At 41.2% G+C, this 130,013-nt stretch overlaps 6 protein-coding genes across 9 annotated transcripts; 4 read left to right on the top strand and 2 right to left on the bottom strand.

Moving 5' to 3' along the window:
* The first annotated feature begins 816 nt into the window (after positions 1-816).
* Positions 817-1,892, top strand: LOC110858254. Its single transcript, XM_022106952.2, has 3 exons — positions 817-1,042; positions 1,102-1,221; positions 1,284-1,892. Exons 1-3 carry the CDS (start codon positions 977-979, stop codon positions 1,458-1,460), a joined length of 363 nt encoding a protein of 120 aa, XP_021962644.1. The 5' UTR covers positions 817-976; the 3' UTR covers positions 1,461-1,892.
* Positions 1,893-16,326: 14,434 nt separating this feature from the next.
* Positions 16,327-38,150, top strand: LOC110858233. Its single transcript, XM_022106915.2, has 4 exons — positions 16,327-17,148; positions 25,226-26,217; positions 27,165-27,490; positions 36,878-38,150. The coding sequence occupies exons 2-4, from the start codon at positions 25,485-25,487 to the stop codon at positions 37,937-37,939; spliced, it is 2,121 nt and encodes a 706-aa protein (XP_021962607.1). The 5' UTR covers positions 16,327-17,148; positions 25,226-25,484; the 3' UTR covers positions 37,940-38,150.
* A 599-nt stretch (positions 38,151-38,749) lies between these two features.
* On the bottom strand, positions 38,750-44,016 carry LOC110858150 (phosphatidylinositol 4-kinase type 2-alpha). Its single transcript, XM_022106827.2, has 9 exons — positions 43,588-44,016; positions 43,384-43,506; positions 41,754-41,872; positions 41,463-41,663; positions 41,251-41,382; positions 40,903-41,124; positions 40,600-40,827; positions 40,375-40,514; positions 38,750-40,294 (listed from the first exon to the last, which is right to left on the bottom strand). The coding sequence occupies exons 1-9, from the start codon at positions 43,979-43,981 to the stop codon at positions 40,210-40,212; spliced, it is 1,644 nt and encodes a 547-aa protein (XP_021962519.1). The 5' UTR covers positions 43,982-44,016; the 3' UTR covers positions 38,750-40,209.
* A 401-nt stretch (positions 44,017-44,417) lies between these two features.
* Positions 44,418-48,560, top strand: LOC110858149 (nucleolar complex protein 3 homolog). The gene is made up of 14 exons (XM_022106826.2): positions 44,418-44,602; positions 44,670-44,850; positions 44,923-45,031; positions 45,113-45,488; positions 45,573-45,729; positions 45,806-45,939; positions 46,028-46,228; positions 46,296-46,496; positions 46,572-46,753; positions 46,832-47,040; positions 47,119-47,294; positions 47,359-47,490; positions 47,561-47,643; positions 48,216-48,560. Exons 1-14 carry the CDS (start codon positions 44,600-44,602, stop codon positions 48,424-48,426), a joined length of 2,355 nt encoding a protein of 784 aa, XP_021962518.1. The 5' UTR covers positions 44,418-44,599; the 3' UTR covers positions 48,427-48,560.
* Positions 48,561-48,573: 13 nt separating this feature from the next.
* Positions 48,574-54,500, bottom strand: LOC110858148 (exportin-7). 3 transcript variants are annotated; one of them, XM_022106824.2, is made up of 22 exons: positions 54,297-54,497; positions 53,714-53,941; positions 53,530-53,625; positions 53,299-53,443; positions 53,059-53,225; positions 52,749-52,973; positions 52,461-52,661; positions 52,124-52,390; positions 51,867-52,042; positions 51,581-51,777; positions 51,373-51,478; positions 51,088-51,297; positions 50,856-51,000; positions 50,635-50,782; positions 50,391-50,550; positions 50,117-50,307; positions 49,802-50,013; positions 49,571-49,709; positions 49,427-49,504; positions 49,161-49,345; positions 48,937-49,064; positions 48,574-48,838 (listed from the first exon to the last, which is right to left on the bottom strand). In XM_022106824.2, exons 2-22 carry the CDS (start codon positions 53,726-53,728, stop codon positions 48,742-48,744), a joined length of 3,288 nt encoding a protein of 1,095 aa, XP_021962516.1. In that variant the 5' UTR covers positions 53,729-53,941; positions 54,297-54,497; the 3' UTR covers positions 48,574-48,741. The 3 variants fall into 3 exon arrangements, with proteins under 3 accessions (XP_021962516.1, XP_021962515.1, XP_021962514.1); XM_022106823.2 differs by having other exon boundaries at positions 49,427-49,709; positions 54,337-54,500; XM_022106822.2 differs by having other exon boundaries at positions 49,427-49,709; positions 54,297-54,500.
* A 14,592-nt stretch (positions 54,501-69,092) lies between these two features.
* Positions 69,093-106,957, top strand: LOC110858234 (probable G-protein coupled receptor No18). 2 transcript variants are annotated; one of them, XM_035858546.1, is made up of 7 exons: positions 69,093-69,970; positions 95,966-99,149; positions 99,298-99,556; positions 99,655-100,601; positions 100,701-100,745; positions 100,834-101,037; positions 104,688-106,957. In XM_035858546.1, exons 2-6 carry the CDS (start codon positions 98,934-98,936, stop codon positions 100,996-100,998), a joined length of 1,632 nt encoding a protein of 543 aa, XP_035714439.1. In that variant the 5' UTR covers positions 69,093-69,970; positions 95,966-98,933; the 3' UTR covers positions 100,999-101,037; positions 104,688-106,957. The 2 variants fall into 2 exon arrangements, with proteins under 2 accessions (XP_035714439.1, XP_021962608.2); XM_022106916.2 differs by lacking the exon at positions 69,093-69,970 and having other exon boundaries at positions 95,955-99,149.
* The last annotated feature ends 23,056 nt before the right edge of the window (positions 106,958-130,013 follow it).

A 130,013-nucleotide genomic window follows, 5' to 3' on the forward strand; every position in this document is an offset into this window, starting at 1 on the left:
GCATAACATGATAAAGGCTTGTCAATTTCTCTACTTGCACGGATTGGATGAACACCTTAGCGAAAAGACAATTTCATATAAGTAATCCAAGCATTATTTTGTGGAGATTGAATAAGTAGCATTTAAAACGCCAACACATACTTTGAGTAATTTGACTCGCTTTTTTGCTTACCTGTCTTGACTTTCTCTCGTTTTTATGATTATTTTAATTAAGGTGACAACACAAGTGCTTTTACCTTAATTGACGCCCAAAGTATACGTAAGTACTCAATGTTGAGATGAGACAGAAAGTGAGTGCCAGTTTTCACGGAATTTTTACATCAGCGTGATGTGGAGAAAGCATACTCCGAGATGTAAAATAAGTAGTTGACATATGACTTTCTAGAAAAATTGGTTTCATGTTACGCTACGTGGAGGAGGGATTGCAATGCGGGTTCGGCTTATTATTATGAACTCCATGGCTGCATAATCTCGTGAAGCTCAAAGGTAAAAATGGGAATACATAGGAATCGTTGTTTTTATATTCAGTCGTCATCTTACATAAGACATGTCACCAAGACAAAACACATACAAATCTAAATCTTGTTTTCTCCAAATGAAATATGTATGTCCTTTTGATGTTTGGCGTCATTTGCGATTTGCGACGCATTCTTTTTTTAAGGCCGAGTCCTCAACATATTCAATTTTGGAAACGAATTATCATAGAGTGGGTAGACGACGGCGAAGAGCCCTTGCTTGCTTGAGCTGCGTCTCCCACTTTTTCAGAAATTCTCTCCACTCACTTTCTGGTCGAGTATAAAAGCACGCCAGGTTTAGCCACAGGAATCATTCTCTTTCCTGTCCACTTTGGCCTGGGAAGCATCTTCTCCTTTCCACCTACCTGTGCGTGAAGGTAGTGTTGTAGGCTTGGTGCAATTCTTCCCACTACATAGTTTTTTTAAATTTCGAAATTTATAAAATAAAAAAAAAATTTGAAATGAAATACATATTCTCAATTTTCCTGGTGGTGCAACTCTCCCTGTTTGCTGCGTCGATGGCTCAGGTATTTGCGAGGATGTTACTTATTTGGGTGAATTAATACTTACCGATTTTGCCCTTAAGATCACATTTACTCGAGAATGGGTCACCGGAAAGAGGAGTGCAGCGCCCAAGTTGAGAGTTTTGATGCACGATGATAACATCTGCAAAAGTCTTCTTCCAGCTATAGACTATTTATTGGAGGTGAGAAATGCAACAATTTCTGGCAATTTTTTTAGTGAGATTACATACAATTGTATTTCCAGGTGGAGAAAATCCATCAAAAACTGTGTGGTCCGCCTCCAAAGTCATACTCCGTTCCGGTGATGCTAAAAAAGTTAACCCCAGTGTCAGACGTCCTATCTTCCTCCAGTTCCGGGGATCAAGGGTACGACGACGGGTATGATGGAGTTGCATCATCGCACATGCAAAAATCTACGTAACGAAGCACCAAACAAATTGTCACTTGTACACAAATAATAAGCGTATTGATTTAAGGGTTTTATCAACTCTGAACAATAACGCATGGTTTGGAACTTGTAAACATGTTGTAAATTGCAATGTCACCAAATGACCGGCGTGTACAATTAAAGATCTCCTCAATCAGAGAAATTTCTATAAAATGTGTATAATGTATGGATAGATTTCAATTTATTCGTCACAAGACTTGTGAATCTTCTGCAAGAATGTATGAAATATAATTTATAATTCTGACGAGAAGTAGTTGCTCTTTTCTCCTTTGTCTCCTCTCTCTCATGTGTTCTATTCTATGCCATAAAAAATCCTAATGAAACGGCTCACTAACTTTTTGTGGTTTAACTGTAAAATTTACTAAGCGAATGAAATAAAGCGAAAATCTTTGACCACAGTTTAAATCTTTCTGTAAAAGCAATTTTACTTTTTAAATCATGTATGCAAGTTTTGTACGATTGTCAATGATAAATAAATAAAAGTCGTCTCGTTTATAAAGCAGTTTACCAAAGGTTCTCTAACTCATATAAATTCCCAAGAAGTTTCCCAGAAATGTAGAGCATTTTATCGATACCGTTAAACATACTAATCCTAAATGCTTGTAGTGGAGAAAGCAGCAATAGTTCCTCGAGGCAAACATAGATGGTTGAAATAGTCCCTGAGCTCACTTGTGAATACTTTTTTTACAAACTTTGTCTCCCTTAACAAAGACGTACCTCTATTCGTGAGAAGTTCTTTTTTGAAATTTCGTCCGGTTTCGAATGCATCTTATTATTTTTTCTAGTACATGAATTAATACTATTTTTTGTGCTTTGTTTCCAGTGCATATTTGCATACATAGCTTTAGCATCTTGGTTTGTGGAAGAGTGATCTATGCATTAGTCGTGATTGGCAATAGTGAGTAGTTGATGTCATCAAGTTGATGACTCCTCTGATGCCACGTTGCCCCTAGTGATATGAAGTGGAGGATGATGGATGAAAGGCTGAGATGGATCTTGTGGGTCTGGATATTTGGACTTGTTTGATAATCCCGGACTCTCTGGAGGAGATTGATGTGAAACGGAGGAGAAAGGAGTAATTTCTTCTCCTGTTGAGAATTATTAAATGAATACATTAAATTCTTGAGACATTAGAGGAACGATGGAGGAGGAGATGGAGTCATGAATAATAGCAGAACTGAGGAGCAGGCTACTACTACCGGGAGCACTCTCTCTCTCTCTCAGGATTCGGTTCGTCTGATGGGTTCTATTCATCCCAGGCCAACGGGGTGGCTTTGCTATTTGTGTCAGTAATGCATTCTAATTTGGGAGCGGATGGATGGAAAATTATTTTGCAATTTAAATTAGCCATGATGACTTGGAGTAGGGTGGTGGTGGTGGTGGTAAAAGTAGTAGGCAGAGAAAGAGCGAGTTGTGCACAAGATGTGCATGTCATCATTTTCAAACAAATGGAATTAATGAAAGCTCGAGGCGCATCTTCTCAACATTTTACATAATTTCTTCCACGACCTCACTCATCCCCACCATCCGTTGTACTCTTAAGCATTACCATAATAATAATAATGGACAATAACCCTGGTTCACCTGAAGCTGAGTTGGGCAATACCCACCACCGACCAGTATCCACCACCCCTTCAGCAATCGTGGTGAAAGAGTCCAAACAATAAGCTCGAATAATCACACACATGGCAGTGACCAGCAGAGCGAGAGATGAATTAATATCAGCAAGTACTCTGTACACCCTCGAAAAACAACCCTATTTTTCCTGCCTATGCATGTATGCACGTATCATTATCTGTGTTCATGTACACAAACAAGAGCTCATCATAACTACCACCACTTGAACTATACGTTCGTACACAAGTACACGGACCACGAAGTGTAAACTGGGGTCAGCTTCTCATCTCTCTATCTCTTCATCTGACTGACTCATCGCACACTGATGAGAAGCCAACACACGATCTGCTCCCGAGGCTTATAAACCTGCGAGGACGAAGAAGAGGAGAGAAAAGCAGCTCCAGAAATATGGATTCATTACCCTTTCATTAAAAGCCTCCTTTTATGAGATTAGAATTTATTGCCTCACTGAGAGAGAGAGAGAGAGCACTGAAGTTCAGACGCGGGTCAATAGTAGAAGTACTAACTCGTAGCATGCAGGGAACGAGGAGAGCAGGGCATAGTCGATGTAGTGTAAAATTAATTAGAGGCGAAATCAGTGGAAGGAGGATTCTTGTACGAGAAGATGATTATGATGCGAGGAAGAGGAAAACAAAATTCTGGGAGGCTGGGAAACGTTTTCCCTTTATCCGGCTTGGCTTTCTCCACAACCACCATGGCTCTTAAATCCTCTCTTCCTCCTTCTCCTTGATGAAGAGGGTAGAGCTTATTCTCTTCTTCCCAAACTCTCTTGTTCCGTAGCAATATTATTAGTCCTCGCGTGAAACAATGTGTAGAAGGAAAGGCGAGTTGGGAGTTTGTAGGCAGGGTCCAAGTTGTGAGAACTCTCTCTCAGAAAGCAAGTATTAAGACCACTTGAGTGTGATATGATTCCAATTCAGCCCCATTGTCCAAACCCTAACCCAGGCTATGAAGATACGCAGACAGTGTGTAATGAAATGATGGTCTCTCGTTTTCTCTCTCCCTCTCTTCCAAAATAGAGAGAGAGAGAACGGATGCTGTAGAAAGCAACTGTAGCGGTCGGTCGGTTGCACTGCAGTCGGGTTGAATGTTGGATGGTTGGAGGAAGCAGCAGGAGGCAGGAGAGGAGTGATAATAGTATAATGGATGGACTGAGTTTGTGAACAGAATGTTCACAAACATACCAGAGAGATAGATGGGCAGATAGATAGAGTAGCCAAGTGGTAAGCAACCACTTGGCTACAGTTGCATGCAGTTAGTTAGTTGGACAAAGTGTTGTATTGTGAAGTCGTAATAGGACAAATAAAAGAGAGAAAGAAGAGAGCGATGGCTATATACGAGTGAAATCCTTAACAACCAAACCAATCGTCACCTACTCACACACACGGCCGTTTACTTCCTACCGATTTCTTCATTTTCTTGGCCTAATCGTTTTCAATTGGAGTCGTATTTGTTCCCCCGCTTGTTCTCTCCCATCCTTTCGCGTGGTGGTCAGTCCGCCCGAGGGGGGACCTCAACCTTCTCCGGGTCTCTTACACATACATGCAGAGGAATTAAGGCGTCGTACAACGTGCGACGTGATCCATCAACGCTTCCTCTCCTACTTGTTAGTGTCATCGTCATCCGCACCCTGCAACTCATACTAAATCAATACGTCGACCATCCACCACTATTACCACATTGCTTTAACTTTCTATCCTCCCTTTCACCAGCAGGAGCAGGGAGAGCTCACTATTAGCGACATCACTCCTCCGTCGGCTCAAGCCAACAGCGATGTTGCAGCTCTCCCGAGGTTGTCGTTGGTAATGAGAACTTGTGCCACATTAAACAAGGAGTCGTCCCCACGATTATTCATCTAAATCTATCCATCCACCACGACCAGCTCGCTCTTTCTGATGGGGAAAGCAATCCTTGCGGAGCTGAACTCATCATCCCTCTCTCGCCTCGTCGAAAACCAAGTTGAGTGACTCCATCCAGAGTCTTTGGCTGCCTAATCTAATGCGGCACTGGGATTGAGCGATCAATCGACTCCGCTGCTACTCCTCCTGCAGCAGAAGCAGCATTTAAGATGAGAGAGTAAGAGCGACTACAACCGTTTCCACGCTTGTTTCCATTCGTCGAGTAATTTCCTCTCACTCTATCTGTCATGTCATTAGACTAGGCTGCTCCTGGGATGTGGAGACTATGCACTGCTACAATTTTGAGGCAAATGAAATAAATAAATGGGAAAGAGGGACGAATACGACGAACGAGGAAGTTGAAACGAGAGCTACTTTATTCTGACCGGATTTCTGTTGCTTTCCTCGCTCCAGGCTCTCTCTCTCCATTCGACTGTGTAGTTCTGCCTGCCTGTTTCATCCTCCGTAGTCCTTGGCAATGAATGAGGAGCAAATTCATCTCCGTGAAATGGTCGTCGGATGGAGAATGGAATGCAAAGCAGAAATTATTCTCATAATCATTTATCCACTACTCACACATTTTGTTCCTCGTTTGCTGTGAGGCTCATCTCCTTCCTCTCGCCGGGCTCATGGTTACGTATCTATATCCTTCGCTAGAAGGGTGACTTTTAGCAGAAGACTACACACGCCGCACTTGACGTTGTCATATTATTATCATTATTATTGTATTGCTCGGTATCACGAATCTGTGTGTGCGAGGGGCAACAACATCACGTCAGCTAAATTGGACAAGAGAGAGATGCGAATGAAATCGAGTTCAGTTTTAGTGAGGCGTGATGATAAGGTTGACGTAGTGCTCGTGCTATACACGTTCAAATCGTCAGCATATGTATGTATGTACTTGTATTCATTTTTATGTATGAAATTATTAGAATCTTATCAAGGTGTAAATTCTATTAAGCAACTAATTGTAAATCTCAACGGTTTCAATGGCTCTGGATGATGCGCATGCAAAATTTGATTGGTGAAAGTCGAGAGAAAGGGCAACATTACATACGCATTACAATCGGAGGGATCAAAACGTAAAGAATTTGTGGGTTAATGTCGTCATCCTGGTCGTCGTCGTCGCATGGCGGCAGAAGAGGCGGAGGAGGAAAATGATCCATAACCGAGCCAAGCTCTGAACTGAACCCGGGGAGGCTGACATTGTCAATTAATCAAAGTAATTAACAGGGCGTTTGAACTAAACGTGACAGGGAGGTAAAAGAACAACCGCAAACCAAGAGTCATAATTCATGCATCCTCATCGTCGCCTTTTCTACACGGGACAGTTTTGCGTTTTGGATACCACTGCACTTTTAATACACCTCCTCCGTCCGTCCGTTCTTCCTATGCGTTGCGTTGCTCGCTTTTCTGCTGGCTGGCATGAAGCCGGAGTATGTAGAGAAATCTATTCAAGTGGGCCACATATTTTACTGCACATTATCATGAGTTATATTATGCAGAGGAGTGCGAGATATTTTAGCTCGCGTATTATTGTTATTTCCATGCGGGTTTCGCTCACTCCAATAAATCATCCCGAGACAAATTCTTAATTCAATAATGTTCTTTTAACAATGTGGGACAACAAGGAAGCCATGATTTTCTGAAAAGTCGCTCATTGTTTCCTACTTATTTACCCTTTAATAATATGCTAAAACCTTTAGAAATTGAACTTGTTCCTTATTGTCCTCCTATTGTCCTGCTGGCTGCCCACTGCACCCAGTTTGTGCTCATAATTCCGAAGGAGCTTTTTCCACTGAGAGTTGGCAGGAGGAGCAACAAACACTTTTGGGATACTTGAGTCGTGATGTAACAGGATGTGAAGTAAATCACTTTGAGTTGTCAACTTCCTCCAGCAATCCGCCACATTTTCTATTCTTCGTCTCCTCTCAGCCACCACCATTTTCATTACTCTGGTGGATCACATCACCCAGCGTATTGTTTTCCGCTCTCAAGATGTGTTCGAGTAATAAATTGCGAATTTAAGTGGCTACATGACGGCTCGAGTGAAAGAACGAACTGCACTCTTCATGACATTTAACCTCGCCCCGTGCTTGCTCGGATTAAACCGTTTTTTAAGCCCACTTCGCCATTTCATACTTTTAGCATAATGGGACACTGACAGAGGCTGGTGGATGATGATGACGAGAACGCAGTAAGTGAAATGATATAACGGAATGAGATGATGCATTTCTTTTACTCCCGAGGTTCCCACGACTGACGGAGTAGATAAGATAGATAAGTAGTCGGAGAAGAATGAGCATCTTTTTCTGCGTCATCATCACTACTACAGATATTTACACCACGACCTCTCATCGCTCCCAAACAAAACGTGTGTGTGTAACTTGGCTCTCTGGATGTGCAATCACAACATTTATTCCGTACGTATGCACCACCAACGGGTTGTCACCTACTCGGAGCGAGCGAGCGAGTGGCTGGTGAAGTAGTTCGAAAGCAGTTCGAAAGTAGTTCGAAAGCAGTCTCTGCCAGACTTTTGTCACGCCATAAATACATTTTGTATGTGCGAGAAGTGTGTTCATTCATTTTCGTTCAGCAGTATATCTCCTGACACCAATAGAATTGCCATCAGCAGTGCTTAAATGTTTTGTCAACGTAAAGGTACATTAGCATGTGTCATACTCTTGGGTGACACTCTCATAAATTTACATGTCGTATCATCGAGTAGCTACGCAGGCAGGCGTTGCTGCTTCAGTTATGTAACTCGACTCTGTGACTATTTGACTCGGATTAAATCACTTTCAAACATTAATTGTCAAGGTTCAGTGAGTCAATTGTTAGGATTTCGTTTATTTGGTGGTGATCCAATTGACGAGGAGAAAAAAACGTACTTTTGTCTAAAAATGGAATCAGGCAAGATTTCTTTATATTTCTGATACACTGTTTAAAATCTGTTAATGGGTCTCAAAGGAAAATGCTGTAATTTCAGTTCAGATCTTCCTCCGGCTCGGATTCCTCCTTTTAAGTAGTCATACGAGAATGAGATGGTCGGTATGTGTGTGTTGCATAATAGGAATGAATGAATGAAGAGCTTATTATTGAGGCATATCCTCTCCAGTAGCAATTTAGTACTAATTTAAACCAACGCATGCTGCGGGACGTTGCACGTCTCGTATGAGCACTTTCCTCTCTCGACTGCTGCCACAAAAACCGTTTTGTTTGAATTTTTCCTCGCCCGTAAATGTTCGTTTATTTGATTTGACTGTTTGAGCCCCCATCCTCGCAGAGTGAGTGGAACAGCTTCAAACTCGTGTTTACACATTCTTATTTGCGTGCCAAAGTTAACCGACGCCACTTTTGGAGAGATGCGAGAGAGAGAGAGAGATAGGCTTTCACTGCTACTTACGGATTCTCATGGAGTGAGTCAGTTCACTAATTGATCCCACCCAACCAAACTCGTCGTACTTACTTACTTACGAAGCCAACCAAACCATTATCGTTGCACGTACCAGACTGAAACAACAAGGAATAAAATATGTCTTCGCACCAAGAAGCAATTGCTGTTGATAGTCAGAACTGTTGCGTTTTACACACTGCAAGAAGAAGAACCATTTAACGATCATCATCACCTCCTCCTCTTCTCGTACATACGTACAAATACATACGTACTCATGTACCACACCAAAAGCCATCTCAAGCGAACGATCATCTCATGTTGCACCACTCCGTTGAGCTTGGGTTGAAGTTGAACACTTGTCTCTAAACCCATATCGACCACGTCAACGAGAAGGACGGATTCAGTTGTTGCAAACTCAGAAAACCATTTCGGTCATGTTTCAAAGGGTTCGTTCTCTCTCTCTCTCGGGCTTAATTGACTGCAGATAGAGAGGAATATAACAACGACAGCAGGGCATTAATGGCATTTGGAATTGGAGTTACGAGTTACAACTCACAATTTAGTTCAATGCCAATCCGTCTCTCGTATTTCTCTCTTTTGCTCAGTAGTCACCTGGATTTATTCACCGTCTGTCGACAGGACCAACTCTTTTAATTTAATTGGAGTCCCTGATATTCAATCAATTCAACGGGTGGTGAGGAAGAAAACTCTCGTTGTCGCGTTGCCCGGTGACAAGTTACCAAATTGGTTGGTACTTTGACTCCTGAGTGGAAGTGAGTGTGTCGCGGAATCCGTGAAAGCTATGCGTCTAATGCTTGAGTAAGTGTCACATAGTGACGCCTAATGATGAGTGATGACTGCAAGGTTGCCCTACTACAAACTCGTCGTGGGGATGCTGCTGCTTCTGCTGCTCTTCATTATCGCCCTCATTTGTAGGCACGGAACATATCGAATAATGCTCCGGATTATCTATCATGCCTCGTTGGTGGGGAGGAGGCGGAGGGTATGAAACTTGTTAAATATCTTTTCACCAAGTACGAGAGTAACCCTACTTCTCGATGCTTTTCTGTGATCATGATGATGATTAAAAGATGAAACACCATCCGTGAGACATGCACAACTACCTGCCACACTATTACTGAAGCGTATTTATGTACTCCCTCCTCTTTCTTTCCCCAGTCTGGATTTTTCTCGGCTCTTTCTTCTCCACGAAGAAGAAGAAGATGGGCGAGGAATCGAGGAAGAATGGTATCTTCCCAAATTTTGTTTAGCGACGATGGGTGGATGCTCATACATCATCTCGAAAGAAGTGTCTCTTTGCGAGGAAGATGCGATATACAATCCGCCGGATCCAGCTCATTTGTTACCGCTTATTCGCGCTCCCTCACGCTTTCACTTTTACTCTGCTTCCATCTTCCATCCACGATCTCCTGTACGCACATACCTTTCCATCATTTTCTTTAAAGTGAGAGTTTGCCCAGGTTTTTGGGAGGGTGAAGGATGGAAAAAACAAATTTTCTCACATGGATAACTATCTTCGATACGACGAGTCTTGCCAATAATAAGATCACAGAAGAAATAAAGTTATTATATGAAAAGTTGGAAATAAGTTTTTTCTCTCTCGTAGGCAACTCGAATCTTATTCCTAATTGGACGACCTTTACTGGAAATATGTAAGTGGCAGGTGAAGTACTATGCGATATTATACGTATTTTATTGCCTCTACCCACTCTCTGAATTGACATTCTTTCCGCCAAAATAAGTTACCATGATTTGTCGAATAATGATGACGACGACAGAAATTACATTTCCAGACATGGGTGAATAACTCGACTGGAGAATGATTCCAACTTTTATTGGAGAATACTTTAATTGTGTGTCATAAATATAATAAAATGGAGTGTAGAATTTCTTCTTCAGCAATACGACGCTCTCTCAATTAAGTGTAAATAATTAAGTGTCTGCCTATTAGTTAATGTATTTATGTTATTCACGTACATTCATATGAATTGACAACCAAAATAACAATTCTACCGCAGCCATTCATATCCCTAACTGCCATCCAAAATATGTCTAATCGCTCACTCTGTTCAGCCGATTCATCAACATTTTTATACTCAATCTTGGATTGGATTTCATACCTAAATACGAATACGTAACACGTAACTAAAAAAGTTGACGTCTCTCTTTCCCTCCAGACGAGATCATTTAGTTCAGTTATTCATTCCTTATTTATCACGAAGACAAAAACAACTGCGTTCTTTCTTTGAATTCAATTCCATAACCTTCTTCTTCTCACTATTAGTGAGCTGAGCAGCTCATATTATGCTTGACCCTGCCCCACTCACTAATAATGAATTCCAGTCGAGACCTTGTATCAACCCATTGTTACCCTTACACTTGAGTGACGCAACGCTTAACATCGTTACGGAAAAGACTGCAGCCGAAGGAGTGAAAAATAGAAAACTGAGATCGTCTCAAGTAGGAAAAAATGTATGTGTGTTGTATAAGATCGATTTGGATGCAGCAGTCTCGCTCCCGAAGCAAATAGAGAGTAAATGAATAGCATTATTTTTAATTTAATTAGCTGCAAACATTGATTGCACCGAGCAGACAGCGACAGCGACAGAGAGCGAGAGAGAGAGCAGCAAATGGCCTGATTCCTACTAATACATGTCGCACAACTACACTAACGCGGAGCAATTAGCTGCTCTCCATAAATACTGGCACAAATAATTGGGAGGAAGGGATGGATGGATGCAGTCGTAGTAAAAGGATGATGTCTGAAGGAAGAAAAAAGCGTGATCCGTGATGATGTCGAAGTTAATGAGTGCCGGGGGAGAGAGAGAGAGAGAAGTTGAGTCTGCAGTGGTGGGCTGGATATTAGACGGATAGAATAGAGATGAGACTGCACCAGTGAGTGCGAGCATGTTCCATCCTTACGAAGGACGGATTAGTTCAGGATCGCTTTACTGGGAGAAGAAGAAGAAGAACAAAAGTAAAGTGTGGCCTATAAGAAGAACATTAAACACGCGAATAATATTGAGGCAAGAATAAGAGACTGCTTTTCTCCTCCTCAGCCTCATCCTCTTGCTTCCAGAATATAAAAGATAGATCGAAAAGGGGAGCATATAAAATGCACAAAAGATGAAACACACTAAATGAGTCCACTCAGTATCATCGGGATGATGGAAGCAGAGGAGAGGATGTTCCGGAACATGAACTCTGGTTGAATATCCGCTTTCCTCTCCTTGCCTCCAGCTCTCTCCTGCCTCCTTAATTCTTTCTCACTCCGCTCATATGCCACCATCACGATCACTGCTTTCCTTGCCATCATCCCAATCTGCCTACCCACCGACAACCTCTCTTCACTCTGATTACTCATCACTCCGCCGAATATGGAACCTGTTACTAGAACTTTGTCATCTGTGTAATCGTCCAGTGATTGGAAGAAAGTCGCCCAAAACAACAACAGTAAAAAAACAAGACATGAGTAGAAACTGGAGCAAATAAGTGTCGCATGGAACGTTTATACATACGATGAAAGAGAAAAGAAGACAAGTCTGCATGGATTTTATTTGCCATTTCAATTCCAGAGTCAGTTAGTGGCACTTCACTTGTCTCTTCTCGGCCGCCTCACCTTCCTTCTTCTGGGCCGAAGGGGAGAAGATTTGGACCTAAGCGTGCAATAAAAGGAAGCAATTTACCTCATCGGAGTCGTCGTCCTCCTCCCTTGAACTTGCACCGCCCGACAAAACGAGACAAATACACGCGGACTATGGAGATATATAAAACACGTTCCTTTCTTCATGGAAGATTAATTTAGAATACTGCTCCACTCTCAACAACTTTTCTTCTTAGAGTGTTTCGTACTCGAGGTGGTGGTGGCAAGGCTGCTAAAAGAAGTTGCTCCGGCTGAAAACCATTTCTTGTTGAGTCGCATCAGAAGCATTTGCAGTCGTTGTCGTCGTCGTCGACAACGCTCTACTTTTCTTGGTCCTCATCCTCCACTGGATGGCTGACTGGCTGGCTGGCTGGTTGGCATCATTTAGGAGAACAAAACAATGTTTTTTTGTCACTAACAAAGTTAGTGACACCAACTTGTAAGTGATCATCATTATCTTCCTTTCCCCTTGTGGGAGTCTGACAGAGAGACTCTCGCTCTCTGAGCTAAAACCATGAAAACAACCAATTCTTAAAAAACGGGTATTTTCCTCCCTTTTCCGGGTCCCAATTAAATTAAACTCTCAGCCTTTTAGTCACAGAGGAGAAAGCATGAATACGTATGTACGTCGCCATTTGCATACGGGTTTCACAGTGTTGTGTGCATAATGGTAATAATAATAATGATAATATGGGTGCAAGAGTTATGAGAACAAGTCAGAGACACACACAGAAAGAGAGGCCGACGACACGAGTTTTGAGGTCCTGACGTGTAATATGATGGAGGTGGGTGGTATTATGGTAGGTGCACGAAGGTAATAATAATAGTGTCACTCGCAGTCGTTTTGTGATGGGAGGAAGAAGTGCGTCACTCCATAGTTTGCAGGCTGGTCATTGCTAACAGGAGGATTGAAGTAGTTAAGTATTCGACATACGACTCTTCTTGTGGCGTCGAGTGCAGCCAAGTTTCCAAAATCGGTTCATTCCGGGTAATGGATTATATCAAGAGCTACTTCTCCATAGGAGGGAGTCGTCGTCGGAGGGTTGCTTGTTCTCTCTCGGTAATAAGTTCCATGTTGTCACAGACTCCACTTAAATGAGGAGGTAGTTGTGACGGGGTATGAGTTTTGGCTCTGGATTTGGAACCAAGCACCTTCTTGCATTGACTACTGTCTCCATTATATTATTAGTTGGTTGAGCCTCTGCTGGAGGAGACGGCCTATCAAGTTTTAGAATACAGGCGACTATGTACGTCTTCTTCTCCCATATCAACAAAGTCGTCCTCATCGCGCGTGATAATGATGATGAGGATCGGGAATCACAGATGAAGCACGTAAAGTACGGAAGGCAAGCAGAGGCAGGACTCATCAGGATTCAGGGTGGACCTTTCCCCACTTTAATTCTCTCTCTCTCTCTCTCATCGTTTGTCACCAACAAAGCAAATCATGAGCCAATCCTGTTTCCAATAATTAGGTCTGAGCCCCGGCCTTAGCGTGTGGTGCGACTCCGAGAGTTGAGTTCGTCTCGCAAAGTATATTCATTCCTCGAGGGGAAGATGATGATGATGATCGTCCTCGTCGTCAAGGTTTTGGCTGAAAACAACCATTTACTTTTGAACAAACGGAGAACCACCGACATGATTTGTATCACTCATCTGCCGCACAAAATTAAAATAAAGTAAAGGACATGACCAGGCCGGTGTGGGAGCGAGAGAGCAGCATCACCACCACCGCCACGTACATCATCCAAGCTATTAGACAACAGAAGAACTGCTACCCTGTCGTCTCAATTATTAGCCCGGCACACCACGTCATGTTAAACATTGTTATGATGAATTGAGTGAAATTGGTCACTGATGGGCTCTCTGAGTGCCCAAATCAAGCCATATAAATATATATGGATGAAAAATAAGCAGCCAGAGCAACATGGGGTTCGTTGGTGGGTATGGATGGGCAACCCATGCTGACTCAGCAGAGCTCATCATCATACGTACAACGTGAACAGAGAGAGCCTTTTAATTCCTCATGACTTTAATGCCATCACTAAAAGCTTTTGATAGCAGACGGCCACAAAAGGATGAAATGCTTTTGATTGAGCGAGCCGAGCCAGTTTTTCTCAAATCGTTTTCCACGACGAGACAACATCTCCAATTCATTACGATTGCATAGCAGACCGATCCATCCTACGGAATTGGATTGGAGTCAAATTGATGTCCGCCTTGTTGTTCACCCACTAAATTCTTCTTACACATATATCCACCTCTTTATGTGGAACGGTTAGTCACTCACTCAACCATACGGGTGAGCAAGCAATTAAGAACATCGCCTTAAAACTTTAATACCATTAAACCGTTTAAGACAACAAGACTTGATGATCTGATCGGACGATGATGATGATTGTTATGGGAGGTTGCCCACTCTTGAAGACAGTCGCGTTAACGTGTGTATACCTGAAAGAAATCTACTTCATTACATGACAAGAGTTCCATTTTATAAGGAGGATGGTGATTCAGTCAACTTATCATCTCTCTCTCGCTGCCCATGCTGCCACTGCTGCTACAACTTATTCTTCTTCATCTTATTATGTATTCAACAACAAAAAAGAGTTGGACTAGGTTTCAGATTCAGACGAGCACATTACACATCACCAGCAGCACTCGAATGGACATGAATCCCACATTTATTTGCATCATAATCATCTCAATTTTTTTATTTCTCGTTTCTCGTTTGGTACGCAGTGCTTGGTTGATTTGATTCCCAATAATCATGAACAACAGGACGAGTCATCACCAACTTTGCTCATTGTATTGTTGTGTTCTTCTTCTCTACTTCTCTTCTGATGAGTCGGTTGGTTGGGGTAGAGGGGATCCGTACAAAGGAGTATATAACGATTAAGGAGATGTGGATACGAAGCGAAAACCCGGAGGATACATAATTGCCCTTTGTGTTCGCTTTTAGAGAGGAGAGAGAGAGAGAGATGAAAAAGAAGCCCATCATGCCGTGGTGGCAGTGGATATGATCACGATCTATGATGCCTCCATTTAAGGCACATTACTCGCTCGTAAATAGACGGGTATAATTATCATTCATTCATCTTCGTCGTCCTCCTCGCCTCTTAGTTAGTGAGGAATAACCCATCCAGCCCCGGCACCGTGGAGAAAAATGAAATGCTCAATTCACGGGAAAACTGATTTCTTCTTTCAGTTTCAGAGGACGTCAGTTAGTAGTTTACCCACCTCTTGCGCCTGCACTTGTTGGGATTGATTTTAATTTGGGAAGAGATTTGTTACATGGACGGAGAGAGAGAGAGAGAGAGAGCACATGCAGCCTTTGAGGTATTAATGGGGCCGATTCCTCCTTCTTCTCCAAAGCTACGTTGGTTACACATTGTTTTCGTGATGGTTTAATAGCAAGAGGAGAAGAAGAATTGACGTGAAGTGCTCTGGACTTTTCTGTTGCTGCTCGGAGGCGTGTTGGGATTCCAAGTCACGTTATGAGATGATGTAGTTCTTCTTCGAGAGCTAGTGGTCTTTCATCCTCTGCAACTAGTACAACAACCACTTCATTAAAAGCAGACCACCACCACCACTAAAAACCACTCAAAAATCCCTTTTTAAAACTTTTCTTCCAACAACATACATAAAATAACTCTAATGATGATCATGCTCTTCTGCTACTTTTCCATGTACATACATCGCCACAACTTCCGAAGGGTGGTCATACATACGCATCTATTATCTTGTGCATAGCACAATTGAACTAATAGTTGGATGGTGGTCACCCCAACGTTCAACTTGTGTTCCTACAATTGCTTCCCTAATAATGCACCGCGTCGCCCTTGATTTGATGCTTGTGCCGTATATATTAATAAATAAAATAAAATAATTTTCCATCACGGCACACGCACATATAATTCCCTTCAGAAAGGAGTACATGCATTGCTGCATATTTTATAATACTTGTTGTTTGTTAGGTCAGAGAATAGCTTGCTGCTGCTGATGATGATGATAAACTACTAGACCCAGAGAGATAGCATCACCAGGCTTTCAAGTACCCTGCCCTCATGGTGAAATGAAACCATACGACGCATATTATGCTATACACTGCTTCTGCCGAGATGAATCCTATGTACAGCATAGCAACAAAGGGAATTAATAGGGGAAATAATGCATTTGATATTCATGCCCGCTAATGGATGAGAGAAATGAAATCTCTCATGTCAGATCTGGCTGATGGGCAAATATTCTTCTTCTCTTGTTCACCAGCTCATCACAAGTGGGGTGTAATGGGAGCAGGAGTGAATGTTGGTTGGGCATTTGGACGGATAAGTGCTCCGTTGCTGCTGCTGATGCTACTTAACTCGGAGGAGGGGAGGAAATTCTAGATACGATGACGACGACGACGAGGTTCACTCAATTTGCTCGAGAAACCGTTTGAGCCGACTTCAGCATTAAACGCTTTGTTCAAATTTTTACTCGCTTGCTTCGACTTTTTCATGATGGATCAAGAGAGCGAGTCTTGTTGTGCGCACGACGCATTAATTGTTGTTCCGAGTCGAAAGATCATTTATTGTTCAAAATCTCATCGCTTTTCCACCAAACGATTAGCTCCGCATGTCGAGAACCCTTCGATGATGAGGTGACACTAGCTGGAGTACAAAATACGACGACTCTGTCACACATTACACAGGAGGAATAACACACAAACTGAGGAATCGGTGAGAGCAGAACACGAAAGAAACCATTGCCTCGCTCGCTCGCTCTCCGTTCTCCCCATTTATTATCAGCCGAAAGTGTTGCCGGGGTGAGCAGTGTGCTTTTGGACGTGGTCTTCTCCACTTCGCTGCAGCGCGTTCCATCGCTTTTGCTCATCAGCATTGCAACTTCTCCTTGGTCGTGTTCTTCTCGACGTGCAAACAAACAATAAGTGATTATCAACAAATGATTTCTAGTTTTTGTGCTTTTCTTTTGTAAGACAGTCAAGTTTCGAAGGGAGGTGTGTGCCCTGATTTTTGGGGAAGGAAGAAGTACGAACTTGTTGAAGAAGTCGCAGTTTGGCGGGGACAGGTTGGTGGAAAAAAATATTTATTACTTTATTTGCCCACAACAAGTTATTAATGGTATGTAGCATGATATGCATCATTTGTTCGAATTATTATGGTCGTCGTCGAGTGGCGACAGAGAAATTGATGGCACGCATTCATAGTATTTTTGCTTATTCACTATTGTGGCTCAATTTGAGACTGGCAAACTACGTGTGAACTGAATAATAAAAGTACAATCGACTAGGACCGAGGACGGATGTGTGTACTGTATATATCATTCTATAATTATGGCTCATTGATATTTGATCAGGTTATTCATTATAAAATGTAATTAAACTTTTTAATTGAGGAGAAGAATGGGTTTTGTTTAAAGAATGAGACGGAGTCAGTTTACAAAAACATGTTTTGACCAAACGAACCAACCAACCAACGAGCCAAAGACGAACTCGGTTGACCCATTGATTAGAATAAGTATATTTTTGTACATATTAATGTTATGACAATTCGTGCGTATTTATTCTCCCCGTATTATGCGGAACTCTCCAGCTAGTAGACTTTGCAGTTTGGCTTTGTTGACATTCTCTTAAATTGAGAATGATACGGGGAATGAATGAGACAAAAACAATGCCATTGTGCGTCGCCAAAAGTTAAGTAGGATACGATAAACGGCTCCTTATTCTTCACATTATCATCATCGTTACCCAATCCTGGTTTGCATGTCCTGGTGGCTGGCAATCATTTGTTTTTGAAAATATGAGGTCGCCGTCGGGCTATTCATTCGAGTGACTTCCTTCTCGTCGTTATGGCGTTAATATACCTTATCCTCCTCTTCTCTTCTATGGACAGACCTAGTTGTTGTGTCGCCCAGAAAGTGGGTGAGTGAATGAATGTTCAGCCCTTAATTCCCTTAATGTCCAGAGCGAGTGAGAGATAAGTGAAAGGCGAGAGTGGGAGGCTTGGCTTCTTTATTTCACTCTCAAGTAGGTGCCAATGTCCAATTTTCCTGTGATTGCTTTCATCACCACCACCACGACGACGACGACTCGCTCTTTTCACTTTCCTTGTGGCAGTGGAGAGAGAGAGAAAGCGAAGCATAGAGAATAACATATCTCGAGTATCATGTCCATTGGATTTTGAAGTCAGGAGACGTTTTCTTTTCCTAGCACTACTTTTTTTCTTCTCTGTCTCTCTCGATCTCAACTCTCTATAGAACTATCTTCCCGTTTAGAGAAAGACTTGGTAGCACTATTGTCGTCGTTGTCGCTGTTGTTGTTGTTGCTTTTCTGCTGCTGCTGGATAATATGGAATGGGGGAAAGTTGCATCAAGTGAAACAAAGTGAAGCTGGCTGGCTGGCGATCAGAGTCACCCAGTCACTTCTGGTGGCTAATCTGGTTCAGATTTTCGCTCCCGTAATGGAGCTGAACTGGCCCATTTGGTTGGTCGGAACTCATTACGGACTCACTTGGCGAGAAGAATAGGAGAGCCAAGAACCTGTACGCGCAGCAGCTCGCATCTGTTTTCACACGACTCGATCTCGCCGCTCCACTTATTGGCTTTTCCATTAAGAAAGGAGAAGGAGAGAGAGAGTGGAGAAGAAAGAAAGCGGAATGGTCTCCCTTCAACTAAGCCAAGTTTAAGTTAGCAGAGAGAGAGATGCATAATACGACTCCCTTCCTTCTTCTTCTGCCTAATAAGCCACTTGACTACTCCAACTCCACATCCTTTCTCTCTCTCTCTTGCTCCTACTTCCCATTTAATTCACATTAATTTAAACTTATCAGGAGACAACACGGAGGAGCAAGTTTCCTCTAACCACGAGCAGCTTAAAGTCCGCTCCCATACTCGCACAATCTTCAAAGGGTAATAAATGAGAATGAATCCCTTTCTTATTCTGCCGAGTTGCTTTGGTTGGGCAAAGTCACCTCTTTCTCCTGCAGACAATCAAGTAGTAGGTTTCTCTCTCTCTCTCTCTCTCATCATCATCATCATCATCATTGAGTGGTAGTGGTACTACTGGAGGGCATAGATTACACATAGTAGGACGTGCACAATAAGGCTGGTTGGTTGGTTGGTTGGGGCTCTGGAGAGAAGAAGGAAATATCTCTCCCTCTCATTTGTTTTCACTTTGACAGTCGACAGAACCGTGCCTGGGAGAGTGAATTTCTTAAAAATGATGTTTAGGGCTCATTTTTGGAGAGAATGGAAAACGGATCGGTAATTTTGTGGGGACTGGGTTTCTCCACAGAATTACCGATCCGTTTTCCATTCTGTCCAAAAATGAGGCCTAAACATCATTTTTAAGAAATTATTTTTGTGCCTGGCTCCCAGGCAGCCTTAGTTTGAGTTAGGGAACAGTCTGGGCATCCTAGTGAGCGAGTTGACTTTTTCTCCTCGCCACTTACCAGTAATGTAAATGATTTTTGTCACTAAGACTTCTAATTTGCAGCTAATACAAAATGGATTGATTTCGTTTTGGTGGCAATAAATTCCCAAGTTTGTGCTTTACAATTGCCATGTTGCATAAATTCCATAATAAATCTCGGTGAAAAGTATTGGACTGAAACATGATATGAGTCCATGTTTCAGTTCAATACTTTTCTCTGAGATTTATTATGGAATTTATGCAACATGGCAATTGTAAAGCACAAACTTGGGAATTTATTGCCACCAAAACGAAATCAATCCATTTTGTATTAGCTGCAAATTAGAAGTTTTAGTCGAAATTTTTCTCCTTTTCTGGTTCGCGATGCCCCGTTTGGAGAGTGGGAACGGTCACTCTCAAAACCCAAAGCAACTTTTTACATGCAACTGCCTGCATTGTTTACATGAAAATCAGCTGCTCTCTTCGCCCCGCCCCCCCTCATTAGCAAAAAATCTCTCGGCACACAAGGAGACGCAACCGTCGTCTCTGTCTTTTAGTTATGAGATTTTTTCAACGTATATGCCTTCTTAATATCGCACTGACAATCTAGCTCCTCGTCGGTCGGGTTTAGCTGTGGGAAAGTATTAAATGAGAAGAAGAAGGGCGAAAGAGAGAATGAGTAGCAGGAGGTATGCAACATATTATATGGTGGTTGATGTGCATGCATGCAGACGTATATCCATGTATTAGGTACACAAAGAGCAACTCTCTCTCTCTCTATTGCGAACACTATTATCCTGCATGGTGAGTCCAGTGGAGAGAGAAATATCAAATGGAAAGCCCATTTGTTGAACAACTAACTGATGGGTTGCTTGCCTGGCTGTCGCATCACCCTTAATGTCTGTCAGATCGAACCATGTCCCTCAGCCTTGCTCTCTCTCTTGTTATGTAGTAGGAAGAAGCAGTAGTACTGTGATTGTGATATGAATTGAAGTCCACCCACTGCACGCGGAGACCAAGTAACAAGCAAGCAAAATCCTACTACATGGTTCGATCAATTAAGTGGATGCCCATCATCATCCTACTCGTCCAAAACTCGTCTCTCATCCTTTCTCCAAAAACCCGTGTGAATGTAAAAGCTGTGGCAAACATCACTTTTCACGACCAAGAGGAGGACAAAATGGGTTAATTTCATCCCGATTCAAGCCAGAGAAATGGTTTATTCCTTTGCTAGTTATGACGACTTTGCAGCAGGAGCAGCAGCAGGTCCGCCGCGATATGCATTTGATTACTTGCCTCGAAAACTGTCAGGCCCGACGAGCAAATCAAAAAATTAATTAGATCCGACGACATAACATTCAATGACTTGATGGGCCGTCACATAGGGTGCACACATTCAGGAAAAAAACCCTCACTTAATTCATATCCAAATTTCTCTCGACTGAAAATGTATACATCATGACTAACACGTGTTTGTTCCTTGTTTCGTTCGCTCGTTCGTTGAAGCATACTGTGTCTGAGCCAGGGTTCGGAAAAACCCAGGGTTTTAATCAAAAATTATAAAACCCATGGGTTTTAATGGGTTTTACCATGTTAATTGGGTTTTATTTGGGTTTTAATGGGTTTTATTGGGTTTTATTGGGTTTAAATGGGTTTTATTGGGTTTTATTAGTTTTAAGTAATAACTTAACAAAAATAATTCGGAATTTGTATCTATTCGGAAATTATTTTTGTTTTATAACACTTGAAATCTGTGATGGTAAAGGATGGAGTCAATTGTTGATTTGTTCCGAATTTTCATACACTAGAATAGTAATGAAATAGACTACTTTAGAATGAATTGAGATAACGCCTTCTAACGTATAGGAGATGTATTTAACTTCTAGAATGTAGTTTTAAGGTGAAACTCAATTAAAACCCAATAAAACCCATTAAAACCCAAATAAAACCCACTTAACATGGTAAAACCCAGCGGGTTTTATTCATTTACAACCCATTAAAACCCATTAAAACCCAATAAAACCCAACCCATTAAAACCCAGGTCGGAATACCCTGGCTGAGCTCATTGATTTTGCTTCATCGGTCCTCGTACGCAAGTGGATGGAATCTTTTCTCTTTTCTCTTGTGATGTGCACAATGAGGTTGTTTTGGTTCCTTGATGAAATGGCTGGGGGCGAATGAAGAGTAGATATAGCAGTCTGACTCTAAATTGGGCAAGTAAATATATATGAAGGACCTATAAACCAACCACCAGGACATATCCACACGTATGTATATCACGTAATATGTACTCATGCCAGTCAGTGAGAGGCAACTCTTTTCTCTTCTTGATTCCGCATCTTCACGATCAGAACAGAGCCATGAGTGAGTGCGTGTGTTGAACCAACTCTTTGTCAAGTTGTTCAAGAAATGTTATTGGTGTGGTGGTGGTGGGTGGCGAGTGAAATGTGTGATGATCTAAACGATGGATTGGATAGTGTTGGACCAAACATTGCTTTCCTTCTTTGATTTTTGAGTTGTGCATGCATAAGAGGAGAGAAAGCCGCGCACACAGTCCTCCTTTCCAATAGTTTTGTAAACGAATTGAGTTCAAATTCAAAGTCTGAGAGAGAGAGTTGGTACAAGAAGTTTGATGTAACTCGCCACCACGACTTGTTTCTCAATGAGGGAGAAGACCAGACCAGACAGAGCAAAGTGTTGGAGAGAGAGCAAGTTAAGGAATCGAAGATTGACCATTCCGTCCAACTCAGCCCACACACTTTCTTCCTTTCTTTACCCTTTTCTTTCTCTCGTTGGACATTTCATGGATTTTCATCCGTATACCGAACGAGTACGTAGTCGTCGTCTAGAAAATATCTCACATGTCGCGCTTCCTCCACATTAAGGGAGCATATATAATGGTTTATCGATGTTGAACATGGTGTCCCTTTGAAAATAAATAATATTTGAGCGGACGTGGAATGTGAGAGGAGAAGAGTTTGACACAGGACATGGCTTTCTCTTTCCTCTCCTCCATCCATGCAGGAGATCCATGATGCGATGATCCATCAGGGGATTTGATATGATATGTGAGCATTTCAACATTTTGAACCGTTCTGCTTCCTCGAATCCTCATCGACATCTGCTTCTTCTTCTTCTTCTTCTCCGGCTCCTGCTGCAGCTATCTCCTCTCTCTCGTCCTTTCTTTCTTCGTCTCACACTCGCAGATCCAGGCTGAAAAATGTCGAAATAAAAACTGGAAGCGAGTCTGTCAACCCCGCTTTGAAACATTTCATAGCGCTCCGCACGATATGATATGGGAGATGAGGTATCTAAAGGAAACGGGGCAAAAACATATACAACTCTGCCTCTCCTATACATATATGTAGCACATTTTCCCTGGCTGGAACTATTATTTGTGTGTGTGTGGGCAAGACGAGCAATGTTCCTCCATTCTGACCATTTCCCCCTTTGATTTGATTTTCTTTACTGCTTTACTACCCCACTACTGCTACTGCGGTTGGTAAATAAATGGTGCTCAAAAGTGGTCTGTAAACACGGATCATCCACAGTGACAGTGTTAAGTACTTTTGTTGTATGGGGGTGGCAGTTAGTTGAGATGATGATGAAAACTTGTCACTTGTAATGGCATCAAACGGTGGTGGGTGCCCCACCAGCCCGTTTCTTAAACGAGGTATTGACAAAGTTTCAAGTATATGAGCCATGAGCGAGCAGACTTACCTCTTGACAAACTTTTTGGCATTATTATAACACTCACTGCGCCGTGACGCCTCTTCTTCCCGATGAACTAACGAAATAATAAATCTGTGCAAAATCTTGTCCCGCTAGCTCCGTGAGACCATATAGTCAACAATAATCAGGATTTGGCAGGTCATTGGAGTGAATAATATAGAAGCTTGGAGACAGCTGCTGGAAAAGTGGAAAGTTTTCAAAAAGGATTAGAAAGAATGTACGTACTCCTAAAAGAGATTCGTCATCAGCAAAGTTAACAGACAACGTCCCATTGAAAAAAAGAGAGGAGACAAGATAGCACTTTTTTTATGCAAATGTTCTCTGAAAAAAACGAACGTGTCGCAACATACAATCAGTCGTAATCAGGGCTTGATGATGAAATTTAATCGTTTCTAAATTAACAGCAAATGAAATGTTTGGCTGATGAATGATTCGTCAAGTTGGGCAAAGTTGGCAGCGGAAAAGTCGAAACCATTTTATTCCCTGGTGGTGGTGATTACTGTAACTTAAGCACTGCAGTTTCTAAGATCTAAACTGGAATAAGAATTGTGAGTGACGAATAAATAAATGGTTAAATAACACATGACAAATTACCCAGCCCTATTTACTCACAGCGAGAGAGAGAGAGATTCCTCTGTGAGACCAAGAAACGCATCATCCCATTAGTAAATGGATTTCCCAGGCAGTATAGGAAGAGATAATTTAGGCGTGGATTGCATTGACTCTTGTCACCTCTACACACACACACACACACATTGCAGACATGATGATGATGATGGAAGTAACAGTTTGGTTGTTGGATACGATGTATTTTTAAATGGTCCAAAAAGACATGCATACATTCACACAGGATCAGATCAGAGATGAAATGGAGCAAGTAAGAAATAAAAGAGACACTACCTCATGGAGTCGACATGAATAAGTGGATAGTAGAGAACGAAGCCGAACTACATGCTTACCTAATACCTCTAATGGACACAATAAGTACCTCACCATTAAGTTTAGATTTGTAGTCGGATGGGATTATAGAGAGAGAGGAGTTTGGGTGCATGATGCTTTAATATGTATGTCTCATCCAAAAGGATTCACTTTAACTATCCATCTCCTTCTGCTGCTGGATTGTATTCCCCTTTAGTTACAATTCTCTCTATTTATTCTCCATTCCTACTACTTTGCTTTCTGCTGCTCGAGCTGAGTGATTAAACGATTGTGATTCAATCCATCTCCGGACTCATCCAACTTAATGCTAAACTCGTCCGACGGAAGGAGCGAGTTTGTTATTACACATTGCGTTTGTTGAAATGTCCTCCTGGATGATCAAGAATGTTGTGGATGGAGGATGACTGATGACGGTTCACGTTTAAAAGAGAGAGAGAAAGGGAGTCCCTCGCTGGAAGAGTACAAAGCATTTAATTCAAAAGGTCTGATCTGGATTTGGGCCTGCGAGACAGATATTAATTAATTGGAAGCGAGAGAGTGAGTGAATGAAATGTCTACCTGGTTGGTTGGTTGGTTTAGTTCATGTTCCAGAATTATTGTCTCCCTCACTCGTGGGCTCAACGATATGTTGAATGAAACGAAGAGGAGCGGATTGTATTAAATTATTATTTTCTCTGTTTTCATCAGTCTATGTGGAATTATATCCAGTCGACTGTTTTGCATGGATTATGTTGCTCATTGTGAACGGATTATGTTTTCAAACAACAAATACATAGGTCTCGAGAATTGGTCAGCCAGTCAGTGATATGACCATTACATGAATGCTGCTGACAGTCTCTTGGTGGAGTTTATTATTATTATTAAATTCGGTTCGATTTCTACGAAACAATGAAGCGGTACAGGTTTTGGAAATGGCTACTTTTCCTAAGTTTTGTTTTCCGAGTTGTTGTTTTAGTCGGGAAAATTTATCCTTTTTGGTAGCATTATTTGTAATGAAATCAGTATTATTAGCAGACACGTTCTAACTAATTCCTTGTAATGACCATGGTTTAATTCGATTACAGGTACGGCCAATAAAGTGACTAAAGGGGACACTCATTTTTCTGTCTCGTTCCCTCCCTCCCTAATTGGCCAAGTGTTGCCCAGATGTGTCCACTTAATAAAAGAAAAGAGTTCTCGTGACCATGGCCAAGTTGTGACAAAAGTAAAAGTTTAACGAGGAGGAGAATGAAAGTACGTGACTTTTGTTCATGAGTTGTTTGTGTTCTTCTTCTCGGAGCGTAAAACTCCTGTTCTCTCTCCATCTCACTGCATCTTCCTCCCATGGATGAACTCACGATGAAGGAAATCTCTCCCGGAGACCTTTTCTCCCATCGTCGTAAAGACAATGGTAGCATTTCGCCACCACCACGAATAACGACAAGCCCTTCCATCCCCACAACTACCATCATGACCAATGGTAACTCTCTCTCCCCCAACAATGGACCGATGGACTTGAAGAACAACTTGGCCATGATAATGGAGTCCTATTCTGATCCTACCCTCACAACTACGTGGCATCAGACAGTGCCAGAATACTCGAAGCCTCTCCATGTTCCAACCCCGTTCACAATCAAGGACATTTTGGGGCTAGCGGATGAAGAATCTGCTAACGAAGAAGAAAATCAAGAAGATCAAGATGACGACGACGAGGAGGAGGAGAAAGTTGAGACGACTACGACTACGACGGCGGAAATGGTAACAATGATGGACGATCCGATGGCGATGTCCCCCTCTATTCCGGCAGCTACGACGCCTAGCCCACAACCAATGTCCACCATGCAGTTGGACGATGAACCCCTTAATCTCACAGTGGTCAAGAGAGAGCCGTCCCCCTCTTCTGACGAGACCAACAACAACAACAACAATCGACTCGTGAATGGTAGTGGACGCCTCTTTATGAACAGAAACAAATCTCCCAACAATGGACCTCTACTTCCAAATGATGTAATTATCCCGAAAGTTAAGCACCCCACCAATGCGGGTACCGGCTTAAAAAATGGGACAAAGTCAAAAGGTAAGAAAACGCATTTCAAAAAGTTATCTAGTCAACAGTACGCATTTAATGTTAACCTCGTAATGATCAATATTGGGTAGTTTTTTTGGTGACATGACAGGGTTAGAAATTTGAGTGAGATAAGTAAATAAGTCGTTGAATTCATGGGGGGAAGAGTTACGAGGGAAATAATAGAGGAGGAGGCCATGTAAAAGCAATTGCTGCTCCTGCTTGTGGTGAATTAGTAGATTTTGGCTTTACTTTAGTAGTCGTCGTCGTTGTCGTCGTCGACGTCGTGCTTAAGTGTAAATTGAAACGGCGGCTAATGGCATCGGAAGCTTTAAGAGTTGAATGGATTTGTGTAAGAGTGATGATGAGGCACAATAAATAATGAGGACACAAGATCAGTTTTGTGTGTGTGGTAAATGGTCCTGGCCCATGTCCAAAGGGTGTGTGTAGCTCAGCAAGAGCGAGAGTTGCCGTTTAACGCTTCTATTATCCCACATTTCCGTCCTGCTCTCTCCTCTCTCATATCCAGCCAGAAAGACGATAATTACATGCTCTCTGCTCCTCTCTCTCCTTCGTCGTCGTCTAGTTAAATGGGCTGATGAGAATGATAAAGGAGCAATTTTACTGAATTAAATGGCACTCACCCACCACCACCTCATCACCCGTGTAAAATGCGTCGTCTTGTTGTTGTGCCCCTCTCCTGTAACGCTAGCTTCTCCAATTTCATGACGTGGCCAACAATTTAATGCGTCTCACTTACCAATCACCTACCACCATCACCACCACCACACTGCACTAATTTGCAGTGAGAGTCGACTCCCATAATAAGTAATACAAGGCTTCTACTGAAACATACATCATTTACACAATCGATTAATAGCAAAATGTGTACCGTTTGTCATTATTTACCCACCATGGATTTTGAACATGCTCACGTCCAATCTTTTGTGTGTCCACAGGGTGCGGTGCAATCAACCTGAAAACGAGCACAAAGCGTAAAGCAAAAGACCGCCGAGGTGGTCCAAGTCCCAAGATGCTCGCTGTGAGTATCGACACCACTCACGGGGACGAAGCGGGGACACCAACTCCAACGCACAACACAACTCTGCTTTCTCCCAGCCTCGAGAATGGATCGTCAAACGATAGCAAAAAGAGGAAGAAGGCTCGTACGACTTTCACAGGAAAACAAATCTACGAGTTGGAGCGACAGTTTGAAATTAAGAAGTATTTGTCAAGTACCGAGCGTTCCGAGATGGCTCGCATCCTCAACGTCACGGAGGTTCAGGTATGTGAATGTGTCATCATTGTCTTCAATTTCGTCGTCGTCGCCCTATACACGCAACCCCTTGTTCCTCTCCTTGTGACTCATCATGCAAAGCAGGCAGGAGTAGTATGTAGTAGCATTCCAAACCGTACGCATGTGGTTGACAGATAGGAGAAAGAAATTCCAGCCGTTTGGAAAGAAAGTTCCCTTCTTCCGCCCTTCTTGGCTCGCTTTTCCTCTCGATCCGCATCTTCGTATCCCACTGCCTGCGTCCAAAGTTAAATAAGAGTCTAAAAACCACCGCCACTGCTACTCCGTACATACAACTCTCTCATTTATTGTCATCAATTCCTCTTTTTGACAAGTGTTGTCTAAGACTTTTCCACTTATCATCATTCTCCCTTTTCATTCTTTCTTGTGCAGATATGCATGCTCCACATTTTGATCTGCCTCCTCCGTCGAGTTTTGGCTTTTGTTGTGTGAAACGTTTGTCGAGAGAGAGGGAGGGAGTGGGATGAATATTCACTTGGATGGATGGATGGGAGCAGTTTTTTGGCCCTTGCATGTAAAAACTACTCCACCCCCCGACGACGACGGCATAAAGTGATAGGCGACCATACCATACCTTTCCCATCATCAAGTGATGCGATGATGATATGCAGCTTGCTACAGGAGAAGAAAAGTGAGTGAGGAATTACATTTTGAAAATAAGATGAGTTTCAACAGCAGAAAACTCTGCACAGTCGTTGGCTCGTAAAAAGCCGTTTTCTATTCTTCATTTGAATGAGGATGAGATTAAATCTTCATCTTTCTCTCTCTTCTGCAGCTTTCTCTCTCTCTCTCTCTCGGATAAATTTATTGTTACACGTTCGACGTTATGACTGCTTCGCTTCAAAATATCCATGCAAGCAATCTAATCTAATTATCTACACGTCTCTTGTTCCTTCCTCCTCCTCTCCTTTTCTTCTTCCTCTCCCAGTTTGAGAAGGAACACGGATTGAATTAACACTTACTTCACATTGTCACATCGTATGTACTTTCCACTTTTCTACTCTCACTTTGTAATCTCGCTCACTTTCTTTTCTAAATGCCTCTCTCTCTCTCTTTCTAAATATTCCATTTACGAAATTGGATTCTGCTCTCATTTGTTGCATTGTGCTACAGCAAATGGCAAATTTTCATGTGATTTGATTCACCTCTCTCTTTATTTTGGATGGATATTGGATACGATTTTTAATTATTCAGCAGCAGCAGCAGGGATAAGTCATCTAGTTTTAAATTGCTGCCTCATATGTCGCAAAATGTGGAAGTCCTCCATGTAAGTTGGGTTACGTGGGTGACGTCAAGTATGGCGAGATCCATTAAGGAGGTTATAAAATGTTGAGAAGCTGTGAGTGAAAGAGATTAGGTGACTTTCTTGCTGGGAGAGAGAGCGAGAGATGAGAGGAAGAAAGAAAGGAGGATGGATAGATGGATAGATAGAGCATGCCGAAGCTTGGTCGTGGTGGTGGGGTAGTAAAATCCACGTGCCGATTAATGTCTATATTGCTCATGTTCAACTTCTTCTTTCCAAAGTAGTCTCTCGTACTCCGTGGGGCTCTTAAACTACTACTTGCAAACTGACGATGCTGTGGACATGCACTTGAGTTGGAAGGAGTGAAGACTTTAAGGATTTTGCTACTATTACTTCTACATGGTTAAAATAACATGCAACCAACTCTTAAGGATTCACTATCTTTCTTCTCTCTCTCTCTCTCTTCGTGTGTCATTTTCGCCACAATCCTCCACTCCTCACTTGGTTCACTGGCACTTTCCCATCTCTGATATGAAAGATTCGGTCAAGATGTGCTTTACTTTCTCCGTGACCAAGGTTCACCCTTATTCTTGATGGCTCTGTGGTTTACGGTATACATACATCATCCATGATAAATTCGGCTTTTCTGCCATCTCAGGCCCCATCTCCAGTTGAGTGTAACCCTCCTTAGAAAATTGTGATATGGGGCGATTTATGAAATATCAATCTAGTTGAAATCCATACAAGTTTGTCCAGAGTTTTTTTTTTGAGAAAAGAGAGAGAAAAAATCCGATTGATTCAGAAGAAGGTTCCAATTTGTGTCGTGGTCGTCGACATATGAAAGGATGATAGATTACAGGTCGGCCTCGTCGACCGGTCGTCCTCTTACACGGGCATTAAGTTATGGGACATAAGAGCAGAAATGTTCTTGATTGGAACGATCCTTATATTTCATCACATTCACCTAGAGTTCAATGACTGCCCCGAAGAGCACAGAGATTGGGTGGATAGGGAGTCCTTATTAGGGACTAAAGTATAAAACAAATGTTGGTTTTATCATTAAAGTGCACAAGAGCAGGAAGGGAGATGTATCTTGATCGATATCTATGTGTGAGTCGTCGCAAAGTTGGAGGAATGTAGCAATATTGGAATATTTGAAATATTTCTGGGGATGGAAGTATGCATATCAAAATAATTTGAATGTAATAAGCAAGTAATTAAGTAATGTCGAGGTTCTGCCGAGGCCTCAATTATATTATTGGAATATTTTCAAATCCACCCACATACTAAAAATGATGTTTTCCCGGATAAGCGAAGGGTGTCAATGCGTGTAATCCAGATCCCAGTTATTCAAGAATTGATGAGTATTGAGGAATTGTGAATGAGTAACAGGCGCAGTATGACACTCCACATTTTTGTGAAAGTCATTATTGACAGGATTTGTAAAAGTTCATCTCCCTTTTTCCGTCTCTCTCTCTCTCTCTGAAAAAGAAAAACCATTTTAAAGAGAGAGTCAGTGAGGACTGCAATTGACTGATGGAAATTTAACTTCCTGTCTGCCACCGTGGAGAAATTGTCTCAATGTTCAAGGATACGCATGAACTGCTGAATGAGCTCCTTTTCGAAAAACCAAGTGATTCGGATGAATCGTTGTTGTGAAACATGTAAATAGATTTCCCAGTTCCGGCTACATATTTGGCCGGATGAATACGAGAGTATGTGTGCGTGTGTGTATGTGCATTTGGTAAAAGTGAGAGACATGCCATGACGAGTTCATGACGAGAGGAGAGGAGCAGGCCATGTCGCAAGGATGATTATTTTGATGATGATGAGAAGTTGACGATTCTTTGGAGATCATTTAAATCCAGGAGATGGTAGTTTGACGACTCGCAATCAAAACTGTTCATTTATTCTGTCGGAGCAGGAGCAGGCTGGTTGTTAGTGATGTAAAGCAAAGTAGCAGAGCCGGTGGGGTGGATTGCAGTGGTGGATGGAGATGGAAGTTAGTCCTCGTCGTCGTCAGATTCTTCTTCCTCTCATTGTCCCAAATGACCTGAAAAGTTGCATCAATTCCTAGTGAAATGTCAGTGGATTTGTTTGAGAAATGGTTGCTTTAGGAGGAGGATCGAATGGACAAATGCTGTCATTTAGACGGAGCGTGTGATAGGGGATGAGGTGCTTGGGCCGCGATACGTATAAATCCTTGTCTTCTAGGAAGACTATTGTCATCCCAACTCTGCAGAGTCATCAGTTTCAAGTCGATATGATTCATGATGGATTTCCAGCCGAGGGGGTTGCTTCCTTGCGATCATCATCCAACCAGCCAGCGATTGTCTCCTCTCTCTCTCTCTCTTTACTCGTATACATGAAGTGCCATTCATGAGCATTCATCTGTCTCACTGCCACGACTACCTTTTCTCTTTCTCTGCTGTTCTGCTGCCGTATGTAGCACGTATGTAACTAAAACTCTCTGTAACCTGCTGCAGGGAAGTGACAAAACTTCCACTCCAGTGGTACTCTCATTTCTGATATTATTTACCCATGTGTAAACTGGGCGAAATAACATCCATGCAGGAAGTATTCAATTAATGAACCGTTAAGCGAGCGAGAGAGGCATCCTAGCGGGTAACACGTCGGCAAATAAACGAGTTGCCAATTGGCATTTTGTTGCAAGAAGTCGAGTCAAAGGGAGCTGTAGGGATGGATGGAAGGCAGAGAGAAAGAGAGACCTGTCTGGAAATAAGGTTCGAGTTGAGCCGAATTAGTCTGGTGGGATGTATATATAGCACAGCCGTCGTTCTTATGATGATAATGTGGTTGTGAACTGTGCTCTCGAGTCAGAGTTTGATCTGAGGAGAGGAGAAAGTAGCAGTCGGAGAAGAAGTGTGTGTGATAAAATGTCTCGTTTGACTAGTGGGGAGAATTTCTCAGCGGATGAGGAGGGAGTTCCTTCTTTAAACAAATTAGATATGAAAGTTGAGAGAGAAGTTGAGCCATTCAGCGGTGGAATTATTACTCTGACTTGTTCCCGAGCTTTCATCGTATGCTATTCTTGCTTACTGCGTACATACCACTCACTCTTGCCCTCCGACTTGTAGATATATGGACATTATATACACATACACACACAATGAGTGGCTGCCTTTCTCTCTCCACACCCGGTTTCGACTCGCTACTTTATGGCTTCATCTGTCCGTCTAGTCCTCATTCATTCAATTCCGCCAAGCCAAGCACTTCATGATTTCGTGATGATTATGATGATGCAAGGAAAACTTGAGAAGTACTTCTGACAGGCAGCAGAAGAATCAGAGCAAGCAGCAAATATTATACAACTCTCTCGCCAACCCACCAACATGTTTGCTTTCTTTCTTTCACTGGACGATGGAGTGGAGTGTGTGTCGCCTAATAAGGTGCTGACTAGGGCATGTTGTTGGATGGAGAGAGAGTGAGTGAGGGTTGGTGGGGGGTTTATCTAGTACGTAGCTTGTTGGGGTCTTCTTTAGAAACTCTCTGCCATCGTACTGCTCCTGCTATCGAGTGACGCTAAGTGAACTGTTTTGTGCAGTTACTGGGCTTGTTATGTTGCCAAGTATGAAATATGCATGGTGAAGAGATCAGTAGTAGTGGAGGAGAGGAGAGAGTTGTGGCTCTTACTGAGCAGAACTCGAAACTGTAATCTGTGCCTAGCAATTCGTGATCGTCTCTCTCTGGTTCACTTGGTGTGCGGTTTAGGTTAGTTTGACTAAAGCGGATACATCTCTCACTTTTCCTTGCATTTTCCTCGCTTTCTCTCCATTTCAAGGGAGAGAACGTGGGATTGTGGGGCCAAGTTTAGAACGTAGAACGTGGTGGACGTTTGTTCGTTCGTTCGTTCGTTCGTCTCTTTTTGGTGGTGCAGTCAGTTACTATCGACAAAATGAAAGGAAGCGTGTCAGCGCAATCTAGAGAAATACCGCAGTTTCGTGGTATAAACTCAAACTTTGGGCAGCAGTCTACTACCCAGCGGCAGATCTCATTCTATTGATTCATTCCCTTGTGGATGAATCCCGTTGGCTCACGTTTACTTGTAACAACTCGAAGGATTCCATAGTTTGACTCTATCTCTCCTGCCGCAATTTACCACGGCAGCATTACTACTTCCTCTCTTTCATAAATATAATCGCCCCTTTCTCTTTTCCCAGCCATATCCCCACTCCATGTGTATGGCTCCAATCGTCGTCTCCAAGCAATTCATTTGCCAACCACCACCGCACCAGTCATTTCATCCACGTCACAATCGAATTCAACTAATTGCCTGTTGGAGCATGTGGCTGTCTCTCCCAAGAAATTCAAACGTTTCTCTTCACAACTTTTTCTCTCCGTCCCCTCTTCACAACTGCTCGCCCTGCTCTGGCCCATTTCAGGCAGTGGCTTTTGTGTATACAGAACAGAGCAGTTCGTTGTTAGTGGTTCGCTGGTGGTCGTCGTTCCTGCGAGTTGGGAAAACTTACCTTTCCCTTTCAAGTAATGAGCTCGTAGTTTCTCCCACCTTGATTCATTCAATACCTTGTTTGCACTGGGTTGGTTGGCAGTCCCATTTCTCTCTTGATTGTTATGATATGCACAACAAATGGTAATTTCCAACACGATGAAGAGTGGCAGTAGCTGTTCCTACCTAATTTTGAGAGAAAGTCGTAAAGTGTGGCGTCGAGTGATTGTTTGCGGAGACAACTTTCTCTACATACACCCGCCACCAAGACCACCACTCCTACCTCGCTGCCCGCGTTCTTCGATGGCGATGATAATAAAGTCTCGAGTAAACTTTGTGTGTGTGTGTAGAGCAGCAAGCAACAACGCCAAGTTAAGCTCTGGTATTACCTTCATCGCCTCTCTCTCTCTCTCTTCTCACACCGTTGGTAACAGCACAGCGTGTTCTTCTCCTCCTCTCTTGTAAATACATGGAGCAGGGAAGGAAAGCGATTAAGTGGTGGTATGGATTACCATCTCACTGGTTGGTCTTCTTCTTGGTGGTGGCGAGTGCAAATAGCAAAAACCGCATGAACACCGTGTGTACTGCATGTTGACTGCAATCAAGCGGAAAATGTATAATACTTGGTTGGTTCACGATCAGAATCGTTGTCTCCGAATCATCCAACCTACGATATACTTGCCATGACTGGCTTTAATATAATGCTCCTCCTGCTACAACTGCTACTATTATCCACATCCTTAGAGTGAGTGAAGTGGTGGACTTTCACTCACTCATCCACAAACCATGGGCTACCCTCCTTCTGCTTTCTTTATTTTATTTTTTTCCCTTCTTTCACTACTCTCGATTCACTTACTTTTCCGCTGAACTTGCTCCACCTTCAACTTTTGATCCAATGAATGGCACCTTCCTTTCTTCAACTCGTGCTGCTGCTACTTTTACTCCTACGTAGTGGCCGACCAGGCAGGATTGCCCATCAACCTCTATTACACAGCTCTTGGCACGGTCGTCTCAGCCGTCGTCATTGTCTCAACTGCTCAATCATCGCCTATAGAGAGAGAGAGACTATGATTTTAGCCCCTGATGCGGCTCTGACGAAACTGTGTACACCATACACAACTTTTACTTTTATTCAATCACTGCATCTCGAAAGGAGTGAATGGGTTTGATTGTGAAAGCACAACTGGTTCGTGGGTTATTGTCAATCTTCCCCCCTTGCTCCCGCTCCCAAACTCGTGGCTATTGATTCACCCAAGTGAATAATGAATACAACTCTCTTGGATGGTTTGGTTTGTTTGGATAGTCTCCTCCAAACTACTACTCATCATTAGAAACAATTATGCTAAATCAGGAGGGAAAGAGAGGATGGATGGCTATGCATAAGCCGATTTGATTTTTACAATGAGACGTGAACATATATTTGGCTGCTCTTTCTCTCCTTCCAGAATTGGAGGATGATTACGCTACATACTTATTTGAGTTTCAGAGACTGAATTGTTTAAGTATTTGTACGAGTTTTTGGGGTCGCAACAATTATAAATGCTTACATGCATAAGGTATGATGAAAATGGAGGCAGCGGGCACATGTACTTGCATGGTTGACTGGTTTAGTTGTGTATATTGTGCAGCAACAGAAGCAGCTCCCCTCAAATTCATGTTCATGAATAAGCCATGTCCTCCTCGTAGTCGTAGTCGTCGTAGTAGTTGAGCTTCCTCCACACTCCATCCATCCTCATCTCCAGAGCATTTCTCAATCTTTTCCTTCCTCTTTCTCTCTCCCTCCACTGCCACGTCTTGATCCACACTTTCACTTCACATGCTCGCACATTATATGCAACATCAGTTCTAATTCTCCACACTTTTCCCTCCTCTTTCTCTCTCCACTTCAACCCATTGCGGTTGCTACAGACGTTCCACTTTGTCTCTTGAATTGATATTGCCACCCAGTAGCAAACCAGCGTGGATCCATGCGTTGCTTACTTGCACTTAGGTTCTCCATAATAACCATCCGTCAAGTGTGTATTCATGTTTCAAACAACTCCTTCATATTTATCATGACATGCGTTCTTTGTTGTATCTACTACACCGTTCAAAAAGTGCAGGGTTGCTTTACAGCATGCACACGCAGGTTGTTGCTGAATAGGATGTGAAAAAATTGGGCAAGAGGACGAGGTATTTCAAAACGTGTGTATGTAGATGGCAAACTCTGAGGATGATCTCTCTCTCTCTTTGGTGTCAGTGAAATGTCCCAAAATTGCGTAACTCGGCTCTATATGAACTCGGCTACTGCATGATATTAATTTTCCATGGGAGTGGAATCACTTGAACGGGGTCGTCAAGTGAGGAGAGACACGTCAAGATATGAAAGTTTTTCCTGCAAGGATTACTAAGGGATAAGTAAGTGGTGCGGTTCGGATCATTTTTTGAAGCAGCAGCGAGTTGTTGTATCGGCTGGGACGGAGGAAAGAAAGATCGAGATCTCTAAAAAGTATCCGAGATATGACTGGCAGAGTTTGGTTGGAGAATCAGAAAAGAGAAAGTGGTTGGTTGCAGAGAGTCAGCAGACCTCGCATTTTGCTCCAAGTGAGGATGTTTGGCTTAAAAGTTGAAGAGGTAGCAGAAACAAGCCAAGCAGAGGATTGTGACGATCATATTGTGTATCAAGAGAAAAAAGAAAGGGCACCAAATGCGAGTGTAAAGAAGAGCAGACGATCGATTGATCGCACACAGTCGGTTACATTTATTATGTTGGCAAGAAAGAAAGAGTTGGCCAAACGAGAGGATTTTTCCTCTGGGACTGCATCTTTGACTGTTTCCACCCATCCATCCATCCACCACTACCAAAAACACTGCTGCATCCTATGTACATACACCCAACGGAGAGAAAGCAAAAGCAAATCTCTCTCTCTCTCTCTCTTCATCCTTAATCCAAACAACAACTCAGATCTGCAGAGGGCGAAATAGGTAAATGCTTTCTCTTCTTCGGCAGGAGAGAGAGAGAGCCAGCTTTAGCTTACAAGTCGTCCAAGTTAATCAGAGAACGAGTTTTGTCTCCACCACCATCACCGCTTTATCTGATCACATCGCATCACATAGTACTTCTTCTCGGTCAGATGGTCCCACATTCCTTTAGACTGGCTGCTGGCTGGGTGGCTGGCTGGCCAGGGATGAAAGAAGGAAAGAATCAATATCCAGAAATAATGGAAGATCTGACTTCACCAATCTGTCCAATGGAGTTCATGCACGACATAATAGCCATATTTCTTGGCCAACAAACTCTTACGACAAGAGAAAACTCACTTCCTCCAGCCCTCGCTCCATCCATTCCAGCCCGCACTTGTAGCCTGCTATCCTCTCTTTCTCTCTTTCCCTACTGCTGCATATTTCTTACTTGTTTGAACGACATCCACCCACTGACATTATGGTCACCACGCAAATCTTATCTTGCTATTGTTATATTCCTTGTTGGGAATATGTACTCTGCTTTGGTTTAGCCATCACATTCACTTAATACTTGATTCCAATTCACACTGCACATTCGTTAAATACACACACGTTGCTTGATAAACTTTCCCCACTCTCAAATCTGTTGAGACTATTAAAAACCATTTGACACCAAATGTTTCTTTTTTTTGTACGTTTCCAGGTCAAAATTTGGTTTCAAAATCGTAGGACCAAGTGGAAAAAACAGGATAATATTAGCAACGCAGAAGCTGCCGAGCACAAAGTGATGGCCACTAAGGGCCCTGGATCAAAGAAGGATAAAAACAGTCATAATCATAGCAAAGGGACCTCTGGAAAAAAGACTGTTGGTGCTGGGTCAGGTGGTGGTGGCAGACTCCCAGGAACTTCCGAATGTAGTTTCAGCATTTCTGGGAGTATCGACTCTAGCGATGACCACTCAAACTGCGCGTCTCTTAGCGAACATGGGAGTGGGAACACGTCCGAAGGGGCATCCCTATCAGAAAATAAGCACCACAACAGCAGCAGTAGCAAACTAACCATCTCCACCACTATCGCTGAAGACTTTTCCCTCCTTCAACAAAAACTTCACCACAATCAGCTCCAACAACCGCTTATCGTACCTTCTCCCACCAGTGTGTTACTCAGCCACTTAGCCAGCGCTTTGAACCACAAGTCTCCTGATCCTTCGCTCTCGCCATTAGCAGCAGCAGCAACAGCAGCAGAAGTTGAATTACCACGAAGAGGTCGAAGTCCTCCCATTTCCATTCCGCATTATCTTTTTTCGTCCACTGCACTATTAGGGGGAATCCAACCCCCAGTCTCTGTTGTTCCGTCAACTGTCGGCACAGAAAAAGAAGGTGAAGGGGACGAGAATGATGAAGATGATGAAGGTGATGTCGATAATGAGAATGTGAGAATGCCAGAAATTATTATGAATCATCAGGGTCATGACCACGACGACGAAGATCAGGAGGAGGAGGAACTTGAAGAGAACATGATGCAAATCGTTGAAGATGATCCCTCCGACAATGTCCTCGTATCCGTATGTGGTTCTTCTCTGGAGAAAGGTCATGTTGATCCAGAGGGAGACTGCAGTGGTAGCGGCGGTGAATGTCATCAGGGCGGCGACGACATGATCTCTGACGGGGAAGAAGACGTTGAAATTGCAGCAGCTGCATCTGTGAACAAAGACTTGGAAAGTGGTAACAAGGCCCCGTTCGGGCCAGTGAGTCAAGCAAGTTGAAGGAATACACTACACATCCCACATTTTTTTATACAATAGTTGCATCCCTACCACTGATTTTTATCTAGCAAACGTATGTAATACTTATAAAAATTTCAAAGTAATCGTAACATAATGTATTGGTCACCAAATATACTTTTGGACAAGTGTGAAGAGGATAGATTGATGTCGGAATTAATAAAAATTCTTTGTGCTCAAAGTTAAAATAAAACTCATAATGCATATCATATAATGTGTCATGTGCATAAATATCGCTCATCTCAAACCCGGTCGAGTCGCCATTGTTGAGATGAATAGAAAGGGCATGTTACCATGTTACCATCAAAACCTAACTACTCATTCACTGAGTCTCATTGCATAGCAGTACGACCACGGCATTCGTTCAAGGAAATCGGGCTCATAAGTTTGATTTGATATGTAAGTACGTAAAAATAATCATTTAATTATTGCGAGAACTGAATAAGAGTGAAAGTTCCTTCACATAATAATAAGACAACTATTAAAATCTGACCTCGTTTAATATTCGTTTCAGATACGCCAAGCGAGGGGATAGAAGAAGGCGAGTTCGGAGACCTGGAAAGGTTGTGTGGACTGGGGAAAAGCCGGAGAATATTAGACAAATTTGTGTCTTATTGTCCCGTTCAAATTTTTTCTCATTGTATTCTATCAAAAATGCATGTGCCATTTCGTCATCCGTGCATGTATGCATATTACTCACACCAGTAAATTCACTGAAGAAATGAAGTTATTAAATTGTAACAATCTTGGTTTTTTTTCGACAAGTACAACCATATCATTAAAATGAAAGTGTATTTTAGCTAAGTGAAAATCTGCATTTTATTATTTTTCATGTTTTTAATCAAGGTTTGCATCCAGACTTTCATTTTGTAATTCGTCATCATCCATGCACATACGTGTTTTATTAGATAGATACATGTATGTATTGTATATAGCTTTTCATATTTTTACGTCGAATCTACCCCTTATATGTATCTACCCCTTAGCCCTTATATGTATGTATCAAGTAAACATTAAAAACGTACAAAAACTTTTCTAGCCACAATTTCGACTGTAGTACAACAGCAGCGATGCATCATCAATTGATAGCAATTAAACACAAATATATTTTTAGTAGAGACGAGACCGCAAAATTGATGTCGATATTGTAGACAGAAAGCTATATACTTAAATAAGCAGGCAATTCGTAATTACTAGTATTTTGTTTAGCTAAATAATATACAATCTTAAGTAATACAACGGAATTAAAGCATAAAGGTGGTCAGGTTGAAATAATTTCTATAAAATAAATTAAGCGGAATTAAATTAGGCAAGTGGTTTAGTTCGGTATAGTTATACAGCTAATTAAATTCATACAAACAAAAACGGACACAACAAAGGACAGAATAAATAAGAATCCAAATTATTGGCATAATTTGGCTTAAAGTATACGATTTGAAATTAATATCTACGAAGGGTATATGCGGATCACGACGACGAGGTATTATAATAAGTGGTAACAATCCACAACACAACCACAGCGTTTCTCGGTACATGGTGAACAGCTTCTACAGTGTCAGATTAATTATTGTATCTGTGTAAGAAAAATATGGTTAAATTAAATATTTATAAGTATCACAATCGCAAGAATGTACGATTATTGTAGTTTCCTTTTTAAGCCATAAAAACTTTTCTTGTTGCATTCATTTTCAATACCGCGAGATGATGTATTTGCAAGATTTCATACCATTTTTGTTACAAAGAGCAATTTTACAGTACATTTTTGGGGTAAAAAAATTACATAAATAGACTAGTCTCCAGTATAGACAGACACACAGGTTAGCCAACAACTGTTGACTAGGAGTATTCCCAATATATATTTTTGTATTTGCTAAAACCCAGTTTTTTCTTATTTTTCATACATGAGCGATTGATTGATTATGACGGGGTGGAGAAAATGGAATTTATATGGTGTCATTTTTATGAGGTAAGCGCTATTAATACACGAATATGCGAAATAATTGTTGATTAATAAAACTGCGTGCATTTTGCGAGAGTAAGGGGTCATGGGTTTGCTGAAGTAGATACCAATCAGGAAAATTTAAGTCGTATCAGATTTTCTTTATATACACGTGTTTCACGATAATTTTGATGTGTTACGAATTAGTCGATCCCTCTCTTTTTTGCACGTTGGTTGGAGTTATTTAGTCTTGAAATTGAAAATTTAGCACTGTGATATAATTTTTGAGTGAAGCTGAACTAGAAACACCACACTAGCACCAAGAAAAGATAGGACTCTCCTGTTGGAACCGTTGTTTGATGACAGATCGCAATGAACCATTTGACTGATCAGTTGACCTGCAATATTTAAAAAACGTTTCCATATAACTATAAAAGAGTATGTAACCTTCATATAAGAATTAGGAATTACAACTAACCGTTCAATAATAACTGAAGGCATTTGAACGAGCTGAACTGGGCTTCTACCGTCCTTCAATGCTTGGTTCAAATTGAGTATCTGGCCTCGTAAAACACCCATTTGTTTTTCAAAAACATTTTTATCGAACCCTTTGTCTTGCTGTAAAACAATAAGCGTGAACAATAAAATACCACATTGTTTCGCCACCATAAACTAGATTATTCAGTAAGTTATGATCAACTACCTTAAACAGAAGGTACATATCATCACATAGATCTTGCACAAAATTCATGTCAGACGTCTTGGGGAGGACCAGATTTTTTATATCTTCACTAAAGGGAACTTTGGCAAATGAAAGCCAAGCCCAATGGTAGGGGTATGCTCGCCAGGAATCGGGATGTTTGAATGGAAAAGCTAAGCCATTGTCGATTGCAGCTACCCGAATTGCTGGTGGTTTAACAAAAGCCCATTCCTACATTGAATAGATAAAATCAGTATTAAATGAAATTAAATGCAATTACGAAGAAAATAACACAATATGACTTACTTCTTCCGGAGTATCTTTCGACACTTCTGGTTTGTCGTATCGAATCAACCAATTATCATTGCCTCGATCCGTGTTCCGAATAATGTAGTCCAACACGACAAGCCTTTCGAATTCAAATTGAAATTGCTTCTGAATGGAATCCGCCAAAGGTTCACTTTCAAAGCGTCTGATCCAGTAGTCTGCATCCTTGTAACCTTCCACAAACAGTTGAAATGACCCAGTCTGAAATTATGACACAATTTTGATAAGTTACTCGGCGTACATGTAAGCTTCTATGCAAACCTTTACAGCAAAAATAATGTCGTCAGAAAAATTAATTCAAATGAATTATTTTTTAAATTAATTTACCTTCGGTGGCAGTCCAATCCGATTGAAACGTCGTCCAAGAGACGGAAAGCGCTCAATTACGGCCCGCTTAGCTCTAGCCTTCTCTCGATCAAGTCTAACATAGTTAAAAGTTTCACTGACTAATCTGACTACCTGTAAAAGTCACAAGGAAAATATGTTTGAAATACTGCACTTTACAAGAGTATCATGAGATTATTTATTGTAATACGAACCTTTGTTTTCGGAACTATATTCAGTTCCAATTTTGTATCGACAAGGGATGCACCAGCCTCTGACAAATATCCTTGATTAGGAACTAGACAAGAGCGACCAAAACAACACGGACAACAAAGTTTGTGCAACCACTTTGTCCATTTTGGATTTAATCGGCCATAAGGTTCTTCGTCCTTGGGCTTGAAAACTGCTATCGTTTTCTGTGACAAGTAGAAAATATTAATCGATGCATAATCAATACATACATACACACGCCTTTTAATGAAGAGAGCATTCAAAGAACTACTTACATTCACAGAACTTTTGACAAAGTAAGATCCCGACGAGCCCTGATAGATCCGTTCAGGTAGAATCCCACAATCTATAGCGATTTCCGTTTGTCTAACCAAGTCCGAGAATGAAGGATCGTCTGGAATCACATTTGGATTATAAATGGTAAATGGTGAGATATAATCTTGATCGTCGTGGTAAGCAGCAGGGGAAAGCATGATGTCGGTTGATGACGAATCACACACAATATCAAAATATCATGATGACTAAATTCAACCTTGCATGGAAAATACTTGTTTATTTTCTTCTATTTCTTATTGATTTACTACTTTGAGCACCTTATTTTCAACACCTTATTATAAAGCACGTATGTATTTTCCCCAAGATCAAATTGTTATCCTTATCTTTGATATATTTGCAAAGCTTCTACGTCACAATCACAATCAGCAGCCTCAACTTTCAAACATTGAACTTGGGATACGGATTACCACCACCATCACAGATAACCACAGTGTATTATACTATTTGAGCATATTATAGACAAGACGACCTCAATTGAGAACACATATTGTAATGTCAGCGAGTTGAGTAAATCAATTTTGGAAGACTCGGAACGCTGAATAAAGCCAACTCGACTCTAACTCGCTCGCTAAAACCCTAATGTATCATACAAGCAATGCATAGTCAGTGTATGCATGTATATAAGTACTACTTGTACGTAAACAGTATACGTCATCAAAGCTCAATATTGGCTAATGTAAACTACTTAAACCCATCAATTTGGGAGGATGAGAGCGTATTAACTAACTTTGTATGTATAACTAACGAACTTCAACTGGTGGTGTGTGGGAGCCATGAGAATGAGGAGTAAATATGATTACTATTGTAAGCTTTTAATGGTCCTTGATTGGATTTTATTAAGTATTTATCCACTGAGACATCTCCAAGACTAGCCAATTTCTTGTCACAACGTCATGTCTATCTATTCAAGAAATATGCAACAAGCACAGCATGTATGGACTCGTTCCTTCCTATTGCATGGATTCATAACAGTCGTCTGGTTAAGATAAGAAAAACTTCTTGGTTATTTTTAACAAGCTCTCTGAGCATGGGAAAAGCAATAAAATAAAACCGCTTGTAAATAGGAATGACGGACAGTGTTATTAAATAAAGATACTACTGCAAACTGTCACATCTACTCCTCCCATAATTCGTGGGCTTCTGTCTCTACAAGTAAAAGCAGTTTGACAAAAACTCGGGTAAAAATTTTATAATGGAAGTATTCTATTGTCTGTCCTGCCATAATATTACCTGCGAGTACAAATATGCATATGTATCATAACACGGGCTATTAAATGAACATTATGATCCAAGGCACATGTTTGCCCAGATCTGTAGTTTTATGTGCATCTCATTCCAATAAATCATGTCCTCGTAAATGGGACTCTCATGTGAGTGTGTAACTCTTCAGATGCTAATCGTTTGCATAATACATACAAATAATAAGGATACCTACTTACTTTCTGGAGCTATTATTACTATCACTCATCTCACTCCAACTGGTTACTTTATATTTTCTATTAATGGGGTCGACATGCAATCCAGCTCAGCAAAATTTCTATCTAGAAGATATGGAGACATTTTACCCACCTGGAAATATGTTATGTAAAGATAGGTCATCCATTCTGAGAAGCGGTTGGCTTTCACGGATGCTAGCACCACGCGACCCCGAGATTGGCATGTCGTCTAAAGCACCTAAGGACACCGTGAAAACTGTACTATTTCATTAACAATGTTAACACACTTTCATCATAAAAAAGTATGACCATTGAACCATCGACAAGTTTACATTACCGGAGGAGACCGAGTCTACGGAATGATTCGCAGGTCCACCCCCAGCTCGAAAATCTTCGCGTGCAGGGTTCACCACGGCGACGTTGTTGAGGATTGGCGTCGGAGCTGCTGTTGTTGGAGGTGGTACTGTCGGAGCTGGTTTTGGAGGTGGTGGTGTCGCCGTCACCGTTCTTGTCGCCACGCTCCCGTTATTAGCAGCAGTAGAGGGGGCTGCAACAACTTGTTGGAGTTGGTTGTCCTTCTCTAGCTCCTGATCCGTGGTACTCACAGGGGTAGGAGTTTTATCTGTTGTCGAAACGGTAGTGCTCGTAGAAGTCGTATTTGTGTTGGTATTGGTCGTAGCGTTTTTATGCTGCTGCTTATTCGAGGATGGGGTCTCCTTCTTCCCAACCATAACCACAGCTTGGGTGGCGATGATTCGCACTTCGAGACAAGACCAAAAAACAACTGGGGGTTGGTCGCTGATTTGTTTTGTCAAAGACTACTTTGAAGATACAGATACAAGATTCCACCCACCAAAAAATTGATAGGTAATAAATTTGGTATTATTACGTGTATCCGTCGTGGGAGAGTTTTACTACTTATCCTGATTTAAAATGCACCGAAACGGAAACACTCTTTTCTATAATTTTAATAATTTTTTTCTAATTTGTCCTAATAATTAATTATTTTTGTGGTCATTTCAGTTCAGCTCACTGTTTTATTCTTTCTGTATTTTTGATGGAGGCGCAGTGTGAGAGAGGTATCAGCTGACCATGACTCATTGCCAGAGGTCCCACTTTGCCCCGGAGACAAAAACCCTCACCCACACCGCCAAGCTCAACCGCCACCTTGGACAACCACATGCAGAAAATACAACCACGCGAAACTTGGGAGCTGGATTTTACATACGTTGCTTTACTTGTTATTTTGTATTGTTCTCCAATTTCAGGTTTTAATATTTTTAATAAAACATATAAAAGTGAGTTGTAAAGGGGTGTAACTGGTGCTGAGCGTTTAGTTATTCGTAAAGATGGTGAGTTGCATAATGAGTTTATATTTCATATTTCGAATTAAATGTTAATTGACTTTTCTTTGTATAGGGGTCTAAGAATCGTAAATCGAAAAAGGGGGGTATCAGCCTAGCCAAGAGGAAGAACATCAAAGGGGGAAAGATGTCTTCGGGGAAAAAGACTAAAAGTAAAAGTGTAGTTTTGGCTAGGCGTAAACTTCAATCTGACATTAGGAAGAAGCTTCACAATAAGAATAATCCTCATAGAGCAGGTTTGTGTGCATGCATATATATTATGTAATTGGAATTGGGCCATGCTCTTAAATAAAAGTAAACGTGTTCAGGTGGACCACCCGAGGTGAATATGGAAGACGTTTTGGATATGATTGACGATGAGGATTTGGCTCATTTAAAAGGGGATCAGTTTAAAGACCGGCAATATCTTGTGAATTCGTAAGGAACCAAGTGACATGTTCTTCTGGGTATAAGTTTAATCCTGAATGAGACTAATTTGTTATCAATTCAATATTGTAGACAATCAAAGCATGAGACAAAAAGGAAACTAAAGACAGATGACGATGAGATGGAGTTGGAAGAACAATACGAACGAAAACTCAGAAAGGTGGAAGAGTCTGAAAAACAGTACAAGATGTTACTGCCCGTTAAAACAAAATCTGGGTTTCACACGCAAAGAGAAGAGATTAAAGATGAAGAGGCTGACGACCGTTCTGTAGAGGTTGCTGTGAAGACGGACCACACTGCTCACAGAGGAGACGGTGATGAGAATTCGATGGCGAATGTTCTTGTCAGTTTTGGAAAACTCATTGGAGAGAGAACCAACGCCCTGTATCAGTATAGGTTAAGAATTGGAACCATGTCAGCGTCATTCCTTGAAGATCCACAAAACAGAGTATGCATTGCATAACATTTGTGTTCTGAATACATATGTAGTTATTTAATGTTCATTAATTACTATGTGATTATATGATCCCAGTTGAAAAATCTCGATGCACTCTTGATGATAATGGATGGAAATGATCCCAGAGTTTCATTCATAGTTCCAAAGTTGTGTGCACTGTCGTTGATGAAAATATTTAAAGATGTTTTACCATCGTATGCTATAAAGCACTCCGGCTCTGAAGGAACAAAGCGTGAGTTTTACAATTACAACAAAAGGATGTATTAATTTCTGTTTAATTATTTTCATAATAACTTCCGTTTTTCCAGTGAAAAAGGATACGTTACATTTACAAACTTTCGAAAACAATTTGTTGTCCAAATACAAACTGTACTTGAAAAAGCTAGAGAGTTACGTGAGCAAGTTTTGTCCAAAACGGAGACCTCCAGTACCCTTCAGCGATGTAAGTATTAACAAAACTTCTTGATATTGATTGTATTGGGGAAAGTTAGATATAAAAAAATACCTTATTCTTGCACATCTGTTTCTAGGCTGAAGCAAGTACTGGAACTGTGTCACTTGAGTGCATGTGTGGAATGCTAATTAGTCATCCATATTTTAACATGTCGACAAATATCGCCAATTTTTTAGTTCCTTACCTAAATAATTGGAACCCGTTGATTCGGACCAAGGTATTTAATTCAATCAAGTCGCTTTTCCGACAAGACAAGAGGGGAGAAATTTCATATGAGGTAGGACCATGAGAATAATTGTTGTAGTTGTGGCTTGACCTCCTAATTACAATTGTTTTGAATCTAGATCATTCGTCGGATAAATGATGTAATAAAATCTAAAATGGCTGGAAAAGGCAGTCGGGTAGTTCATCAAGAAGTTCTCAATGTTCTGCTGGCATTGAGAATTAAAGAAGCAGACCTACAAAAAGAGAAAGAGGAAGAAACGCACTCGACAAAAAAACTTACTTTTGAACAGAGAAGGATGCTTTCAAAACGCCAGAGGAAGGTAATAACTTATAATCGTAAATGAATTTAACCTAAGATTAGTAATAAATTGATTGCATGCATTAATCAATTTTAGAAAGCCAAAGATCTTGTCCTTCTGGAGAAAGAATTGCTTGAAGCATCTGCAGAGGAAAACAAGGAACGAAAGTCCCATTTTCTAACAGAAATTACAAAGTTGGTGTTCACCATTTACTTTCGAGCTCTCAAGAACGAAAGCAACTCACAAATTCTGTCTTGTGTGTTGGAAGGGCTTTCAAAGTTAGTATTGGCATTAATAGTATTTTCTAACAAAGTTTCAAAAATATTATGAAATGTAACTCATATTTTGCTGTGCAGGTTTGCGCACGTAATCAATATTGATTTCTTTGACGACATTTTAAAAGTTCTGGAAAGATTGCTCAACGAGGGTCATCTCAAACCGCGTCAAATACTTCTCTGTATTTCAACCGTGCTCGCAGTTCTAGATGGGCAAGGATCTGCTCTAACTCTTGACCCTACCTCATTCCACAAACATTTGTATGCAACTTTGACAAATTTGCGATTGGGTAATGAATTTATCGCCATTTGTTTAATTTATTATTGATTTAATTTTATTATATTAATGTGGTTAATTCATCGCGCAGGTAAAGGCGAAACTGATGTTGGAATTGCACTGCGTTGCGCTCGACTTGGTCTTGGAAGACACAAGATGCCAGGTCCCAGAGCTGTAGCTTTCGCCAAGAGATTATCCACAACTGCACTTCAATTGGAGCATCAGGATGCAGCCGCTATTTTAGTGGAATTAAAACAAATTTTGCGAGTAAGTGTGACTGCATTTTGCATGTTGAAGACAATTTTTTTAATATCATGTTTTCCTAAAATAGTTGCAGCCTACTGTGAACGTACTCTTTGACTGTGATGGGGGTGGGGCAAGTGGAGTTTATTTACCAGAATTAGCAGATCCTGATCACAGTTGTGCGAATGCTTCAACAATGTGGGAGATGACGTCGTTAATGGTTAGTTGCACTAACATTGTTAATACGTATTTTTTGTAATCAAACATATATCATTCATAAATATTTGTAGGCGCATTATCACCCATGGGTTAGCCAACTGGCCAGGTCACTTGTGTCTCCCAATGAAAAAATGCCTTTAGAACTGATGAATGTGTAAGTAGCTGAACTCAATTTGGGAGCGTCCATAAATCACGTGATCGATTAGAGGGGGGGAGGGGGTCTGAAATTTGTCACCAATTATCACGAGGGGGGGGGGGTAGATGGTCAGATGTCACGTGACATGAGTAAAGTTTTGTATATGCCAATAAATGTCATGAGAGTTATATATAAATTCTCTTGGCATACCGCACACACGTTATATAGATTTGATTTTCATTTTGCATATTTAGAAACTTGCTTCGACTTAAAATTCTTATATCTGACTGGCGTATTAAATAGTTATTTACACATGTGTGTAGCTCTAATTTGATTAATGATTAAAAAACACTGGAATAATATTGTTATTCCGGACAACATGATTAAATTTGAGCATAGCATCATCTGTCACGTGACTGGTAGGGGCGGGGGGGGGGGTAGCGAAATTATCACCAACGGTCACCAAGGGGGGGGAGGGGGTCAAAATTGTCCAAAAATCGATCACGTGATTTATGGACGCCCCCTTTGAGAATAGAGAACAAAATTCGCCCACCGAATATCGAACCAATTAAACCGAACCTATTTTTCAGGCTTCCTGAAGTTATCTGCCAAAAATTTAACCCAAGAAACACGGAGTTTGAATTTAATCCATCCATACCAGAGAAAAAGGTGAATTTGCTAAAGTCAAAACAACGACACCATCATTTCACTCCAAAAACCGAGCTGATGAAAGAGTTTATTGAAGAAATCGACATAAATTCTGACGTTACTAAAGAACTAGAAAATATTGAATTTGTTTAGATGTAACTCAGTAATATCATTAAATGTCATGAATTATAGAATCTGTTCCTGTTATCAAATATGACTCGACTGAAATTATTGACTCTAATTCAAGGTTTATTTTACGTGAAAATAAATAGTTAGCAATTTGACACCCATACTTCGATCTTCATTATTCAATCTAGTGTATTGAAAAGTATTCGTTTCCATTGTAAATTTTTATAAAACTTGTACAATTTCATAATCAAATGATAGTAGTTGCCACAAACATGCAATAAATCAATGTATTCAAAGAGCACTTTCTCTCTCACATACACCAGAAACCCCCAGCCATATTCAGCAGGTCATCATGTCACTAACATTAACAGTGGTATTGGGTCCCTTCAATGACTCGTTTATGTCCCGTCGGAATACCGTTAGATTTTGTGTGAACCTGGAAAAGAATAGAAATCAGTTGTAGTTTAATTCGTTGCTATTTACTATTAACTTACTACAGAGTCATACATACTACATATTTAAATCATGACTTACCGGTCACGATTTTTGGTCAATAAGTTTCTTTCGATGCCGTCCATTAGACTTTCGAACCATGCAGCCATGGAAGCTTGTTTCTCTACGGGTTGGTTGCGAATCACAGTTTCTCTTAACTGTCCAAAATACTGACAAAGCAAATTATGAAATAAATAAGTTAGTAAAACCTCAAAAAAACTACTACATATATATAGTGTAATCAGTAGAATTAGTTAAGGGCTCACTTCTTCGTTCAGTAAAATGAGGCCAAGCAGCGGTCTTGACATTGACCACTGATTTCGACAGTCTTCAAACATCACAATATTTAATACAGTTGCGAGCATTTGCTGCAGAATTTCTGGATGTTGTTCCACAATCTGCAGAACACGCTCATTGTTTGTCATGGGCATGACACGAGGAATTTTCTTGTCTAATCAAATTAACAACATATAATACTCATCACGTATCAATAGGACAGTATATAAGTAAGTAACTATTGTGAGTGACTTACTTTTAAGGGTCCACTGTTTAAATAAATATGTGACTATATGGTCCAGCGTTGCACAACAACCAGCGCAGACCATAGTGTCTAAGGATTTCGGAACAAAACCTAGTTTACCCCATTCAATCATTTTGTGCAACATGTAGGTGTTACCAAGTGCAGCAAGGCCCTCAGATATAGACTGAAGAATGTAGAGAAACATGCTGGGGTCCAATGAGGCAAGGAAGTTCATGTGATCCTGAGCCACACATTCCAATAACACATAATAGGTTTGAGATAACTTTGGAAAGTCCTAAAATAATCACGCAAATAAAAATATAAGTAAGTCAGTAAGAATATAACATCCTGCATGTTGTCAATATAAATTTAAAATTAGATACTTGCCATTAAGTCAGATAATGGTATAGACAATAGTAGCTTGACAAAGCAGTTGAGAACATTATCCAATGCTTCGTCGCCATACAACCGGAAAACTCCAAAATTTACATAGTTTCCACATAGAGCTGCTTTCAGCATTAGAAAACAAATGGATATTCCTTTAAGTTTTAAGGGGTAGAGTTGAGTTTTTGGGACGTCAACGGCAAGAATTCGATTCCCTGTACAATAAAATATGTAAGTTTCAATTATTAGTGAAAAGTATAATAGCAGTAACAGAAAATATAACACATGCATAGAACAATTATACACAAGTGACAGTACCATAGTTGCACATCATTTTACTGGCTTCTCTAAAAAGGAGAATTCCATTTGGTGAGCACACGTCAAACTGGAGACGTTGCGAACGATTTTGGCATAATTCAGCAAATAGTTTTAACACTGGGGTTGTGACATGGGGGTCGTGATACCAAAGCTCTACGGCTCGTTGTAGTATCGGACTATAGGCAGGATATCTAAACAATACAACACAATAATTAATTTTCTTAAACTTTCATCTGTTATTTAAACTTTCTTTGATATGAGATCAAGAACGTACATCCAGTCGTAGAACATCATGTAGGAAGTTCTTGTATTAAAGGCAAATACGATTCCTCGGAGGTCTCTAGCAATTCCAACTATTGTCCATTTGGCTTCCTCCGATCTAAACATTGCCGTCTCTGCATTTGCTAAAAGCTGGCCAACGCTTTCTAATTGAGCTAAAATATAATAACAAAATTATCTTACACATTTTCCTTAAACCGTAATAAATTATTAGTAAAATCAACAAGTGAAATCCTTACAAGTTAAAGGCACCATGAAGGTATGAAATTTGTCTTCGTCTTCTCCCAGATCCACCATAAGCAGTCGACCAAGAGCTGTGTAAAATACAGTTCTAAAACGTAAGTCGTTCACGTTTTGATTGAGACCCAAAAATGGAAAGTGCTCTCCCTGTACAATAAAATATGAGAATTAATAACAATTATTTATTTTTAGTCAAAGTACCGCTATGTGTCTCGCTTACAGTGTGATTATTCAGCATGAATTGGACTTCGTCCAATTTGACTAGTTTACGCACGCTGTTGTATCCCACAGACAGGTCATTCAACAAGGTGAGAGTTTTAGATAAAATTTGTTCACAGCGACTCCAATACTTCAAGTTGGTAATGCTGTCAAAATAAAAATAAATTATGAAAATACATAGTTTCAATTCATTATCAAATATTCAGAAAGTCACAAAAATATATATAAATTACATTTTTCGTATAAAAACGCTTAAAACCATCGTTTCATCAGTTAGCCCTAAAACTTCAGAGAGTCGTCGGTAAACCTTTGAAGCTTTTTGAACTTGGTCTCCGACGTATATCTTTCTAAACTGTTCAAAAAACGAGAGGTAACCCGATTCCAGCCTTTCACATCCACTTTGGCTAAGACGCGAATCTGTTAGTTGCATCAACTGCAAAACTCTGCCAAAAGAAGATTTTGTTAATAGGTTATTTAACTTCGCAATTCTAACTTTGCGAGGAATAATCTAGTCTTACCGACACACCAATTCACCATCCATGCTATCATGTTCTTCGTTTGTATTGAAAGATACACGACCCCCAATTGCGGCACCAATAATGTAAACCAACCAAGTCAGTTGCCCTGTTAAATAGAAATATCATGTTTAACAGTACTAGAACACGGTGAGCACACGTTTTTATCAACGAAATGTAAGTAATCATCTGCCGTGCAATGCCAATGTACCTTCTTGAATTGCGAGATCAACCGGAGTGGGAGGTGTTCGTCTTTGAACCATTTCCTGATAACTTTGTGCTGCTTGGTCAAAGAGTTGCACTATCAAACTGCAAGTTTTCTGGTACTCGCACCGTCCTATTACTGAGAGTTGTTCCAACTGCTGTGTTACAATTGATGTGTCTTCCAGTGGGTCTTCCGTCCCTTCCCTGTTGTTTCACGAATCAAAAGTTTTTAATTGTTTCTTTATATGCATTTTTGATTGTGTTCATTAAATGATAAAATATTGAGTTCGTACCTGATACAAACTGCCACTGAATCAATTCTGGACGTAACGTAGGCTCTGGTCACTTCTGGTGTGTATGTTTCCAACATATGAGGCTCCGTTGCTTTCACATACGGGACAGAAGCTACCATTCGTTGCCATAAACTTAGAAGGTAATGAACGCTGTTGGGTGCAACTTGCAGCATTTGCTATAAGAACAATTCATCAAAATCAATGACTTGTCCATATTTACAATACAACTAAAATAATAAAATAATAAAACTACTCACCCGCAAACTGTCAATGGTAAACTTGGCAATGAGAGCAATAGTGTCGGCGTAAGTTTCAACAAGGACCAACTCTCCTAGCTGATAATTAGATTTGAGACGAGCTAGCAGTCTACAAAATTCGTGATAATTGTTTGTGTCACTTAATCCGTGAGGGTTTTGTAGTATGTGTTTCACCCCATTAACGAGTTGGGTGAGAAATTTTGCTCTCTCTGCATTACTAAATAATGATCTTCTGACTGAAGCAATTTGTACAAGACAGGATAAAGCCTATAAAAATATCATCCATACAAATTAACTTATGTATAAATTATTTGCCAAATCATCTACGGCTACTCACCATTGAAGAAAGAGATGGAGGAAGAGTGTGATACAAATCAAAAAAGAGTTGCAGTGTTGTGAAATCGAGGAAAGCTGGACGCCAGTTTGTAGGAATTTGAACCGTGCATAGGTCATCTGACGATTCGTCGGTGGATGTTCCAATAAAATCAAATGTGAGACAATTGTGAGCTAACCGCAAGAGTTGACTCATTAAGGCTTGCTATAAATCAGACAATGTAGTTGTTACTATAAATGCGCCGATTAGTTACTCATAAGAATTCCTTATGGTTCATTTCCAAAAGTTTACCTGTAACTCTCCTTCCAACACCAGAGTTTTACTGTTGTCAATGGCAGACTTAAGTAAGGTGCAACAGAGACGAAATATTTCAAAAAGTTGTTGGTCCCGAAAGGATGACGCGATTTTCCTGTGCTTAGTCAAGGAGCGGTTCGCGTCCGCTTCAGAAACTTGGTTCATTTCGCTAGTTAATACAGACAACAACTGAACTCCTATCGTACAGTGTTCGACAGAACCCTGAATTAGCGGACAAAAATAGCCATTATAAATTTTGAACTATGCGGATAACGAATTACGATAAATTGTTTAAATTAAGGAATACCTGGAGAAAAGTGCTAGCGTCGTTAATCACATTACGAAATACAAATTCTTCTTTGTCCATGTCAAACCATCCAAGTTTAGTAATCCTAGCAAAAAGTGTGGCAAGGGATTGAATCACATAAGCATCCAATTTAACCCGGGTCACCAAATACGACAGAATGTAGTTACCTATTATTTAATTGCAAGCAATCAATAAAATTTATAAATCGTCACTAAAGCTTTTATTTCTTTGTATACTTACGAATTTGAATTCTCTGTTGCAAAGAGATTATTTGAGTCGGTCGTGAGACCAGTTTGGTCAGGGTTGTCGCTGCCAGAAGTTGTGCGTATGAGGAAGTAGCTCGTTCCAACAGCAATTGACATCGCACCAACGAGTCTGGGGAATTCTGGACAAAGTAATAAATAAAATTATCATTCAACTTGATTAATTATTTCTCCTATGATATAAATATTAATTGTAAAATCATCGTACTTGGAATTCTACAAGCGTCTTCTCAGCCTCTTGTCGCTGGATTGGATCACTAGACTCATACAAATGCTTGCAGAGTAACTCCAACTGCTGAATTTCCTAGAAATAAGTATAACAACATTAACTAATTTACAACTTGTATCAAAGAAATGAGTCACTTTTCACAGGAGATATCAAAAAACCGTACCTGATCCACAGCCATCTTATCGATCTATCTGCTTAGTTTCTACTTAAAACTTTCTTCTCAACCCCGGACACTTATATCAACAGTACATTTTCTCTTCTGAGCAATATGATTGACGAAAGACGACCCTTATATAAATCCACCAAGCAGCTGGATCCGATTTTGTCGTTGTCGTCCTAAATTCTTACGAACAAGGCCCCGTTCCGTCTCCCGTCTCAGGTATTTTTAAGTCTGGAAAACCATGACGCAATTAAAATCAAGTTAAAAAATTAAAACCTTACTACGCTATACTATTACTAAATATTTAACGAATTAACGAAACAGCAAATAACAATCCCAAACACACACGACCCAATAACCCAATTAATAATAATTATTTATTCCTCAAATACAGAACATTATCCTGATTCAAACTCTACTCTAAAACAATTTTCCCTAATGCACCCCACCCCTCAAAAACGTTTGTCCTGTCAAATTCTCACCGTCCAGACAGAGGATCCAGGAATAAAATTATAAAGGATCTTTTGTTTACCTGCCCTGGGGTAACTATTATCATTATCTTTTTACCCTCCCAATTTCGCCTCACCTTCTAATTTGACGAATGATGAGCAAGGAGAAAAGGTCACCTTGGTGGTTGCTGTAGGCGTGGGTGTGGTTTTCTGTGGGATAGGTTTTAAAGGGCCTGGAATTTGGCTTTGGAGTATGTGTAAGTAGTAGTTCTTTGAGTTCGGTTAGTTGGGCCAGCAGAACACTAAAACTGGAGAAGAGAGGAGTGAATGAGGAGCGAAACTCTCTCGCTCGATGGGAATCTCAATTTAAAGGCTCCACCACCACCACCAATCTCAGTTTCCTAACTGATAATTCACCACAAAATAAGAAGATACCAACAACTTGTGTACAATTTAGTCGCCCCTTCTAATAATTCTGATGCTGCTGGTTAACTTAGTCTCAGCAGCTATTTTTTAGAGCTGGCAAATAGATTGGAAAGTTTTTTTTGCAACTGCTACCAAGGTTTTTGCTCCAACGCAATTGTCACTCAAGACTTTTTCACATCCACAAACAACACATCGCATATGAGATTGAGATTGGCACAAGCCAACAAATTGTCAACGGAAATGTACCTTTTGCCTCATTGAAATATTCCCAACTTTTTTTTTAAAAATCGTACAAGGTGTCAAAATGTTAAGGCCCTGATACAGAACCAGATTTAAGGAACCAAATTTTATTTCCTGTTCTGATTATTAGTTCAATGCTACAAATTGCTCCGAAATTTTGGACCATGGGAACAATGATGAGAAAGGGTGGATGTAGGTTTTTGACAGCTATCCTACCTTTATCCAAACTGATAATGCCAAGCAATTTTTTAAAGTTGATAGCCAGTACCCATATTCATGGCGCATTCACATGCACATTACATAGTACGGAAAACGTGAAATGCTTAAATTAATAGTTCATTTAAAAAACTTACGGTTTTTGACGCAGTTTTGCTGTGACACTATTAATTTGGTACGAGCTAGGATTTTGTCATCTATCATATGCCCTTAGGTATTAAATTGCCAATATTTTGACTTCAACCCCATACAGTGTTTGCCGTAAAAAACACTTGCGTCATGCACAAAATTACTGCAATTACATTGTTTTTGTAGGCATAATTTCTTGCGTTTTCATAAGCGGCCTGGAACGCTTTCACATCTTTCTGGGCTACTATTATAGAAGGCTGAAATTTGGTACCGAGGTCTCTACTGGCTTCTAATGAAAGATTCTGGATAGTGACGTTGGAAATTTTTGAGATACCCTATGGGTATTCATACCGATTTTTGAAAACTGTCACAAAAAGGTGAAATTTGGACCAAATGCGGAAAAATTAGAAAAATGGGATTTTTGTGCATTAATTTGATGTTTGATGTGGTCTACCCAAGGTCATTTATTTTAAAATCATGGATTTAGGGTACCATGCGGTAGTGGTTACAGATATCGATACACCAAATTATTTGGTATCAAGACAGCAGACCAAAAATGAATGTTTTTAGCAGTTGCATAAAACAGGGTCCTCAATGCTTTTTGATATCGTTTGACAAAATTGGAAATGTAGCATGCTAGGAAACTGATGAAAATTAAGAAAATTATCTCAAGTGTCTATTGCATTGTAAGTATTACGAAGGATGTAATTTTGCGCCAAAATTAAGTATATAATACATAGTAAATTTAGAATAGGACTCTTAACTCGGGCTAAATTAACGAACACTGACTCTATATTGACGAAATGAACGAAATGTGCGAAAATGAACAGATAGAAAGGGTATAAGCACAAGACTGCGCCTATGTAGTAGCTTTAATGGTACCAGTTTAATTGTGGTATGCGAAACTGACAGTTCAAAGATTTTCATACTTATTTCAGAAATTTATCCAGGTACTTTTGAAACACAAAATGGATAAATAAAGTCGACTTCCACTCTGTAGAGGGCCGAAGCGTCGCTACTCCACTTCTGCGACTCGTTCATTAACTCTATATTTTCTCGCATGAAGTGAAAGTACATATTTCTTTCCTTTCCCTGAGATGATTTCTCCCAATTTCGTTCCTACCTTCATCTCTCGAGATACCGATTTAGATGACAAACTACGACACGTTTAGTTATGATTGAGGTTAAATGGTTTCAAATCGATTCCAAAACTCGATGAAGGGCGGGGTCCCAATTTTTGTAATGTGATGTCGACGTGATCTCATCCTAAATAGCTGGATTGGAGAATATCTACATTGTCGAGCATCATGTTCTGCTGAACTTGTTATGTCAAACGAGCCTGAGGACAATTCAATTTTCTCTTCGTTCTCCTACTTCTTCTTCGCGTTACTTTCCTTTCTCGCGTCGATTTGAAAATATCACTTTCTAAATGTGGATGGGATTTGATTGTCTATCAGCACGACAAATCCATCCCATATAGTTGGCCCAGTGAAATCGTATCACTTTCTTCAAATATGTATGAACGACAATGAAATGAGGTAAGTATGTATATAAAAATCTGGAAATCGAGTTCAATCCGAACTAGCAGCAAATGAAAGCAAATTGCCAATAAAACTCGACTAATAAATCGAATAGCTTAGCAGCACCTCCATTTTGGTGATCACATAAATAGGTAACAACTAGGATACCAGACCTAGTTTGTCATTCCGTGGGTTCCTTTTCTGTATTGGAATGCAGAGTACCCTGGATTTATTTTATGTAAGCAATATGTGTGACCTTTGACCAGGTCGTAGGGGTCGATCACAGGTACATATACAGCGATTTAATGGCTGGACAGAACGTGCTCTGGTCGTATCTACATGGACTGAATTGTGTCACTTGGACGGGTTGTGAAGCAAGTGAGTTGGGTGTAACAATGTTGACTGTATGAGATTGAAAGTAAACACCGCGTCGACAGAAAATCGCCTCAGTCAGCGTCAAAATGTAAGGACAGTACCGTTATTTTTGGTACTGCTTTTTTACGCCTCCTTCAAAATTCCTACACGCCGATAACATGTAGCGCATACGATAACTGATGCCGGGTACTTTCTCTCCGCCTGATCTATTTACATACCAACTACAAAAATGTATTTCGGTCGGTTCTGATTAAAAGTGAAAGTGCAGAGCGTTGCAGTTTTAGAGATAAAAAAGAGAAAAGGGAAACTGGGTCTGAAGACGCTGTTTTGAATATTTTGCAAAGAATTGGATTCCAAAGAAGGATAGTCCATAGAAGAGACAAAGATCTGTTTTCCACTTGGTCCCGCATTTATGTATTTACGAGTAAGTTGTTTTGCTCTTGCATGTGGGCTGAATCAATGTCGCAAACTTATTGTTCCAGCTTCGCTTTCTCTTTCTGAAAATCCTGACAAATTTGGTGTTTATGCAAATTCACAAGTAGTCGGCATTTTCTTTCCACTCAGAGAATAAAGTATGTTATTCTCGACAAATTCGTCGTCTCCGGCAGCAGTTGTGGGTGAATTATTGATAGACAATAGTTCACAATATAATATTCTTCCTCCCTAAATTAATATCACGACATAAATCTTCGTCTTGCAAATTCAATTCAAATAACAAAGTCCCAGAAACCTTCTTCTCACTCACTCACTCTGTTCCATCCAATCTTTTGCATGTAGTCTAAAGGGAAAGTTTTCCACTTTGATGTTCTCTTGCATGTTGGGAGCCTGAAATGAACATTAAAACAGTTTAGAACAGGTTTAATTTGCACATTGGACATTGTTTTTTAATTAATAATATCTATTACATATAAGGGACTCGAGATACATGGTTGTATTGCACCATGCTCTTTGGACGTGATAAGCGCATGGTTGCAATGCTGAGACGGGTGGAGGAGAGAAAATACAAGTTTTCATGATATTTGTCACAATTAGCGTGATACTGAAAGTCGGCAGGCTCCGCTGAGCGGTGAAAGTTGGCGTGCATATATAAACCGCATGAATTATTGTGACGAATGACCTCACGTGGTAAGAAATGCTTCGTTTATGGCTATATTTGCCTCGTCTGCGGTTTTGGACTGTAATGAATCTTCATTGTCAACAAGGGGTGCAGTTAGTTCTACAGTTTTTGAGACGTGGACGTGACGCCGTCACAACTTTCTCTCTCCTTGTCCTTGTCGTCGTCGTCCTTGCCTGCTTGCATCCACATCTATGCTGCTACACGACCACAAAAGTTTATCGGCATAAGTTTATTTCCAGTCACTCGAGACGCCGACGACGACAACATGCATGTAAATAGTTCAAGGCAGCTCCCACCACGAGTGTTCGATGACGACAAAATAATTTCCACAAATTGAGTCTGCAACTTTCCTGGACAGGTTTTGGAATTAGGGAAAGGTATTAAAAGTTGATGAAATATTTATGAATTGGGTGGCTTTGTGTTGAGTCCTGCATGCTGCTGTGATGAGAATGTTGTGTAACATGACCACCCAATTTAGTTTGGTTTAGTTTAGTCTGTAGGCAGCTCGATTTCTAGATTATTTAGTTTGAGAATACTTTGAAAGTGGAATCTTTGAATGTCTACTGTTTGTTGGTTGATTCGTCTTCTCGCATCTTGTGTTAATTGATAGGAATAAAGAGGAGGTGGAGGAGACGTGAAAATGAAATGGGATCTCTTCTTCTTCTTCTGCAGTGCTGGACGAAGTAAAAGGAGGCAGGGTTCTACAGTGAATACATAAGTTCTGGGAATATTTGTGCTTGTTAGTTGCCTGATTCTGACAAGTTGCCACTAACTGGTGATGTCATACAAATCATGAAATACCACATGAATCACTCAATTCGTTAAAAATCGCTTTATCTGTAACACTGTAGTTATAGAGGAAAAACTGCGGAAACCCTAACTTTTGTTTGCGAGATGAGGCTGTACATATTTATCTGTAAGCAGGGATCGAGGAACGTGTGTGAGTGAAATGGATCAAGTGCAAGTCTGTAAGCACCTTTAATGTGGCTTTCTTGGCGGAATAACAATGCTCACGGATGGATTTCCAGCCTTTCCTCTCACCATTCTCTGCCACTTCTTCCTGCTTCCTGGGATTCATTCCGCTCGTCCTTGTTGTGGCACCAGCAAGACAAAAGAAAATTAATAATAAATCTTCCCCGCCCCGCTTTCACCCCACAGTCTCATTAATTGCCAGTTGATCAATGGCTTCGATTAGTTTCTGACTTTCACTCCCTTGTACATTCATTAGCGTGTGCCCTGTCACTCGCTCCTCAGTTGTTCTTCTTTTCGCCTTTAGAATATGGATGGATGACAACACCAGCTTTTGTTTTCGAAACCTCATCTTTTTTCCAAAACTTGCCTGCACCGCATGACGCTCATGCTAATAAGTTTGTACCAGCATCGACAAACTAAAACCGGGCAAAGTTTTCCTGCATCTACAAACAGAAACCGATATCGGTCACATGCACGGACGTCCCAGCTCTTTGCATAATACCGGATTATTTGCATTATTGGAAATTTGATGCATACCATAGCTCAATCTGGGTGGAAAAACAGCCGTGAAAAATAATGGGTGGGATGACTTTGTAAATTGTAAAGTCAACGGGATACTGTGTAGTGATGAGGGAAAGTCTAATCATCTCGCCAGTGGTCGAATGGGTCACTATGATGTTCGGGTTTTACAAATATGCACACAATGTCATCGCTAGTGGTCCGCATGTATCTGATTTTTACCGGATTCAGATTCGGGCGAGCGGATAGGAACCCAGAAAAACCCGGATTTGAATACTGATCATCATTATTATCGCGTACAATTATATCGGACATACTCCGAAGCAATGTTAAAACGTATTGATTGAGCAATTATTTAGATGTACTTAATAAATGAGTGTAATAAATAAACATAAATAATTTTGTAATCGGCATTAGAATCCATTGTTTAATTAATACCATGATCAAGTTTTGCAATCCACAGTTGGAGGTATGGTGTTGAGAAATATATAGTATCGCATGTATGCACAAAATAAACTACGGCAACGCAGGGTACACAAGTAGCGCAAAAATGCTGAGAATGCAAGATTGCTTGACAATTTATCATAATAATACAAGGTTACGACAGTTGCTTCGATAGCCTCAAAAACCTCCATTTTTGAAGTGCTAATTATTTGGGCCGTCGCTAACGGTAATTAAAGCACAAAAATTTCTGCCAGAACGCCGAAATAGCTGATTTCACATTTACAACTGCATTGATTCTTGTATCCATGGTTAAAAAATTAATTCGTGGGAACGAAATGTGAGTGCTGACAATTTTTGTGCGGTATATTTCTGGGCGACAGTTTGTGCGGCGCACACTGGTTCCAAAAGGTACCAGGGTTTTCGAAAATTAAAGTTTTTTCATCGTCGAAGCAAGCATCATGAAGACTGTGAAGACGAAGATGAAGACGAAGTTGCAGTTGGCATGTAGATTATTACAAAAATTATCACAAGTAATGATGGGGAGTTCCTTCACTCTCTGATTGTCAAGAGTTTACATGAATTTTGTCAACTTCTAATTTCTTCATACTACAAATACAAAACCCAGCCTTATATTTGTAGCTTTGTATATTTGTAGCCTTATATTTGTAGATTTTGTGTTATTTTAACATAATTAAGCATGTGCCCCTTCCCATGATGTCCCAATCGAAAAACGGACCTCAGATTCGAAATCAGCGACCAAAAAACTATAAGAAGCGACATTGACCCAATGCTAACGACGTCGAAATAATTAATTGAATTATTCGTAACAATTGTAAACATTTGAGATAGGCCGCTATAAAATATGTAGGCAATGTAGGTATACATATATAGTAGTTCTATAGTATATAGCACAACTTACACCTGTATACCTGTGTATAACTATATATAACATATGTGTATGTATATAACTACTAAATATATATATACATAGTATATATGTGATATATAGCTATACACAGCTGTATACCTATAGCACGCATGTGCTATATACTATATGTGAGGCCGCTTATCTCAGGTGCTATTAATATACATAGGCTATTAATAGCACCAAGTCATACAGTATGACTGGGTGCTATTTATAGCAGAACTTTCACCGGATGCTATTTATAGCAGAACTTTCACCGCCCTCCAGAGGGTATAAAAGGAGCTGCACCAGAAATTTTTGTCAGTCTGCGGGAGGAGCTCGTGGGGGACGTATCCCTGGGTGAGCTCCCCATTGCAGCTGCGCCCCTGGACCGCCCTGCCTCTCTGGGGAGTCGGGTCCACCCGTGGTTTGTCCCACAGCCCCGACTCTCTTCCCGTTGGAGGGGTGGTCCGGGGGAGCAACGCTGCAAGGGGAGAGCCTTACGGGAAGGTCCCCCCTCCAATGCTCCTCCCACCAAGCAGGCTCACCGGGTGGGGAGCCGGCGGGGCTTGCCAAAAGTGCGGGTGGCGCTTGGCAAGTGAGAGGGGCTCTCTACCTCCAACCCTTGGGTGACGCCGCTCTTTAGCGATACCTCCCCTTGGGGCCGACCGGGTTCCCGAGTTCGAAGCCTTAATGGGGGCCGATTTACGGGTGCGCTCCCACCTCGTAAGGCGAGGGTCAGACGGGCCCCCTAGGGGAACGCGGTTGCAGAGGCGGTGACGTGGGCAGGGCTTTCCCGGTCGGTGGAGGTAGACACCCGCGGACGCATTCGGGCGTCCGCGGGGGCCGACCCGCGTGGAGCACAAGGGAGCGACGTCCTCGTCGTGTGCTCTGGAAACGCCCTTCTCAGGGCGGCCAACAGCTCCCCCCCCCTTATAAATTAATGGCATGGCGACAACCTTTGTCGCCATGGCATAACTTCGCCATTTTTCGTCCGATTTCCATCAAACTTCGACAGAGACTTCTTTTTGGTGTTATCGACATATCGCAAGGTCACACTCATCGCCACCACCTTGTTTTCGCCAAATTTCGTCGCCATGCCATAACTTCGCCATTTTTCGTCCGATTTCCATCAAACTTCGACAGAGACTTCTTTTTGGTGTTATCGACATGTCGCAAGGTCACACTCATCGCCACCACCTTGTTTTCGCCAAATTTCGTCGCCATTCCATAATTTCGCCATTTCTCATCCGATTTCAATCAAACTTCGACAGAGACTTCTTTTTGGTGTTATCGACATGTCGCAAGGTCACATTCATCGCCACCACCTTGTTTTCGCCAAATTTTGTCGCCATTCCATAACTTCGCCATTTTTCGTCCGATTTCCATCAAACTTCGACAGAGACTTCTTTTTGGTGTTATCGACATGTCGCAAGGTCACACTCACCGCCACCACCACGTTTTCGCCAAATTTCGTCGCCATGCCATAATTTCACCATTTCTCGTCCGATTTGCATGAAAGCCCGAAGTTCGTAGTGACCATGGAGTAAGATTCAATTTTTCTAAAAATCTCATTTCCCCCCAACCACACCCCCTGGGTGACAGGGGGTGTGGTCCGGTTGACACCAAAATTTGGGGGGAACCTCCCCCTGGGGTCGTATGTATGATACCGGAAACCGATTTCGATTATCTCGATCCGTTCTCCCGTTATCGTGTTGACAGACGGACGGACAGACTAACTAACTCATGTACAAAATGGCATGTACAAAATGAATTATTATCAAGAATTTAAATTCTTGATAATAATTCATTTCATCATAATTATGATAACAGCAAGTAATGTGAATTTGGAAACTCATTCGAATTTATGTAAATCATGCAGTTTGGGGGGTTGGACACTTCACTGACTTCAAAACAATCAACAAATGAATAGCAAACATACATGATGCAAAATAATCACACAAAATGAGACAATTTTTATCTGTTTATGAAAGAAGTTTCTCAAGTTCCGATTCCAACTTTGATTTCTTATAGATGGAAATTTTAAAGCTTCGATTATTCGTTTTCGAATTGAATACAGAATCGCTAGCAGATTAAAAAGTTGGTTTCCGCAGTATGATACGAACCCACAACCTTAAATTTATTAAAATTACAGTTAATTAAAATATGTCCAACTCTGAAATTTCAATGTGCATAAAGGACTCGAATCCGGTGGTGGTCGGATACGAATTTGGATCTGAGATTCAAATCCGGATTCGGATCCATGCGGAGCACTAACCATCAAAAACCATCATTCAAGCTCGCCTGGACAAAGGGATGCCCATTGGCCGATTTCCTGTAACCTACTGGCAGAAACAAAACAATCAGATTCGTATACATGCATGCAGAGGAATTTTGTTCGTCCTCATTTTTAACTAGAAATCCAAATACGATGACATGCAATGCCTACCAGTCGTGGAGAGCCGTAAAGCTGCAGCAAAATGCCAGATGATGGAAACAAAGAATACTCGTCGTCGTCGTCGTCGTCGGGGCAAACAAACCAAAGACAATATATACTTTACTACTCTTACTACGAGTACATACATACATACGTACTGCTCCTACTCTTGGGGGGAAGAACGGAGTGTCGGAATGTAATTAAAAGTAGTGTCAACTGTTGACTGGTGGAGTGTTAGATTGGAGAGCATCGTAAATACATTTGGGATACTTTGTGTCAACTTGCTCTACACAAAATTATAATCTTGGTCGTCGTCTCATTCAATTTGACAGATTGGTTCCCACACTGCTATTCCAATCCTGCTCCTTTTCATACATGTCACATGTACGGATATACGTATATCCTGAAAGCTCTCCTCCTCTGACTCTCTAATTGTTCCCTTTGACACATTCCGCTTTCATTTTCATTTCCGATAAAACTTTCATCGCATGTTTTTCCTCAATCGTCGTCCGTCTCCTCGAACGTTCGACTTCTTCTTCTTACCTATGTACATATGTCCCTCTGTGTGATTCTTTTATTGGCAGAAGGCACACGACCCTCCTCCCACACCCAAAGTTATTGAAGAGAAAAGTGAAAATATATTGTGTCGCGGTGACAAGAATTTGAGCCTGTCCAGTAAATTGAATCCAGTGAGAGGGCCAACAGCACGAGGGTTGAACTGGAAGAGGTTATCTGTTTCTCAGCACACGTCGACGACGATGACGACGACGACGACGATCCTCTGCAGCCTTTTCCACACAAAGTATATTACTTATTCACCACTTTTCCCATGTACTCTCATAAATTATGCAATCCACACGGCCTTTTATCTGAACCTTTGTCGGACAAATTCATCCGCTCTTTCTTCTCTCGTGTATATTATAATAAAACCAACTTCAGAAACTTTTGGCGGTCCCTCTCTGAATTTTATTGACATCATTAAGCCAATGTTTGTCTTCTAATTCGGATCATAAAATCTTGGAATAAGTTAAAAACATTAACGTCGTTGGCGTCCTAAGAGCACTTATTGCACTTACTTTTACCACCCTCGAAAAACTTTTAGCCAGCAGCGTGGCCTTGCTCGACAGTGAGAAATGGTGAGAATAATTTCATACTTCTCTCTCTTTCAGTTGCTGATTGATATTCACAGCACTACAAGAATCATGATGTGCACGCGTTTCATTCAGTCAGTCAGAAGATATAACTTATATGCAGGAGCGTTCTCTCTTCAAGTGAAAGCTGCGGATGGGTGGAACATTATAATAGTTTGCTTTTGTTGTTGGAAAATAATGCCGTGGCGTAATTCAATGAATGAATGGTCCGACTCACCATCCAAAACAGTGGTGTTGTGCAGTCCCTGTATAATAACTCATTCACATTGTGATGATGCTGGTGGTGGTGGTGCTAGAAAAACAAAAAAGTTATGCGAACAATTCAGTAATGTGTGCGCAATTATCCGTGAGGAAAGTTGGTGATGCAGTGGGCGTATGCATATCAATTCTTATTTCGTAATAACGGATTTAGATAGTTAATAGCATGGAAAATCAGAAAAATTGTCGCTTGATTCGGCGAAAATCTCATGTTTTTTCTTCCTGGATTTTCGAAATTTGAATGAGAAAATTAAGAGATTTGAGCACTTGTATGCATAACGTAACTTCGAATAATGTTTAATATGAACAGATAACACAAGTTTTTTTAGCATAAATATGTGCAAAGGACAAGTATCGCAGTGCAGCGTAGAAATGTTTCAGATAATGATAATTTTATGGGGCGCTGATCGTTTAGCTTTTCTAAATGATGATGCAAGTAAGATGATAATAGTGCATACACTGCGAATGCAATGTATGCTGCAATGAATTTTGTAATAATTATCTCAAGTTGTCAATCCAAACCATTACTGACTGCTGCAATAAGTATCTCGACGGAATGATAATTGTGCAATGCAAGGTAAAACGTTCCATAGTTATGAATTATGGAAAACAGCTTTATGCAATAAAAACACATTATGCAAAGTGATCGAAAATCCTTGACGTGAATACGCCTCGCAAAGTAAGTTTGCTCCATGCGAGGAGAGAGATAGTTTTAGTCAACGTATGGAGAAAGTGAACGCACGTGGACACCCACCCACATTTAACTCCACTTTATCATGAATGAATGGATGTCTTGAGAGACCAAGGGCATTTGTGTTGTGTGCTGACGCGCATAATTTTATGGGTTAATTTATATCGCAATTTGTACAGTTTGATGAGTCTGTCATCATTCCGTGCGGTGATTCTGAGGATACATGGAACAAATTATGAGCATTGCACGAATCCCACTAAAATTATCAAGACCCTGAAATCCCACTACGCACGTTTCTCCCAAATTCTGGTGCAATCTTGCTGGAATAAGCTCCAAACAAGCTTTGGCTCCAGCTATGTACGCTCTTCTTGAATAACTGACTGTTTCTTGCCAGAAAGAAAGTCGTAATATGAAATTGAAGTCGTAAACGGGGCAATTCCTGTTGTTATTGCTCAATTTTGACGGTCTGTCTTTTTACCGACGATGTATGTATGTGTGCACTTTATCCACAGTCAGTCAGTCACTCTCTGACAGGTTTGCAAAACCAAATAAAAATCAATTTAATCACATCGGCAAACAAAAGAACAAGTCGAGCTAATGCTATTACTTATTTATTTAGAAGAGTTTGCAGGGTGAAACTCACCTTTTGGAGAGATATGTCCCCATCAAAATCGTTTGCAGGCGAGTTCCATTCGTTCCCAGGGACAGGAAAGTTTGGAGGTTTTCCTTCGTTTCCATATGTATGCTTTACTGTCCAGTTTGCCTTTACGCAGTCTGGCATTTTTATGATTCACGGCAAGTGCATGTACGTACGTACGTATTTGAGATGGGACATAAAAACCAACAGCCAGCCCGTGAACATAATACCGTCGAGTGGAGAAGACCCAGTTTTCCCTTAGGTAAAAAATCTGACTCGCTGAAATTAACAATTTCTGATTCCCATACTGGTGAAAGTGTATATAAAGGCAGACTATGATGCTGATTTATGATGTCAACAAACCTGTAGAACACGAACCACTTGCCACTTGTTCTCCTTCAAATGTGTTTCAGAGCCCATTCCTCGCTCTTGTTATAATGAGAGACGTGGGATTTCGGGTGTTTGGTTTGTTCTTCTCTCCTTCTTCTTCTTCCTCCCCCGATCCGAAATGTGGCACGTTTTTATCCAACGCCAAAATAAATGAGGGCGAGAAAGACAGAGGAGCAGAAGACGTCACCACGGCAACGTCTCCGACGGAGGAGCAATACGTACTTATTCTAATTTCTTTCTTTTTCCAGAAGGATCCTAACGATATTGAATTTCTTTGCCTTTTGTTTCCTTTGATGTAATTAATACACTTTGCGTGCACTGTCTGAAGAAAACTTTGTGTATCTGCTTATGTGTCTGTTGTTGTGTGTGCACACAGTGGTTTCAAATCCGGCCAAATGAGAGTAAACCGTCATTATTATTAATATTATTTGGAAACGAATGTAATCTCCTTTAAATTGGGACACTGCACGCCAAATCTTATTAGACAGGACGGAATTAGTACGAAATTTCGAGAGACTTGAGGCAATCATGCAACCCTGTTAAGCCCTCTGATGTTTTTTGGGCACGTGGAGAAAGATAAAGGGTTGATGTGGCTGCCGTTTTTATAATTGTGTTCCAACCACTCACTCATTTGGTTTCATAATTGCATCCTTTAAGCTGTTGAGCAAGGCGGGTAAGTATTTGCGAAAAGTTGTTCTTGTGTATAAGAACAATGATGCTTACGTCTTTAGAGAGGACTAAGTGGAACAGTTCTTCTGAAGGTTTCAAGTCAGTCAGACAGAGATGGGGATTGAGACTGAATGATGCTTTGGGGAGGCAGAATTGACGGGATGATGATGAGATATATGGGCACGCAGGCAGGTGGTGGTGGGACGGTGATTGTTCAGTAAGACGATGATGATGCTACTCCTTCCTGCCGCAGCTTTCACTCAGTCCACATTTTATGCTTGATTGATGGGAGAGATGCGGCAGGCAGGGGTTTGATGTTGCGTGGACGGATAAATATAACAAGGAATTGAGATATAGAGAGAATGCGAAGGAAATTTAATTGTCGAAGGCTGCTACTCCTCCATCAGTCCCATCCACTCAAGATTAATCTCATTGATAGAGCGATTAGAAGTAATTCGGCTCAGGGCGGCAGGCATCAGCAGCAGGTAATCCACCCACCACCGATAGGATTCAGTCCCAATGGAAGCAGCCAGGTAGGCAACTGCTTTCAGATATCTCCCTCTCGCCAGTTTGTCAGAGAGGAGTAAATGAAGGATGGGTGGATTATGTCCCTGCGAGAGAAAGGGAAGGACGCTTCTCCTCACGTTTAGCAGCGACAGGCTGCCTGATACCCGGCCGATAAGGAGCAAAGATTTCGTAACCACTCAAATATCCTCAACCACCACAAGGAAGGGATAAGTAAATAGATCGGATGAATGGGGGAGGCTGTGGGGAGCGATAGCTAATCCTCATTGGGCAAGTGTATGCTTCAACCACGAGAATAAGGTGGGTTGGTCGGTGTCGGACCATTAATTTGTTGGTAAGCATCGCCTCAAATAACGCAATAACTACGTCACTGTATCTCTTTCTTAATCAAATGAAATCTTATTTCAAATTCTCCTCATGAATGAGAAGCAAATTAAATGAATCCATATAATAGCGCAATTATGGAGGTACATATAAATACTGAGGTGGCCTTACATGCATGCATGATGATGAATCGGCACGTGTGGAGGGTGGGACTTTTGCAACAAGAAAGACGTATTTCTGATAATGACATAATAAGGAAATGTCTCCATTTCCGATAAGACTTTCCTTTCCAGGTGCATGGATGGATGGGTTTATTTGCAGAGTTGCTGCTGCTGGTGCTGCTGCTGTTCAATGGAGATCAATGGAGTGCGAGGTATAAAGGAGTTTGGCAAGATCAGATGAGGAGACGAGGCTGGAGAAATGAATAGATTAGAGGCCAACCTGTTAATTATCTCGTCTTGGCTCAAAGAGAAGTCGTGGAAAACATATGCATGTCATGCCACCAAATCAGGAGGAATTCATTCAAATTCTTTGTTTACTGATTTTCGTCTCCTGGCTCACTTTCACGGTTTGCAAAGAGAGAGAGACAAAACTCTTTGAGACGAGAATGGCTCTGGAGATGGAGGGAGTTGATTGCATGATTGTATTGTGCTCCCCCTTCCTCCCTCCACCTTCTCGCAAAGAAGAAGAGACCAAATTGTGACATCAGTTGGTGTAAACTGCGCATATAGATGGATCGTTTTCGTCTTCGTGGGATTCAAAGGTTGTGAAAATACGGATCTCTTCTTTCCCTGAGTTTTGAGGCATCTGGGAAAATAAAGTGTTTGACATGACATCGACTAAGGAGACGATGATGCTCAATAAGAAAAATAAAGACATACGCCTTTCGTCAAATAAAACTGCCCAACATGCGCCAAAATATCGAGACGAGAAGAACGTTGCACAAAACTCGCTCGGAGAGAGAGTTACCTCTCCAAAAAGACTTTCTCTCTCCTCAGAGCAGCAGATCTCTCGTCCACAACAAGGATACCAGGGTCCTCACCAACTCTGGGCACCAGTAGCTCGACGCCACTGAGTTGAGAAGCATGTACGCTCTCGTTTAGCCCCCACCGACCAAGAAACTGCAGCACCCAGAACTTATTCTCCACACCTTCTCGATAACTAACTCGATAACTTATTACCAGTACGACCCATTGTCCTCTGCGCTACCTGTAACCTCAGCCCCACCTCCACCCATGCAATGAAGTAGAACTTGATTCATTCCTCGGAAATCGCGTCTCGTCACGGGACACAAAGGGTTCGTTGAGACTTGTTTGGAACACTGGCTGAGTGGAAATGGAGTCTTCTCTCTTGTCCCCAAAACCACTCTGAGCAGTGAAAGTGGCAAGCAGGAGAGAGTTTGAGTGCAGCTGAGTCGATAATACTACTACCATCACAACCACAACCGCAGTACAAGAAGCAAGCAAACTGACTGCACTCGAATCCGGTGGATAATTCCGAATTGGCGAGGCATAAGTGGGTACCGTCGAGAATAAGGCAACATTTCGGGGAACACACTCATCGTGCCATTGTTACCCAAGCAAGTGTGAAGGTGGTTACTTAACTCTTCCCACCGCAGTGCGATGTGTGTGATCAAATCCAAACCCGAAGGCAGCCACACGTTTTCGTCGCGTTTCCTGTTTTGAAGAAAAAAGAAGACGAAATTGGAAACTATATCACATTCTTCGTCGTCCTCCTCCGTTGTTGGCAGTAGTAGGCAGCAAGTAGTCGTGTTGGCTACTCCCCCTGCACATCAAGCAGCACCTGACAATTGGATTTGAGAAAACCATACCGGGTTCAATTCACCCACTTCTCCTGCTTCTTGCTGGTAAAACAACTTTCTTTTTAGATCGACACAAGCATGACAGCTTTTCGGGTTGCATCACAAGTTTGAAAGATAAATTAACCTTTTCATCCCCCATTTTGAGACGCCCTTCTCCAACTCCTCCGTTCCATTCCTCATCTCGTCACGCAATGAACGAGGTCTCATTTCATCCAAACTATTTATTCAGGTATTTGTATGTATCACCTCCACCTTTATTGGCATTTATTTCATTGTGCATGACGACGAGAGGGTGGGAGTGTATGTGCGGTACAGTTATTTTGTGTGCATAAGTGCGAGCCACTGCTCAAGGCCGCGTGTTGAATAGCTTGACCACGGCAACGAGGGCAGCGACCAAGGAGGGTCTTCGTGTCTGACAAGATTTGTGGATAAGTCCCCTGTCACTCCCAATCCTGGGAGATTGCGAGATATTCTAAACAAGTTGCACACCAAACGGGTTACAAGTAGAATCTTTTGCAATTCCGTTTACAGAAATTTGTATGCGCGCATCGTTTATCCCGAAATGTCCTTTCTAAACACTTTCCTCTGCATTTCGTATCTCTCTCTCTCCGTCCCCACGGCGTGACGACTCTGCTTGTAGTAATCTTGCCCTGAATTGAATTACATGAGGGAAAACGAAACTATTGAGAAAACCAGAAGCAAAAGGACGTCGTCCTCCATGCCATCTCCGATTTCCGTTCATACACAAACCCCATTGAAACAAACAGACAAATGTTACACGGGTTGAAACGTATAGGGTTCAATGGTACGAGTACCTGACTTGACTCGGGTGGCGGAAGCTGTGCTCAAGACTGACTCAATGACTATGCTGAGGATGAGTCAAATAAATAATTTGGGATTCAGAACGCCATCTCGGTCACCACCACCACCACGACCACCACTGCATTGATATCACGCCTGCCTGCCTGCAAGGGTTCGACAGGTAGATTTATATCCATACATTAATATTGTTTTTGTACTGGTTGCAGCAACAACTGCAGTGTTGAGAGAGGAGCAGGTGGTGTGGGTGCAATTGATTAATCAGGTTGTTTGTTGTTGTTCTGCTTGGGTCAGATTTGTAATCTTGTAGGGATTTAGAATAGCAGCAGATGTGTGTCTCTGAGTGGGTCATGACTCGTGTAGGAAGGCCGAAATTAAGAGGGTGGAAGTGGATAACAAAAAGGGGCAGATCTCGAAGAGTTAATGGAAAGGATCCGAGGATGAGACAGCCTGACAGGGAGACAAGAAGGAGAAAGTAATCTAGGGCCAAAACGAAAGAGTTTTTTTCTCGCGTTCCCTCGAGTTGGCAAAGTAAGATGAGACTGACTGCAATTCCGACAATTATCTGAGACCTGCAATCTATTTCCAATTCTCCAGTTTAAATTGAATTCTATTGCCTGAGGTAATTAAAATAACCACTCACAAACCTCCCTGATTTGTTTTCCATCCCAATCAAATGCATGCAGCAATCACCAAATAGTCCCATCGTCGTCATCTCATTTCTCTCTCAATGCGATATCGACGACGACGTTCTCTCTCAGGAATAATGCAGTCGAATTTGAGATTTGATTTCACTCCCAAATCTCCTGAAAACGCAGTGCCAACAAAACCAAGCAACCAAAAACCTTGCCTGCTTTCTCCTCTGTCTCTCATCCCCAGTCGAATCTGATTTCACTCAATTTCATCCAAAATCCAACCAAGGAGAGATAGATCTATGCCATGCCAGCACTTTCTCCTTTCTGCAGCAGCACATACTTATACACACAGAGTTGGACTGCACACCAATAATACCAACCATTCAAGAACCGCATATGTTCCCTTTCATTCTCTTTTTCACATCCAAACCACCTGCTCCTTTTGTGACACAGGAGTCAGTCACGATATACATACATACTTGCACATAAGTACGATATGTACGTACGTACGTATAAAATACCACCCGTCCAGTAGGACGCAAGTATGTATAAAAACAATTTAGTACATTACAAAAGACCAATAACTCGTTCTGTCCGTGGAATAATGTGAGATGAAATTGTTTACATGGGAATTACATGGGTTTACTTTTGTTCGAGTTGATTATGTCAGGATGCGGCTGTGTAAGTAAAGGTCTGATTTTACGATTTCGACTCGTATTGTCAACACTTGATACCATTGGCTTTTATTGTTTTTAGCAAAGTGTGTCCTTTAATGGTGGAAAATGCAGGCGAGGGCAATGCTTACTTAAATACATATGCATAAAACCTGTGGGCTGCGATTGCCAACATTGTCACATAAACCGGGCCGCCACCACACACTCATCAATCACTGGATATTTTCGAATATGAAAAAGAAAGTCAGAAAAGCAGGAGTGGGTTGGGTGGTTGGTTGAATTTTTGCATATTCGCCAAGAGACACAGAAACAAAACTTTGGTTGAATAAGGGGCGTGGAGGAAGAAGAAGTTGTTGTACGAGAGGGAAAGTGTTTCGAATAGTGTTTCGTAATAATAAGACACTTATTCATCTCATCATCTCTCATCTTAAGTTATGCCAGCTCATGCAATGTAACCTCCGCGTGTCATAAATATTTTAAGAGTAGAAACACAAACTATGTTTTTACACTTTAAATATTGCGTAGGTACTTGGTTTTGAATGCATTGTATTAGTTTACTCTGTAATATTAATGCTTTGGATAGTTGTGTGACTGTTGGTGTAAAGTTACTTACACATGAAGCCTAGCCAGATAAGAGATTGTATGCATTTGAGAAATTTATGACCACGACAGATACTTTTGTGTGATATGAATAGTTTGAACATTAGAAGCTTGTGCCTCTCTCTCCTAGGGCCAAGTTTGAGGTATACTTTTTGTTGGAGAGCTAGCGTAAAATTCAAGGAATTTTTGAAATGTTTTTAATTTTATTTTGCTAATGACGTCACGCCGCCTTATTTTTATACGTGGGATAAAAAACTAACAAGTTCTCGAGTAGTTATAAAAGGAGGCTTATTTTACTCATGCTCTTCTCTGACTTTCTTTCCGCCGTTACTCCAGCTTTTCACTTTCACCGTGGCTGGAGCGGTGGGTGGGTTGGTTGCAAAAGTCTTATTACAACTTTCCAATTCATTGACAAACTTTTCATCTCTTCGGAGCACCACCAGGAGCAGGAGGAGGAAGGATGAGTTCAAGTAAGTATTTTACCTGCCAAGTCGACTGTGTGTGTCCTGGGTAATAGGGATTTACTCTCTATTGTAGCCATATGTCAAAGATGTCTTGTCTGGGGTAAAAAAGTCGGGCAAAAAATTTGATCTTATGTCATCATAAAAGTGGGATGGTTATTGGTGTGTTGATTTCGCCGTGTGTTGGGGTCCCATTCCTCAAGGAATTCGCCAAGACGAGATTTTATCAAAAGCTCGAAACCCACAAAGTGCTCAAGGCTATTATTATTTATCGAAGCTTCCAATATATTATATTCCTCGTTACGTAATAAGCCTAAAAAACTTTGAATGTCATAATAATAGGGGTGAGGGCATGGTGAGATAATTTAATAAATCAATTTCGGGCTGCAGGGGGTGATCTGGAACTTGGATGAGAAAGCGAACCATTACTTCTTATGTGGAAGAAGGAAGATAAGTAAGTGCACGTATTTAGGTGTCAGTTCTCAGAGAAAGTCCGGCTCAGCTCCTTAGCCTATGGTTTTCCGTACGTACGTACATGTCTGATTGCATTATCGCCATTTAGTGAAAATGATATGTGACCACTATAAAGCTCCGTCGTAGAAGTAACAGAGTTGTGCCGGATGTCGGAAAGAGAGAGATGGAGAGAGTTATCGGAAATGAGGGTGGCAGTCGTGGTGGCAATGATTCAACATTGACTGCATAAGCCTCGTTGCTTGATGACGGCTCGTGTTGCAAAGTAGTCGTGGTTCAGCTCTTTGCTACTCGTTTTACTGAAGGATAATTAATTTAGAAGTTCAGAGGAAGAGAGAGAGAGAGAGAGCCATGTATCCGGGACGGTGGTGGTGGTGGTCGCATCACTTAATAGCCGTTTTAATCTGGAAGTCGAATTTATCACTTTTTATTCACTTCTGTCTCCCACATGCAGATGCTCCAGTCAGATTCCCATTATGTCAAAGTGTGTAACAAAGGGGAAAGGTGATACTTTTGCCATGCACTCCTCCTCCACTCCACGCCTCGTTAGTAGCCATTCTGCCCTCGTGCTATTATCCACCCTGATGCTCCCTCGTTTCGCGACAGGAAAGGAAGTATGTAGGATGACGCTTCTTACTTTCCTTTCTTCTCTTGATCTTCTCTTCCGGCCGTGATTAATAATTTGTGAGATGTGATTTTCTCCTTCTTCTTCTCGGTAAGAGAGCTGGGGTTATTTATTGGCGGAGGGAAATTGCATCAACACGATATGTATCCACCCGCGTCTGACCTTGGTTCATTAGCAGCTCAAAAGCTCATGCAGCTCATAACAACTAACTCTCAACGCCCTGGATTGGAGATAAAACTGATTTGGACCGAATTGTTTGCCGAGTGCCTTTGTCAAAGTTGATGAGAGGTCTCTTTGTCTGTTTGCAAGGTGAGAGAAGTCCAGGAACTCGGAGCATTTTTCAATTCACTTTTCGCATCCGGCCTCGTCCTGCAGGATAAATCAAACAATTGTCAGAATATATTCCATCCAGTTCCTAAGGCCATTGTGTTATTAGACGAAGGCCGGAATGAAGGAGGGAAGCCTTTTGTAATTATCAAACATGCCAACGGTGTGCGTCAAACTTTGACACAGCAGCAGCCCCACCAGTTCTCGAGGCACAGCAACATTCCTTTACCAACAAACAAGCGAGAGCAGAAAAGATAGGCCTACCGCTTTGTCACATTGCTGTCTATCCATCCATCCTGCTGGCTTTGGCTTTCCTCGCCCCAACAACATCCCGTCTTTCCTCCTCCTCTCTCTTGTTGTCCGTCCACCAGATTGGAATGTTTCGCCATAAAGGACAAGGTCAAATTATTATGCCGAGGTCTGAAAACAATGTGGTGAATGAAAATGATCCATGATCCGAGGAGGATCGAGTAGGGAGGCTGCGGAGGGAGTGGGTCGAGCTGCTTGTAAAGTTGAGATAAACCCATTCAAACGCTCGTTGTTCCTCCTGCTGGTGCTAGTTGGGCATTTGAATTTGATAAAGTTGCAGTGCAGCAGAGTTAAGATTGCCTAGTTTTCTCCATACTTTCCCTCTCGCATGCGGCACTGCCCAAGGTGGGACGTATGTTGTGTGGTCGCCGCGTATGGTATCCGAGAACAAGGAGGAAACCTACAGCAGATCCAAGTTTAATCCGTTATTCAGTCATATTGCAGTAGCAAAGTGGAGGAATAAGCTTTGTTCGTTCGTGAGCACAATCAACTCTCTCCGGTGCCATGATACATCAGAAAGTTCGCGTTCCTATTAAAGTTTTAGCATCGTGTAAATTCTTTTAGTGAGGATTAACCGTCTGTTGGTGATATACCAGCAGCAGAACCACCACCGCGGCCGCCTCTTGGTTCATAATCTCGGAACAAAGCAACTTTATCTCCCAATGCATGCAACGCTTGGACAAGTTCCACAACTCGAAGGAGGAGGAGGAGGAAGACTTATTCCTTTTGCAAGAGGAGAAAATAAGCTTTCATTTCCCTCACTTCATATTCATGGCAACAATCTTGTAACCACTAATCTGCCCTCCTGTCTCCTGGACATTTGCTTCTCGGTGGCATATAAAGCAACCTACGTACGTGGAAGCTTATCCACTGCTGGAGAATGTGTGTGGGTGCAATAATGGAGCCCATTGGTGGCAGCGGTGGTCACAATTACACAAAGTTAGCTCACTCGCTTTCTCTCTCTTGCTTTCTCTCCTTTGAAGAAATGCTTGCTCTCTCCACCACTCGGTTTAATTTTGCGATTTTGGAAAACTTTTCCCACTTCCGACAGAGTTGAAAAATATTTTTTTTCACGGACAAGAGAGTCAATTAGCTTTTGAAAAGTAGAAAAAGCGAGACTTGTGCTACGATCAGGGCCAAGCCAGCACAATTATGAAACTGTAAATCATTATCTCGTCAGTCCAGAATTGTTTGAAGGTTTGAACGTTTTTTTCACTTTGTAAACTTTTTTACCAAGTGCTAACTTTTCAATGAGTAGCTCTAAAAATTTGGGAGATGATAAAGTGAGACTGTGCATATGGTCGTATCGCACATACAATAATGCATATGTATGTTGGACTCTGTTGGAGTTTTTCTTCTTCCTGGAGATTAGTCAGCCTATCTGCATAATCTGATGGAAAAAGTAATCCAACACCACATCAAACTTGCATATAAAGTTATTTTCTTCCTTTACACACAACACTGAAAAAGGTGAAAGTTGGATTGGAATAAATTAGGTTTCATACAATGTGCAAAAAAAACTTATGATTTATCATCATCATCTGCCAAGCCCATTGATTCTGAAAGTGAAGAAAATTGTGAGAACTATAATGGAATGACTGCTATTTCCTACTTATTAAGATCTTGAACACGACTCGACAACACCCTAATCGAGTCTGAACAACTCTCAAGTTTAAAGTTGAACACGATTCTTCAAGTGTTGATTGACACTTTCACCCCACTTTTGAAACTAACTCTGAAAGATTTGCCCAAAGTCAGGGAAATACGAAATCCACTCCTTGCATTATGCGCTGTGTACTAATTCTCAACCTCGTCATCATCTCATCACAGGCATAACCAGTCTCTTGTGTAACCAAGCAATTTCATTTCATATTTAATGAAATGAAATTGCTTAGAATGTGAATGATGATGACGAGCAGCGGAGAGAGGGGAGCCAGCGAAGGAGCGAGACAATGGAATCTGCGTGGGCTGATTAACAGGAAAACACTTGTTTACAGACAAGGTGAACTTATGTTAAGCATTTGTTGCCCGAGTTTCATGTCTTCCTCCAATTCAACCACTTTACAGCGAGTTTGGCGTGAGCATAAACTTAACTAAACGTGCCGACGGAGCGTGTGTAGCTTCATCATTTTCTCGTGAATGCAAAAAGTAAAGATTTTCATGTAGCAGAGCACACTCTGAAAAATAAGGAGGAGTGTCTAATTAATTTATTTTCACATCCTCACGCGTACTCATTTCATCATAAGCGACGAGGGACAAAGTAAACACTCTTTGTCACTCATTATACACCGAATAAAGTGGTGCTAGCAGAGTGAGGACTTTTCTTAACTCGAAATTAGACACTCATCCGATGGCACAAGTCAATAATAATATGCTGTCTGACTAACAACACTGCCAGAGAGAATCGCAGAGTAAAATAAATACGTTTGCATATAGTTTGCCTTCAATCCATCAGCGTCTCGTTCGACGTGAAAAATAAGACGTTTAAACAAAATGGAAATATAAGTGGGCGGTAAAACCGCTGAAAACTCTATTTTTTCAATAGTAGATCATTATATTGTTACGAAGAATTGAGAGAAAAAGCAAAAAACAAGGCGTAACATCTCTATTTAAACTTAATATGTCGCCTGAAAAAATAGGGGCAATTGCTTGATCAATGACTTAATACGTAAATTTAATGTTTAGTTTATTTTCATATAAATTGCCAAGATTGACCTATGTAGGTATATCTTAAATCAAAGTTATACCTTTTATACCTGTAATGATTTTATCAATCCATTTCTGAGCGTTTATTTATCCATATAATTTAAAATGACTTAAAAACTGTTGTTGAAATCATTTTTGACATAGCTATTAAAAACTGCCTTCCGACTAAAAATACATCAATTAGGTCTGGAGAAACTGAATTGTGAAGTAACCAAATGGCAGTAGGTTAATATTAAATTCACTTATTTATCAAGTCATTAAACAGGCAATTGCCCCTATTTTTTCAGGCGACATATTAAGTTTAAATAGAGATGTTACGCCTTGTTTTTTGCTTTTTCTCTCAATTCTTCGTAACAATATAATGATCTACTATTGAAAAAATAGAGTTTTCAGCGGTTTTACCGCCCACTTATTTGACACTTTTCACCTAGAGTTTTGGTGAAATTATATATGCATTAAATCATAAATAGTAAACATAATAAATATGCATCAAGTTTTGTTGGAATGGAAATATTTATTTTTCAACAGTACGAAGTTATGTAAATATCTATGTATAACTACAAACTTCGGAGCCTAGCCATCTCTACAACTAATTTCTCGGTGGGCTTTGCTTTTAATTTGTTGTCGTCCATCTCCACAATGGCAACCCCATCAAGTGTTCGTACTCGGCTAAGGGCAACATAGGCCTGTCCGTGTGCAAATATCTCCGCTCCTAAATAAATAACTGCTTGGTCTACGGTCACCCCCTGTACTTTATGAACCGTTACCGCCCAACACAGAACAATGGGTAACATACACCGCTGGATTTCTTCGTTTCTTTTTCCTGTGTACACTACATCCGCCGGTTTCAGGTCGAAAATTCCATCCGGCGTTCCAGCTATTCGTAAGTCATCAAATTTTACCCTGATGCTCGATGGCAAATCTCCTTGATGATGTTGGTCCCTCGCTAGCTCGTCCCAGTTGAAACCAACAACCGTACCTATCGAGCCATTCACTAGATACCGGTTATTCTGCGAATTTCGTATTACCATGATTCTGGAGCCAACTGCTAGTTCAATAGATGGTAGGAAGCCACCGCATTTGTTGCTATCCCGGTGACTGTATGCCAATCGAGCACGAGTACCAGCTTTGGTTCCAGTGAAGAATGTATCTCGGGCTTTTATTTGGTAGACTTTGATATTCGGATCATCTCTTAGATTTGTCGTCTTACGTCGATTATATACTGCTGCTTGATTTCTAGTCGGGTAAATCCGTATTGCATCTTTAAACTTATCTTTTATGTCAACGCTGGATGTCTCCTCGTTAAATTCTCTTGAACGAAGTTTGTGGAGATCTGCAGAAGTTATTTGTCCTTCACGAAGGTTGTTGCAAATATTGAGAATTGGGTCTTGTCCTTGTCTCATATTAAGGGTGAGCTCACAAAATGCAAATTTCTGCCAAAGATGTTCCTCTCCTCCTAATTGACGAGGCTGGTCGTAGATACAGTGACCATTAACTGGTTCCAGTTGGAAGAGATCTCCTACCACTATAATGTTCTTTCCACCAAATGGATCAGTGTTATCATAACATTCACCTAAGCGACGACTCACTTGCCGAAAAACCTGTAGATTAAAATAATAATAAATCACTGATTTGTAGATATTTAAAGCATTGTTATATTATTTGTTGGTTAACTTACTTCGTATGATATCATAGAAACTTCGTCCATGATTATCCATTCCACTTCAGAAAACTTGTCCCGCATTCTTTGCAACATTTGAGCACCCAGTGGAGCATATCGTGGAACCGAACCTGACTCAACCGCGAGATGAAACGCACGATGAAGAGTTTGCCCATTTATGTTCAAGGCAGCCACACCCCATGCGATCCCCAGGAAGATAAGTAGGGATGAACACGAACCCTCTGGAACTGTGACGCATTGGAATATTTACCATGCGGTAAGCAGCTTCTTGGGAGCCCACCGTTCGTCGACTCAATAAAAGACGAGACACCTACATAATCACATTTTGGTCATAAATTTTGGTCATTATTACTACTTTTACCAAGGAGTATTTACCTTTTGCATTTGAACGCGGATGGGCTGCCGACTGTCGCGAAGTGTTTGCAAGGTGTGTCGAATATCCTCTCGAAGTGTCTCCGGCTCATTTTTTCCTATATATTTTGCAATGTAGTATGCAACGCCTGCGACACCAATTACTACTTGAATGTCCATATTGCATCGAAGGAGGCCAAGAAGTTTTGGGTGGTAATTATTAATCCTCTCTTCTCCTTTTTTACGTTGCAATATTACTCCACGACCTCTGCTAGATTCATCAGGTTTTATAGTGGTTTTTGTGGCCAACGGTCGCGGAAATCCGAATCGACATTCTGAACCTTTTTTAAAACACGTCGTTGTGTCCTTATGCCATTGATAACGCCGTACAATATCATCCATTCCAGTTCCTTCCAACCTGCATGAAACGTTTCTGTCAATGAAGGCGATTCCTTCAGTGGAGGAGAAGTCAGGGGGATTGTCAACCCAAATAAGAGAGTGAAGGTGTGGGCTTCCACGGTCCTGGAATTCTACACGGAATGTGTAGTCGACAACCGGTTTGCCAAAGATAGTCACGTCGGTTGTAAGTAATTTGATTAATTCTTGAGTTCTCAGGTTGAAGTGACGAGCAGCCGCGACAGGATTTGAATTTAGCAGCTGGCGACGAACTTCAAATGGTAAATCTTCTATCTTATCTGGAAGAGGATCGTTCTTCTCATGACATGCTTTCCACATTGCAGTTAAGACATCTGGAGAACCCATGTCGTCGTATGACACCGTTAGGAAGAATGTTGGTGTGCCAAGCCGAGATATCATTGCCATGATATCTCCAGTATACTTTTTCCAATATGATCTGGAACCACGGATGGCGCTCATATATAGATGCAGATTTTCAGCTGCTGGAGCGTTGTCGTTTTCTGAGTCTTGATATTTCATATTACCGCACACGTTGATTTTTGATTGAATAATGGATTCCTCAGACCTTGATAGAGCGTAGAACAAATAATCGTTGCGGTGAAATCGAGAATCCGCTGACATCACTCTATTTTGGAAGTAGGCATGTGTTGTAAGACGTAGACGTTGATCCCGCTCTTCATCCAATCCAAATTGACCGTGAGGGAAACATTTAACGAAGCATTTCTCTTCCAGGTGATTTTCATCATTTACACGAATACACGGTGCAGCAGTACGATTAAGTCTGATTGACTCTAATCTTGGCTCGACGAAATCTGTAGGATGTAGAAGACAATCCTCCAGAGCTTCTTCGCCGAATGCCGCTGGTTCAGGAACCGGCGCAGGATTATCGTTCGCTGGCAAATCCGTATTGGTTTGTGGGTCGTCAAGAATTGCAAGATTGAGCGGAGTTATCGTGATGACGGCCGAGTTAGTTCCAGCAACGCAATTCTTATTTACGAGAGAGTTGATGTGGTTGATACTGGCGGCGTTGCTGCGATCTAATTTAAGAATCACGCCCTTGCCCGAACGAGCGAACGATTTATGGCCCTGTTTGCTCCTAGCGTGGCTATAGAAATAGAAGATGTGTTCCTCACTTCCGATAAGTCCCATCGTATATGCTCTTAGAAAGTTTTACAATTATTTATTCTTGAATTTCCGAACAGTTGAATTTGCTTCACGTACCTGCTGTGAGAAGTCCATAACTGTATGGAAAGTTTAGGAAGTCGGAAACAGCAGCAGCAACGGAATTAGTTGTTATAGGTCCGGCGTCGTGCAAAAACCTATCAAATGCTCCATAAATTACGGTACCTCCATCGACGAGGGACACACGAACAATCTTGCCGTAACAATTATTTACATCCCCGATGATCTCGTCCGCCGTGAGATGATGTTCATTGTGAACGACCCGTGATGAGGCTGATGAAAAATATATTGCATCAAATTTAATTAAGGATAATAATACTCAAATATTAAGACTATACCTGATAGATTTTCGCGACACTGATTGTAGTAATGGTCGCCTTCCGTCATAATACGATCCCCATCTTGGACTGTCCAACCGCCTGGAGGCTTTACAGCGGCATATGCTGCGGCAACTGCACAAATTGCAGTACATTGCTTCCCAGCGGAGTCTGCGAAAATGTCAGCAGACTGACAAAAACTGAGCTCCAACGACGACATCCACGGTTTTCCTGCAACGGCGGCGAAAGTTGTCTGAATACGATGCCCTCGACGTCGAATATTTATTGCAGGACTTGGGCTCGTGTCTTGGTGCTCCTCTTGAATAATGAGATCTTTTAATTGAATTGCATCTATCCTGAATTGATCGATGGTGACATTGGAGTAGCTTGGATTGTGTCGTAGTAGCCAGTTTAGGGCATCTCGAACATCTGTAAAATAATTTGTTATTTAATGCATATATATTTGGAAATAGGTTTATTTAAATTAAATATTCTTGAATGAAATATTTTCAAACCTCGTGGACGAATCTCGTAAATTGACGGGTGAGGGAAGTTTCCTACCGATTCTGTCACGATAATAGTACCGTAATTATTATCTGGCCCAAGTCGCAGCTGTTGCTGCACTTCCTCCACACTTTGAGCAAAGTGAATGACCTGGCCTTTTAATGCTGCTTGTCCCCGGCCTCGACCTAATTTGAAAATTTTCAAGAACGCTTTGGCTCTACTAATCATCCTGCATTCAATTTCTGATAAATGTACGATGACTTCCGGTGAGGCTGGCACGAACATGTTGTTGACTAGAGCCGTGGCTGGTACTTTTCCTTTCTTAAGATTGTCATGGCAACGGCAGCAACAGTCGATTATTTCTGAAACAAATGGTAGCAGCTGTGCCTTCACGATTGGGTCGTATTTATTACCGATATCGGCAAGGCGATCATAAATTACTTGTGTCACAGTGAGCCGTCTGAGAAAAACAATATTCAATTAAAAGTTAAAATTCAAGACGTATTCATATTTGTTTTAAATTATTAAACAATTTATTACAAAATACTTACTTAATGCCCTTTTTGTACCAAGTTCGATCACAAATTCGACACCGGCAGTCGGCAGCCTGATTAATGTTGGACATGAATAGAATTTGCTCGGGAGTTTCTTCGTGATGACGACCAATTTCGACATTTCCAACGTCAACGTCCATTGGCTGCTCAACTTCCTCTATTTCTTGACAGGGCTGATCGTTAAGCTGACTGTCCCTATTATTATTATCTAACAATGGTTCAATAAATTCTATATTTGCTACGTTAATTGAGCTGGAAGGAGACTGGGATTTGTTCCATGCTTGTTGTTTCTTTCGTCGCCTAAATTGTTTTGACGGCATATCTCTTGAGTTTGAAAACTAGCAAACTATAAATAAATTTATTAATTTGTATATGTAAATAAAAAAATGCTCAGCAGTGTTTTTACTGGAGTTGAAAGGTAAATATGATTTCGCTCCTAACGGGGCACCCTAGGATTGAGCTGAATGCTAATTTGTACATACTATATGTATGTACAAACAAAACACACAAAATTCTCAAGCAATAAAAGTAACGATTTAATTCGCATCAGGTAATTGGGCATGATAGATTCGTATATAATTTTTAGTTAAATAAAAAATAAATTGTCAACAATAATTTACGATTTACAATAATTTATTCCGATATTTTCTGTCCACTATTGCAAACAACATATGAAAAGGTTAAATTATTTGCGCTCTAAAGGATTTTGTCAATATATAACAATCCAGATTCATTTGCATATAGTTCGAAAACAAAGCCAGATTTCGAAAAATGCATAAGAGGGAGGAAACTAAGTTGAACCTTCCCTGAACCAATTCCATTTGGTTCCAGTCATCAAAATGTACCATAATAGCTGTAGCCTTGACTAGAAATTGGTAGTTGAATTAGCAAAAATTTTCAAAGATTTGCATTTAGCGCCTCACCTAAGTCTCATTTTGAAAAAGTCGTCGAACAAATGTCGTAGCCAAATCAATTATGCAAACAATTGCTATTTGACTCGACTTTCTAGAAAGCACCAAATTCCATTCACGATAACATTTAACATTTTTTTAATGAAAAAAACGTTTTAGTGGTTATTTCAAAAACGTTTCAAAATTTCGAAAAACGGTGTGCGTGCCCTATCCCTATATTTCGAAGACGCTCCAGATGCTTTTTACCCCATCTTCATAACTTGTAAGGGTGGCCTACACGAGCCAAAAAATTTAACATTGAGTTCGACTAACAACATACTATATGTTCAACATATAGCACCAACTGTCTCACTTTGCCCCGACATTTGAGCTTTATGTGGAAAAAATAGAAAAATAAGAATTTTATAAAAGAAAAAAAGCTGTGTACACAGGTTGAGCTGGGTTATATCGTAGGAAATCGAGTGCTAAATAGATATTTCTAGCCCACAGGATTTATATATTATTCACGATGCAGAATCCATTTCCATTACACACATTTCTTCCTCTTTGACTACTACGTTTAATGAAATCGAAAACCTTCTGACCTTTCAACCCTGCTCGTTTTTCTCTTATTGGAACAATAACCAATACTTACTCGCTGCACTACAATAACAACCCACACACACGCACAAACAGAGTTTTGATTTTGACTGTGACGGAATTCAAGAGAGAGAAGGAGAAAAAGGGGATGTAATAATGAATCCCGTTGTCAAGGATTAGTTGACAGTTGGCTGACATGGAGAGATGTGAAAAGAATCTAGGAAAATGAGATGAGACTCTTGTTTGCTGAGAAAATATATACTCTTTCTCAAGTGATTCCATTCTTGTTGTCAACAAGGATGCCGTGATATCGCTCAACTGTGTCTAGGGTCCCTACTTTTCTTCAGAAAAAGAGAGAAAGAAAGAATTGATTACTTGTGTAGTAAGTAGGCACACAGGACCAGCGAACATCACAGAACGGATGCACGTAATAAAAATGGCAGGGACGACGTATGTATGTACGTATGTTGTGTGTTAAGAGTGATTGTAATGAGATCCAGAACAAATAAGTCGACTGATCATCATTGTGCTTCGTTGTCGGCTAACAAATTTCATATTGTGCGGAGGTTGAGTTGTGAACGACGATTTTCTCCCGTCGCAGACAATGATTGCGTCATTTCTCAAATTTGTTTTTTTACTTGCTTGCTTTCTCCAAAGCATTGCTATGTACGAGAGGAGAACAGGAATTGATACGTTGGGTTTACGTCGACGGGGAAAAATTGAGAGGGGCATAAACACAACAACAATGGAGGAAAATGTGGAGATTTACTTATTTACTTTGCTCTTCAAGTTGCGGAACGACGTGATCGGAAGGGCTTTTCTTCACCTGCAGTATTTCGACAGAGTAATTATAATTCTAAAGATTGCAGGCATGACGTCTCAGTGAATCAATTTGGGTTTAGCGGGAGCAAATATGAAGACAGCCGTGATGTGAAGGGGTCGTTCCGGTGGAACAGATTTCCATTGCATAAGAAAACAGATTTCCTTTCGCTGTGAGAGGAAATACGTCCACTTTCACCTGTTGTGAGGGTTGGGTGGGTCAGACACAATTTATTGCGCTCGTGGTGGTGGTGGTAGTATATCGTTGTGGAAAAGCTTTTCTAGAATTTCCGCCCTGGCAGGATGTGGTGGTGACTGACTGGCAGAGTGAAAGCATTCCCCGCCGCCCGAGGTAAAAGCTGGCTCCCACCTACATTCACGACTCACATAACTACATGGGTAGACGGACGGGATTAATTTTTTTGTTCTTAGCAGACGAATCAAGGTGTTTCCTCAATCCGGCCGATTCAAGCGAGACGAAATCGTTAGGAGTAATGTGCTCTGGACGGTTTTTCCAGATGGACAAAAAGGCAATTTCATTTACTCGCTGGAATGATGGCTTGTCTCTCTGCGGCTCTGATAAGGAAAAACCTTGCGTTCGTGTCAGCCAGCGAAGGGCTGTTCGTCCAGCGGAGATTTTCTCCCCACCGTCGCAAGAAAAACGGGCCTGATCAATTTTCTACAGCTTCATGAATTTCTTCTCTCCGTAAGAGAATGCATCAGACAAAACGACGATTACACAATGATGATGATGTCAATGGGGCTTTTCTGCGCTATTCCATTGTTTGTCGCTCGGCCCTTTGTGCCTTTTATGAAATGATGGTTTGGAACGTGAAAAATAATATTGAGCTATGAATCAGGGGGATGATTTCAGTTCTACCGACTTTTGAATTCCAATCACGTCGCCGTAAATAGACTCACTTCGTATAAGAGAGATCTATATCTGCGAAGGCGGTATCATCTTCAGTTCACTTATTTCTCATCATTACACTGCAAGTCTCCTGGCCTTGCTGTGCATGCGGGTGAAAGTGGGGCATCGTCGTCATCATCAGAGAGGGTATTTTCCTCCTCCATCTAATAAAAAACCCTGTTTTATGTGTATTACTCATTAACTTTGGGACCAATAAGAGAGAGAAAGTTCTCATCAGTCGTTCTCATCGGCCGACACCTAATTTGTTACGTTTGCTTTCTTCGTGAGAAAAAATTCAACGACCAATTTACACATAAATATGTTCGGTCGACCGAGTTGTTCTTTTCTTCTGGCAAGAAACTTCCGGCCTTCGTGGAGCCAATCCTCTCCCTAAGCGAGGTGAAGGCACTATGTGACTGGTGTACTGAGCAGGCATGGTATTAATGCTGCAGATTTATTTTTCCTTCTATTTGTGTGCCTTCTAGATAAGCATCCACATAATAATTATCATGCAGCAACTGCATATGCGTAGTATGCATGCACTCTACCACATTTAAATAATTCGGTAACGATTATTCCACAAAGTTTGCATACGCCGTCCACATAAATTCCGAATCTCACTTACTCTCTCGTCTTATTAAATTTAGAATTCCAAAAAATTTAACTAAGCGGGATTCCTTTCTCTCTCACTCTCACTTGAGCATGAAGACATTAAGGGATTTACATTTTGACAAAGTGAAAGTATAGGTGGCAATATTCCGTGTACCAATTACGCCCAAAGATTTATTTGAGCATGAACCCCACTCTGACAGGATAGATCCCCTCATGATAACCCCGCCACACACCTGCCCGTTTAAACAGCAGGCCACGCACGCAGTTTCCTTTTCCTCTCTCCATTGATGCAATTTGCGAGGGGGCGACGAAGGATTTTTCTTTTATGTCATGATGCTTCATTTGCACTCACAAAGCTCTTCAATTCGCTGCAGAACCGAATTATATAAGTGGCGAGATTGTGGACGACTTTATCAGCAGAAACGACCCCGATCTGAGTTCATTGCAAATTCAGTGGCCGCTAGCACACACTTAGTTGTGCCGCACAACCAGCACATTTCCAAGTCATGGTTTTTGAACGAGAGCATATATTTTATTAGGCAGCTTTCCCTTCCCTTGGAGGCAGGCAGGCAGACAGACGCTGACGTATGTATGAGCCCATATTCTTCGTGCCTACCATGAAGCATGGGTTACATTCATGTCCGAGTTTGGTCATATCCCTTTCTGTGGTGAAACCGTTGGTGGTGGTACAACAATGCCATTGTCATCATCATCATCAGAGTGGAAACACTGGTAGACTGTAAAGCTCTCATCTGCTCTCATACGGCATATTACACATATTACTGCACAGGAAACCCGTTGCGACTGCCCCTTTTGGATGGAACAAGGTATGAGCAAATCCTTTCAAGAATGAGCCTCCTCGTCCTCGTTCTTTGTATTCTCTCAGACTTTGCTAAAAATTTCATTGCGGACAAAGCTGTTGCAGGAGGGAAAGTTTGTGGGCCAAAGAGTTTGAAGAGGAGAGAGCTCTTGAAGATCTCTTGAGACGTTGCAAGTTTAAAGTAAAGTACGTACGTATCTATCCATCTCGACCAGCATCAAACTTGGGTAGACCTCACCCTCACTCACTCACTCACTCGCTCACTCACTCACTTTACTCAATCACACGAGCTTATCTTATCTCTCTCCCACCTTGCTCCTCTCCCAACTAACAAACTGTATGATTTCAAAATTTTGTTAATCTTTCATTACAACCACTTGTAATTTAGATTGCATCGTTCCTCGTCTCAAGATGCCCACATGGCGTGTATCCACTTACTATGTAATTCACGACCTAAATCCGGCCCAAATTATTCAACCCGTTCCGACGACGCCATACTAATTCCGCCCCACTTTCTCAAATATTCGGGTATTTACATACGTATTCAAGCAGCATTGTGCATTATAAAAAACGCATGTGTACACACTTTTAGTAGTAAATACTAGAGAAAGTTACTCCTTCCTGGTGAGCCAGTTACCTAGCTAGTCAGCCAACAACAACGGGGAGAGCCAAGGACAGGGAGGAACTGGTGTTCAATTTATCCAAGCTGGTTTTGACAGGAATGGAAATTGTGGAGGAAATTCGAAATTTCCGTACCTCTTTAGATTCTAAGGAGCCACTATATCCTTCAAATGGTTAGAGGATATTTCCACATTCATCACTCAAATGCATGCACAGTTTATGTACTCACAATACCAAACCTGCATAAAACGTGCCTCTATTCAAGACAAAAAATGCATACTCGCCACACACACACACACCCACATGAGGAGATTGATAACAACATTTCTTTGCTATGTGGACCACAAATAAGTATAATCGTGTAACTGCACCTGGATTACAGCATATGTTTGGAATTGACACTTTCTTTGAAGCTTTTTCCTTTGTTTCCGCCAATGGAAAGGTCACGAGCGATTTTCCACTTGGCAAGATATTCCTTTCATCTCCACCCAACCAACCGTCTCAACAACCCTTTATTTGATAGGATCTCATAAATTGTTCTTCCCCGATCAAACTGGAAAACAACAGATCCAAACACATACACACACATCACCAGGTCAGGGTTCGGAAACCCCTGGGTTCTGATAACCCAGGGGCTTTTGCTGGGTTTTTGGGGTTTTCAGGGGTCGGCGGTTTTCCTAGTTTTGCAGCACAATGCTGTATGATAATAGCAATTTTGGTTTACGAAGAAATTATACGAGTTGTAACTGTTTATTATCAATCTCTCCTCTAAATTGTGAACATTTTGGTATACATACCATTTCCGAAATAAGCATAATATTTTCAAATATGCCCCCGTGGTGGAATTTCAAATTCATTTTAGGCAATAAATGTCATATTTCAAAATGAAGTCGAGGAGATTACTAAAATAAACTTTAATTACAAAAGTTACATATGTTTGTAAAATATGGGTTTAAATCTAACCCCCAGAAAAACACCCCATATTGGAGTTATTCCAGGATTTGATACCCCAAAAGCTGACAAAAACCCGAGGTAGCGTACCCTGCACAGGTGAATCTATGTCGTAGTGGAAAGAAATATTTCTGTTTTGAGTGTCCCTTCCAGTCTGAATCGTGGGCGACCCAATAACCATTACATGCCATTCAGATAAACAAAGTCAATCAAACGACTCGTACAGAACCACCAAGAGAGCTATCCGAACCATACAATACGACATGAACTCAAACTTTATTGCTTCTGCTGCTGCTCGTGCACAACGGTCCAGAATAGAAATACTCGCTCAAAATTCCAATCCTGAGTATTTTGAATATTTTATATATATTCTTAACCATGGGACACAAGGATTACTTAACTAAAAGTTACATACCGCCACGCCCCCAGGGGGAAGAGTTTCTCCTCAGCCTCCTCCTTGACGAGATAGGTGAAAACTATTGATGGGATTGTATTTTATTTCAATTGAAATTATATGACGGAACAGTGGATTTCATTTTGTCGAAATTATACATAGTTTCGGATATATTTGGGCGTAAATTTTTACCGGGTATGACGCTTAGGTCCATGTTTACCGAAGCATGGCATCTAATGCTACTCTCCTTTGTCTACAAGAATCAGAAAGCAAATCGCTTAAAGCTACACAGGTTTCAAAAATATCGTCTTGGGAACATTGACATGTCGACAGCAAAAAATAGCACAACAAACAGTCGAAAAAGTAAACACCTTGATTTATAATTTAACAGTTTTTAATATTTTTCTATTCTTAGCTATTAACCAGAATGTCTTATATTAGTATATTGACGTCAAATAATGCAATATGTCGAGATTTGCGATTTTTCGTATTTTTCGCAACAAAATCAAAACTTGACCTAAAGGTCATACCTGGGGAAACTTTACACCGCCCCCAAATATCTCCGAATTTCTACAAAATGACATCTACAGTTTTGTCATACAAAATGAAGGAAATTTCAATCCCATCCATAATTTTCACATAATTCGTGAAGAGGAGGCTGGGGAGAAACTCCTCCCCCTTGGGGAAGTGGCGACAGGAAACTTTCAATAATCCTTCTGCCTCATGTATTCGAAATATACAAAAAATATTCAAAATACTCAGCATTACAATTTTGAGCGAGTATTTAACTTCTGGACCAACGTGCATTGTTGCCGACGCCGAGGACGGTGACGACTGCTGAGATTTAAATCCATGAGGAAATGAAGGAAGAGAAATAAACAAGCTTATTGATTAATTATTTGTGTCAGGGAAATTGCAGTCACATTTGTTTCCCAGCTTTTGCTCCTTGTCGTTACAATTATGAAGAAGTAGAATTAGAGCTCGAATGTGGCCGTTCCTGAGAGAGTGGGAGACATGAGAAATGGACAAGTTGCCAGAGACATACACCCGTTCAGCTCAGAGAATCAGACCTCGACTTTGTTTCACTGCCTGAGTTGGAAACTTTTCATTTGCTTAAAGTTAACTTTTTCCCCGTCCTGCCGTGCTTTCCACGAACAACAAGCAAACCTGGAGAACATAACTCAGAATGAACGGCAAGGATGTGATGCAAGCGTGGGTAAATAGTAGTCGAGTGCAAGGTGAACGTTTCCTTTTAATGTCAAACTTATAATAATTTACTAATGGGGAATCCCTCAGCTCCCATCATCATGACTTCCTTTCCCCATTTTTGTACCTGCCCCATTTTCCCCCCGACTCTAAACTTACTCACACCACGACACACAACACAATTATTCATGACACATCGGTCTGTTCCTTACTTGCCAGCGGTTGGTGGGTTACGCAAGTCGTTCCCATAGAGATTCGGAGAAAGTAGGTTACAATTAGTTGCAACAACGAGACAAACGCCCATTAAAAACAGATGCGGTGATAAGTTGAGACTAACGAATCGGAAAATTGCCGTCCCACATGGAGTGCAAAATGCGGCAAAAATTCATCCAACGTATCATTCCTCGTGTAAACTGAGTACAAACCTAGTCTCAAAGTTCCCTCCCTGCACAGTAGGCCAGATTTCTCTGGAAAATTGTACCTTGAAATCTGAAAGATGAGCTAGTCAAGTGTAAAATGACTATTTTCCGTGCCGGGGCATATTTCTACGAGGTGTGGGATTTCAGATAAGTTGCTCCCATCACAATAATTCAAACCGTATGTCACAGCACGGCACGATATTTTTGTATGCATGCATTTTTTATGACGTTTCAAATCTAATACTGTTTCCACTTCCATCAGGCCCCATATGAAACTGCGTATATTGAAGCACACTCGTAAATATCACTCTCGACTTGGGGGAAATGGATGTTTGTACTCGTCGTCGTCGTCGTCGTCGTCGGGCTGCAACAATTTTGAGTGGTTTTAAATCCTTTTTCTATCTTGTCCGTTTGTTTACAATATTAAATACGGGGACGAACGACGAACGTTCAATGACGTCTGACTTGCTGTATTTTTATGTGAGGGGGTAGACGACGGCGAAGAGGAAAATTATGAATCACATTACGTTGTCGGACATACATATATACGTTCTCATATACTGACTCAAACTTTAAAAGTCTGGCTAAAAAAATAGAGAGGAGGAGAGAAAGGAAATCCCATCGTTTAACTAGAAGTACGTATAATTCATCCGTTTTTTAGCCAGTCAGAACTACGAGTTGTAAAGTTAAGCTTGGTTTGATGGTTGGAGAAAGTAAAACGAAACGGGTGGATTACTGTCTTATTTCTGTGCACGTCGTAAAAAATCGAGGAGTGAAAGCTACTCATAATTCTGACCCTTCCACTTGTTCTTAAGTATTCTCTTGTTTTTTGGGCGCATAATGTTTGCAAATTGTGATTTTTAGTTGCCTCGTAAAAAACTAATCGTTGCATTTATGCCATGACTTCCTATTCCTGTAAGTAATGGGCCTTGACGTTGTAATAATTTATTTGGGAAACGTTAGATGAAGTGGAAGATTAGTGGGTTGAAATTTATACGAATTTTCCACTTTAACTAGGCCACGTCACGACGGGACAGAGCAGTATATCACATGACCTGGATAATAGATCTCAAGTCTTGTTCATAGAGATGGGAAAGCATTAGTTTTCGAGACGTGATGGTCATTAGGTCGCGAATAAAGCTAAAATTTGGTCCGTTTTATAATATTGCGACTCTGGCTGGTCGTCGTTTTCGTTGCAATTATTGTCATTGGATTACTTATTTCTTCCCCATCCGACTTCTTCTGCACCAAGTTGTAAGACAAGACGTTAATTAAATCCGAGACTCAGCTGGCATTCACATCCAGATAAAATTGAGCGCAGCGTCTTGTCGCTCTGCAGCCTGCTTATCCAATCCACGTGCAGCAGATAAGGCAGGTTTCACCCTACTTGAATAATAAGTCACTTTGTACACTCGGAGCTGCATCGTCTTTGAATATGTTAAGGAGGATGTCGATGCTCACCTGGCGGAAATATTGGCAGAGGAAACTTTGTTGTTTATATTTGTTTAGTATTGATAGAGAGAAGAAAGTGGATTAGGTTGTGGGGGAACATGTGAACGAGTAGTGGTCGTGGTCGTGGTGGTTGTGGTGGTAGAGCATTGGACGCAGAGTAGTTGTGGCTTAAGAGAGAGAGAGAAAGTGGAAGAGAAGATCAAAGAATTTGGTGACTCCTCTTTATTTACCAAGAGTCCAGACGAGAGAGACCTTGGCTGATCTGACTGAATGGGTTGGTCGTTGAGGACACAAATACAGGAAGGAGAGAGAGTGAGCGAGCAAGAGAGAAAGCTGGTAGGAATGAAGCGTTTAAATTAATATGATGAAATGAGGATGATGATATTTCCGTGGTCCAAATATCCAACACGATGGGAACGCATCTCTGTCGGATGGATCCGTGCTGCATACTGTTCCGGATCACTTTTACCTCGCTGCACTCTACTCACTACTAAATTTAAGTCGTTAAGAGGAAGGATTCCTCTCCCATGTTTACCTGAATTTTGCTCATTTCCCAGCCTGTCCGGTATAGGCGTCATGTTGGAGGAGAAAGCGAGGTAGCTGTGTTGATGTAAATGTCTTCCTCCTCGCCCTTGGTTGAGATTCTCGGTGAGCTACAGGTCGTAAAGTGTACGAGTCCTGAGGCCATGTACATATGTATGTACATAGTACAGCACTACTGCCAGCACTCCTGTTACGCGATCCTTGCCATGATGATTCTGATGTGGAACGTCCTCCATCTCTCGCTCTCTCTGAATTCTGGTGCGTACTCTGATTGAAGTTGTGTGAGTAATAAAGACGACGAGTTGCATTATTAACAGCACCATCAGAGAGACTGGCGTGTCGGATACGGGTCTAGTTGACTACTTCATTATACTCTTCACTCAGGAGTAGTGGCTCATTTTTATGCACGCATCGAGAGAATTCCATCATCAAATCCTACTTTCCGGGTAGTTGTCTCTTCACAAAAGTTTCAACATCAATACAGGAGTCACATGTCGATGATAAATTTCCTGGAATTTGGAGCGTGGAATGGGAGGCAATATCCTGATTCTTCTCTCTCCACTCTAAATTCCACCACCCACCACGACAGTATCCACCGAAAGGGAAAAGGACTACTCCTCAAAGCTGCCAGGCCATGGATCACATCACATGCCAAGTAATGAATCGACGCAATATAACCACAACCACTCGTCTTATCTCGTCCTCTCGCATTTCTCTCTCCTCAACATCGCCTTCCAACTCTCCTCCTGCCATGCTGATGCTGCTGCTGCTGCGAGAAACCTCAATGGAAATATTTTCCAGCCAGGCACAGCCAACTAAATAACCAACCAACCACCACCCCCGGTTCCAAACTCATCAACAATCCTTCTACAACCCTTATACCACGACATCATCACCATTACGGACACGAAATCCAATCGTACTTTCACCCACCGTTTCTTCTCCTCCTCGATCCCCCGTACGGCCTAATGGTTCTGCATATTCCTCCAAAATCCAAAGCACCATTGTCACTGCTACTTATTCCATATTTTGACATCGGCACAAGATCCAATATCAAATTTCGCTTTAACCCTGAAACGGATGGCGTCAATATTTATAATTATTCGAGTCTTCTTTAATTCAAATGCATGTGTAGGCGTCCTGTTTTGCTCGTGCTCATCCCAATTCCTTTACCCACCCACGCACCACATTTCAAATTTTGGGAAATAAAAGTGACTAAATTTCCTACTTCTACTACTACTACCAGTCATGCCTACCACCACCACCACTAACTAACTAACTAGCACACTGGAAGGCAGTGATTTGGTCTGTTTGAGTAAGATTATTCAGAGTGGAATAATTTTTGGAGACAGTCGTCAGCCAAGGAACTTTCTCTTCCTGCAAACTGCGAAAAGCGCAACTTTCTATCTTTCTTTTGGGCAACAGGTGCGGAATAATATTTCCCGAGAAATTGATTCCACGTCCAAGAATCTTTGTCAGGATGACAGCCGAATCTGGACAACTTTTCAAGCCTGCTACTGCTCCTCTCCTGCTGCTGTCCAAGACAAGGCGAACTGACAGAGTGTGGTGTTCCTTACTCTGATAATACGTGCTGATGACACTTCTTCCTATTATACGCTCGCCATAATTTCATGTCATGGAAACGCCTTTATACAAGTTTGCCCATTGTTTCGTACGCATTGTGATATTTATTGTCATCTTGATACGGATGGGGACGGGAATGATGAAGATCTCGTAAGATCTCAAATGCGCACTCAGAAATCAAAGAGTGAAATAAAAACAAGATGAATCAATACATTTATCTAATTGCACGTGCACCACGGTTTCGTGAGTGAGTGAGTGAGTGGGCCTTTATTTTTGTGAGGTTCTTTTTATTAGCTTTGTTCTCCTCTCTCTCGCCCTTTCAAGATTTGAAAGTAGTGTTGTCAATTGAATTATACGCTCGCTCACTCACTCGCTCTCCTCTCACTTCACAACATATGCATGGTATCGGAAACACACAATTTGATTAGTGGCTACTTACTACTCGGGGCGGCCAGCATTATTGTTGTCCTTTGTGTCACTTCCCAGCCATATAAGTGTGTATGGAAGGCTTCAATTAGTTTCTCCATAATTTTATGATTTCTCATAAGTGCATTAGTGCTGACTGAAAGATTTTATCGCTACCCATGTACGTGCAAAAGACCGAGTGTGGTGGAAGGACTCGACCTCCTCCTCCTCCTTTCTGCCCACACTTGATGACCTTCAACCTGACTCGTGGTTGCGACTCGCCTGTTGATTCGCTAGAGGAGAAAGTGTGTTGGCTGTAGTGGGACGACGATTAATAAGCTGAATAGTGAATTACGTCTGCTGAGTGACTCACCTTTCACCACGAAGTCAACTCCTCTGTCAAAATGGGGACGAATAAATATGTAACGCAGAAGGAAATGTTGATTGTTGAGCGACTCACCTTCTTCTTTGGTCAGTATTTAGTTGAACTATTATCAAACTTATCGCCTAAATAAGTTTTGTGCCCAGCAACACAATGAGCTTTCCCTTTGGACGGCTAATTTTGGCGAAAAGTAAGTGTGCGATAAGACGGTCAGAAATTGGCGTGTTGCTAACTTTGTGTGAATATATTTCCGTGAAGCTGTCAACGTGTTTTGTGACGACGTCTCTTATCAGGTTGGATAGGATCAGTGTAAATTAGGAGAGAGAAAGCTGTCAATTACTCCGTAGGCAGCAACCACCATTTGAAGACGTGGTGGTTGTAAACGAGTGAGTGAGAGAAAGCGAGGGTGGTGTTTTGGTTTGATGTTTGATGACAAAGGAGCTGGTGGGCTAATGGAATAGTGAGAGAAGGAGTGAGAGCGATAAAAATAGATGGGGAGCAAATAAGGTGGTACATGATAGAGCAAGATGCGGTTTGAGGATGCCACGGTACCCGGCACGACATCAAAAAGTCGTCTTTAGGAAATAAAGTCGTCCTCCTCGTCGTCGTCGTCGTGTCGCAGGCAAATCTTGTCATCCTCGCTTTCCATATGTAAATACAGGCTGCATGCTCTTCTTTTCGAGAACGTTTGATATCCCCGTGGCGGCGTTAGTTGGGATCACTGACTGCGAGGGGTGCATGGCGTAGAAATTTCAGTAAAGAAAGCAAATCAATAATTTTTCTCTCCTTTCTTTTGTAGAATTTACAAAGTCTGCCCTCCAGTCGTGTGGTAAGTGGTCTGGCTGCTGACTCCAACTGACTGACTGACTCCTGCCTCCTTTCTCCTCTTCTTCTCGCGGAAGCGCTGGCAGATTGTGGAAAAACGAAGCCTTCCACTCCAGAAAGTTGTGAACAAAGGAGGATCGACGGACTCGACATCACCGTACACACCACGACGACGACGCCTGCCGCCGTGCATATGTACACACCACGAGCAACAACGCACCAAAAACTGTAGACACCACCGAGCAAGTTTACGTGCGCTTTATCTCCTACACATCCGTAAGAATTCTGCTGTCCCACTCGCACTGGAAGTGACGACGACTCGAAGAAAGCAGCATCAATCAAAAGCAACCCCCCAAATTCAGATATATTTGTTTGTTTGTCAGCATCACCACCACCACCAGGTTTTTTTTCATACAACCAACAATAAACACATGCCACACACGTTCACCGTCCTCTGGGTCCAGTATCAATCCATACACACACAAAGTCAGCCCCAGCCAACCAATAAATGCTGGCAGGAAGACGTATCCCACATACTTTCTCGGCAGGATTACCCGAAACGTGTACTCATCCATTGCTTCGATTTGCCCTCGCAGTAAACAATCGAGAGAATACAATTGCATGTCTTTTTCGCATTCCATCCCTTTTCTTATCCTCGTTCGAGAGTGCATGAGTTTCCAGCGTGACATATTCTGTCGACGACGCTAACTTATTCCCACTGCTTTTTGGTGCAGCAGCGTAGTCTGCCGTGCGGAGAAAACGGTGGTCATTTTACTTTCCCCATTAAGCCTCAAGTCCCCCGAGATGTGGCCGCCTCCCTCCTTCCGCCACGACCAGTAATGATAATAGATATCGTTCAGGTGCTCTCACGACGAACCGTATCCTGCACCATCACCACTCGGCCACCAACTTTCTCATCCCCGGCCGTCTCCACCTAACTTCATCTCCTTCGTCTCTGCATATCAAGTACAAGGACCTTTTCTCAATCTAATTTCCATAAATTGGGCTGCCCAACTAATTGATCACGGTCCTTGAACTAATAACTCGATTGTGCAAGAACAATAATAATAATGATGCAAAAAGTACAGTAGCAGATTGACAAACGAACTTGTCATCGTAGAACAAACAGCAGTTCTTCTTTATTATTAAGGAATAAGTAACGTTGTTCCTTATAATTCAGTCCCAATTGTCTCCCATCCAACAAACCTGGTGGGTCGTTATATTATTATTGGGGAATTGAAATTGCTGACGGGGGAGTATTTCTCCTCCTCCTCCACCCACACGAGGACTGTAATTTACTCACAATTTGTAGACTTGAGCAAGCGAAATTAAAGAAAATGCAATTCTTTCCCATTTCTCTGATTGCCTAGAAGGACAGAAATATCTCTTGATAATGGTTCCACCGAGTAAGAAATTATTTTGAAAGAAGGGAAAATTAGTGTTTGCCTAGAAAATAAAAGCAACATGGCGTCTAGAAGGGTGTCAATATCAATTTTTTCCAACCATCACACCACCAACACGTCTCCCACTTTCACCGGGAAGGGGACACCGTCGTCGTTGAGTATTTAGTGGATCCATCCTACTCCTCAGTCAGCCAGTCAGACACAAACGGGACACCGTATTCAGTGACACGAACTCGACAAAAGCAGAGCTAATACCTGAATGTGTGTCGAGTTTTCTTCTTTGAAAGGTAATAACGAACGCAATACGGGAGAAGAGTCGACGACAACTTGATTCGTGAGCCAGCACATCATCCTCGTCATGATCACCATCAAAAGCAAAGCGCAGAAAAGATAGAGCGTCCTTCAACCTTCAATCTGCAAACATCGCAACGGAGCTTATCTTTCTCTTTGGCATCTCTTCCACCTCATCGAATACTACTCACTCGTGTGTCTGTGTGTGTGTGCATGTGGAGAGGGAGCAGTGAATAACACATCATATAAATAGTTTGGTGTCTGTCGAGATCAGGTCAACTGTTCACTCGGCTCGAAATTACTCTCAGAATAGAAAACCTTCCTTCCATGAACGATGATCAAGTGTGTTGGGAGGCGAAAATGCGATTGTTTTGATGTTATTTCGAACCTCATGAGATTTCTGAGAGACTGACCTACATATAATCCAACTCACTTCTTTTCCCCTCTCTAGCAAATAAACGGGGAAAGAAAGAAATAGAACGGGGAAAATACTTCTCCAACTCTTTCCCTCTTGAACACGCAGTTGGAAGAAATAATAATAATAATAATACTAATAATAACAATAATAATAATGAAAATAATGAACTGGAGCGCGTCGAATGACATTTAACTATTGGGATCCGCATATTCCGCGATCCTCTAGTTTTCCTACTTTGTATGACTGATTCTTGTTGTGGTTGTGAGTTGCGGCTGGGCGTGTGTGCGAGTGACACGTCTCGCCATATCCATAATAGTTGGAAGTAATTGCCCCCGGTTTCATCAAGAACACAGCTCCGTTACAACCACTGTGCAGTGATCTGTCACTTTCTCCCACTAATTAAGTGGGGAGCTGCGTATAAACTTTGGGTGACCACAAATGGACACCTTTCAAATCCTAACGCGACTTCCTAGGAACAGCTTGTGCACGTAGGAAGGAGAGAAAGACCGAGGTGGTGGGAAGGCAGCACGATTGAAAGAAAACTGTAGAGTAAATAAGTCCTTTTGGTGGTTCATGGTTCGTTGAATGTTACGACAACGACACTCTCTCCAGCCAGCGTGTCGTGGGTCCTGGATCAGGTATCGTACGTGTGTTTCTCTGTGTGTACCGTCTCATCAAGAAGAGGCCGACTTTACCACCAACCTGCAACAGCTTCTTATTAGTTACAGTCTGTAAGACGCGAAAACTAATATAACTTCATAAGCCTAACTGCGTGTTTACACTCTATTACACTTTTGTTGGTGTGCAAGTCGCGTTAAAAAATAGTTTGAATGGAACAAGCCGCCGCACACTTTGGGGACATGGAGTCCTCGTACAGAAACGGGGTTCACATTCCTTCCTACTACGACCCCGAGTTCGGTCTTCACGGTGAGATGAACGAGTCCGACTCGCTGTTCCCTAACCTGAACGATACGGTCAAAGTGGTGGCGAACGTTACTCGGTACATGAGCAGTTTGGGGGTGTGGCTGGCAATTCCGGAGTGGGAGGTGAGTCTTGTATTCTAATACCAATATTATTATATTGTAGAGTATTATCTTTAATGTCCAACTTTCACCGCGAGCAGAGTACTTATCTTATGTAACGGAATTTTAGTAAAATGTGTTTTGTTGTTGTTGTTACTTTTGTACTAAAAAGGCTGCCGTTACTGCTATCACACTCTCCCTCATCATCGTGCTCACCGTGGTGGGCAACATTCTCGTCATTCTCTCCGTGTTCACCTATCGACCCCTTCGATCAGCCCCAAACTTTTTCATCGTATCTCTGGCCGTGGCGGATTTGACGGTTGCTGTCCTAGTCCTCCCGTTAAACGTGGCCTACACCATTTTGGGAAGATGGGTCCTGGGGAAACTCATTTGCGAGTTTTGGGTCACCTCGGATGTGCTCTGTTGCACGGGTAAGCTCCGCCTGATTCTTGGCCAGACGAGGAGGATCATAACATTTTGTGACGATGGTGAAAGTTAGACTTGACTTAATTCGAGTTTCCGTTAACAGCTAGTATCCTGCACTTGTGTGCCATTGCGCTGGACAGATACCGAGCCATCACCGACCCCGTCAACTATGCGAGGAAACGTACCCTTCACCGCGTCCTCATCACCATTGCGGTCGTGTGGATCATGTCGTTCATCATTTCGTCACCCCCACTCCTGGGTTGGAACGACTGGCCGGCCAACTTTGATGAGAACACGCCCTGCATCCTCACCCGACAACGGGGCTACGTCGTCTACTCGGCATTGGGCTCATTCTTTATCCCACTTCTACTCATGACGGCTGTGTACATTCGAATATTTATCGCGACGAGGCGACGACTCCGCCAGCGAGCGAGGGCCTCTCGCCTCTCCGCCATGGCGAAAAAGAGCACCGACTGTGGTGGGAAAAAGAATGATGGGGATCGTGATAGGAGCTCAATCAGTTCGATAGAGAATAATGGAAATGACGGCTCAGGGGATCACTGTCTCCAGAAGAGCAACGACAGTATAAATCAACAAAAACAGAGGAACAGATCCGCCAAGCATGGGAATAAGGGAAATCACGCCGCTACCACCGCCATCATCGCGGGTGGAGGAGTTTCACCAGCCGTTGGAGGAGAAGTAGTGGAGCCGGCCAACAAGAGTAGCAATTCGAACGCTTCCTCCGAGGGGATTCTCAGTGTGAGGATTCAAGGTCAGTTGAATGCTGATGAGGCTGGGCCGGATGGAACCAAGCTCTCCCCTGCCAACTTGAGTGAGGAGTCTGTCACAGATGCTGAAATTCCTCTCCACCAACACCGCCCCCACAGCCACTCAGTTCGAGGTGAGGGGGGTCATGGCAAATCGTCTCATTCCAGTCGGGGGAGTAAGAAGCCTGGGAGACAAACTTCTCAGCAGGTTAGCCAATTTGTCGAGGAAAAACAGAGAATTTCGTTATCCAAGGAGAGGAAGGCGGCCAGGACGTTGGGCATTGTGAGTTTAAACCAATTCTCTATCCTGTTACTTCGGCAGTGTGATGCGATTGAGGGACTTACTGACTCTCGATTCGATTTTTTTTTCTTCGACCCACAGATCATGGGAGTCTTTGTCGTGTGCTGGCTGCCCTTTTTCCTAATGGTAATTGTTTGTAACAGACATAATGTCCATATTTTTTGTACAAAAAACCATAAAAACGTGCTCCATTCTTATCTTCCCCCTCGTGCAGTATGTCATTGTCCCATTCTGCTCGAGCTGTGAGCCTGGCGAAAAACTGGTCAATGCCATCACCTGGCTTGGATACGTCAACTCTTCTCTCAACCCCATAATTTACACGATTTTCAATATGGACTTTCGAAAAGCATTCAAAAAGCTCCTTCATTTGGGAAAGTAACACACCTACCCAGCCACCCGTCCTTTCTACTCTAAAAACGTAAGTGCTCCATACATCTTTTTCCAATGGCCGCTTATTCACTCGTCCATTGCGACAGTCTCCCCCACTTTCGTACAGTGCATATTATATACATTTCTCGCTCCGTCTTTCATATTCACTGCCACTCAGTCAGGAGTGAAGGAATATCCATTCGAACTTACGTACGTACATGCAGGGAAAGTCTCCACCAGCCCAAAAACTATGCCCTCCAGCCATTTATTATAAGTGAAATGAATTAACCAACTCACTTTTCGACGGAGATGGGAAATGACAAGGAAAAATATCTCTGCAAACAAAAAAGGCTTCATTATTTGCATAGAGCTGGGCATATTTTTCACAACGGAATATTCCTGTCTAGCTTTTTAGAGAGAAAAAATGCACAGAAACTTATGTCTGGCTCATATTTATTGCATATGGTGATGGTGCGCACGAAACAAGTAAGTATTGCCATGCTCAGCACTATCATTCGGACGGAAGAGATCAAACAAGTTAAATAGGACGGGATTTATGCATATGGAAGTCTTTGTGTAGATACGAGTAAACCTTGGCGTGGGGATTCGATTCGATTGCTAAAGCATGATTAGCTCATTCTGTTGACATAGCTTTTTGTGGTATTTTTGGTTTGCAAATACGAATTTGCTCATGAATGGATGCGTACGTATGGATGGATGTGTGTACGTTTGTGTGTGTGGATTTGTGGCTTAGCGGATTCCATAGATCGGGAGGAGGATGTGTGCATCAAAGTGGCAGTAATGAGCAAATCTGAATTTTTTGACCTGTTATATGGTTTTGAAGGTTGAGGAAAGCATTCAAGGCGACGACGAAACGACGACATTGAAGAGATTCACTTGTGCTTGAGCGAGTTTGGGTGTGTTGCAAGAAGACGGAACAGGATTAAATAATTCAGGCATGTCTACTCACAGCACTAAATGTGCACATTTCGTGGGGAAAATTAAATGATTCGCCTGACTTGGTCGGTGTCTCTTCTTGTTTTATGAATAGAGGAATTGCACACTTTGGGGATGTAGTGTACTTCCATACTTATCGCTGGAAACTGTGCACTCGGCGTCTTTTCTGCTTTCTCTGAGGAATGTCGATGTAGTGGATGCTGCTGTTTTTCCAACTTGCTTGATCGACTTTTTGTTTCTTGGTCGTCTTCCTCCCGCTACTACTAAATGGTATTTTTGGCAGTGATAGGAATAGCAAAGCCCTGTTGTGAGCCAGCCAGCGAGTGAGTGAGTGAGTGAAAGAACAAACTGTATTTTGGCATCCGACCTATAAAATTACTTTACTTTGTCGTGATTAATGCAAATTACGAGTGAGGATGAAACTTGCGACTCTTGCCGACTTGTTCCGCACTCTTCTTACTTAATATTATATAACGAGTTTGAAACTCTGCTCAAATATCGATTTGATCATTATCATTCCTTAGCTTCCCTTAATTTTATTTCATTGTCCTGTTGCCACTCTAATTGAACCATCACTCACAACATCTTGCATAACGTGCAGGTCCTTCGGCACTAACATCTTTTAACAATAACAAATTTCCGTACGCTGGCTGATTCTCGCTTCATTTATTGTAAATCTATATCACATTCTTCGACCCGTCGTTCCATGGTTTCATAACTTTCAAAAGTTATGCAAAGTCTCTTTCCAACCGTAATCCGGGACTAAGTTTAGCCGCTTTTGTACCTATTTATGCAGATATTCCAGCCATTTATGTATTCCACGTCATGGAAGGACGTAATGCTTCGCTAATTCTGTCATTGTTTTTGAGCTTCGTAATTTAAAAGTTAATTAATCACTCAGTGATTAATTCGATTTCAGTTAATTAGTTAATTTTTAGTTAATTATCAATTCGGTGCTGCTTGTAAGGTTGACATAATTATTCGAAGGATTTTCACGGTCTTCTAAATAGTGTGCAGATGTTATATAAGTAATTAAATGTCGATTTAAACTCTATTTTTAAATTCTATTTTTAAATTCGAGTCGTGCTCTGGGTACGATTTACAAAAAATAATAATAAGAGTGACTTTTCTAATGATGAGGATCTCTGTTATTCGTCCAAATTTGTATTCTGCAGCGTGTGTGACATAATACCCCAATTGGCAATTACGCTTGTTCAAGTGGTTGCATAATATCTCGAGTACATAATAGCGTACAAGCATGGCATGCATGCACATATGAAATTTCAGCTTTCTAAAGCATGGATCCCAAAGATACACATTGCTTATTCATTACATTCGTAATTTGGCAATTGAAATTTACTTGTGTTACTCTTGTATGTATTATCGTCGGGGGAGCTTGTAGTGATTTATTTGACCATAAAACTCTGCACGTTCTGATATATTGCCGGACCGTTTTTGAACTATGAAGTATAGCAAAACTTGAAAAGTACAGGAATGCGAAGATTAGGCGGTGCTTGACAACGGCATCATAGAAATAGTGAGCAGCCACTACACCAACTTTTTCTAAAGCTATAATAAACTTACATAAAATCTAAAATTTTTATATCCCCGTTCAACGAAATATTTACCAAGGCCCGAGTTGGACTTTATTTAAGTCCAAATGCTATCAAAAATGGCATTTGGATGGAAATACTTATGAATGACGGAGCTGGTCAAAGGGGAGCAGGAATCAGGAATGGTGAATCATTTATAGAGCGGAAAAGAAATTCCTGCCGAAATCTCACGTGAAATGATGGAGTTTCCTTGTACATAGAATTAATTTTATCGGATTGAGGAAAGGGAAGAAGACTGGTGGACTTGAGATCCGTGGTGACCGTGGTCTTTGACTAATCAGCTTAGACATGTTCTCTATCCTTAATAAGGGACAAATTGCATAAATGTGGTTTATTGCGACTCTACTTGTTTGTACACTGTTGTTGACTGTTTATCCCACTTTCATCAGCTACACCTACGGAATTATTTTCACTTAGTAATCACCCCAAGCATACTCGAGTCAATTTGCATGATTAGCATGGTCTCGACCCACTGCTACATATATCACACTATAACTTATGAACTACTCCACTTATGTATGGACACTCCTTACATGCGTGCATATGAAGCTTGGACTTTCGCCTATAAATTTTTGCTAAGGGTATGACTGACTACATGCTTCAGTAGCCGTTGTGCTTGTGGCAGTTGTATCAGTTCGTTTCGTTCACACTCATTCGTTCGTAAATAATTTCACTTATTGAAATCCACCAGCATATCAGAAGGACGACGGCGACGGGTATCTGTACAATTCTGGTTGCATGTTGACGGTTGTTATTTTCGATCTCGCTCTCTGCGTTCGTGATTTGATCGTGGATTCTCATGCAGGCGTCGTTGTTGGACGAATTGTTCAGTCAGTCATCACGGAACAATTGTCGAATCGATTACTTCCTTTTCTCTGATCTTGTTTTCGAATTGGATGTAATTAAGATAATGCGTTTAAATGCCAGGCCACAGTTTGGCGAGGCAGTAATTGTTTTTCTCTCTCCGGTTTCAAGGTGACATGAACATATGTCGCCATCAAATGTTCACGTACAAATAAATAAGCATGAACCTTGCTCACTTGGGTGCATGTATGAGTGAACTAATTCGAGTGAAAGTCTCAAAATGTATTTCAACTCATGATCCTCTTTTATTTGTTTCCTTCAACAGGTAACCTGTGGACTCGTCGTCAATGGTACTTTAGAGCGACTACTTTACCCTTAATTTTAAAGCCGCTGTCGTCGTCATCATTTACTAAAATACTTAATGTGGTACTTGCATGATGCACAGAAGGCTGAACATTGCCGCCATTTTGGAACAGTCTTACTGGTGATAACGACGTGTATAATACTCAATTTGGCTCAACTTGATCAAATTTAATTTTATAATCGTCGTAACTCGGCTGATGACTATTTCCAGCCCTTCACTTTTTATTACTGTGTAGCCTTGTTTTAATCTCATGAAGCTTTTAAAGTTAAGAAAAACTAGGGCTTTTTGTGTTAAGTAGTTTTCTCGACTTGAAGAAACGATGATGGTTTCATCACTTAACTTGTTGCGAGATGAAGCAGAAGAAAAGGTATCAATAAGTTGCCTCATCTTTTAAGTACGTACACATACATAAGAGAACCCAATTCAGACGAAAGTTTACAACACGAAGAGCTTTTATCCATTTTCCACTCGAACTCTGTTGTTGTTTTTAGTACTTTTCTGCCCATACGTGAAAGTGAGACGGGTTATGTAAGGGGAAAGTAATGGGGGAAAGAGAAACGTCATCATTGGTGCAGTGGTGTGGATAGGTCATCATTTTATTGTCTATTCGGCGGATATCTCCCATGCACTCAGCACCTCTGTTACCGCACACCCACTCACCCAACACACCACACCACCACCACCACCACCATAATAGCTGGCCGGAAGGGTGTCCTGACACTGGAACGGCTTTCGGATGATAAATATCCAAAAGTGGGACGCTGGCTCCTTCAAACAAAAGAAAATGACATGGATTGAGTATTTAGATAGAGAAAGGTTGACACGAAATTCAAGTCATCTTGCTCCGGCAACCGTGAATTTAGATGAATGGCCAAAATGAGTTGCCAGGACCTCTGGAAACTAAGTGCTCCGAAATCCTGGAAAGACAGCGACCGAGTTAAAATGAAAATTGAGAATAACCAGCATTGACTCGCGTATACGTAACTGACTGAAGTAAAAAAAAAGAAGAAGTCAACATTTTTCCCTGAACTCAAATTCGATATCTTTAATACATATTTACATAAGTCTACGATTATAGTACGCACTTATTACATATGCAGATATACTATTATACAAGATATACATACCTATTGTTACACATACAAATATATATATTTACTATTTACCTGTGCAATCTTATTGCTTTATGTTAATTCTAAGGCTATCCAACCAACTCCGAGTTGGAATGTTTGCTCGCTCTCCAACTTTTTTATTTGTTTCTTGTTCCTCCATCCATGCCCACGTTCACTTGGATATATAAAAAAAGAAGCTTTAATCCAAATTCTGAGAAGGCAGACACCAGTCGGACCTCAATGATGGAAGTGGTTGGTTATCATGAGGTGTATTGAATCGGAAGGCAGTCGACATCGCAACTGGTGGATGGAAGGAGAGAGAGCGACCTTTTTTCTGGAAATTTATATACTTACTTGGTGCTGAAGAAAAGAATGTGAATGCCAAAAAAACTGTTGGAGCAAAAGATTAAATTTAACAAGAAATATATAGAATGTTGCTCCGAAATGATATGGCAATTCCTTCACTTATACGAGTACATTGATACCTAAAAATATATTGTGTTACATGATGGTGCTATACACTTGCTTATTGTATGGCGTACTAATATCGTTCACTTTTACTTCAATACTTGACAGTCTTCACAAAAGTGCAATCTGAAGCCAAAGCATTTAGATTTCGGTACTACATATATATATACTTCATACATATTACCTGATAAGTAAGCTTGATAAAATGTAAAGGATTTCTTCCAATTATTACTAACTAACTAACTAATCTATGTATGCATACTGTAACAAATGGAGAATGGAATGAAATTAAACTACCACAATCATTTATTATAATTATTCCTAAATATGTATTAGGATATGATCAAGACGGAAGCATGCACCACGGGGGGTGATCATATGTATGGAGGTGAACTGCAAGGCGTGCGATATACGTAGAGATATATGTATGTGAGTGTACTTTCATATGTACGTACGCCTTTCGTGGGGAAAGTGAAAAGCTGCAATTCTACTAAACGGAGGAGGAGGAAACGAAGTCTAGTGTCCAGTGAGTAATTAATTAGAATGTGCACCTAATGAACAACAATTAGCCTGCTCCAATTATGTATGTGCAGCAAGGAGGATGTGAATATGTATTAAAATAAATGGTGTTCTAAGCCAACTCAACAGCTACATGGTTTACAGGCATGTTATTACTTATTCTCTCTCTGCATCGGTTTTCACTACTCGCATACATACACAGCATATTGTCCTTACTTATTCCAAGTCGAAACCACATCACGGAGAGAATAATGCAAATCATGGTTTCATTGCTGCAACATTTAATCACCTGCACCGTGTCGTTATAATTAACACACTCACTTCCTAAGAATTGACCTGTCACCTGGTCTGCTTAACGAGATGGCCCGTGTGGAGGAGTCGCATCAACTGTTCTGGATTCTGGGTGTGATTTGAAATGAAATGGAATGATAGAGGAAGTGAGAGACGGAAATGGGAAATAAATTCCTGACATGCTACCCAGGAAAGCCACACCGCAGGACCAATGCGGAATTTGAGGTCTTCAGCCAAAGGATGAAAATGCATACGAATTCTGCCTGAGTCGTGGGATGATTGACTTGGTTGGTGGGAAAAGTAGGAAATTTATAACGTTGATGGCCATATGTCAATCCAACCATTGAGTGAGTGAGGGTCAGATTGGTTCACTTCACTCCATGCTGTGACACTTTCTCCCACTTTCATCTCCCTTCACCTTCGTCTACATACCAACCAACCAAGTACTATACTTACTCACCCACTAACTGAGCACATGACAAACACACGACTTGTGCAGATCTCCCCGCTTCGTCTTGTAATTGAATTCCTATGCCAGAATCAGACTCGGCCGTATGCAGGTGGATATGCATAATCGCGTGTGGTCTGGCTGATAATACTTACATATTCACTTTCTCTCCCCCTTCCAAAGGAAACTTGGCTAATAATTCAACTCCCACTCGCCCATTTTCTCAGAATCTTGGGATAAATAAACATGAAAACAAATGCATAGAAATAAAATGAATGTTGTTTCACAAACAAACAGCTCTCCTTGTTTTGATCACTTTTATGACTCGAACAAACAACACGATCTGTGTAAGAGTCAAAGGAAATAAAAATAAAAGACGAATAGTTACATGTTGGGCTTGTGTAACGTGTCCCAGTTCGACAAACTTGGCAGGTGTACACAGAAATAAATTTCCAAGCAATTCTAGATGAAACCCTGCAGGGGCGAAACTCGCGTAGATGCAAAATGCAATGCAACAAGGTGGTCAGGAGGAAGAGAGAGAAACGTTCTATACTTCAAGGTAAGGTTATGATCGGGTCATGGTCGTCGTCGCTAAAGGGATCAATCAATGATATACACTTTTGTGTGGGTTTTCCCATTTAGCAGTTTTGCCCTTGATTCGAACCTCTCGTGGCATCGAGGTTCACGACACTTTGACAAATAATTATTCACGAGAGAATAAAATAGACGAACTTATTGGGCATCTCGAGTCAAAAGTCGGTGACAGTTTTTCTTTTCATTGAAAAGTCGGCGTGTGCCTGGCCACCCACGAATGCGATAAAGTAAGTTGTGGATAAATGTTGACGTTGAATGTCTTCAACCAATAATTCCGAGAACATGGGAACATGAGAGGGAAGTAGATATGCTTGTAGTGAATTCCTCCTAATCAGATTGTCCAAATGTGTTCGTGGAATTGAATTCGGTCCCAAAATTTCTGGTCCACACTGAATCGGGAAGTCAACCCGACTGCTTGACAGCATGTACAAAATGTTTACTGTGAAACTCGCGTTGTCAGTGTCAAGGTTTTCCAAATGTTTAAAAGGACGACATGGGCGATGTCCTCCTGTTTTCCGCACGACTTTGTTACATAATTCTACCCGTGCTCATGATATGTATGTATGTACAAGTCAAGTGCTGTTCTCAGCAGTGTCCAGCGCGTGTTCCGATCTCTGTAATTTTCCCATCAAAAGTGCTTATCACTGACTCGGCCAATTATGCATGTGCACTCGGATATGTGGAATTCTAATGTCATTGTCACACATCACTCCATACAACGAGAATCACTTGAAATAATTACGCCTAGTGTTGCCAAAGAGTTGAGCTGAGTTGAGTTGAGCTGATTTAACAGGTAACGTTCCATTGCATGAGGGTTTTGAGTTTAAATTTTAGTGTCTTAACTTTTCCTTCTATGTATTCAAATGACGATTCAAATGACGATTCAAATGTGATATTTCGATAACAGGTGTGCCGAAATATGAAAATCTTTACCTGTTTTTTGGACTCGGTACTCGAAATGCCTCGGGCCTATCCGATGAGAAATGGACCTCGGCGCAGATAAGCTTTTATCATTCAGATGGCCAAGATATAGCGTTTCAGAGTATGCGAGTTATCCACATGTCATATTGTTAGGTTAGTTAGTGAGTTCAGCTCAACTTAACTCAACTCAGGAGGGGAGCTTGCGAGGTTGATAATAACAGATATTGGTGCCCTTTGGATATGTGGTAGGGACCCATGAGTGTACTAAAACCCTGAAGTAGTTTGACTCCATGGCCACATTTGCGCCCGCCACACCCACTCAAAAATGCCCAAAAAACGCTTTCACTCGAGTTTTCACTCACTCAAATCCACGTCAAAAATCCAATTTTACTCGGATTTTGAAATTTCTTTCACCATTATACTCCCAGATAGTTGCTTTCTTCAATCCAATATCAAACTCAATTTTATTGATGATTATTTCGCAAACATAATTTGTTTTGTTGATGACTACAACAATGCTCATTCAGAATTTTAAATTTTAAAAATACTAAAAATTTCGAAAAAATTGAGTTTGATATTGGATTGAAGAAAGCAACTATCTGGGAGTATAATGGTGAAAGAAATTTCAAAATCCGAGTAAAATTGGATTTTTGGCGTGGATTTGAGTGAGTGAAAACTGGGGTGAAAGCGTTTTTGGACATCTTTTAAGTGGGTGTGGCGGGCGCAAATGTGGCCATGGAGTCAAACTACTTCAGGGTTTTAGTACACTCATGGGTCCCTACCACATATCCAAAGGGCACCAATATCTGTTATTATCAACCTCGCAAGCTCCCCTCCTCAGGCAAGTGAGCTTAGCTGAGTTCGAAAATAAGCTTACCTCATCCTCAGCTAAATAGTGGCAAGACTAATTACGCCTCCTGCCACATGCTACACGCGTTCTTAAAAAATGCACATGCACATGTTTCACACCAAAAACTGGGTGAAAGCGTAAGAAATTAAGTGAAGTGAGGGATACATTCATAGCATTTATATATTTTTAATGCCAGCGGCTGTATGAAGCAATAGAGTAAATATAATACGTGTAGGTTTTGCAGTAGGTATTTTAGAGTGCACAAACACTCTTCTTATACCCACCCAAATTCTTGTCTACAATCTTTCTGCCCTATTTTATTTCACACCAGACAATTCTTCTTCTGCATTCAGTTGCAAAAATGGGAGGAAATCGAGTTTCGCCAATGAAGTGCTCCTCGTCAAATATGCACTGCCAATAATAAAGAAATACATACATATTTACTTATATGACGTGAGACACAAAGAAAGTTTTATGTCTGGCTGGAATTCGAGAGGAATAAAAAGGATGGATTTTTCGTGTTATCACTCTTCGATTATTATTTTCCTTTAGGATAAAGTCCCAATTTCCTTGTCTGCATAATCATTCACAGTATTTGGCATCGTCATCGTCGTTCTCGGAGCCACCACCACCACCACCGTCAACGCTGTTGCTTTCTTCTCCTGCTGCTTCTGTTCCTGTCGTGTTCGTTCTTCCGATGCATTTTGATTCTTGATGGCAGCAGGGTACCCGACCGATCTTAATTCATTCAATTTACGTCTTTCCGCCTTCTATTTCCGCTTTTCCGTAATATCTTTCTCACCTCAAAGTTAGTTAGACATGGCACTTTTCTCAGCCACAATGTTTATGCCTCCATGTTCTGCACTAACCAGCGTCAAAGTTGGGCATATATTTTTGAACATGTATCTGTATATACCATAGCTTAAGCAATACTCTTTTGTACACTTTAATTCTAGTATCGCATCCTCCACTACTTTTATCTCGTGCCTAAAGACCTTTTGTTGGGCCTCCTCACATCCCACAAGGTAAAGCGGATGCTCAACTTTTTCAACAAAGTCGTTAACCACAACGGTGCTGCGGTCAGGGAGAACATTTTCACGTAGGATGGTTTTTGCCACAGCAGACTTATCAAGGAGACCTTGAGGGCAATATTGGCAAAGCGGGATTAAATGTTCTCGTTCCGTTTTCTTCTTTGTTTGTCGGGCGGAAGAGCAAACATGCTTGAAATTAATTAAACCCCTCGTCTAAAGGGTAACATGTCTTGCAATCTCATTAGTCTAAAGCATGCGGGATCTTTTTTAGTCAAATTTCAACAACCGAGTAGACAGAGTATGTAGTTCGTATAGGTTTGTGATTTTAGGCACTTGGTAACATCGAAGAAGCCTCATATAGATACATAGCATCAAGATTGTTTCTTGCCTGCTGCGGTGTCACTAACTTCAAAAACTTGAACCCAGTTAAACTATCAGGAGGAAAAGGGAATAATCTTTTAATTGGATCAAACGATGTACTTGTCGTTCCTCAGCTAATTTGAACATTGTCAACGTCAAGTATCCTAAATATATTTCGCCCAAAGTAAGTAACTAAGTGCCTAGATCTCGTCTGCTATAGCTGAGTGAGCAGCTCTCTTGGTGGCTTCGTCCTTGTGTAATCCGAGTCAAACTGACATTCAGGGAAAGTAAAATATTGTGATATGGAAATTGCTCTAATGCGAAGGAAAGAACGACTCGATTTTACAATTGCATATCATATGCACTCCGGCTATAAGTACACCCGGTTATAAAGTGAATATATTTTTTTCCCTTTCCCTGGAAAATAAATGTTGTTCTGTTTTGAATGGAAAAAAGAAATGGAAAATGAACTACGCACGACTTTCCATCAATCAGCCACAGTCACACACGACCGTGTACATTTGTCGCATGAGTTGGGCCGGAGAAAGCATAATTTTTCCATTACAGTCGCATTGAAATACATCTTGTAAATTTATTTGGAGTTATATGACATATATTTTTAGTGACGTTATATAAATTCTTAATATATGAGATGGGTTCACTTTAAGTTTGGAAAATTTTAAGTTTCTGGAAAAACCATCCCATTTTTTCTGAGCAATATTCAACCAACCAATTTTGGCATGTATCTAAGTAGTCGACCGACGGGAGTATGTCCATTGCAGATAAGTACGTTCAGCAGGCATTATACCAAAATTTGAGCAGTAACCCAAAATATAAACACTAACGGCAGAACAAGTAATGAAAACTTAGTGTAAATTCTCAAAACCCCCATTGCGGCCTCACAAAGTGCCCCCTTTTTGTTGGGTGAGCTGTCATTGAGTCATTCTGTATAGTTGATTACAGTTGTTAGCAAGAAGGCCGAGTCGGATATTGGTTGGAATTTGAGAATCATGAACTTACATAAGGTTACGTGTCCCGCACGCTCCCATGTGATCTATAACCCTGCATAGTAAAAGGTAATAACATCGGAATGTTTGGAATTACTCGGGGGGATATTTGTCAGTTTGGTTACATTGTTTCTCTCCTCCTCGTGTGCAATGTGTAGATCAGGTTTTCATAACGGTTATGACATGTCGACACTGCTTATGCGTGATTACTTATGACGTTGTAAAAGAGAATCATCTCTGCCTACCGCAGACTTCAATTAATGCAAATGACGACGGCGTACCCAAAGTTGGCGAGGTAGTAGTAGTGGGCGCAGCAATCAAACAAATACTCGAGAATGGAGATTAAATCTTAAAAATTGCTCAGTGATGCGGACCTAGTAATTTATTGGGAACGGTAATAAATCATCCTGGTGTAAACAGAGGCTCATTGTTCTCATTAATTTGACGTCGTCGTCGTCGTTGTCGGTTTCCAAAACCTTTAACAATCACGGACGATTTGGTATCGACGTATTTGTAAATTTTGCATCCAGACGTGGTGTGCGCTATCAGAGAAGAATATGTAGCACACACACACTGAAACATTATTCAGTTCAGGCTGCCCTGTCAGCACAATGCTTTCACTACGGCTCGCTCTAATACTTTGGTGCGCTATATCAATTTGAGAGGCAATTTGTGCCCAGTTTAGCCGTGTAGGTGGGTGCATTAAAAGCACTCGAATTATGTTTCCCTCATATTTGCTCAAATTGAATTTGAAACTTTTAGGGACTGGGTGAAATTGCCTCATTCCTTTTCCTACCGACTGACTTTTCGACTGAGTAGTTTTTCATGCCAGCCGACCGACCTAGTCTCACACCCATCGTGTGCAGCAGCTCCAGCCGCCTCATCCAGACCAATTCGCCCATAGATGATGATGATAATAACATCATTTTCACTTCTGCACTTGCTTTGTGTACACAAACAAAGCGGACGGAGGATGGAATGCGATGAGGATTAGATGAACAACAACCAAGAGCCCAAGTTTTGTGAGAATGGCTGTCTCATGTAATATTCGTAAATTTTATGAAGCGTAACGAGAGCTGGGAGATGATGGTGATGATGATGCTGATGGTATGTGGTGCAGCATGGCAGCGTGTGTTTGTGGACGGGATACAGATTGTAATCCAGTGAACAGTAGAAGATCGAGTGAGTGATTGATATGACTGAGTTATCCAGGTCGGATTCGCAATTCTGATTTGAACTTCAATTAATAATCGAGATTTTGGGGAGGAAATAGACCACGGAGTCTGCACCACCACGTGCCGTTCTTCAGCGGACGATAAGGACGAAGGAAAGAGAGAGAAAGCGAGAGGTTGTGTCACTACTAATTTTAGTGGGAACAATGGATGGCTGCGGCTTAGCGGCTGACAGGGGGGCGGATGGGTGGATAAGGAAGCAGAAGCCGGGTTTAGTGGACACTCTGTTCTGAAAACAAGGTAGGCTGGCTGGTTGGAAGAGAGAGAGAGAGTCAGAGAGAAGCAGAGCAGATTGACTGCTGATGAGGAAACTTGAGTCACTTCAACTCCAACATCCACGAAAAGCGAGTGCTTTACTTTCTCTCAAACAAAATTCAGTTTTAAATCTTGCCATAATCTGTCTAAATTTTACAACCTCGTCTTTCTCTCACTCAATCTCTCTCTCTCACTTTCTCTTCCTTTGAGCACAAGTATGCTCCACGGAGGATACCAAATATGTGGGCAGGTATCATCGATATTTTCATTCACCGTCGTGATAACGATAACGTGGTGGTGGTAAATATGTTCGGTATATGTATATAATCGACGAATGGGTTTATATAATATTAAGAATAGTCGATTTTCAACAATCAAGGCATTTCTGCTGTACTACCGGAAAGTGGGTTGGTTATAGTTGTGGTTTTGGATTGGTTGATGCTGCTGCTTGAGAGATCTTTAATCCCTCTCATCCGTGTGTGGGCCTGTCTTCCAGGAATCCTTTTCACCTCAATTCATATGCCATCTTTGCATAGACATCTCCTAATTTCCATGCATCAGAGCCTTCTTTTCATCAAATTTTAGCAGCAGGGTGTACACAGTCGATGATGAAGACGTTTTGGTTGTGACACAATTTTACAGAACTGAGATTCAGTTTCTCTCAAGGAAAATTTCTCTCTTATTTTTTCTCTCCCTATTTGAACCACGAGTAAATAAGGTTACAATGCCGTGGATGCCTGCTACTAAGGACACAGCTAGATTTGAAAGCCAGTGGAATGGAAACTGTACGACGAACTGTGAAAGAATTTTCAAATTAATTAATACGCACGTGTGATTCCCGTGGAAAGTCAGATCATGGGAAAAATCATCAATTATCACACAATGGAACGAGTCGAACAAGTCTGGATGGACATGAAATTGCATGGTTTCCATTGTTGCGTCCATTTAGTGGTATAATTGCTTCGCCATAATTTTATTTCGTGGTAATACCCAACAAAAGGGGCCTGCTAAACATGATGTGATTACTCCTACCCGATCATGGAAGCGGGGGAAGCAGGCACTTGTCCAAATGAAGAAGTGCTCATCAAAGTTGTGGAGACAACATATGGGCATCGCATTAAAGGACAAAGCCATCGTCCCAGTGTTCTCTGAACGTTGAAAACCTCTGAAAATTCCTGGCGTGGTGACCATTATGTTGGAATTTTTGGGATGGTGAAAGGCTTTTAAGACGAAGAGATCCATTAGAACTTCCTCATGTTGTCATCCACAAAAATTTAGCCTCCGACAATAAAGGGTTTACAACTTTATATATAGAAAAAAACAGAAGAGAAAACTGACTGAGTGGAGGGCCGAGGACATGTCGTCGTCTGCTTGCAAGTCAGGATCACAACACACATCAGTTCTCCATTAGGAACAGCTTTCTCTTGATTTCTGAAAGAAATGGAAGGTTGGAAGCCAGCTAGATGCATAGATAAGCGGGTGGTGGTCCATATTTTTTGCACATTATGCAAAATCTTGTTTTTTTCTATCCTTTCCATATTCACTTAACAGAAACAGCAACAGCTGAAGTGTTTTTGTTGCTGGTGAAACTTTGAAAAAAAAACTATCGGAAACAATAAAACTTACATCGAGGAAGGTTGAGCCGTCACTGCAAATGAAGACGTTGCTCCACAGGACGGTGACACTTTTCACTCTCTCTCTCTTCATAAAAATTCATCCACCCAGCTTCCACCTGACACCATGCATGTTCACACGTGGAGCAGATGGTTGGTTGACAGGAGGAGAAAATGCTGGTCGACATCTCCTTGTCCATTTCACACAACAGCAACTTTTTCATCGCCATCCATACGTAAGTAGGTGATGTCAAACTGGATAGAGTGCAAGTACCAGAGAGAGGAAGAGATCCATACCGGCGGCTGGAATTTTTTTGTCAGCAGATAGCTCGTCGGAGAACATGTCGCCATTGTTGTCAAACTACTGCTGAGAGACAACAATAATATGTACCGTTCTCCACGTCATTTGTCGTCAATTTCAATTTGAGCTTATTCAAGCGTCAGTCATATTCAGGTGATAAAGTTGGCTTACACAAGTTATGTATCTGATATTACGTAATACCATAAAATATTAGGATTCGAATTCCTCATCCGATTTCCGATGTGACGTGAGATTAAATGCGTTGCATTGAAATTCGAATCTACATAGTCAAACTCGGATTCTACTCGTGCATTCCAAATTGTGTGCAAAAACCTAAAATATGCAACGAAGCATTTATCTCCATATCTGACCCAAAAATAAACCTTTATTCAGATCTCAGCTGCTTATGCATTAGCTGCTTATGCATTAGCTGCTTATGCTACTCAGGTGTCAGCTTGCATATTTCTGATGTCATTCTTTTTGTGTTACGTTGACGATGACGACAACGTCTTTCAGGATTTGTCCCGATGTTTGGTCGTTCGCTGTGTTTCGAAATGTTTATTAGCGGAATTCGTCAAACAAAAACAAATTAGTCACCCATGTCACGTTATATTGTCAGACTAATTAGATTCCCTTTGCCAGTCTGGATACGGAGGATGGGACACACGAACGATTCTGATACATACCGCGTCGTTGTCGTTATTCGCAACCCTCTTGGTGGCCGTGTTAAGTAAGTATATATTGCTGAGCATAACGGTTATTACAGAGTAGAACATGCTACGTAACCCATAAGCCCTTCAACAATTGGACCGCAACTCCTCCGTCGGACAAAGCCGCTTACTTGGAGCAGAACAAATATTTGAGTGTACTATCCTAACCTGTGAATGTAACTGTATGCTCGAAAAGCAGAGGGAGGAAATCTCAGCAATATAAATCTTGAAATTGTCAATGACAGCGGTGTGTCATGGTACGTATGACAACGGGATGCTCTACAATACCATGAATGAATGAGAACGAATAGATTTTTGAGCCGTATAGCTCACAAACTGGGAGAAGGATGTGACGCTGGATACGCTCGAATAACGTATTGTTCTCCTCAATTGAATGGAAGACAAAATAAATCACATCTCGTATTTAATTATAAGGGAAGCCAAGCCACCCACACATATCGGTCTCACTCACTCACTCACCCGGCTCCATACAGATGAGATACATACCTCTCTCACTTTCACTCCCGGAAGAGAACCCATCTCCAATCCACCACTAACCAACCAAGCCATGTGTTTGCCAGAATCACTCGCGAGAATCTGGGCATACATACGTACTTACATGCAGTATTAGACTGCTCCTCCATTGTGCAAGTGAACCTTCTCACCCTGGCACGATTTTGGAGGTACTTTCACTCTGCATAATTTTCCCATGAAATGAGCAGCGGAGAAAGTGAAAGTAAATTAATGTGGAAATAAGATTAAAATAAGAAAGTATTTAAGTACTTGAGCGAAATATTGAAGACATGAGTAGACGGGAGAGGAGTAGCGAGCTGATTATTATTACAGGTCTACCAGGCTGCGGTTGTGGGCGTGTCATTCGTTCTGTGCAAGTGGAGCTGAAGGGCCATAAATCAATAAAAGAGTAATTCGAAATACAACAGGATGTAAAAGATGGACTACTTTTCCAGCCAAGTTGAAGTTCAAGACGAAGTAGGAGAAGAAGAAGAAGCAGTTATAGCAATTCGACGACGACGACGATGACGACGACGACGACAAGGGAACAGCAAAACTTTGATGCATACACAAAGCAATAGTTTGACTCGTAGTAGTCGTGAAAGAAATCCGATTTCTAACTTGAGGAGAGTTGTGAACCGTGGAAAATAGGGAGTCATGATCTCTCTCTGCCTTCATTATTATATATCCAAATAAAACTCGCGACGTTCTCTGGCTGAGTGACTGCTAGTAGAATCGTAACTTAGTTGGTTGGGTGCACCCACAGCCAGTCATCCCATCAGAACGGAACTGTCCAAGATCCTACATAATAATATATAGTGCATTCGAACGACGACTCTTTCGATACGTGTATACCGTTCCGAGGACCAAGTAAATAAACAATTTCCTCGTTCGACTTTGCAAACATCATTAAGAAATGATGATGGTTTTCAGATTTGCTTCAAAGAAATGAAAATCAAAGAAACGAAAGGGAATCGAACAAGAAAATGGAAAACTTTTCTCATTCGGCGCGGGAAGTTAGGAAGGAAAGGAAAGTAGAGGAAGGAAGGAAGGAAGCTGGCCTGGTTGGCAATGATTAACTATGCTCTCCTGCCGATTGGACGATGATGATGATGACGACGACGACGACGATGATCAACCCATTCTCTTACTTAACTTAAATCAGCAACGGCCTTTATTATTGCAAATGAGGAAACTCTTTTGTTATCCGCGTAGCCGTTGTCAACCTCTCCGTTCGTCATCAGTTCCCATCCCAACAATGGGAACACCGTCGGCTGGTGCATGTTTTCTGGTCAGTCAGTCGGCTCGAATTACCGGCTGCTTTCTCCTCAAACTCGATCATCGGTTAAAGGTTTTCATCTTCATCAAAGTAATCGAGAGCAACACATCGAGAGAGAGAGAAGGAGCAGGTTATTTATAGAGGAGGCCAGTTTAGGCAGTTAGGTGGCAGGATGATGGTTCTTGGAAGCTTTTTTATTCCCAGTTTAAGGAGCAGGCAGGAGTGAAACTGCATGATAATATCATCGAGTTCGATGAGGCTTGCTTTTCCCGAATAGTAAAACAAATTCACTGAACCAAAAAATGAGAAAAGTTTACGCTTGTCTGAAATATGATCCAGTTTTTAATGACAAGGAGCAAGGGGAGGGAGCAACTTAGTTCCTTCTGCTCAAATACCTCTGCGGTGAAAGCAAGTTGGGGAGAGAGAGACTCACAAATGCCTCAAAATACTTTCACCACCAAGGCTCATTGGACAGCTAAGTGAGATTCGATGGGTGGCGGTATGTCAACTCCATATGCTTCCTCGCAAAACTTGTCCGTCATGGACTCCTTGTGTGCCTTTTCGATTTTCCGTATTATAAACACTCCGTCACAATCTCTCCCCACCTGTGCCTGCCTCCTCGCTCGTCAGGATTTCACGGACGGGTAGAGCCCATAAAGCACACAAACTGCGACGAGGTGTGTGGTCGCTTTGGGCTGGAGACTCGACCGTGTCAAGATGATGGAAGAAGAAGAAAGCTGCGAAAGGATGTTGTGGGCGTGTTATAATAAATAAAAGTGCCGACTATAATTACAGGTCGGCGGTGGGCTGCTTAACACGATGGATCTATTGGCGGATCGTTTGACAAGGGTAATTTCCACTGCTTCTGGGTGGAATCGATTGCTGAAACGAGTGGATAATTCCCACTGGATAAAAGGGAAAAGTTTTCGGACACAAGTCCCTTGGGAGGGAGGGAGAAAGTCGTGATTTCGCCATAATGGCAGTACCAACACATACTTTTCGCAGATACAGGGCATATTCTCCTCTTCCTCTATGTGTGTGTGTATTTCTGTCTGCTTGTGTGTGTGAGTGTGTATGTGTGTGAAAAGTGGGGAGGAAAGATACTTTCGACTCACTACCCAACAATGAAATCCTAAGCTGCTTTTCGCAACATAAAAGTAACTGGCCTAAGTCGAAAAAGAAACTACGTGCATTGCCACCGGTGGCACTTTATAAACTCCTCTACACACTTTCGTAGTAAATAGAATGTAGCAACCGGTCCCAATAATACACAGCATTCCTTCCTAGCAGCAAATCATCAGATTTTCTGTGCAAATCTGGAGGAAGCGTCGGCGGCGGCGATGGAGCATCCGCCCGCTCGGAGGGAGAAGGCATACGAGCTTATAATTTATTTCTTCGCTTGCACACCACACCGAAAAGCTAGCCGACTGCTGCGGCTACCTTCAATTCGTCTCTATTTCCTTCCACCAACCGAGTGAAATGAATCCAGGGAGAAAATATTGCAAGTTTTGACACCATTTCTTTCCCAGAGTGAGGCACGAACCATACAGTTCCACATTAATACAATCTTCTCTCTCACATGCCTCTTCCAGTCTGGGGATTCATTGCAGTAGTGAAACTATTGTGTGGGTGGATTGGCTGGCTGGATAGATGGATGGATGGATGGGCTAGGAATTAATGTACCTGCAACTTCAACAGAACAACTGCAGCTAGCAATCACATCTTGCCATAACACATGGAAATCTCTGGCGGATATATATTACACACGGATCCCAAGTCACCGTTCAAAATTTTATTGCCCTATTACAAAAGTCAGGAATGATCGTTGTGTGCATGCTAAAACTAAGTGTATTTGAGTCCAAAGTGGATGGGAGAGAATTGCATGGAAATCAGAAAGTGTTTAAGAGCCGACACATACAAGGTTTGAAGAGGACAGAAAAGCGCAAGGAAATTTACAACAAGTATTAAAGTTGAAGTTGTGGATTTTGTGTTGGATGAATGAATGGTATGAACCAAAAAGTGGAGAAAGTCAGAGAGAGAGAGAAAGTTGGGAACGGGTCTTGCTGCACTCTTTTATAGGCAGGCACACTGTCTCTCACTCACTCACTCACTCTCTTTTTCCGTGGCAGCAGGAATTTTAGTGGAGGTGATCGTTCTTCTTCTCTTCCTTTTATGCTGGGGAGGAAGGAAGCGACAGAGAAATTAAATCGTCTCCTGGTCGACAAAGTTGCGAAAATCCTTCTTCATCAAAACGACGAGAGATTATTTATCATTTGCCATCATATTGCACCATCACCGTCATCGCCGAGTGGTGTGACTCGAACTTTGTTCGAGATTCCTTGTACATTAAGTGGCACAATGGGTACAAACATTGCATACCGCTCAACGTTGCTGTTTTCCAGGACACGAAGATATTTTTTTGATTTAACGTTCTCATATTATCCCGCAGCCCAACATTTTACAGGGTTGGATGCCTCGTTCCATAAAAAAGAGATGATGCAGGCAAAGTATTTTTTCCCCCTCTCTCTCTTTGTCTTGTCCTGCGTTGCTTATCTTCAAGTCAGGACTGAAAGGAAGAAGGCATCTGTTTTTGAATGAGGACACAATCACCCGAATTGCACATAGTACTTGTGTATGGGTTAGATGACCACCACGGGCGGTCATTGTATTGTTCTGTCTGCTTATCAGATGCATTTTTATTCTTATTCCTCGGACAACGGCAGTATTGAGTTTTTTGGCGAGACAGACAAAACCACGAGAAGAAAGGGGAAGACCACGACGACAATAGCCCAATGATTACAATTAGCCGGGAGAAAGAAGGCGTCGTGTCGTAACAATGGGAATCTTCCAGGCGCGGACAATTGAGCGTATTTCGTCGTAAATGTATGGATTTCGTTTGAGAATAAGAAGAAGAATACTACCAAATCGCCTTCTCTTTATTTCTCCGTCTGTATGGCGGAGAAATAAACAAGCCCCAAAACAATGCGTCTTCCTCTTTCTCTCTCCAACCAAGAGTGACACATTTGGATTTTTTACCATCGTCAGAATGGGACAGTTAAAGAGGAGTTTTCACTTCATTTTCTGATAATGTTATTATGGCGGAGAAGAAATTACGCAGCGTAAAGTTGTACATAAATAATAGCAGCAGTCGTGGGAATGGTGCTACTTACGACTGCCAGCAGTAATACGTGCAACTTGTGGTGGTGGTGGTGGCCAGAAGTGAAAGCAAGCTGCACCCGAGAAGATTAAAAGTGGTTGGTGGTGGTAGTTGTTGAGGAAAAATTGCATATTTTTTGCGCCTGCATGTGCCTCTGGAAGGCAATGGGGATGAGAATGTAATGCAGAGGAAAGAGTTTAAAATATGAAAAGGAGGAGGAGGAGGAGGAGAGAGCAAGGCAGGAAGAATACGCGAGGACGCCGCTCTTTTCTCTCTGAACGTTACTCGGGGCGGTAATCTAATACGGCGGAGGTAATTGGAGTGAAGTAATTCGCCAACTTTGAGAATAAGAATTGGAAGATAAAATTATTCATTTTTGTATGTGCTGTAGAGAGATGTGATGCAAGTTAAAAATATACAGCATGCCCTCCTCCCTCTCAACATGGACGATGCAATTACTTGGATTGGATAAGCGAAGTTGAGTGGTCTTGAAAGCTTTGGCGACTGTCGTGGCACAGAGCAAACTGCTGCTTCTCATGTTGGTGGTACTGCTCTTTCTCCGAGGACGAAACCCTTTTCACCAGCCATAATGCCCTCCTACATGCCATGCAGTAATCACGAAGCGAGTCTCTCAGATATTTTCTAAAATTTAACATGCTTGCCTAATGTGTTTATTTTCTTCATTCATACCCAAAGTGGATCAGAGGAGGAGGAAGTTGAGGTCGCTGTAGAAAAGCTGTGGAGAGAGTCAACTAAGTAAGTCTCGCAGATCCGGCTGCTGTTATATTGGCAGCATTAATCCCATCAGTAAGTCCATCAGCGTCTCATTGATCATGTGACGACGCTCGTTCATTCAATTACCACAAAGTAAGTAGCACAGGTCTCATCGATTTATTTACATACCAAGGACTATAGAGAAACCACCCTCGTGTAGATCCATCCCTTATTCGCCCATTCAGGTCAACGAGGCCCTCCATCAGCCGTCCGACTCGGAGAGATGCACAACTTGTACCCACATCATCCGACACCCACTTTTATTCTCGCCATGCACACACTGCATTTCTCTCTGCAGAGCGAGACAGCTCCACAATCTACGCGGAATGATGACATGGCGTGATTTATTTCCATGACAAATAACCAATCTCAGCCCTTCTTCTTCTTCTAAAACCTTAAATGAGGCTACGGAACGGTGCTTCTCTTTAAATAATAAATCACACCTCGGCGGCTCAGCTGCCGCGTCGAGTAAGAAGATCTCGTCCCAATAAATACGTGACCTAGGAGAAGAAGCCAGCGATCAAAATCCCAAGTCCAGATTGATTATTACGTAACCTATACGATTACCTTTATAAAATTAAGTGATGCATTATTTCCAATTTGTCAATAAGATTTAGACCTGCCTTATCGCTAACAGCTTTCATCCCATCCGATGGATGGATGGTGAGGGTAGGAACATACATACACACGTACACACGCTGTAAAATAAATAACGGGCAGATAACACGTGTCACAACAAAGTTTGTAGCGTAGTTGTGATGTTGATCTTATTTCGTAATAGTTATAAAAGGCGGATTATCCTCTTAAAGGTTTAAAGAAAAAGTTGTTGTGCAGGAGGAAAAAATATTTGATAAAGGGAACATGACACGGCGTCATATAAGTAGTCGGTAGGTCGGTCGGTCGGTTGGTTGGTTGGTGGGAGGAGGAGGAGATGTAGAACAGGAAAAGTTTCCCAAGATCGAGAGCCAGAATTGAGCCACGAATTTACTATTAGGCAGTTTGTATGTAAGTAAAAGTTTGACTCGAGGAGAGAAGAAACGATGGAATATTTGCCCTCACTCGTCTGCATGTTGTTATAATGCGAGCAAAGGATATGATCTGATTGAGTTGCTTTTGCAAGCTCTCACTTCTCCCTCTGATACGCCTTGCGAGTGTGATTGATGGATGGTGCCGGAATAAGATGTTTTTGGAAATCTGACGTGAGGCAGGATCCACAAATTCCACATATTATGCACACACGTTGTATGGCTGTAGCTTTCTCCGGTTGGGAAAAAACTTGGCTTTCCTCGAGAACAGAACGGGATGGATGGATTGGACGGGCGGTGGTGCATATTGGTGCTGCTGCGACTCCCGTCAACTCCAACCGTTTCCTTTCACAATCAAATTGAATGAGAATCCAGAGGCTGTTGGATGGCTGGCTGGCTTTCTTTCTCAATTTCCTCCCCCCGTGTTGAGTCCATCTTTCAAATTTCTAATCTTATGAAGCCTCAAATTATGACAGCTTAAAAAATGGGGGCCTAAATTTGCATAGGCAAAGTGGAGAAACTGGGAGGAGGAGAAAGTAAATACGTCCTCACACTTAAGCCACCTGCTCTGCACCCACATAAAAAATAAATATTACTATTGTCCCCAAACTCGTTTGCATTCTTGCCGTGAGAGAAAGTGTACTCGTGTGGTTGCAGATGTGTAGGTATGATATGTTCCATTGTAAAAATGCAGACCAAAATAACCTCAAAACGACACCGTTTCCCTGCACTTTTACTGCGTTTAAAAGTAATTGAATTATTTTGCATTTTTGCTGTTTTAACTTAATGAAAAAAGTTTGTGAGTAGAGAAAACCTGTCGGTCGGATTGGATGATGATGATTTTGTGCACGTTATTTTGGGCACAATTATTATTGAGCAAAGTTTTGTTGCTCTGCATAGTTTGGTGGGTGGAGATGAATGAAAGGGCGAAATCTTTTAGATCTCGGGTCGAAAATATGGGCCAGGTTCAAAGATATAAATAAGTGGAAAATGCGCCTCAATTTTTTCTAGAATTGATGATCGTTTTTATTTTGTCACGCAAGCAAAATTCGAGGTATCTCTAAAAAATAGCAAAATTCGAAGCATCTCGAAAAAAATAGTATGGCATCATTCATATGAGATATCGCACCCGTGGAGCTATTCACAAACCAATGTATAAATCAATGAAGCTATTAATACCCAGTTTTGAACTTTACAATCGCAAAAAATGCCTCTGTTTTTCGTGAGAATTTTGTATCAAATGACAATCAAAACTCAATTTTCCGGTGTAATAATCCTCCGAAAGGGCTTGCTGGCTGGCTGGCTGACTGACGAGTGAAGTTCACTTTGCGAGTCATTCATAACAAAAACAAAATATATTTAGCAAATAAATTGACACACATTCTGCTTTAACCTTTATTCCTTCTCTGTAACCTCGTAACAACAATGATCGTCATCACTTGAACGTTGAAATTGAATGAGGAGCATCAGCATGTAGGAGGAGGAGGACGCTGTTATGTGTGCAGTAGAATCCTTTTTTGTTTCAATTTTCAATGCTGCTGTGAGCCATCACAAAAATAAAGAGGATCCTTTAACATTTCCCTTGAAATTTGATCCTTGCCAAATTATTACTCATCCATCCGATGAAGAAACTATAAGGAGAACTGTCGAGCTACGTATATGCATATCGCTTTCAGCTCGCTCAGTTTAGAAAATAAAATTGGGCGTGTGCAATAATATACTTCATTGCATATATTTCATCCTTACAAATAGGAGCAAAAATGAGCAAGCCATTGGCACGGGAGTAGAGCGAACATGTAGTCTACTCTAAATTTACTTAAATTTGATAAAAACATGTTAGAATGGAAAGTTAGATGGGAAAGCTTGATCGAAATTTGAATACGTCTTCGACATCGTCACGATCTACATATTTACAACACCCGGAGCTCCACGCCGATGTCAATATCGGCGGCGGCCGCGCGCCACAGCGTGCCGATATTTCTAGCCTAATTCTCACAATAAGTCAGCGATTATTTATGAGGGATCTAAATATTTATTTAGCTTTCCTATGATGTAGAACAACAAACCGTTACTCAGATATTGACCGGACCGATTTTAACTTGTTCAGCGACCAAATGAAGCACATCCATATTTTTTAAATTTTCTTAACGCGATAACTTTGCTACGTGAAAGGATTTTACGAATATTTGACGGTGACGTAACTTTTCAAATTTTAGCGCAACTTCAAAAATTAGAAAGTTGTATTTCGCTTACTTAATTTTTCAAAAATTCATCCTCAAATTTTTAAGAGTTTTGGATTTTTTCCATGTTTCTGAGTTTTTAAAAATCCCAAGAGTTGGTAAAACGTAAAATTTGTAAAATGCAACATTAATAGTAGTTCAAAAAATCAAGTATGCTATTTGAACATGTACGTTATCGATTTTTTAAATCACGTCAAAAGTCTAAAAGCATTTGGCATTTGAAAAACCCGAAAGTTTGGATGATTTCAAAATTCCTCCGCACAGTAAAATTCGTTGATTAAGAAAAATGCCAAATTACGGGTCTGCTGATATTGGTCTTCGTTGAACAACCTAAAATTAATCCAATCAAATCTGTGGAATACCTACACCTCTAAATTGCTAGCCCACGCAAAAAAATTGAGAGTTCTGATCGCTAAGTATGCGTCATAGCAAAAAACTTATATTCTCAACCACAAATAAAACCATGAAAATTAAAATTTCGACACTTTTTTTTACCATTTTAGCTTATTTCATTGTATGAAATGATTTTTCCTCAGAAGCGCATCGAAAATTTCTAGCAGCGAGGGCGCCTCAAATCCGATCGGCGTCGGCGGCACGCTGGGGTAAAATCGGCGGCGTGGGGGCTCTGTTACAAGCCATCTAAGAACAGATATGCATGTACATGCCTGTGTACCTAGTAGTTTTTCTGTCGTAAGTCATTTTACGTTAAGTTAAGTCGTATCTGGCTGTAGAATAAGCCGGTAAGTAAAAGTAATAGATTGCTTGCATACATATTTATCCACTGATCTCCTCCGTATGTAGCTTTAGCTCTCAGCTCGAGGAGCCGTTTTTGGGAGAAAGTTTCCCAAGTCGGGAGAGAAAGTTTTTCCTCACAGAGATGGGAAAAGGTTTCTACTTTCCCTCAAAGAAGAAGAGGCGAAACACAGGACGGGATTTTGCCCCTATGTCGGCATCTACTTGTCGAAAATGAAAGTTACTCGGAAGTCTTGTAAGGGTTGAAATCTCGTCAGTCTTTGAAACTTATTGATACCATTCTCATTTTGGTTGTTGAGTAGAGACGCAAAATTTTATGATGGGCATAGAAGAATGTATGTGTGACTAATAAAATAATCGAGACAAGAAAATGAAGAATGATGGGCTTAATGAAGAATTGTACAGGCTATTCGTATCTATCAAGAAGCAAAGAACAATATGATATTGATTAATGTCACAAAATTGGTTCTTAAAATTCGTCCTTGTCTTTCTTTTGTCCTAAATACATATTCTCGACTACCCAAAGGATGTCCGTTTTCATGTGTTTTTATATGTATCTCTTCTCGTTATTCCTTATTTTCAAAACAATAGCCAAATTCGATGGAAGCATGCGAGCTTCGTTATTTTATTGATTGTGTATCCATTACATACTTCTGACGACGCGACGGTCTCTTCATTTCTGAAATGAACCTGAACCATTCTGAATTAAGAAATGAATGCTGTGAATAGAAATAAATGTCCAAATTATATTCGTCCTTGAAATAAATTGGAAATAGAGAAATAAAAGATAATAATTAATAATAAAATATTTAATCCGTCAAAGGAGAACTAAAAGATCAAATTTAACAAAAGATTTGAATTGAGGGTTGAATATTCAGTTGAATTAAATAAATTCTGTGCAGTTTCCATTATCATTATCTTCGACTCTCTCATTCGACCACCTCAAATGCATAGTTAGCTCATTGTTCTCTTTGGGATAGTTGTTCTCCAGCAGGTTCACATTATTAATTCCCAAATTCTTAGTGGTACGACAATATGCAGAATAGGATTGGTTGGTTTGAAAGACAAAAGGAAAATGACCCAGACAGCATGCATGACAATGAATTGAAGGTTATTGGCTGGTTTTTGGTTTGCTTATCAATCACATATGCTGAGTATGTAAAAGTGCAGGAGTTAGTTCGTGTCATCTTTTGGTCCCATTCTACTGACAGCAGGGATGGATGGATGGTGGCCATGTGTGTGTGAGCATTTCTTTGATTTACTAATTTTAAACGGGAAAAGGTTTAATGCAAGATTTTCTCATCTGCACCAACCAAACCAACTAAAATATAAGCCATGCTAACCAAGGAAGAGAAATGGGTGGTTCAAAATCTCCATCTCCGAAGAGGAGCGATAATGAAGACCCGTCTGTTTAAAAAGTTCAAGTGCTCAATCCCGCATTTCCGGTTCCGCTGAAGGAGAATTGTTATAAGCAAATAGGTTGAATCACTGCGATGAGTACGACGGCGACTGTGTCTGCAATGATCGTGTGTGATATGCAGAGTCCGGTGTGCGGGAGGAGAGAGAGAGAGGAAATGAAATGGTTGATTCATCCTTAGATGAAAATTTTAGGAAGTAGATTTTAGGCCAGTCTCAACTTCTCTGTAAAAAAGGGTCAACCAAACCAAGCATTTTTAGTGGGTTGGTTTTATTATGTAAAAAACAGGCAACTTCCACTAAAGGTCTCGTCCTCTAAATTTTGCTGACAATGGAGACGCAAACCATGTTCAGCCCAGATAATTTTTTGACCTTATTAGTTTGAAAGAGCAAGTCTTTACAAACAACATTTGGTTCGGCACTTGGGCAGATGCGCAAATTTCAGCACGTTGTGGGCGCCGCAAGTTCGCAAAAACGCACGAAGTTGAGCTCGCGCTGGGCATTGCACGAAAAACCATGCGTTTTTGCCAACTTGCGGCGCTTATAACGTGCCGAATTTTGCGCATCTGCGCAAGTGCCAAACTAAATGTTGTTTCTAAAGACTTGCTCTTCCAAACTAACATGGTCGAAAAATTATCTGGGCTGAACACGGTTTGCGCCTCCATTGTGAGTTTAAGATCTTTTAATGATCAATCATGATGAAGAAACGGGACACTTTTTCTACCCAATTCCTCCTTCAATTCAGTTCAATTCAACTTCAAAATAAAGTGTTGTACATTCAATTGATCTCATAATTTCCTCGATTAGTCCAACACCCCACCCGACGACGATGCATTCACACACACGCACACAAGCACGCTTTAATACTTAACTATCTATTATTACTCCGGTATTCATGGATAAAATGAGACCCTAAAATCCACCTTTTTACTTTATTTAATATTCTCCATTCTTTCATAGTAAATATACACCTTCCGCCTCTTTGCCGACTTATTTTCTGCACTAATCCTCAATAAATTGTGGTGGCTTCTCTGTGACCTGGTGAGTCATCACATACTTAATGTCTTCCACTCTGGATATATTTTTAGCCATGCTTTTTTTCACCCTACATTTGAAGTTTCTACCCAGTGCATATTTTACAAGTGTGCTATGCGCATATGTATGTGGTTGGTTTCAGAAATGTATCCGGCATTACTTAATAATACAAAGGATAATAATAAACATTATTAAACCAAACTGAAGGAGGATGGAAATGCAAGCTTTTTAAGAAATATAGCCTTAAATGTTTTTTAACATAATCGTATTTAAGTTTTGCTTTTTATGCCAGATTTGAGCCTTTTCTTGTGTTATTCTATACGTATGTATGTATGGATGAGTGTGAGTACATTTTAACGTCCGAAACCTTACGTCTGGACAAAACCGGGTCCGTCCTGTTAAGGGTGTTGTATAGAACAGAGAACATCTTTGTACTCTAATTTCCTACAACCAACTACTACAAACTACTACTTTGACTACGATGTACAGTTGACTATACTAATTCTACGGTCCAATAAAGACAAGACTGCCCTCTTTTCTTCTGGACTTGTTGAACCTTCAAAATTGAGAACCTGAGACGATTTTTTCTACTTCTTGGTCTTAGTTTAAGAAACTCCTACCCCAAGTTGGGGTCCCCAAGCAGTAACCATTTACCAGAATTACATATTATATTCTGCACTTTCAAGTTGCTTTAACCCCACAGCCTCGGTATTAAGTTGCATAATGCGAGCCTTTATTTATTGATCTGCTCCTGCATCCTCTGTTCATCATCTGCCACACATTATAATATTAGTTTTGGCTCTGGTTTAACATCGTGATGGAAATTTCCTCGCTGAAATTTGAAATTTGAAAAATGTGAAGGAAAAAGTGCGCAGAAATTTTACAAGTTTTGATTGATGCTGATGTGCAAATGTAGAGACGCCATGTGAATGACGACAATGACTGAATATGTATTTTGTTTTTACAGTCTTGTTATCACACTCAAGGCCCTTTTCTCCCCAATGAGACACTGATTAAGACTGGCTTTCCTCACATGTATGTGGACATTAGGAGAAGGGTGCAAAGAAAATGAATCCCGTTTGTTTAACTTTTGAAGACGAAGTGGAATAAACAAAGTAGAAAAGTGAAGGATGAAAACCAGTCTCTGTTTCTTGTTATGAACTCCTCTCCCATATTTTTCTTGGCTTCCTTTACAAAAATCTATAAACTAACTTATTACTATTACTACGGCAGAAAAGACCAAGAAGATTGACTCAACATTCAGAAAGTTTGAGTGGCAGTAGCAGCAGCATAGCATTATTGGATTGAATAAGCTTCCAACAAACGACGACGACGACGACATATGCATACATCCAACTTTTCCCAGTAAACTTGAAACTTAAC

The sequence above is a fragment of the Folsomia candida genome, unplaced genomic scaffold (assembly GCF_002217175.1).
Source record: "Folsomia candida strain VU population unplaced genomic scaffold, ASM221717v1 Fcan01_Sc020, whole genome shotgun sequence".
Taxonomy (NCBI): Eukaryota; Metazoa; Arthropoda; class Collembola; order Entomobryomorpha; family Isotomidae; genus Folsomia; species Folsomia candida.

Excerpts from the sequence above, each read along its gene's own strand:
- LOC110858234 (XM_035858546.1), top strand. The coding sequence starts at position 98,934 with ATGGAACAAGCCGCCGCACACTTTGGGGACATGGAGTCCTCGTACAGA. Across the intron at positions 99,150-99,297 it reads TGGCAATTCCGGAGTGGGAG|GCTGCCGTTACTGCTATCAC; the intron begins GTGAGTCTTGTA and ends TGTACTAAAAAG. Across the intron at positions 100,602-100,700 it reads CGGCCAGGACGTTGGGCATT|ATCATGGGAGTCTTTGTCGT; the intron begins GTGAGTTTAAAC and ends TTCGACCCACAG.
- LOC110858148 (XM_022106823.2), bottom strand. Across the intron at positions 51,001-51,087 it reads AGCGTTTTTATACGAAAAAT|CATTACCAACTTGAAGTATT; the intron begins GTAATTTATATA and ends TTATTTTGACAG. Across the intron at positions 50,551-50,634 it reads CTTCATGGTGCCTTTAACTT|CTCAATTAGAAAGCGTTGGC; the intron begins GTAAGGATTTCA and ends ATTATATTTTAG.
- LOC110858149 (XM_022106826.2), top strand. Across the intron at positions 45,940-46,027 it reads CTCCAGTACCCTTCAGCGAT|GCTGAAGCAAGTACTGGAAC; the intron begins GTAAGTATTAAC and ends ATCTGTTTCTAG. Across the intron at positions 46,497-46,571 it reads TTTCAAAACGCCAGAGGAAG|AAAGCCAAAGATCTTGTCCT; the intron begins GTAATAACTTAT and ends AATCAATTTTAG.
- LOC110858150 (XM_022106827.2), bottom strand. The coding sequence starts at position 43,981 with ATGGTTGGGAAGAAGGAGACCCCATCCTCGAATAAGCAGCAGCATAAA. Across the intron at positions 41,873-43,383 it reads TTTACATAACATATTTCCAG|ACGATCCTTCATTCTCGGAC; the intron begins GTGGGTAAAATG and ends ATGTGATTCCAG. Across the intron at positions 41,664-41,753 it reads TTGTCAAAAGTTCTGTGAAT|AAAACGATAGCAGTTTTCAA; the intron begins GTAAGTAGTTCT and ends TACTTGTCACAG.
- LOC110858233 (XM_022106915.2), top strand. The coding sequence starts at position 25,485 with ATGGATGAACTCACGATGAAGGAAATCTCTCCCGGAGACCTTTTCTCC. Across the intron at positions 26,218-27,164 it reads AAATGGGACAAAGTCAAAAG|GGTGCGGTGCAATCAACCTG; the intron begins GTAAGAAAACGC and ends GTGTGTCCACAG. Across the intron at positions 27,491-36,877 it reads TCAACGTCACGGAGGTTCAG|GTCAAAATTTGGTTTCAAAA; the intron begins GTATGTGAATGT and ends GTACGTTTCCAG.
- LOC110858254 (XM_022106952.2), top strand. The coding sequence starts at position 977 with ATGAAATACATATTCTCAATTTTCCTGGTGGTGCAACTCTCCCTGTTT. Across the intron at positions 1,043-1,101 it reads TTGCTGCGTCGATGGCTCAG|ATCACATTTACTCGAGAATG; the intron begins GTATTTGCGAGG and ends TTTGCCCTTAAG. Across the intron at positions 1,222-1,283 it reads CTATAGACTATTTATTGGAG|GTGGAGAAAATCCATCAAAA; the intron begins GTGAGAAATGCA and ends TTGTATTTCCAG.